Source organism: Pagrus major, chromosome 3 (assembly GCF_040436345.1).
Source record: "Pagrus major chromosome 3, Pma_NU_1.0".
Taxonomy (NCBI): Eukaryota; Metazoa; Chordata; class Actinopteri; order Spariformes; family Sparidae; genus Pagrus; species Pagrus major.
The window spans coordinates 15,807,868-15,952,046 of NC_133217.1; the positions used below are offsets into that span (position 1 = coordinate 15,807,868).

The 144,179-nt window shown below is 41.4% G+C and overlaps 5 protein-coding genes across 5 annotated transcripts; 2 read left to right on the forward strand and 3 right to left on the reverse strand.

Annotated features, from left to right (window-relative positions):
- Nucleotides 1-37,727: 37,727 nt before the first annotated feature.
- e2f3 (E2F transcription factor 3) lies at nt 37,728-44,063 on the reverse strand. Its single transcript, XM_073463516.1, has 7 exons — nt 43,927-44,063; nt 42,265-42,376; nt 40,645-40,885; nt 40,192-40,322; nt 39,845-39,957; nt 38,676-38,862; nt 37,728-38,544 (listed from the first exon to the last, which is right to left on the reverse strand). The coding sequence occupies exons 2-7, from the start codon at nt 42,293-42,295 to the stop codon at nt 38,267-38,269; spliced, it is 981 nt and encodes a 326-aa protein (XP_073319617.1). The 5' UTR covers nt 42,296-42,376; nt 43,927-44,063; the 3' UTR covers nt 37,728-38,266.
- Nucleotides 44,064-44,445: 382 nt separating this feature from the next.
- Nucleotides 44,446-47,622, reverse strand: srfbp1 (serum response factor binding protein 1). The gene is made up of 3 exons (XM_073463138.1): nt 47,533-47,622; nt 46,473-47,000; nt 44,446-46,329 (listed from the first exon to the last, which is right to left on the reverse strand). The coding sequence occupies exons 2-3, from the start codon at nt 46,998-47,000 to the stop codon at nt 45,094-45,096; spliced, it is 1,764 nt and encodes a 587-aa protein (XP_073319239.1). The 5' UTR covers nt 47,533-47,622; the 3' UTR covers nt 44,446-45,093.
- A 108-nt stretch (nt 47,623-47,730) lies between these two features.
- maco1a (macoilin 1a) lies at nt 47,731-60,034 on the forward strand. The gene is made up of 11 exons (XM_073463484.1): nt 47,731-47,908; nt 49,264-49,405; nt 50,100-50,226; nt 50,384-50,507; nt 50,640-50,818; nt 52,490-53,027; nt 53,147-53,305; nt 56,275-56,457; nt 56,599-56,719; nt 57,079-57,253; nt 59,747-60,034. The coding sequence occupies exons 1-11, from the start codon at nt 47,829-47,831 to the stop codon at nt 59,947-59,949; spliced, it is 2,031 nt and encodes a 676-aa protein (XP_073319585.1). The 5' UTR covers nt 47,731-47,828; the 3' UTR covers nt 59,950-60,034.
- Nucleotides 60,035-63,253: 3,219 nt separating this feature from the next.
- ldlrap1a (low density lipoprotein receptor adaptor protein 1a) lies at nt 63,254-78,387 on the forward strand. Its single transcript, XM_073463315.1, has 9 exons — nt 63,254-63,440; nt 70,392-70,534; nt 71,085-71,197; nt 72,155-72,269; nt 73,020-73,092; nt 73,298-73,393; nt 74,076-74,203; nt 74,746-74,780; nt 77,478-78,387. The coding sequence occupies exons 1-9, from the start codon at nt 63,356-63,358 to the stop codon at nt 77,620-77,622; spliced, it is 933 nt and encodes a 310-aa protein (XP_073319416.1). The 5' UTR covers nt 63,254-63,355; the 3' UTR covers nt 77,623-78,387.
- A 14,669-nt stretch (nt 78,388-93,056) lies between these two features.
- On the reverse strand, nt 93,057-107,615 carry fndc5b (fibronectin type III domain containing 5b). Its single transcript, XM_073463494.1, has 5 exons — nt 107,543-107,615; nt 103,304-103,422; nt 101,073-101,271; nt 96,428-96,517; nt 93,057-93,196 (listed from the first exon to the last, which is right to left on the reverse strand). Exons 1-5 carry the CDS (start codon nt 107,613-107,615, stop codon nt 93,057-93,059), a joined length of 621 nt encoding a protein of 206 aa, XP_073319595.1.
- Between the last annotated feature and the right edge of the window lie 36,564 nt (nt 107,616-144,179).

Consider the following 144,179-nt stretch of genomic DNA (forward strand, 5'->3'; position numbering starts at 1 on the left):
CAAACATAAACACATTATTTGATATTGTGTGTGCCAATGTCAGGTCAGTATGCAACTGACTGTGCTATCAAGTGATTAATTAACACGTTCGACTCAGGAGTTATCACAGTGCAATTAAGGCAGGTCACAGCTCATTTTTTAACTGAGGGGTTCACTGCAAGGTACCCATGCCTCCATCTGGCCTTGTTAAATACAGATCGGAAGCTAGTGAAGGCAAAGTAAAAAGGTGGAAATGAAGTGATGTTAAGTTCATTTTGAGTTGGCGCACTATTTTACTTCATTTCACGCTGATTTTATTTAAGTGAAGGGAGACGCCTCTGACATGTTACAGTACAGTGGGAGGCACAGGTGTAAATACAATTAATGATGGCTGAAGGTAAATTAGCTGCTTCAGTGTCAGGGTCCTGGTATCGTTGCACGCTGGCTCACTGTCACACTGTGATGACTTACTGGGACATTTGAATAGAAAAGGCCTATTTACTCTTTTAGAGCCGAACAATCGACTGTTTTAAATCACACTCGTGATTTGAGAAAGTGCTATTTTTAAATTGCAGGAGCCATAATTATAATTAGGCTACGGCACGCATTATTAACAATGTCTTAACAAGCTGTGATGTGAACTGTGACTGTGATTTACTCAGCCGTGGCTAATTAACATTAATTCCAGGAGTTGATTAAACTACAAAATGGAACTCGCTTTCTGCTATTATGTGGTTCATATGGTCTCTGCATGTCAGCAGCCAAATTTATATCCAAATGTAGCTCAAATTTTACACTGAATTGACAAAAGGAAATTAATCTGCGTTTCTGTACACTAGTGTTTTATGAATATTAGAATTTGGGCGCATTAAAATGGAGGCTGTTGGGGTTAATGGTCCATTAACCCATTGCAGAGGAAGAAGGCGTGTTTTTAAAACGTCAAAAGATGGAAAACCAGTGACAGAAATATGGCATTTATGGTTGTTTCAGGTATTAATTTGGGAACATTAGCTTAATCAGCTACGGTTCAGAGCTGGTAACAGTGGGGGTTTTCATCCACATAGTCTATCAAAACTTTTAGTCAAGCTGTCGGAGACACGAATTAGAAGCATTTGTCCATTTAATCAGTATTGCTGGGTAGTGTTTTGTAATATCCTACAATGTTTTTGCTAATTTGTTCATTTTTTCCACAGAAAAGTAGCTGCAACCGCACCACTCATGACACTCATGACACAAGCTACCCTGCTGGCTAGAAACAACAAAGCTAACATTTGCAAGCAGATGAGATATTACAATCACCCCTTGTACAATTTGTTGTTGTATATAATAGTTAAGTATAGTTTTAAGGTAGCTAACCACGAAATAACGTGAAATCCACTCATTGAATTAATTTAGCCGCTGCCTTGTCTGCTCATCAAAAACAACTAGGTGAAAATCTTTAACTAAACTTAGCATTAGTTTTAGCCAAACCTAACTGCGGGTGTCACACAAGCTCGCTTTCACATGATGATGCCCTCTAACTTTAGATATACTTATGTAGGCTATAGTTAGCTGTCTTTATGGCAATAAAACAAATGTCAGTCAGTTGCAGGATGTTTTACGGTATCCTACAAGTTATAACTCAGTTTTAACCAAAACAGTAGACACTGACTGTTGCCTTAATTGGGCAAGTCTTGTATTTGGCTTATCTTCATACCATCAGTTCTTTTTAACAGCTGGTAGACATGAGACTCCTCCAATCATTCTCATCTTGGGTCTGCATGATGTTCAAAGTGTAAGTGCCCTGCCGTGGTTTTATCCCATTCGCCTCTGTCTCCATGTCTAATTCAATGTTGTTACAGTGAAAACATTACACTGACACGGTGAACTTAAGAATGAGGCTAAAACTCACAATAGCACGTTGGTTTACATCCAGCTATGTCTGAGGCCAAGTTTATCCTCGCTGAGAAAACACAGAAGAAAAATCTCTCAGACATACATAAACACAGACACTGAGAGCAAGATCAATTTATACCACACCACACACACCCTCACTCTCTCTCTCCCTCACACACACACACACACACACACACACACACAGCACTTTCTCCTCCCGGCTACAGAATTCTTTGGGTCAATGTGAGGTCACCTGGGCTGGATCATCGACCTCTTGATGAGTGTGTATCCTGGGCCGACCTTGGCTCTGTCCCCATCGCTGGTTCTGTCTCTCCCTGCTCAACACCGCCCTGGGCCTTAGTCCTATCTGTCTGGAATGGCAATGAGCCCAGCTATTTTTAAGCTTTGTTATGCATTTGCAGGCAGACCTATAGACCCCTGCTCTGATTCATGCGGGCCCGGACATTATTCTGCACCAGAAGAGCCAGATACCTCAGATGGGATGAAAGCGCTTTTATCTACTGTAAAAGGGGGTGAGAAAGTCCCAGCTTTAAAACTGCATTAGAGAGCGAGAGAGGAGTAAAGTGCGTTTTTACAGCGGCTGCTCCGGTGCAAGCAGGGCCAAGTGTTGATTAAGCACACCACAAATACAGTGGGACTAAGAGACCGTACAGATAAGCCTTCCAAATATAACAACACACACACATTCATACTCACAACACTTCACGCAAGGACATCGGCAGAGCAGACAATATCTACCTCTGCTGCACTAACAGTGTTTCCATGCCAAGGAATTACAAATTATATCTATTTAACTCTCAGGGCCACAGAGAGCCTTTGTCGAGCCAACAAAGATGAACCAGAGTGCAGCGAGGAACAACAGGCAAGGCTGATTATTCAATACCAACTTTATTCCTGCAAGGACACAGTACTTCCTTCACATGCAGCAGCGCTTTTATATAAAAATATGAAATCCATTTTCCAATAAAGTCCAAAGAAACACAACAGTAAGGAAGGAAATGCAAAGGATATACAGCATTTAGGGTCGTTGGCTGTGTGGCCACTCAGGGCAGATAAGATATATGCTTCAAGGCTTTACGGAGAACTATTGGTGGTTGGTTGGTGGATTGGTTGGTGGATTGGTTGCCTGGTGGGTTGGTTGGTTGGTTGATTGGTTGGTTTGTTGGTTGCCTGGTGGGGGGTTGGTTGATTGGTTGGTTGGTTGGTTTGCCATCAGAATTACCCAAAACTACTGAACAGATTTCTACAAAACTTGGATGGAAGATGGGTCTTGGCCCAGAATAGATCGCATTAAGTTTTGGATAAAAGGATTTTCTCTCACTTTCTTTAATATTCTGAGATAGGACATTTTGTGACATTTTTGTTATTTTCTGAGGGAATAATGCATGAACCATGACTGGACCATGACCATGAAAAACAGGCGTATGTAGGTGGCTGATATCTATAAGTGAGTGCAATTTGATGTGGACAAAAGGGACCTGTATGCGCTTGACTGAGTTCCACTCTACTTTTGTAACCGTTAAATCTTATATACTGGAATCAAACACCACCCAGGCCATATTAATGTGTGCGCCTTCCACTTGGACACTTTCAACAATGCCTGCCTGTGTTGTGTTGATAAACACTCTCCGCCTCTCGTCCATACTCTCTTAAAATATACCATGTGAGAACGTCAGCGCTGACGCTCCGAGCCGCATTCCTAGAAGCAGCGGTGCATTCCACACAAGTCACCCAGGGTCAGTGTGTACACTGAGTTTCTCCGTGGCCTCGTGGTGAATGGGGAATTTGGCATAGCTTAGTTTATTTATTCATTGTTCGAGTCAGTTGAACTTGTTGCTCTTGAACCGAAGTGACAAGCTTGTGTCACAGAATGCTGTAAAGTGTTGATAGGGGTGAATTTTTCATATGGCTGTTTAGCTCGATACGCTGCACAGCATCAAGTCATCTCATCTCCACACCGTCACGCTGAGGGTGATTGGGTTCGACATTTGTGTAAGCAAATGACACACTGAGGGCTTGAAGAAGGAAAGGTTGGATGAGACCTTTTTCTATTTGAAAGTGGCTGGATGCAGTGTTTATGTGGCAAAATATAAAGCAAATATGTAAATACTGCTGATCTGCTTGTGAAAAACGCACCGAATGACAGTAAAACCAGTGGTGGTAGTCATAGAGGATCCTGTATTTATCCTCTACATCATTGTTTATCTAGTTTCTACACATAATCTGTGATGCATGAAAGCAGTGACATGGTTGTTGGTCGAGATCAGCCGGTTACTTAAGCTGGTCTAAAAAAAAAACGTACATAAGTATTTCACAGCTAGGAAGGTGGCCCTAGCATAAAACTAGGATGTCTATGTAGTAGAAGGTTGCAATTTTTTTTCAAATTGGTCCTACGTGACCAGAGAAAAAGGGCTGTGGTCTTCTAATAGGTAGAAAACCGACAACAGCCAGAATGCACTGTGACTGACCGGTGACATACAGTACTGTACTGTGCAGGGGCAGACCCTATGACCATGTGTCATGTATTTTAAAAGTAGATAGGGTGTTTCTTCACTCCACGCTGACACACACATGTTAAATAGAAGTAGTAAAGGTAGAGGTTTCATAACACCAGTATGTGTGTTTCTGTATGCAGGAAATAAGACAGTGTTTTATAACCGTCTGTGGCTGGAATCCACTTGTAGAGATAATGGACTTGGCAGTAAAAGTTATTAGCCAAGCTGCAGCAAACAGGGTTAGAGCTGGAGGAAAAGGCCTGAGGAAGAAGTTAAAACTCAGCTCACTTTATTTAAATGCACTCACTTTGCCAAGGTCTGTCCATTATCGAGAGAGGATGTATCACAAAGCTTCTCCTTGGCTTTCATACTTTTTTTCTTCACTATGAAGCAATGTCGCGCTGCAGTTACAGCAACTCCTACCTGCCTGTACTAGTTTACATGCTCAGCGTGAGGGAACGACTGCAGTTCCATGCAAATACAGAGATTTCAACTGACACATTCAGTCTGAACTACCACTATTACTGCCAGTTGTCGTGATTTTGTATTCATTTTGCATCCATTCCTCTTGCAACATGATTGTGATTACACTGGAGCGCTCTGAGGCATGAATGTGCAGACAGAGTGCAATGCACAGTTGGATTTGTCAGATGAGTAAAGTGTTTTTGTTTTAAGGTGAAAAGATTAGCAGAGGTGAAATGAGTGTGGGAAAGAGAGTGAACTGATTTTGGTATTTGGAATACCATTTAAAAAACGGTACGTAGAGGGTGACTTTCAGGTTAATTTGTTTAAAAACGTGACTTATCTATCAAACCACACGCAGTGCCATTGACACACGTGTCTTGATTTAACGCAACTATGTGTGTGATTTAGAAATTTGTGCCTTTGGGCTTGGTGGTATAAAAAAAACATACCGGCACAGACAGATATAAGCACAGAAGCTGTATAACACTTGATACATCCTCGTGCCTAAATGACTGAATAGGTTGATTGTCAGCGCCTCCCAAAACGACATAAGCATTGCAGCGTAACTGCGACAGGCATACCGGACCTGCATTGTACGCTCGCAGTTTGGGTAGGTTTGGGAAACAAGATTACTTGGTTAGGTTTAGGAAAACATTGCAGTTTGGGTTAACATCACTGCATTACTTCTGTTACTTCAAATACAAATGTCTCATGTTACCTAAGTAACTTACATTATGTTATGCATGTCACGCTGTGTATTTTACGTCACTTCACTACGTTAGTAAAGTGAAAAAGAACTCACCGTTGACTTCTGGTTTCACACTGGACACGAACAGCCGTCTCATGAAGTAAAGTCCTGTGCTTGTTTAACCCGACCTCCTACCTATATGGACTTTTCACTCTCTACGCTACTTTACCTTACTTCCTCCTTTGCAGCCATAATAATTTCTAGAGCTGCGACTGGTCGCCACCGTAATAAGCTGCTTTCATTTTCATATATGGTCATTTCTCTGATGAGGACATGCTGATACTGTATTCAAGATTGTAGAACCTTTAAAGTCAATAAGTCTTTGTTGTCTACATAAACACACGCAAAAGTGGATTTTGTCTAAGTAACTGTCTCTTTAAGCACCCCCTGCTGGCAAGGTAAGGTTCATTTAGACTAAATACTAATTACACACTAATTTTAGAGGTACTAGTGGCAGTTAGAGACGGCAGCTACAGGCGTGGTTTATGGTGTGACCAGCGAGAGAAATCACTGTTTGTTTGAAAACAGCAATAGTGGCTAGTAAGAGGTTAGCGTAGATGCTGCCATAGCATCGTTATATCACAACTGGAGAGTTTATGTGATAGAAAGAAGAGCAAACAACGACACTGAAGGCTTTTTTAGATGGAGAGATTTCGCTCGTCTCCCGACTGACTTCGGTAAAAGTTTGATTTACCAACTGGCTCCGCTGGTGGTAGCGCTCTCCTACTGTTGATCTGATTGGTTGAAGTTAGCTTGTGAAAAGACGGTGATAGACAGATGGTTCGTCCAATCACCTGCCAAGTATTATTTTTAAAGTGCCTGCCCTTTTCTGAATGGTTTCTCGCAGCTCCTCTCCAGATGGTTTTGTTAAACAAACCATCTGGCGCACCAAGTTAAACGTAGTACTCTTTAAAAAATGTGTGATATTGTATCCAAACTTACCATATTTGTTGGTGAGGAAACTTCTGCTAGTTTACTCAGAACACACTGCAATGAGCTGCATTTCAGTCCCACTCAAATTAATTTCAACACAAGTTACGACAGCTCTGAGAAAAGTTTCAACACAGTAGTGCTTTAGGACATATTTGTACTCTCTTCACCCCTGAATAACACACATCCGCACACAGAAAACAGATTACCAACTATCCAAACAAGGAGAATGCAAACCAGAAACTGCCTCTTAATCCCAGCAACACGTTGAGATTTGAAGCAGTGATAACGCCACAGAGACAAATAAAAGATTAATCTAATAAGTATGACTGGCTTAGGCCACCACGGAGAGAAGACCACTGCTGTACAAACAGGCTGAGGTAATTGTGTCTGTTTGTGTGTGTGTGTGTGTCACGGCCTGACGGGCAGAGAGGCCGTGCAGCACCAAAGCTGCCCTCACCATCTGGCCTTGGCAAAATGAACAGTGTTCCTCCTCTCTCTGTCTCTCTCTCTCTCTCTCTGTCCCTCTCTACCTCGATCGTTCGCTGGGGGATTTGATAGTCATCCATCCAGAGAGATTAAGCGATTCCATATTCCAGTCATATTCCCCGGGTTGTTTTGCTTTCTAAAAACAGTGTTTGTATGCCAACATGTTTGCGGGATGGATGGATGGAGGGTCGGGCGAGTTTGTAGCCAGGCAGAAAGAGAGAGTGAGGATTGGGGGATGAACGAATGGAGAGAGGACGGGAAATGACATGGAAAAACATTTCAAATGTAGGGTGTAGCGCCAAAACCGCACGATGAAGGTAAAAAAAGTAGGTAGTCTGTGGGTCATGTTGATCTAATGAGTGTAAAGATGAATAAATATAGCAAGTGTACACACTCAGGATACCTGCAGGGAGCCTTCGGGGTGTTGAGTGTGTGTGTGTGTGTGTTTTGTGCCCTGGGGTCTGAGGTTAGAATGAGAGTTCACAAGTTCATGGACTTCCAACACCCTGGAATAAATGTGAAAACACATGTTTGTATCGCTACACCTGCAAAGACCTTCCAATGACTTACATTCACTCCTGATCCTGTACAATAAACAAAATCCTTTACTGCAAATCCCAAGTCATAACCCTTAAAGAAATTCATTTCAGTGCAACGGTCTTCACATTAAAGGATTGTCCTTATCTTTGTCCCCTTACGAGGACATTTCAAAGAAAACAAAAAACACACACAAAGCCGCAAATCACTTGACAGGAGTGTAAACCCACGGCGCTGTAAGAGGCTTTACCAGAAAAGATCACACATTCATGTTCTCCCGCCCCACTCTTTTTTTTTTTTTTTTTTTTCTATTTGCTTGTTTGTTCCTTCTGTCAAAGTCACAGAAACTGACGACAGGATTAAAGAGTGCAAAGTGAGGCCAAATGAGCTTTCGGTCAATCGCGCTGGACCAGATCCTTTTGATGAGCTAAGGACACATCTGTACATCCCCCTTATTCGTAAACAGTGACTCAGAAAGGCAACGCTGCTTAGATATGTGTCTCTATGAAAACATAACAGGAGACGACTGCTCTGTGGTCTACCGTGATAGCCGGGGTTAGCATTCACTCACATATTCCCTCATGTGCTAAATAATTCAGGGAGGACAACAAGACTCACCCCATCTAAGGTCTTAACCCCCCGCTGTGCCTCATCCCTCAAACACACACACAAACACACACACACACAAACACACAATATACTGTATTCACTCTTTCCAGCAAAAGCGAACAAACCCATCCAAGGACACATAACACTACTAAATATTCCATTGTGTGGAATTGCATGTTTTTCTTTATTCAAAAGAAAAGAGAGTGCTCATTACTGAAAAGCATAATGATGATGAAAAACAGATTGGGAGGCATAAGGGAAAAGACATAATTACATCAAAGGGCTCAAAAACAGAAATTTCCACATTTCAAACACACACACACACACACACACAATGAACAACAGAAGTGTTCAGTCCTTCCGTGTTTGTTTTCGACACCCTTCAGAGCTGCATATTGGATGTGAACTCTCGACAGCTGATTTTTTATTCAGTCGCAGAGCAGAGTGATTTTGTGTGTTTTTGGACACCTTTTCAGGAGAGATGGGATTCATATGAAATGGTACCTGCTCCAGTTACTGATTACCTGTGAAAGACTGTAATCAATAATGTGCTCTGATACAAAGAATGGTTCTTAATTAGAAATATCCCCTGATTAGTTTCACATAATTACCGTCATCCATCCTCTCCCCTCCTCCTCGAAAGAGGTTGAAACACCCTGAGAGACATTACCTTGTCCACTGAAGGACTAAAATGCAATAATCAGAATTTTAAAATTTGAAATAACATTTTCTGGCCACGTGGGAACAACTAATAAACACAACACACACATATCATCACCTCTGAAGTTGATACAGTGTGTTAGCAAACTGTCGCCTATTACACCTCCAGCAGATCCAGCTGACAAGTTTAGGATTTTTGGGATCATGTTTTTGGCCACCTGATGAAGGCAGGTCCAATATTCACTCGCTTTTTACCTCTGTTTTGGTCTCCACCTTCTCCCGAATGCTCCACTATGCTCAGTAGCTAGTCACTAACTTTTTTTCTGGCTGTTGTTTGTGCTGGGAAGTTAGCGTACACTGGGTTTATCAGGGTTTATCATTGAAAACAACGGCCTGCTGCTTCTGGAAAATACCGTTTAGACCCGCCCTGAGAAAGTCTTATAAAGTAGTAACTGAGCTGGCCCCGAACTCCACAGACATTCTTTCTTTATGTCCAAACCTGACTCGACCCCAACACAGTTAACGTAAGCCAAAGCACTGAGTTTGTGTCACCCTGTCATGCAGTAGTTTACAGCTTGTGCAGTACAGCTGACCATGAAAAGTAATTGAGACACACTCCAATATAAAATAAAGAAAACGTCTACATACATCATATGTCAATAACGTGACCAAACCGACCCAAACCTGGATATAATTTCTAAATAGTTCCATTGGGTCTCGACAGGCTCTAGTCGGAGCTGTGAGACTGGACCAAAACAGTTCTATTGGGGTCTGAAAACAAAACAATGGGCTCAAGGACACTAAATCAGCTCTGTGGAAGGGAACTGAAGAGTTGGTGATAATTTTCCGAGGAATTTTTCACATTTAATTGACGTCCATTGATCTATTGTTGATTATAAAAATGACTGGCAGTTTAAAGTAGTTAACCTTTCATTTCAGCGCTCATTTAGGCCAATACTTCAGTACCAATTGGATCCAGATTTTACTTTGATGCTTGATGCTCAAATATAAAAGCATTCAAATGGCACTGTGACTGAAGCAGCATTAACAGTCCAGCTCGAATAAAGAGCTCACATTTGACAAAACGTTGTCAATAAATTATTACAACTTTATCCTTGAAATCTTTTTCTTTGTACGGGGCTGGCAGTCACAGTATTGCTTTCAATATCTACATATCTATGGCATATATTTTATGATAGAAATACTGTTTGTGCAAATCAAAGTTAAATGGACAAAACTCATCGAAAGCTAAAACATCTGCAATAGATGTTGTTAGTTTTAACCTGCTAAATGCACCATCAAAGACCACAACAACAAAGCGAAGCATATGAGAACTAGTTGTGTGCTTTTTGAGGGCTACCAAGCATTAATCAAACAATGCTCTTTATGATGTTAGATTGGCCACATTAGATAATGATTTGGCTAAACCTGAGGAAACTCTGAGGCTAATTAGCAACAGTGCAATTTAAAAGACCTGAAGTGCCGTGTCACGTCTTTCAGTCTTTCCAGCAGCTGCTTATCAGCAGCTTTTATCAGCAATTGATTGACATTTGTATGTTCAAGTTGTTACCATTTCCTTGAAGGGACTTTCCACACTGCTGCATCCCATATTATGTGTCACTGACTATAAACTACCATTAAACAATCAATTTAGTCATAAGTGAAAACAACTACATTGTCTGCATTGTCATACTAAACTCGATTTAACATTTCCTATCTTCCATCGTCATCATCCCTGAGCATGAGACCCAAATCTCCCATCGCTTTCTTTACACAGGTGGCCGGTCCATGTAGTCTTACTCGCGGCTCTGCATGTCTCTCACTCACACAGGCTCAAACACACACACACAGTTTTACACCCGGCCTGTGATATCTCAGCCCACACCAGATGACCAACTGTTTGGCAGCTTCTTGCCGGCCAGCCTGTGGTTCAGAGATCACAACACGACTTCCAGACATTAACATGACTCACCCTTCACTGCAGTCACGTGCATGTGCAAGCACACACAAGACTACAGCCGTACACACACACACACATGCACACGCACAGGCACATCTCCTCATGTTTGTAGGGATGAAGTCAGGCGATGCTGGTTGGAGAAGGAAAGATAAAGGGAAAAATGGAAATAATTGAAATGAAAGAGGGAAAAGGGGAGGTAGATGATGAAAGGAGTAAAGGTTGAGTCCTGACCTCAAAGAGTCGCACTGTTCCCTTTTCTCAGTTTCCGTTCCTCCACAATGGTCAATGCTGAAACACTTTTCCCGTGTGACAGTGACGGCAGTCTCTCACTTTACTTTAAATTGCCTTCTTGTGCTTTTATCACATTATATTTGCTACTTTTGCTTCAGCCTCATAGCTGTTTTTCATAAAGACAATAAAAGCAAATTAACAGTCATTTTTATAAAACGTAGCTTTAATTTCCATTTCCTTTTATGGATCCCAGCTGCCAGAAGTTTTCTGTCTTTAGTTAGTCTAGACTAGGTTTTTTGATTCACAGATGTAATCAAAGTAAAAGTGAGGTACTGGTTGAAAGACTTCCTCTGGCAAAAAAAAAGAGCAGAAAATGAACATGCAGTGAACCTGAAACGACAGCAGGAACCAGATGCTTGTCTCATTTCGACTCAGAAAAGTTAAAACGTCTGCAGCAACATGAACCGCAGAGTTGAAATGCTGTCAGGATGTAAAAGAGCTAACACTGTGTTAACGTTATGCTCCGGCTTTGCAGTGTAAATTTGGATTTCTTATTCACACATTGAGGTTCGTGACTTCACTGAAAGTCTGCAGAGCTGTTCTCTGTGCTTACTGAACATTAAATTTAGTAAGTGAACAAGTGAGGCTCAACAAAACTGTATAAAAAATGACTGTACTTTTGTGTTGCATGTGTTTTAAAACATAGTGAACATGAAATGGATGGAAACATTTGATCAAATCAATCACAATCACGTGTTCCTTTATAGAGCGCCCTTGACTTTCGTTCTCACACATCTGAATGCCGTGTTTCTACTGTAAAAATGAGTTTAGGGATGGCAAAGTCAGTCAGTCCACCAGTTAAATATCTCAACTGTTGGGGTCACTATGAAATTTGGGATGAATGAATCCTTATAACACTGGTGATCCCCTGACTTCATCTGGCACCCTCATCTGTCAAAATTGTCAAATACTTTGTAATGTCTTAATACAAACAAAACTAATTCCCGAAAGCCTCAGCCATACTTGTTTCTAAGTTTAGTGCTACTTAGCAAATGTAAGCATGCAAACATGCCAACTTTATCACCTCAGTGATGAGAACTGTATGCATGATATTCTTCTATCTGATATTCAGCAGTAGGTACTATTTATTTATTAATATTGAAAATATGATGAAAATAAGAAAATGCATAGCCAGCCAGCCAATTCTGACCCACTCCTCGCATTTTGGTGGCCACCCCAAGATTTTCAGTGGCCACTTTTGACTCCGGCTGTAAAAGATTTCTGGGGTAAGCTCCTTCTGACTTCCTCCTTTGCGGCATTAGTAAAAATAACTAGACCACTAGAGGTCGTTGTAAAACAAGAAACATAAATAAGGGTCGTAAAAGGCAGCTTTCACATTCAACCTATATTACCATGTTTCTTTTTTTAAATATTTTTTTGGCCTTTTTATGGCTTTATTGATAGGACAGCTTCAGAGATGACAGGAAACAGGGTGAAAGAGAGGGGGGGTGACATGCAGCAAAGGGCTACAGGTCGGACTCGAACCCTGGGCCGCTGCAGTGAGGACAGGGCCTCTGCACATGGGACGCCCGCTCTACCAACTGAGCTAATGGGCACCCCCATGATCATTTCTCTGATGAGGACGGGTTGGTATGTTAGCATCGATGTTGGTGCTGGTGCAAAAACTGAAAATTTCCTGATGTTATGTCCTCACTTGGTATCTTGGTGACTGCCCTTGTATTCTTGGTGCCACAGTATACTGCGTCTTGCACAGTTCACTGCCTGCCTGCTCTGAGCAGGAGCTGACACCTTAACACATACGTTTGTTTTTTTGTTTTTTTCATCATTTTAGTTGTAGAATATACACAAACCTTTTTATTCAAGTTTTTCAACCAGGTGATCAGACAGAAACTTGACTTTGAGTTGCACTGTGAAACTGGGTTCACAAAAATCAAGTCCCTAGTCTTATTTATAACATGTTAATAGATGCAACATTGAGAGCAGTTTTTTATTTTAATATAATCACTTGGGTGCTCTTTTAAATAGCCACAGTGGCGAGATGACAGAGAAATCAGGGAGACAGATGCAACAAAGTCCCAACTCTGTTCTTGATGAAAGAATTCATTCAAATTCATCCGTCCCTGCTATGACTCTCAAGTATTCTTGAGTCATACTCCGTCAAATCGCACCAGCAGGAAGCCATGCCAAGGACTGTTTCACTCATAAACACCTCAAACAGAGATGTTGCACTGGTTTAAACTGAAGCGAAACGAGGCAAAAATTTAAAAGACTGGATCAAGGAGGAGCAAAGGAGACATACGGAGGACTAGCAGAAGACTAATATACACACACATTCTGACACACACAAGTCCGAGGACTAGCAGTGAAGTTAAATTGAGGCTGATTGTATTCTCGGCGTAGACTTGTCTTTGTCCCTAAGCTCTGTCTAAATATTGAAGCAGATCGTGGTGAAAAGAGTCAGCTATCCTGAGGATTCAACCCAATCTGCATATTCATCACAATTAATTAGGATTCCTCTCTCTGCCATCATTTTTTATCTTTCCTGCTTTATTTCTCGAGAGGCAACTACAAGACAATGCTGGGGCGCTGATCAGAATCAGTTATTAGGGGGTGGGGGGTGGGGGACGGCGTGCACGAGCAGACGCGCACGCACACACACCTTCCACACTCCGGGCTGGAGAATGATGCCGTCTGCATCAGATATGATGAGAGCTCCACAGGCAGCGTTCATCTCTCTGTTGATACAAACTTCCAGTGCTTTCTCTCGTTTTGTTTTCTCCCTTCCTTTGTCTGGGCCGACCGCGCGTCGCGCCTCCGCCGAAGTGAGTGAGAGCGGCTATTGTCTGGCGAGGCATACAAACGAACTGCCGCTCAACAGCCTTCTCGCAAGGCTAACTCTTTTAATTGCTCAAAGAAAAGGAGAGGAGGCGAGAGATGGCGTGAGGCCTTGGGGTGAGAAAGTGGTGAAAGCTAAGTTTTATGAAATCTGTCTGCGTCGCGTGCTGAAGGCACCAAATGACGCGCATGAGTTTATATGCACAATAGTATCCAGGTTTGTAAAGTACGTAGCCTTTACTAATATAATGAAACCCATGTTAGCACCGTATGAAAGGAAGTGAGTGCATATAGATTAAAAAAAAAGACAGAACAGTGTGTGTGCAGAGCAATATGTAGGGTTTATAATACACTACCGATATACAGGTTTAAACAGATTACATATATTCCAAATAAACAAACTAGGATTTACAGCAGGGATGCTCAAACTGAAGCTTAATTGTGGGTCACCGGCCAGATGCAAACACCTATTGTAACTTATCGTTAAGATGCCAAATGGTACGATCCAAAGTTCCTGCGCAAATGGCACACGAGCATTTTTCCGCTTGAAACGCCCGTTCCTGCTAGCAAACATGTCGAAAGCATGTCCCAGCTTTAGAAAACATTCCCAAAATCATTATTTTAAAAATAATTTTTCAAAAATCCAGCATTGTTTACATTTGATGTTAACTTGCTAGCAGTCTGCCTTTCCCCTGCCTCTGCGAGAGCATTACTACCACTGGCTACTGCACATTTCTGCCACCAACTGTTGATTGTTGATCAGCGGGATAGCATGAAACCATCATGGTTTACACAAACAAAGTAGGGCCCCACTCATAAAAACGTTGCTCCATAGAACTACCAGTGGTCACAAACTCCACAGGGTATCTTTAAGCGGACTGTAGAGCCTTTCAGTACATCTCGAAAAACAAGAATAAGAATGAATAGATGAGAGTCAGGGAATCGGCAAAAGACAGCTGGTTTTATCTTTTCCGGGTAACAATGTCTTTACAAAATTTAGCGAAAAATTCATTTCAAATTCAATTCAATTCTTTTTGAGATATTTCACTGTGAACTAGTGTGGCTACAAAAGCAAAGATTTGAGAAAAAGTCTGAAAAATAAACTGATATTTGCAAGACAGAATTTCTGTTCCCACAGACTCTTCAGGGTTCATGGCTGGAAAGCTTTCAGCGTTTCCAGCAAAGGAAGCAAATATGTTTCAATCGAAAATTTGAAACATATTTGTCCTCTCTGGAGATGTGGAAAAGAAAACCCAATGTGGTGCAACACCCCAGAGTGTGTCGAGCAACACAATTCTGAGCAACAGGCAGAGCTTTCTGGAAATGTGGTCATGAGTTGAAGAAAGATTAACAAATTCATTGTTGGAGAGAAGTGACAGTAGCCACAGTCACGGTCTAACTATTGCACCTCCTACAAAATAAGTCGATGATATATTGATGTTTAGAATAACACAGGCATCTTAAGAAGCGCCTTGTTAAAGTGAAGTGTTTTGTGCTGGTGATGACTTTGTCATTTCGTATCCTGGGGTGATAAAAGTGTTGAAAGATCTGACGAAAATAAAGAGGAAAAAGCAAGGGAGTGTGAGACGGATGACAGAAGTTGTCCATTAAGCGAGCGGAGCAGTCCTGGTGTGAATATTGCATTTCCATGTTTACCGCAATTACAGGCCTGTTCACTGGTTCACCTCCTACAGAGAGTAAAAATGGAAGAGAGACACTCCTGTGGGACGATGAGAATATAGCCTGCCCAGTCAGGGATGCGCGACATTGAAACACACACAGACACAGACACAGACACACACACGCACACACACACACACACAGTCAGTTGTCACATCTCCAGCATCTCCAAATGATCCTACTCTGTGTCTGCATACTGCAGGGAGCTAAAAGTCACTTTGTCTGGTTTCATCTTAAATCCTTGTTTCTCTCACGGACAAATGAAAAATGTGCCATTGTGCTTGAGAAACTCCAGTTGAGTTTTTAGCATTTTCTTCCTTGAATCAAGTGTTTTCTTGATAGCAGGTGAAACAAACAAAACCACATCAATCCATATTCTTTTATACGAGGGAGAAATCATTTCAGACTCCATCTCTATCTGTCCGTCCACTGCACTTAATCAGATTTTCCCCTCTTTACAAGTCAAGGACGGTCTTGCGCGGCCGACTCCTGCACAAACATTGCGTGCGGAGGTGCGGCGGAGTGAACATAATCAACATTTTCATTGTCACTGAAAAAGCAGGAAAGTTGCGGATGTTGACATGCAACATCTAGCTAATAGGCGGTGGCCACGGGAGACCGCCGGGGTCAAAGGTTGGCCAGATGACAACTTTGAACCACAGGCCAAAATAAATAACCTCTCCGTTGCTACTAATCTCATCTAATGATGTCCCAAAAGGCTGACAGGCCTTATGCCAACTGTATTGTCATTACAATGCTCCATTCTCCTTACTTTTACTCTTCTGTCTGACAGAATGAATGTTTCATGCCATTAGATCTCTGTAATAACGTCTGTTTTCTCCACATCTGCTCACAGCAGTTTATTTCTCCTTTCCGCTGCGGACATAAAGCATGACATTTCATATAAACCAAACCATAATGTAATTATACTTCTGTTGCCTGTAGTTCAACACTCCTATCTCCACTTGCACATAAAGATTAAAATCAAAGGGTGTAGGAGTCTCCAGCTTTAGATCGACCTATCTGAAGAGCTGAGCCTGTTAAATGTGTACCATCATTTCAGATTAGCGCTCCGGCTCATTTTGATACAATAGCTTTCATGTAATTATCTTTTTAATTATCTCTGACCTTGCTTCCATGGCTCTTTCCTTACTTTTATCGTACCCACCTTGCTGTTACTGACTTTTTGCTGTTGGTTTTCCGAGGCAATTTCCAGTTTTCCAGCGGAGTTGAATGTGCTATGTAATCACAGGTTACTCTTTTAATTGTTGTCACAGAGGCTTCCAAATGCTGCAATTAAGTTCAGTTAAATGTCCAATTTTCAATTTGATGTTGCGACAATGCTGTGCTTATGGTCTGGTTAGGCTTAGGCACAAAAACAACTTGGTTAGGGTTAATTAAAGACAATGTTTTGGCTTACTTGATGCGTCTCCACCAACACAGCTAGACATTGCCCAGATGTTTCGTTAAAAATATTCAGTGGATTCGCATTTACAAATGTCGAAACAGGAGTTGATTTGACTTTCAATTTTAAGGTCACGAGTTCATTCAGTCTGATTATAACATTTCTTTCAGCATTGACTGCTATGTTATTGTTAGACTTTTATGCCCCGACAATCGTCATTCAAATTTTTAAGGAGGTGCACTTGAATGCATCATGACGTATCTATCGGCGCACATATCCAATCGAAATTTAAGTCTCATTTTGGACAAAATTCAATTCCAAAATATATTTATTGTACTCTCTCTCGTTTCTGGTGTTTCCCACACATAGACTTTACTTGGGCAGGTGCCCAGATATATATGGCGACCCATTTTAGCATCTTTTGGTCATTAATTCTTTTATCCGTCAGAGATAACGATTCCATCCGTGATCGATTAACTTGTGGCCATCTGCCCTCACTCTACCAGTCTGTCTACTGGCATGCACACATGCTCTGCATAGAAACAGAGAGAGAGAGAGAGAGAGAGAGGCTCTCTGGTTTTAGGGATGGGATTTACCTTCTGCAAACCTTCTGACTGTGATGTAACCTCTCCCACTGAATGTAGGCCGTTGCTTCATACGAGCTTGTAAGTGCATCTGGTTGGTGCGATGTCATTCAGTACCGTGCTGGTTTTGGTTATTTTGATAAGCTACATAATTAACGAGCCAGCTCAGCTGCCGCTGTGAAAACAGAATCAGGAATGAAAAAATCCATAACGCAGTGTGTGTGAAACTAACTTTATAAAACATGCTGCTGATGAGGAAAGTCAACAGAGCAGACATACTGGGAGAGAGAAAGTGAAAAGTGAAGCTGGACAATTAGAGCAACACTACATGGACAAACTTCTAAGTGATTCTGAAAAAGAAAGATTTTTGAGTCTCTTTCTTGAGGTCATTCAAGAACGGTAGATAGAAGAGTTGATATAATAATACAGATGATACAATGACAGAAATGTGGTGACTGAAGGTCATAGCATATAATTAATGTTATTTGTATGATCATCATATTCATGCAGAAGTATCTGTGTTCATGTTTCTTCAGTCTTTTATTCTGTTTTTTCCTGTGATGAGACTGACGGATATCTGCACTGAATGTCAGTGTGAGTGTTCAAAAGATGTTGAACTTCTCATGTCGATATGAAAGCGTCAGCATTTTATGTAATTACCCCTCAGGTCTAAAAGCAGAATGTGAAGCAACAAAGTCCTAATGGTTCAGTCAGAACAACACAGGGGCGGATGTGGCAAACTCTGAGTAGTTCTTACTGTAAGATGTTTTCAGCTTGACATGACCAAAGCTCAAACCACATTTTGCCACTGGGAGCAACAAACAGGGCTTGTGCTGTGGTGATGTAGCAGGAGCCCGACCCAAGGGTGGAAGTAATAAATTTCAATTACTCTCCTCAACTGTAACCGTCTGGCTCTTTTTTTTCTTTTCGTGAAGTTTGTAATTTTGCTCCAAGGTATGTTTTGACCAAAGTATTTTTCTTTGCTTCATTTCAAATTGCTTGCAGGCTCTTCATACACGTCATCGACTGACCAGCTGCAATCATGTTGAGTGCGCCGATTCCAGTTTTGGTTGTTTGTTCAGTTTATTTTGTGGTTTTTGTTGAAAATCGGCTACTTGAGACTCTGAAGCCCTGAAGATCAACCTTGTGTTCCCAAAATGCAATCTGTTCAGAAACCAAACTACCAGACTTTGAGATTAAAAGCAATGCAGTCTGAGTTTGTTCTGAAGGTTGTTAGGGCGTCCTCAGCCCTCAACAGAAGGAAATGTGTTTCCCTTAAAGTACAGTCAAAACAAAAAATCAACACGATTACAGATTTTCTTGTCCAATGATTTTTGATTGATGATTTTTCGCATCAAAGTCTGTTTTACAGGTGTTGGGATGTATTACTGTGCATGTGAAAACAGCTGTTTAAAACATTTTGTGGCTTCTAGTCATATCACATGAGTCATTCTCAGTTGGAGCTGAAGCCTACAAGATTAAAAATGAAAACAATCTGGGAACAGATCTGCTGACATGTGGTTTAGGTTATATTTGTGTGCGAAGTTTTGATAGTTTTCGATATCTCTGATCCTCAAATGCATGTTGTGTTTAGGGCTGGTGGAAAACTAAGACATCTGTTTAACAAAACATAAAATAGCCTGTCAACCTTTGAATATAGTGCTAGTACTGCTGGTACTATAAACAAGGTTGGAAAAATGTATGTCACACACTAATATTTATTTAACTTGGGTTGTTTTAAGTTGTTAAAAATAATGGGAAATATTATTATTGGTGAATGCATTTCTGAACACCATAAATTACTCTCATTTGTCCACAGTATTGACACTAATGTCCTTCTACAGATGTGAGGTCAAAGAGAAGTGAGCTCAGCAGACCTCTGTGGCACGCTCCTCATCACTGCTTGAGGCTAGCATCTGGAGGCTACGCTAGCTGCCGCTAGCATAACGCAGTCAAATCTCCGACCCATCTGTTGGCAGCCGATTTGCATTGTGGGTAATGCAAGCGGCATGTTTTGACAAGGAAGAAGAATATGTGGATTAAAAAATATGATATCTGCAGTTCTGCTGCACTGATTTTAATCCATTTTGTTAAACTCTCAAAGCAAAAAATCAAATCAGGCTAAGCTAAATCAGCTGAGTACTTATGTAAAGCAACGTTATTCAACTTCTTAGCTGTAAAAAAACAGTTTCAATCATTTTGATGGTACACTGACTTAAGAATGGTGCCTCTTTCATTACCACCCTGCAGCCTGAGTGTCTTTTGTACAGTATCTTGGGTTGAGCCGGTACAATCTTCCTGTAAGTAGCACGTAACGCTCTACGGCACAGCATTATACACCACCAACTATGGGTCTTTGGCTAGCTATAAGAAGAAGTTAGCTTGGCATTCTCTGTGCAGACATCATGGCAAAGCGTACATTGGCTAAGAAGGAAGCAAAAGGCTGAACAAAAGTGAGGCTCAATTCCATTTCCAATTCTAACCCCTACCCCTTATTTTCAGTTTGAGGGAGCAGTGGTTGAAATCTCCTCCTATGACATAGAAATGTTCCCCTTTGATGGAATATGATGCCTGAAAGTCCAGCGGTGAAGTTGCTGCACTCTGTACCACTCCTCTAATATCAGTGCAGACTGGCAGGGTAGGAGCACAGGTTGTTAATGTTAGTCTATAAAGCACCGCTAGCGGCCAGGTATGGAAGAAGTGGTCTTTATTATTTGGTGGCTTGATTGAAGCAAAAAGTTGTGAACAAATTTTTGCCATACATGCTTTTCTATCTCCATCAGATAAATGGCAAATGTAATTGTGATGATAACAAGATTGCCATGCTGGAAATGTCTGGTCATAATATAAACACCAGCGACGTCAGCTGATGAAGTATGAGGCTCTTGAAGGGTTGTCCCATTTCAGAAGGGGAGATTTTAACCACTAAACTTGTGACTCAAAAATGAAGAGGAACACCTTGAAATGGGATTGGGCCCAAGTCATCAAATCCTACACCGGTTCATTTCAGTTCAGTTCTAATCAAGTAATATTTCACCAAAGCATCGCTTCAACAGCAGTGGGACAGTTTTGGAGCTGCTGCCGCTGCTCTTTCCACCCCTGCACACCAAATAACACTTAGAGGGCTCCAGCTTCACAGTGTGCTTCCAGTAAAGGGACTGGTGGTACCAGCCGCTTTCCAGTTCACACACACACACACACACACACACACAGACAGACACATACACACACACACAGTGTCAAACCACAACACACTCACGTTGCCAGGAAGGGGTCAAATTAATGGCTGACTTTGCAGCTCTCGGGCAGAAGCTCAGACACACAAATACACACTGCACTGCAGTCACACACACACACACACACACACACAATCATTTCCATTCCACTTCTCCCCCCTCCTCCGCCCTTCCGCTCGCTGCCACCCTCTGCTTTTTTTCCTCGTTCTCTCTCTAATTTGCATAATATACTCTCTCCTTCTGAAGTCCAAGATGCGCGCACACACACACACACACACACACACACACACACACACACACACACACACACACACACACACACACACAACTGACAGATGGCACCACTGGCTTCAGACACTGTGCAGAGCGGGAATGTGAGGGGAATGAAGGGAAGGAGAGAATGTTCTGGTAAAATAAACACATACACGCATGCACACACACACACACACACACGCAATAATACCATAATTATCCTGGGCACTGGCCTTGGCACTAACCTGGGGAAAACCCTGATGTGCCAACTCACTGCACCCGATGACCTACCAAAACCAGCAGGGAAGGAACACACTGTCACACACACACACACACACACACACACACACACACACGCACACACACGCACACACACAAGGACACACACACACACACACACACACACACACACACACACACACACACACACGAGGACACACACATATACCCATGCACAGGCCTATTTATGCAAAGACATGCATGCATACACAAAGTCAGTAGAGGAGAAAGGAAATCTTGTGTACACAGACAAAATAAACTCATCCGCCTCTTCCGTGCTTCTTAATCAATTTCTTTCCTTTTCTCTCGTCGCTTTTTGTATCTATGATTTCTTTTTTTTTTTTGCTTGACGGGGTGGTGATGGTGGTTAAAGCGTGTCTATGCTGTCGGGCTGAGTTATCCTCGTAAAGCTCTGGGCCTGATTATCCTGTGATGACTCATCCAGGGAGAGAGAGAGGGAGAGAGAGAGGTGAACTCAGTGCACAAGAACCCAACAACCAGGCCACTGGTTACATAGCAATACAGAGAGAGGGAGAACTAAGAGACGTGGGCCTTGAAAGGCATCAAACAGTGCAATCCCAGGCCCGGGCATGTGAGAGCTCAACTGTGACGAGGACGAGTCACACACAAGTTTTATTCACATCAGACACTCGAGCAGACAGACAGACGTCCGTCATTGAACCTGCTTCTTTTCAGCTTGTTTTTCATAGCTGTTCAAGATGCGCTCTCTGGCTATCGAGTGCCGGCGTTCTCGGCGCGATCCTCTCCAAGCGGTACATGTCAGGTCGTATAATTAACTTGCTAATGTAATCTGTAATCACGGCGAGAGAAGGAAATAACAAAAACAACAGGCTGTCGCGGACAGATCTGCAGCCGGCAGGCTTTGTTGACGCTGCGAGAGAGAGCAGTGTTCGTCGGGATAAAGTTGCATAACATCTCCCGCGCCGCACAAAGGGAGGGGATGACATTTGGGATCGGCCAGACAGGGGGTCCGGAGCGATGACAAAAACATGCTGACAAGGACACACATACCTTAGGACACAAAGTTCCCCTTCAAAACGTTCACACTTTTTTGTGATGTTCCTCTAATTAATCATGCTTGGATAAACTTGCAGTATTGACAATATTTCTGGAGAATTTCCATTTTTTACTCACAGACTCCATTTCCTATTTAAGCTCCCAGAACTCCGTACTCTAACTGGAGCCAAGGGTTTATAACTTGAGTGCTTTGTGTGTACACTTCCTACACATCCACATAATACATTCATAGCGTATATCCTCACAAACATATGCAAACACCCACAAGAATGTTGAACTATTTTCAACAGCCAAAGTTTGTTTTATTTCACTTTATAGGCTCGGAGCGTTTACGAAGTCCTGCACTCCCCCTAAATGTTCTCAGCATTCTTCTGTTTTACTCAAACATAATTTCCCATAGGAGCGCTCGCACTTCTGGTAAACTTATACTTCACCAAAGAAATGTTTGCCCTATTTGAGCTGAATATTTAATAGGGTCTTCCAACTTATGGACACACACATAGATACATACATACACACACACTTATCTGTTGAGCCTGATTGAACGGGACTGGGCGGCGTTCTCACAGCACTAACTGTCACCACAGTGAGAGGTCAAACAGAAACAGTAACACAGCTTATATAAGTCACAATAACAGGAGCGGGGGGGAGAGGGCAAGAGGCATGTGAGAGTGTGTGTGCGCGTGTGAATATGTGTGTGTGAAGAAAGTGATTTTCAGAGAAACAAATGCTTTCCTGGTAGTGTTTGCTCGATGATCATCTCAATGATAACGAAAAGCAGTAGATTCTCACACCGTGTTGCTTCTTCCAAGTCATCCTAACATTGTTTACGTAGAATTACTCACTTTAAACATATTGATCCTCTCCTGTACTCTCCCGGGAGAATAACCTAATAACAATGACTTTTAAAAGGTATTATATACATTCAGCCTCTGAATGTGTCAGTCCATCTCCCCTTCCATTGCATTCATGTTGCATCATCGCTGTTGTTCCAATCGTCTGCCCGCTTAAGTGGTTGCCAGTTTGTGGCATTACCTAACGTTGCTGACGCTAGCTAACATAACATTGCTAACGCTAGCAAATGTTAATGTCGCCAACGCTAGGTAGCTGTCATTACAGCAGTACGGTAGCTGGGTGCATACTGTAGAACTCAGCCATTTTTACGTTTTTTTCCCCACAAACTGGCAACTACCAAGACTGTTGATATTGACTGGGGTAACGGGTAACACTATTGGCTCACAAACCTTGTGTGTAAGAATTCTGACAGTTCGTTCTTCTAAGAGATAAACAACATTTTTTTAAAGTATTATTTCACAATCATAATAATGTTTAAGCAAGGAATAATAATAAAATAATCTTTATTCTGCACTTTTCTACAAGCTCTGCAGATGTTAGCTCCTGGCTAACTTACTGTGTGGTTGTACATAGAAATAAATAATTACTCATTTCTGAGCTTTGGCTTCCTGCCCCAAAATCAGTGAGAAAAACTGAAGTAGTGAAATGCGTCAGCCCAAAGAAAATGTACTTTGTCACTACTTATCATCTAAGCTAGTGGACTAATGAGGGCAACTAATCAGCAGATTAAGTGTCTGCATGAATCAGCTAAAATCCAGTGTTGACTGTCAAAAAATGTGAGAGCACAACTAGAACGAGAAGTTTTCATCACACTAGACACACAAATAAACAGACGCCTGTCATTTAACCTGCTTGTTTCCAGCGTGTTCATCAAAGCCATAAGAAATGAGCTCTCTGACTATTGAGTGCCAGTGTTCTCACAAAGTGGTATATTGTCAGGGCATATAATCAACTGCTTCATGTAGTTGGTAATCACACAGAGAGAGGAAAATAACACATTTCTTCAAAAAGAAAAACATTTACAATTACATTTTCTAGTTTATCACCACAAAATGTGATGATATTGCTTTTGGTTGTGAAAGCAAATTCAATAGGATGATTGGGCAGGACATTCAACATGTCAGCATGTCCTAAGAAACCTGCATTGAGGTTGCAGAAAAGGTGTTATGAAAGGAGGGGGAAAAAAACAGAATCTGTAAAGGCCAAGACTGATTTAGAAGGACAGTTTACAGGGGAGGGGTAAAAGGTGTAACGTCACATAACACGAAGACAGAAGAGCGAGAGAGGGAGAGAGAGGCAGGGGTGTATAGGACAGAGAGAGAGGGAGAGAGGGGAGGGAGGGATACTTTCTATAAGCAGAAGCTAAAGAGGTCAGACTGTTAGTTTCTGGGTCAAAGCGCATTAAACAAGCAGCCGTACTGAGCCGTCGTCCACGGCCCTGTGGCGACACAGCAATGTGGACAGGCTTCTACCAACTGTGACCACACATTAGGCACTTACTGCGAGCCATACAGATACTGCTCAGGGCGTCAACACATAAAGTTGGCCTTTATTGTAATCCGCAGCATAAAGAGAAACACACAGACCTACATCTAAGAAGCCGCAAGCCGGCAGTGGAGTGTGTGTTGACTGGCACAAATGTTAACCTTAACTCTCATCAGTAATGGTCCCAGGAACACCGCTGAGGGCGTCAACATTGGGAGGTAACACATACAGGACATGGTATGGAATATATATGGTATGAGAGTGACATGCAACTGTCACTGAGTTGCTGTCAGCGAGGCATACAACATGAACTAGTTTATTTTCATGTCACATTCCTAAGGTTGGTTCGCTTGTGACCGGTCTGAGAAGCATCTTGGAACTTTGCCACTCAGTCTCAGGACCAATTCCATTGATGCTCAGTGGAAGACAACCACACAGGGAAGAATAACACGTTGAATACTGCAAATACCATAAAGTGGAAGAACTTGAGAGATTTAAAAGGAAAATTGAGAGAGGTTGAGAAATCATGATTTTCAGTCACCAGTGTGCATCAAGCCCCAGCGCTAGATCCTTCATTTCCTTATGATGTGATGCAACGTGATGGCATCTTTTAGTCAAAAGATAAACTGTACACCCTCTGCTGGTATGGCAGACTTTTTGCAGAAGTATTGTTCTCTAAGCTAAAGCTGTGACACGCGGGTGATGTCACTTGAGTAATTAGACCTGGCTGTGAGGCAGGAGTTGCTCATCAGCGGACCACTGTAGTCACCGCTATTTCTCATCCTACTTTTTCTCTGATGGCAGCCTTCGACTGTCTCAACCAGCTGAGAAAACTTTCTCCCGTCACTGGCGAGGGGAATTAGATCAACTCTCACAACCCAGCCAGGCAAGCGTGCAACATGCATCACTGTGCCAGGTTTGTAGGGTCTTTGTCTCCACAAGGGGACATGAAGACAATGGTGGATAATTGAGCAGCAACAAACTGGGTCCTTTTAAATCATGATGTTGCTGGTACAGGGCTCAGTCCCCCAACCCTACCCTCTAGGCAATATCCAACTGATATAACACAACTGTCCATGAGCAGTAAACTCATTTTTACATGTGAAACTGGTGGAATTACCCTTCCACCATGCCTGAAATTTGAAGTGTGGTACTTGCATATCATCTCTGCTGGTCTACACAGAGAACGATTGTTACTGGCAATCATAGATCGTAGAGGATTGATGCCTACACCTACCAAATCTAAACACCTCATGCAGACCTGTGCATCAAGCACACTGACTGTAGGATTCAACTTCCTGTTGGGAGGTCGGTTCAAAACAGAAACTACACCTGTACACGTTCAGTCACATGCAGCCCAGACAGGCATGCTCTTGCATTTAGTCATATCATCAGGCAACCATGGCGGCAGGTAACCTCTTGAATTTTGAATTGATCACTACCAGAATTCCTCTAATGTCGTATCAGTACACTTTCCTGCCAAACTGGTCGGTGTGTGAGGACTCTAGAAATGGGAATTTGTTCTTTTTAGTTTTACAAAACAATTCCAAGTCAAGTCATGGTTCCTTAACTAGCTTCTTCATAAGCAGATGGAAGTCTTTTCTCACTTGTGATGGAGATGGATCTGATGAAGTGCAAATTCAGTGGATGTCAAGGTTCCATTCATTCATTGCACTTTTAGAATGTTGGCTTACAGTTGAGCATCAGGGTTCATTATTGATTTGGAAATAATACTTTAATAAAAAAATAATCCAACTCAAGGTCCACTGTATAGCTCTCTCCCCATCTTACGTGGTCTTCACCAGTGATGGCCTTGGATAGATTGATGGATCTGTTGACATGCAATCCAGTGACTTAATCAGGGGTTAGGAGTTGAAAGCCCTTGAGTTGGAATCATTTTATTAAACTACCATATCCACCATATGAAAAGCATTTTCAAGCATGGTTTTAGTTTTGGCAGGTCCCTTTTTGTTGGCTATGGTGGCTTATTTGAACTTGAATTACATTTGGGGAAATAAGACACATCTACTGTACCTCCAGCAGAGAGGATGACATCCCTTTCTTGATATAATTTAGGCTAATACAGGATATTTTTTCATTCAGGCACTGTTAGCTCGATTTGGTTAAACCAACATTGTCTTGACCTTTTGATTACTCCTAAATAACGTCTATTCAACTGCTATCACAGGCTACATTTGATGGATGTCAGGTTACCAACTACTACAGACCTCAATGTGCACATTTTTCACCAGATCCATGAACTGAGGGTAAAGAGTCAAAATATGACTTGGAAAAAGGAATCTTTCAAGGAGAAATTATAGACCCAACTGAACTGAAAGCAGCCATTAGACAAAAGAGACAAGAGAGAGCAAGAGAAAGAGGCAAATATCTTTCCAATTATCAGCTCTGGAGCATGTTCTTAAGAGCAAGCTGAAAAGGAAAGGTTATTAAGCTTTAATGCATCACAGCATAGGAACCATTCAAGGCCTTCTCCTTCATTAGACGTACCACCAGCCTCGCAGTGTGTGTGTGTGTGTGTGTGCGTGCGTGTGTATGTATGAGCACATGTGCAAGAACATGTTCATGGCTAAGCACCTCATACAACACTAAACACTTAAACACTGGTAATGAGGGTGTGAGTGCTGGCTAGTCCGCTTACAGAGGGAATAATTGCAGATTTAGCCAACAAGGGCATTTTCATTTCCCCTGTTTGGATGAGATTAGCGCACATACAGAGAAAAGGAGTCAAATTTTCCTAATAAAACCACTCAACAGGAGAGAAAATGCAGCTGGAACCATGCCAAAAGAATGTATACAATATGTATGAAAGCATTTGATGAATCCTTGAGATTTAATCACATTTTCTGGATGTAACATTCTTCACTGGAGGTAATGCTTATAGAAAAACACTACTGAGCAACGGTGCAACAATTCCTCATGGAATACGGGCCTGATTTCTGACTTTCATTCCTTGACTTTTTCTTTTCAGGAGCAAACAAACATGATGAAATTTCTGTGGATGATATATTGCCCCGGTTGATGTCGGTGTATGAGTTTGTAGTGCAGCCTGATTCCACAAACAAAGCCAGAATTGATTCTCCTTATTGAAATCCACAAAATAATATCTGAGGGAATCCATCTGCCCACAAAGCTTTCTTGCTCTCTATAAATCAAAGAATACAAACAAATAACCAGGTGGAAGTGGAGAGTGGAGAGAGGAGAGAGGAAGAGGGAAAAATCCGGAGCCTCTCTGGAGGAAGGAGGCACTGATCAACCTGGGAGGATGCAGGACTTAAATGATTTGGCCCGCGTGTGAAGCCACCCGGCCTGCTGGGATGTTTACGCAGGCAGGGGCTGCCATATGAACACATTAGCAGGACAAAACACCGTCTAACATCCAATCCAAGTCCCTGGGATCAATGAAGAAGTATTGGCTGCGGTGCTTCTGCTCAGTCAGCCACTAACTCTCCTTCTGTCCATTCCTGCATCCAGTGATCATCACCATGTGTGCTCACTGTGGCCCCGAGTCTGATGAGGATGATTTTCCGTAGATGGGATGATTAATGTGCCTGCTCGAAGATGCTGAGTGAGATTGATGCTGCCCGCTATCCCCTCCATGCCTAATCTTTCATCCTTACAGTAAATATGACACAATGTCCATATGCACGAAAAACAGCCTGATTACAAACAGCTTGCAAGCCCTCGTCCCCTTTTAATGATTACATCCAAAGGCACTCTCTCAGTCAAACGGCTGTTTCCCTTAATGAAATTAGCCGATCGCACTATCTTCCTCCTATGCGCATGAGGTAAGGAGTTTCCACAAGGGTCACTCGGCTAAGTAACCCTCGTTAAGCAACTCTAATGCAAATGAGATGCAAATCTGGCTAAAACGGAACACTGGTTAATTTGGCCTCCTGACATTGCAAACAGTCACGGGGGGATCCGATGCAAATTACATGCAAATGACAACTGACGGTCTTTGTCTCTATTGGCTAAAGGGTAGGAGCCTATGGGCCTGGGTTCTCATCTGATTTTGTCTATGCAAATATTTGATGTTTCCAAGTGGAACTAAAGAAAGTAAATACCCACTGGAGAGAGGGGTGGAGGTTCACAACAGGTCAGGAGGCTGTCATCACAACAGCTGAAGCATTATACACCCACACCGCGTGGCCCGGTGCAAGAGAGGAAAAATACAGACCTCAAACCAGAGAACAAGAGGGAAGTAGACATTACATTCCAACCGCTCCACATTTACCAAAGCCAGGACCCAGCTGTGTGTGATCCGGCCAACTCCTACATCATCTGGAGCCTTGCCTCGTATATTCACTTCTGAGATGGAGCCCTCTAAAAGCACACGTACAAATATGGCAATCTGGTCAGCAACGAATTAACACTTGACAGAGGGCGCATCAAAAGCGAAAGCCCCCTGCAAAGAGGTCAAACCTTTGTACAGACAAGCCCCCAAAGGCCATGTGACAGAGGAAAATCAGTTTCTCTAATGCTCAGTAGATACACCGACCTACTGTATGGATTCCTGCGGACAGGAGCAGTTAATTGATCCCCCTCCATCCTCACTGAACCATCAACACGAGTGGAAAGGAACTAGTGCCAGTTTCTGCTATGGACAGTTATAAACTACTGCTTTTCTACTTTCTGGCTCACATTTACATCCTGCACTTCCCTCAGACTTTGAGCTCTATACCCACTCAAGTTTCCTCCATCAAGGCCACATTTCTACACTAAATATGTAATGACATGTTGCCAAGACTGTCCCAGTCCAAAAGCACCTCCAGAATCTGCATGATACTTGTCCATTGTTGGTAAAAGCTTGTTCTACATAAGGTCAATTTTATCTATGAATCCAGCAGAGGGAACATATGGTGATGCTATGGTGAATCCGCTGCAAACTCCTCAGGGGGGAGGTGACATCTCAGCCTACTCCGCTTCAATCCCCTGAAGGCCACCCCCTGAAGCAGTACAGCTCAAGAATGAGTCATGTGGACGTTATCTTAGATAACTTGTACTGTACTTAACTTTGTGCATATGTGTACTTCAAAAGGAATAATTCACAAACATCAGCCTCATGTGACCTCAGTTATCCATGGAGAATGTGCCAGAGCCTGAGTTATTATAAGATGATATACTTTGAGAATGAGATACTGAAGAAAAAAGGAAATATATTAAGGTTCTGTCAGAGTTTTGTATTTATCATTTACTATGATGAAATGTAGCTGTGAAAGTGGAATCTATCATTTTATTGTCGAGTTCATCACTGAATTTTGACATGAGAATCCTCACCTTTGATCAACATCCTGACAGCGCTGACCTTTTAAGGAACAGAGAGCACACAATGAAGGAAGCCATCGTAGCTTTTTTAGCTGTTCACACCACTGACTTTTACTTAACCCGCCTATCAGAGTATAAGCTGCTCCACAAAATTGAAATGGCCTTCAGTTAGTTGTTAGAAAGGATCCAACGCCACAGAGATGTCTCCTGAATGACCTGTGTGAACTCCTGTTACCAACCAAGCTTACGCTTTTGCTAAATGAGCATTGCATAGCATGTCTTTAGAGGAAATACCTCTCCATACCACTAGGTAGCGGTAGTCGTAATTCAAACAGAGGAACAGAAGACTAATGCAGATATACAAACCGCTGTTTCGCTAAACCAGCATTTTTTGACACCACTCTCGCTAGTATCGTCACTTATAATCGAGAATACGTCTGACAAAAAGTTGCAGATGGCACTGGTGAAGAAGTGAAGGTCAAAAATAAGGAGAAATTGAACTAAATTGGTGAAATCGTGAATACTACAGCAACAGGCTCAAGGGACTTTTCATTTCTTTTTCCGTTTCCCTTCATGTGCACTGAGTCGCTTCACGGATCAGCCAATCAGAATGATTCCTCTCACCGGTGGGCTACGCTATCAATTCTACATGCTCAATTGGCCAAAAAGCCGCTAACAGCAGCCAACCATTGCCGGGACGCGCTGCAACTAGGGTCACAGAAGCTCACCTATGACCCCGACATGGCTGACGCTTGACCACCGGCCTGGTGTGTCAGACCTTTTAGACATTAGCTTGCCAAATACAGTAGTCCACCAACTAGGCCAACCCTTTTTCAATTCTTGTTGGCAATGATTCACTTTTTCCGTGGCAGGTCTAAAGAACAGCATTTCTTAAGATTATTTTTCAAAGTTTTGCCTCAATTAGAGACAGAAAAGAGACAGGAGACCTGGTAAGAGAGCAAAGGGGATGACATGCAACAAAGGTTACAAGACAGGAATGAACCAGGAATGCCTGAACCAATTGGTATGCTGTCCTGACTCTCAGGTCACATGGACTACAATTAAAGAGGTCCTTATGTAAGACCCAGTTTCAGCTTGAACGCCCCCTCAGCTCCTCACAGCCCCGACAGATCGTTGCTCCAGCACCCCTCCATATTTCCCTTTGTCTGTGTGCTTCAGACACATTTTTCACCGTGGCTCACACTCATCTGAAGGAACGGATAAATACAATCAGTCTGTCTACACTGGCCATGTAGGGGGTCACATTTCACTAAAGTATAACTGCAACCCGAAGCAGTAACTTCTGTTCCCCTGAGTCTTTCTCCTCCACAGATGGCCAAGATTTTGTCCATACTTCTAAACGTCTAGTTAATAATAGAGGCTCAGCAGATGCAGCAGTGGAGAGTGACTAGGCCAGGGGAGAGGACACAGATTTGCCTGTCTGAACCCAAGTGTTTATAGCCGTTCTGGACAGCCGAGGTTGAAAAGTTATAGAGAAGGTTTAGACATGAGAATTTTACAAAAAGTGAGGGACATAATTGCATTGAGAGCTTGAGAGGGAAGGTAGCATTGTGCATACATTCTCCTCTTCATACACCAACCAGTCTCTAGGTTAAGTGTGTGTGATTGTTGATTTCAGAAAGTAACAAAAATTACCCAAATTTCAAACGTTACATGTTTTAAGCTTTCCACAAGTTGATTTCCGTCATGATTTTTCTGCAAAGAGGGCTACTATCTTGATTAGACAGAATCTGACATTGTCTTGTACTTTGGGGGCGTGGAGGACGAGGCAATGTCACAGATGTGTTTTGTCTGGAGGGCAGTGCTGCTCGCTCTTTCTCTGGAAAAAGGCCAAGAACTGCTGCTGCAATTAGCATGATAGCCTGGAAGCAGAATCAATTCATAGCATAAAGAAACGACTTTACACAGAGGTTACTGAGAAAGGTATGCGACTGAGGAAGCTGCTCTTCTACATCCCCGTCCATCAGTGCTGCTCAAGCTACAGGTTCCCGCTGAAATATGTGCCGCTCAGACTGAAATCACTTGTTTACTAAAGACAGATGGAGAAGTGCCTGCAGGTGCTTTTCACATGTACTGTTGTGGTCATCTGTTGATCTCTCCCCATATATCCAGAGGCCTGCTTAGTCAGACTGCACTGCAAACAAGCACACCTATCTCTTTTGGTATACTCTGCACACCACAAGCTGCGGGTGATGAATCAAACTACTCCTGTCCTGCTCTCTCACTATTCATTTCATTCACAAACCCAAAATATTGTTAAGGCAGCCGATTGGCTGGGCACGCGCTACGCAAAAAGACGGCGTGCTCTCGGTAGCCAATGAGAGGCCAGTAGTACGCTCTCTCCCTCTCCCTCTCGCTTTCATGCTCCCTCTTTAACCTTCTCTCATTTTTGTTCGCTCTCTCTCTCACTCACTCCCTGCCTCAGAGCATTACAGCAGTCAAAACAACAGCCCGGCTGAGGAGAGCGCAGCGTAGAAAACAAACGCCATACTTTAGGGTAAGGTGGCAGCTGGACAGGACCGTCACCCTACACTTTCAGAGCCGATTGCACTTGCTCAGAGTCACTCCTAAACTCCCTGAGGGATAGAGTCTTAAGTGGTGACTTAGTCCTATCTCGCCCTTTAAGCCCAGCCATCTGTGTGTTTTGTCCGACGCTTTAAGACCTCCTACTGTACGTCACTTGCTTGCACGTGACGGGGAAAAGCACTCTAAAAATGAAACTTTATTGACCAATTGATCGGCCGATTGGCAGCTATATTGACTGATCTTTAACGGAGCCCTCCTGAGATGAGAGGGGGCTGACGTCAGGCCTAATTCAATATGACCCAATTCAATATTCACTTTGTTTTTTTTAAATGCGCAAATCTTTGTGGCACAGAGAGGACGAAAAAACAACAGAAACACACACGAATCAATAACAGCAGTGATCCAGTGACTCTCCATGAACTCAAAGTGTGTGTGCCACAGTTTGTGGGGAACTGGGTTGACTGGGTTTAAAGTGGGATTTTGAGGTGCAACACTGCCATCTATGGACGGGTCTGGAAGCTGCCGGCTCCCGACAGATTACATCATCATGTTGAGGGCACTGATGTGTTTTTCTCAGATGCTGAGGCTCAGACAAAGAGAAGCAGGGACATTTGAACTCCACAGAGGACAGATATAGGAGAAAGTTTGAAAGAAGCTACATGGATGTATACAGGAATAAAGCAAGGAAAGTCTTTGGTTCCGACTTCTTTTTTTTTTTTTCCCAAGAGTATTTCACATCTTTACATGAATGAAATTGAAGATTTGATAAATCCACTGACAATAACTGCCATCTGGGCTAGAGACTAGATTCCCAAACAACCAGTCTTCTGCCTTTTTGTATCTGTGTAATAAATGTTTGTAAATTTGAATCTGAGATACTTATGATGACCCAAAAAATGTACCCTAGATATCTTAGATACACCAATCTACCTGACAGCCAAGCCTGTTGCCAGTGCTTTGTCTCACATCTAAGGACAGTAAACAGCTGAAAGGAATAGTAATCAGGTCAGTAGAGGAAATGATGTCAGTCAAACATGGGTTTTAACCCATTCTGCCCCAGTCTTTTAACTGGGTTATCACACGCTGTTAAACAGGTTGCATGCGTATTGACACTATTTCTAATTTCTGCCACACGGGGTCTCTCACTCAAGTCAAAACAAAAGAAATGAATAGCGTGGACTGATGAGACTTGTTGACTTCATTGTTAAACACACACCATCCCTGATGAAAATCTATCTATGAGCTCAGGTAGAAATGTTGATGGACAAGGTCATATTTTTTAGGTGTGTTATTCATGTTTAGTCGCACTTGCCGACTTCTTTCTAAATCTCTCTTGGAAGTTAAGCGCAACAGGCGACCAAATCAAAAGCACTGTAACCTTGACTTAGATTACATATTTCTCCGGGTTTGACTAATGTTGGAAACATTTGGAATAATGTACGCACACAACGCAACAAAAAATGTATTCAAGGTTTAGTCGTTTTTAAACATTTTAATGTGGAAATATCACATAATATATCTTTAGTATTTCTTACAAAAGCTGTTTATTTGATTCACATTGAAGACCTGATCTTCTATTTCAATTTTCTATTTTCACGTGTCAGCAGGTGTCCATCCTGCTGCAGCCCTACTGGTGTAAGAGGTGATGAAACAAAACTCTACACTTCAATTTGAGGAGACTTTCTTTCAAAACTTCCTCCACTGGATGGAACTAAATATTCAACATTTACATTGTCATGTTTGGACATGGCAGCCAAACACACTACAGGTGAGTTTAGCTATCACAACAAAATTTCACTTGACGCCAGATTCATTAAAGTAAATTCCCAGAAAGAGATGGGTTACCACAGAGACAGAGAACACTTTGTCACAGAGTTTCAAAACATCACAGCCATGTGACTGTGGCAGGGATTGTGTGGGATCACACTGCCTCCTAGTGTCTCCACATATATTAGCACTGCAAAGTGGTCTGAGACACCCAAACGACGCACAGGACATGATGACTGATCTTTTCATGCAGCAGGCGGTGACAAAGGACACTTCAAACTGCTACATTTGGGAAGCAGTGTGAGATCCAAACAGACGACAGCACCGTCAGTACGCAAATAAACTCATCTGCTCTATATGTAGTCACTTAAAATGTGTTGGACACATTCATTTAGCAGTGGTTCAACTGCACATGTATGGAACTTTAAAGGTTATAGTGCTTAAAAAAAACAAATTGGTTGACTTGATTTTAGCACCAATAAAAAGTAAGTAACATTTTCAAGATTATATGCAGGTAACCAATGTCTAGTTAATGAACAAATTAGTCAGAAGCATTCACAATTAGTCCCGCATGAGGCCATAAAAGGGCCAAATGTTTTCCAAACTGTATAAACTGTTGCTTTCAAACATTTTGATAGTGTTCCAGACATGTGATATACATGTTTAACTACTACTTACTACATACTGTTAGTGAGTTATTGGAGTCACTTATAGCATCTTTTTAAGGCCAAAATTGTCCGATGGTCAACAAATGTGACGACTGAAATAAGTAAATGAATCAATAAGTTGACACAAAATTAACCAATTATACAATTAGTATTTTAATCACTTAATTATTTAGCCTGTTAAATGTTTAAGTAAAAAACATTTGGCAGTTAATGAAACGTTTCCTTTGCTTGGCTGAATAATTTCCTTCCTCCTTCCTCTTCTTGCCAAACTAAGTAATAAGTCTCAGTTTTGAAGGGTTCCTATTTAAAAACAAACAAGCAAAGCGATCGCCCACATTCTCACACAGCTAATCACAGCTGGTGAAAACAATGCCCGATAAACTGTTTAACACATATTTAAAAAAAAGAAACATTGTTCTCCTTAACACACAAAAGTCAACAGTAGAACACAGAAGACAAGGAGCTAAATGTAGAGGGTATCTGCATTTAAAAGCAATGAAGAGGGGTGTATGATGACTGGTCAAAGATCTAGTGATTCCTTTTGGAGATCAATATAGTTTGGTGAAAAAATACTACATTAAAACTACAATGTTAGAGTAGTGGGAAATGTTTTATTATGAGAACCACTAAGATTGCCATTAAACATGCAGGTTGCAATAAAACTAATTATTATTCTAAAACATATAAACAATTATAAATGCCTTTATGGGTAATTGGTTTGCTGTGAAATGCATTTCAAAGTAACACTCGAAGAAATTACTGTCCCACTATAAATGTGGTAATAAGACGATAAGTGATTATGTACAGTAAAAGCTCACGTAACCAGAAAAGTCCGTTACCGTACTTCCTTCCACCAGAACTGAACATTTGAGCTATGTAGAAGCCATTGAGCCCTCAAGGTCTTCTACTTGAAAATCGTGCATAAAAGCACATATATGGTGTAAAGTATTTGATACACCGAGTGGTTTGTCTATTAAAAAAGAATCTGTGAGGTATACAATGGGAAAACTCACGACATGAAGCTCTTAACAGATTCAAAAGAAAACACCATTACAAGTCTAGATTAGAACTTGGTGTGATGTTTTTCAGAATACTCACAGGCTCCATGTATTATTTTTTATTAACAATACTCCCGACGCCTCTAACCACCAACAGGCCAAATTCAAGGATACTTTATGAATGTTCAAACCTCTGTCAGTTCATGGCACTCTGATTCTAAAGCTGGAAAATGTCCGAACAGACTACCCTGGTTTGTGGCTAAACAGGTTTATACTGGGCCAGTTGAAGCTAGTCTTACCAGCTTTTAATTTCAAGGTGTTGTTCAGTGCCTCGCAGTGGAATTTAGTTGTCAAGGAGAGCAATTCAGGTCCAACTGTGTCCACATTTGGCTTTGAGAAGAAAATCGAGTGAGAGGAACAAAGGTGGCATTGCTGTTAATTCCATATTTAGATGCAGTATTCAGTTTGACATTTCATATTTCCAGGTCCTTAATACACACGGACCTAAATGGCCAATCCTAGAAACACATCAGCAGTTAAACCAATGTTTTCCTCTGGTACTGCGTACGCTTCTTTCTTGCGCCACATTTTCCTAGTGGTTTTTAGTAGTCAACATAATCTCAGCTTTTTAGCACAAGTTGCAGAGAAGCACTGCTCTTTCCATTAATTACATATGATGTACAAATGATGTACGCAGCCTCACTCCAAAAGGCACATCACACTGTTTTTCCAAAAACAGGCTTTTCCAAAGCGTTTTTGAAACGTATAGCAACCAGTCACTGTGTGATCAAGAACTGACAGTTTGTTAAACATTACATTTCTCTGCAATCAAGGTCGGGTTTTTATACTGTAAAGAAAAGGCAAGTCTGCTTTCAGTTGTTTAGTATGTTGTCAGTTCCAGGCCTCTAAACCGCTACGAGGGAGAAGACAGGCTGTTTTACTTTACCTGCACAAGTTACGGGCCAAGATGTATGGAAGATTAAACAGGAAAGCTGATTACTAATTTCTGCAATAATCAGTATTGCAACCATATAGACAAACCACTCCCAACAACAGAAGAATTTTAGAAATTAAATGTCAAACTGAGGGCAACTCCATTAAAGAGGAAACTGTGGATTCTAAAACTGGATCAGCCTTGACAGGATCTATGGACATTAGGTTTGATGATGACATTGTCTTCATTACTTAGAGTGGGGCTGGGTAATGCATCAATATTATATTGTTTGATGATATGAAACCGCATATCATAGATTTTGGATACTGTTCCATCATCATATGGCACAGGGGGTTTTCCTTGACTTTTCCTGGTTTTCTGAACTTACCAGACTGTTAAGACTTATTCTAAAACTTGCCTTTACCCATTCAGTCATTATATCCACATTAATGATTATTCAAAAATCTCATTGTGTTAATATTTTGAGTTAAGTTACCAATACTCATCCCTACAAAAATAATAATAATAAAATATTGTGTTATTTAACTGTCGCCCAGTCCTAGCATTTATGAAGTGCTTTGAGGAGATTTCAAAATATTGAGATAGATATATCTTGTATCACGGTCTAAACCGCCAAGTCCTTATCCAGTGTGTCAAATATCCATCCATTAAGTCATGCCAGGCTGCCAACTCAGTTTTTAGTACCACATAAATCAATGGCCTTGCAAAACTGACAGCACTGAAGTAAGATCTGTACTCAGCATCAGATACCCAGAGTATAGGTAACGGAATCTGTATGAGGTGATAAACAGCTGGATTGGTGCACCCCTTCTAGCAAAAATACAAAATACATGAGGGTCACTTTACATTTTTAATGCTTTTAATCAACACCTCTTAAACACTACACAAGTGTCCGAATCATCGGGCTTTGTTGAGAGGGTCCTCTGTGATCATGATACAAAATATCCTCTATGATGTCTTTCAACACCATCACTACAGGATGTCATGACATTACTATTCAAGAATAAGTCCTGAGTTGAGACTTAAAGAAGAAGGGCACTTAGGAAGAAAACACAGGTGTAACCGATTAAAGGTCTGAGACAAAGTGTCGAACAACAGGCAGGTCAGTCAAAGACCTGAAGACAATAAGGAATCCATAAAAACATCTCACTCTGTCTTTCAAATGTAAAGCTCTTCCAAGACAACGGCAATGTGATGGGTTGGGATAACCTCCTCCTGACACTTGAGTGTCAGTAAATCCCAGTTGCATTGTCCACGAGACGCAAATGTAATATATAAAGGGAAAAAAACTCATTCTGTTATTGTATCCGCTTGATATCCTGTTCATGGGAAGATAGCCAACACCTCCAAAAGTATTGTATTTCCAAATTGGCTGTTCAGACCGGCATATCCAGGGGCAACTGGTCCAGGTCAACAGAGGAGAAGAGATCAGTGATGCCCTCGTCCTCAGTCAGGCTCAGGAGGTACTCCTTCCCTTCCATAGAGAAGGCCATAGGCGGAGTGAGGGTTACGAAGCTCTGTTGATCTTCAGAGGGGGGTTGGAAGGAGGTGGGCATGGGTGAAAAAGGGTTGATGGTAGCCAGTGATGAGTGTTGTGTCCGCTCAGGCGGCGGGTCTGAGATACTATTGATTCCAGAAGAAGGCTTTGCATTGTCTGGAAAGATTAAGGAATTGTTGATGAGGAGACATGGGGCAAGAAAAAAAAAGAAGGTATAAAGCAAAATGGAGCCAACAATCTAAACGAAGGGTAAGAAATTCTTCCTCTTCTACTAAAAGAAGACTCACCTTTGGAAGACACCTGGACGAAGGACAAGTAAGGCAAGAAGGGGGCCGAGCCGTTCCGGTTGGTGGACGGGTTTAAGTGGCTATCCTTGGCTAAACAGCCGTCTATGGCTTCCATAGGGATTGGTTCTTCAGAGCAGAGGAACACCTCAATGGGCCCCTGTGTGCTGCTGAGGTGGACCTGGAGGCTCTGAGCACAGAATAGGTAGAGTGCTTTTATTAAATGGTCTTTGAATATAAGCTGACAACGGACACAGTGTCATGAGAGGATGCAGAAAGAAGAATGTTTAATTTTTTGGCAATAGGAGTGGGTGAAAAATATCGATTCACATAAGAATCGCGATTCTTGTCACCCACGACTCTATCTATTCATAATTGTCAAAAATGTATTTTCTAACTGTTAATTAGTAGCGTTGAGAGTGATAAAGGCTGAACTAAACTGCAAGGGTATCATCTTCAAAACACGACAGCGGTTGCAAGCGTTTTTTATTTGATGACTGGATTACTTTTGTGATTACTTTTTATGCCAACACGAGACATAACAACATAATGTTAATGGATTGGAGCAGTGGTCAGCTGTAACAAACGAGACCAGCTGACAACCGCTAACAAACACACACCGCAGCATTCAACACGTTACAGAAAATAACTGTTTTACCTCAAAAACCCTGCTTCTGCTCAGTGTCTTGTACGATGGATCCCTCCTAACTAACAGTGCAGCAGAGAGGCTGCTCTCACTGCTGGACTTAAATAACACAGCAGAACACACCCCCTTATTTTGCTGTCCACATACACGCATGCATGCTTTCAAATTGATTAATTAATTAATGAAAAAGGCTGCAGATCGTTTATCTTAATTTCCAGTTGTGTTTCATGCTGTATTTCAGCAGATTTAAAAAAGGACCCCAATTAAGGGTTTAGCACACTGTAAACTGGAGCAAAAGACTGAAAATAGTGCCCCCTTTTCTAACCATTCAATTCAATCAATTTTGAATTGAGCATCTATTCTGAATCAGACACCCAAAAATCTAAATCGAATAAAATCGTGAGATTGGCAAAGATTCACACTCCTAGTTGCCAATGTTACACCAGTAACATTGAGTAACATGTCATAATATTGACAGATTTGTTAAGAGAAATATGTAATTATCTTATTATGTTGAAAAATGTACCTCTTCTGGGTGTGGCACCTCCAGTTTTGTCTCCACAGGGGCTTTGATCACGATCACAGTCTGTTCTTTAAAGCTGGGAATCCCTTGGACATCCTCGTAAGTCAAGTAGGCAAATGTGATTCTCAAGGTTAGGGAACATACTCAACCTAGACTGGTGTTTGTGTACAGCTGGGGATAAACTCAATGACCGCACTCCCAACTCACATCATAAGACACACATTCATCCGTCCAATCCACACCAAGACACAATAGCTGTTGGTTTAGATCAAATTATTTTCACATTATACTTGGGGTAAATCTATTTGGCTAAACTGAATTTGGTAGTCTTTTATCACAAGCAAAAGGATATCTCTGATGCCCGTTCTCACACATCTGGTGAACCTGCCGCGTACAGCTTTGGATCAACTCGTCCAGCTTCTTCTCCTCCTCTATGAGAGCCTTCAGCTCGAGATCTAAAAGTCCGGTCATATGACTGCCCCTGTGCACACACATCCGGCAGCAGTACAGGATTAACTCCAGATCAACCTTCAGACATCAAACTGAACCTTAAACTCTGCCAATCCCGATGATATTATGAATAAGACAAGTAGTAACAACTAGGAAAACCAGTAACACTAACTGTACATAACAGAGGTAGTGTTAATGGTAGTATGACTTGCTGTTACCTGCCAGTCTTAAATTAGATCTATTAATGTATAACATTCTCAACAAAACATACTGACAAAGCTAAAGCAGATATAATGTGCACATATGGGTTGAACAACACTGTTACAATACATGTTACATCCTCTCATACTTACAACCACTCAATGGTGTTCTTAGACTTCTTTTTGATCAGCTGGATCCCTTCCAGGACATTGGTGACGTCGTAGACACGTCTCTTAGGGGCACCAAGCACCTGGGAGACTGCGTTTAGGTCTAACACCCCGTCAGCGGAGCGCATCATCAGCTCCGCAAATCGCCGCGTCAAACGACCGAGTGAGGTGTCAAGGCGCGACCTGTCAAACAGGGCCTTGCGTGCTATGGGACTGGAGGCGGGAGCTGGAAAAACGGGTGATGATTGACAGAGTTTACATTTGTGATGACTCTTTTTAAGATTCTTTAATTATTCCAATATCCGTTGTAATATGTCATATTTTAGTGTGCTTATTTTGACTAGGAATGGATGCAGGGGGAGACCTTATGCCTTACACTATGACACAATATATCAAAATCAAAATGATTTCTAAATTCCCATGTCATAGGACATTTGACAGTCTTTCATCATCATAAATCTATTTTAAACTGGATTTTCAAAATGAGAGTGGATTTCCAAAGAATTTGGAGAACAGACTTCAGGAAAAGTTACTAAAATGAATACCAGAAACAGTGTTTCAAAAGTCCATCAAGGGGACTGAGTTTCACTGGCAATTTGGCTCTTAGGAGGAAGGTTCAGACCATAACAGATGTTGTGGTGATAGCGCTAGCCCTCCCATTCATTTTGAGTGTGGGTGGTGCGGGATGAGAGGGTTGCCGATAGAAAAATGCAGCAGCTCTGTAGTGAAAAGTTGAAACCGAATGAACTTTTGGATAAAAGCAACATGATGTTGTGCTGCAGTGACCAGCAATCACAACAGCTAGTCAACTTTAATTGCTGTTTAAGCCATTTACACACAATGTATAAATCAACCCTAAGAATATAGTCTACTATGGTACTTATAATTAAAGTTATTCATGTTCTCTTCAGGGAGCTAGTTGACATGGCGTGTTCAGTGTCAGGGTGAAACAGACTGCGTCATGGGACCAAAAAAGGCATATGCGCAAACATTCTGCAAATCTGCTCTGAGTTGCCTCAGACAACAACGTGCTGCCAGGAGACTGCAACAGCAGGGGAGGAGAAATCCTCTGAAAACTTGCTGTCACTGGAAAAAGCCTGTCTGGAAGAGTTGGTGCTCCTGCGATGGGAGCCAGAAACCAGGAGAAATGCAGTCAGAGGTCACAGAGTGATGTGATAGTCTCCCAGTTGTGTTCTGCCACACCACTGCACAGCCCTGCCTGCACAAGTCATGCCTGATTTGGTCTGAATGAGGCTGAATAGCAAACTTTGGGAAACTTCCTACAGATAACAAGCACTTAAAAACAACCGTGAAGAGAATGTTTGCACATACAGACACAGTGACAAATCACAATCTAGCTCACCAGACCATCAGACTGAGGTTGCACCATTTTTAGAGGATATGTTAAACACCAGCAAAGACCACTTATGGCATTGCAATTTTTCATCATTAATTTGACTATGTGTGTTGAACAAAATATGTGAGCTGGCCACTGGTTTGAGAGTTTGTCAAACAAAAAATGTTGGATTCCGGCTGGTATCTACCATTTCTATCACCCAGCACTAAAGCATTCAATACTAGAAACCCTCCAGTACAATGTCTCACCCTTTCCTCCAGTTTGGGACTGAGAGGCCATTGGCTTCTTGGCTTTGGTGGGCCCACCACCATCCTCACGGTCCTGGGGGTCACCGGCTTCCAGCTCCAGCCTTCTCTTTGCCTGAGTGAGAGAAAGAAGAATGCATATTTACTAACAATGGTCATGCAACTTTGACTTTCAGTTTGCAGTTATCTCACTGAACCCTGTGGCTCACAAGGCAGCCATCTTGGGCAGCAATACAGTATTAACTTGTCAAGAATCCATTGTATTCACTTGTGCCTTGAGCAGCATGTATTACAAGTAATGCATTTGCCTCTACGTGTAATATTAAGTTAATTCTGTCACCTGGAGCTGGCTGTTCGCCGTTATTGAGGATTGTTATTACATGGGGGGTTGGGGTAGAAGCTAGCTTCCCTCACCAGTGTGTTTAGCTCGTTGGAGCAACACCTCCCCATCCCCCTCCCATGCTCACCAGAGGCCTGAGCAGTAGTTCGCTTCAGGCAGTAATGAACACATTACAGATTACATTTACCTCCTTACCAATGTATTCCCAGAGAAAAGCGGCAGTGAACGAGCGCTGTCAGCGTGTGCTAAGCTCGAAGACCAAAGTGTGCAAAAGTATGTTCCGACAAGGCGCGGTGTGATGCCTCAGCCAAAGGTACAACAAGAGGAAAGTTACCGGAAATACAGAAATGTAACCGTAGTCACAAATTTAACGTCACCAAAATAAAAGCATGCCATCGCACGCTTACCCTTATTTAACAACTATGATAACACAATGCACATCCGGAAATTTGGATGGAACATAATTATATCCATAGCATAGTGTTTAAAGACTGTTGTATGCAGCAATGCTTTAGTGGTTAATGTATGAATAAACATTAATACAGACTTCTCCACGGCCTCCATTCCAGAAAACACACACCTAATACCACTATTGGAGCTTTTGATTTAATTAACGGAGCACACCGTGATTTTACATTAGCAAAATGTATTTGTATGGCATTTTCCAAACAAAAAACACCATCCACATGAAAACATACACTTATATTAAGGGCTGTAATTCACTCATGAATGTTACACGCCCTTTCCAAACCCACTTATACAAGACAGCTAGTATTTTTAGTAAATTTCCACCGCATTAAAAAGAGGCAGTACAGTTTATTTTGAATAACAATCTGCCTTTATTTTGAAGACAACATAAGCACTTCCGCCAACAACCAGTGTAACACGAGCGTGCTTGACGCAGCCAACTAAAGTTGCATTTGGAGTCACGAATGGTGCTAATGTCTGAGAAAACACACTGGCTTCGCGTGTCACAGGGTGTCTTATTTGGTAAACCATGCAAGTAGGCCTTGCTAGATTTAAGTACATGTTACCAGGCATACAACATGGTTTTTAAAAAATGAACCTATCATGAGGGACGAGCCCGGAGAGGAAGCTAAATGATAAACTCGCCCAGATGTGTCGTAAAGCCAAAGCGGCTAACGTTGTACATGTGTAATGTGAGCTACATTAACTGTTAGGATCCACATGAAATGGGCGATGTTATGTAAAATTAAAATGGACGCGTACGGTGTGGGATTTTACCCAGCGACCACCTAGCATGTTGACATACCGTGTACTATCCAGGTCGACCCAGCTCCCCACACCTGTTCCCTTGACGTTACCTGAGCGGGTTTGGATTCCTGCCCGGTTCCGGTTGTGAGGAGCCCGGGAAGTGTGCCGTACTGCAGACTGTCACTCAGCTCGGGGGGTAGACCTCCACTTTGACGGTCCTGCCCTGGGTACGCGGTGTACTTCTGGTCCGGAAGGCGTGCTATTCTCGAAACACCCTGCGTGGATATCGACACAGGTCTCCCAGATACAGGAAACCCTTACACTCATCTTATCTTTTTCACCGCATGCACAGTGTATGCCGAGCTGTATCCATCTACCCTGTTTATCATCTGTCTTCATAACGCAGACAATGTATAAATACATTATAAGTGCGAGACTCAGATTCCCCGCGACAGTTTTAAACCAGATTAGCATGTGAGCTACTATTGGTCGTCAATGCGTAAAGGGCACCGTGTACGTGTGACGTAGCCGTAGCCGACCAATGGCTGCAGAGCTCTGCAACAAAGTGGATTATCTTACTAAATAAACAGTAGACTAAGTAATAATGTTAATGTATGTGCCGAATGAAATAACATTTCACAATGATTTAATGATGTTTTCTAGAAACAAAGGCATCAAAATACATTTAAACCATAGCTATAATATAAACTTTGTATTGTGTAAAGTCATACAATTGTGACAGACAGGTACCAAAAACAGTGAAAGTCATTTGGCTGAAAGTCTAACCCTGCAGAAGATAATCAATATGCATGTGTATAACAAACATCATTTCAGAAAATGTGTACTACACAATAACTGAAGCTTTCAGACAAAGCGGTTAAATTGTGTAAAGGTTAATATATTAAAAAAACAATATCTATAATTTCGTTATAGAACTGGCATCATTACAAATCAAGTCAAAATTGACATGCTTCAGGTGATGCCTTTCACAAATTGGAATGAAATTGTATTTAGTAATAAAAATATTTTAACAACACATTTCTATTGATGCTTTATACAAAAACCTGCAAGTTTTTGTCATTTTCCAGCCATAAGGATGAGTATGCAGTTTACGCCCAGCAACACATATCACTGAACTATGCTGAGATCAAAAAAGAGCAAGTTGGTAAACCTTTACAAATCACTTGTGTGTCAGATAACAACAATCACCCCATATGGCATGTAAGACACCCAACCAAAGGTATGCATTCAGCATTAGTAAACAAACAGGAAACAGTTCAGTCATCATCGTCAAATTTAATCTTCTTCCCCTGGAAGGCCAGGATTTGTCCCTGCTGCTCCTTCCTTTTCTTACTGGCCTCCCAGGATGGATGCAGTGCCTGCTGCGGCTCCTGATGGGAAAAGACACCTCCACCCCTGCCTCGCCCCCTCCCTCTGCCAAAAGAGGGAAAGCCCTTCTCTGACGACTCTGGCTTGCTGTACCTGGACCCTGAATTTCTGTCTGCTCCCTTCTCCTGCTTTTGAAACTTGGATTGCTGACTAAAATCTCTATTTAGACCACCTCCACCTCTTCCGCCTCTAAATTTATCCCCACCTCTCCCTCTGCCTGAACCCCTGCCCCCACCAGGCTTAGACATGGAGAGAGAAGAACAAAACACAGACTGAAACGAGGTCGCTTTGGACTTAAGCCTAGACTCAAGCTCATCAAGTTGACTCTGGACCTCGTCTGTTGGGCCAACTTTAACTTCAGGCGCCTTCCCCTCTTCTACACCTTTCTTCTTCTTCTTCTTGAATTTGCTCACTTTTCCAACAAAGAAGTCGTCCTCATCGTCGCTCTCCTCTGACTGGGAGGACTGCTTGTGGAAACGTTCCTCTGTGCTGTCATCAAAGTACTCTTTCTCTTCATCATCTGATGACTCTACATCACTCTCGTCTTCATCTGTATCACTTTTCTGAAGCACTTCAGGTGTAGGCTTAAGAATGGGCTTCTTTTCTGCATCTTTACTTTGAGGTTTACTTTTCACAATGTCCTTTACTGTACTACATTTTACTGATGCTGGTCTTACATTCTTAGGCTTGGACTGCAAGTCTTCCCTTTCATCATCAGCAGTAACAGCTGAATGAGCTGCTTTGACCATTTCCATTACAGGTTGAGCAATAGTTGCATCTGAGGTGTCTATGAGAATACCATCTACTCCCTCATTGTGTACGATTTCCTTTTCCCCCTTTATAATGTCCACCTCGTCTTTCTCACTTTGTCTTTCCACTCTTTTGTCAGGAGATTGTGAAGTCACCTTTACATCTTTATTTTGCACCTTTTCCTTCTCTACCAGCCTTCCACCCCTCATCCGCTCGTTTTTGAATACTTTCACAGCATTTTTAATGTCCTGGATCTTCTTGTTGAACTGGGGGTGGGTGGCGATGCGTGCTATGGCCCGGTCAGACATAGTAGAGTTGGGGTTTTTACACTCCTTTTCAAAGCTGAGATTCCTCTGCATAGCTGTCTTTGTTACCTGGCAACGGGTAAATAGATAATCCAATCAGAAAAAGTATCATCAATTTGAGTTACCTTTTCGCTATTTGAATTTGCACTGAAATATATTACAGAATAATAATCCAAAAATGATGAATACACAGATTTAATTAGAAAACCTACCAGGTCCGGTGATAGCGCCTTGATTGCGTGGATCTCCTCCAGCAGTCTGGCAGCTCTCCTCTGATTCCTCTCAATCTCCGTGTCCTTCCCCTTCTTCTTCTTCAGGGCGCCCATCTGTCGCGTCAGCTTCCTGATGATCAAAGCCCTTACCCTCTTCACCTCTTTCCTCATCCTCACCACCTCATTGTTAAGGTTCAGGCAATCATCTGGCCTTTTCTCCTTGGGTTTCGCAAACGGCGGAATTTTTCTCTCATTTTTTCCCGCGGCCCGTGGAAGTGGTTCCTCTTCTGCCTTGGAAGTGGTTCCTTGTGGAAGTGGTTCCTCTTCTGCCTTGGAAGTGGTTCCTTGTGGAAGTGGTTCCTCTTCTGCCTTTTCCGGAGCATCTCTAACTTCCTGTTCTTCATCATCTCCATCTTTCTCTTCATCTCCAGAATCATCTCCTCCTTCATCTTCTATTTCTTCCTCTTCTTCCTCCTTCTCTATTTCCTCAGCAGATGGCTCCATTTTCTCTACCTCATCCATGATCATCTGTTGAAACATAAACCCATTATAGATCAGTAGCTGGATGTTGTCCTCCCTGGGAACAACCACATTAAACAAAAGCAAAAAAACATCACAATATGTATGTAAATGCACTGCGTTTTCATTCTTATCGACAGATGCCAAAGCTCATTTAAAACTGGTGATTGTTGTTAGTCTTTCAGTGTTCTTTCAGTGTTTTCATCACTGTACACCTGGTTCATGCATTTTTAACCTAAACCTCCCCACAATGCATTCGTATTACACCAAGAACTTCTTTGTCGAACATATATGTATATCTAGACTGGTCATGAAGTCGCTGCTGAATAGGCTTGATGCAAAACACATTTTTGTTGAGAGAGCACAAATATGGTTAAATGCCTGACCAAGTTTGCCAAACAAACGTGGAGTCAGCATGGATACGTTTTAACACGTAACATCTCGTGTGTACGCTCATTTTATGAACCAGTGGCGTACACACAACAAACGGTAGCTTATATAATAAAATAGCTTCAATATAACCCGTTATTGACACACTTACCGCCCAGTAACGACTATTAAATATTTAAAACTCAGAGAAACGTCTCGACTCGTTGGAGGCATCCATGTTTCCTACGCCACCGACGGCGTCATGACGTCAAGCGCAAGCAAGGGGACGCAGCGTGTCGTGAAAAGGGGAGGGCCTTCCGCGGACTGTTTTTATTTATTTCTTTGTTTCATGTGCATAAAACAACAACAATGGTGGATAACTGAAGAAGTGTGAAAATTAGGATGAGCGAATGACATTTCCAGTTCCAGTTACCAGACCGATATCACAAGTGAATCAACAGGGGGAGGATGAAGCGGCGCAATGCGGACTGCAGCAAACTCCGACGGCCGTTAAAACGGAACCGAATCACCGAGGGTATATATAGCAGGTACAAAAAAGGGGCTGGAGGGACGTTATTGTATAACAATGGCGCCTCTCTGCATATGTCAAGACGGGGCTGCCAGCTTCTGCTACATTCATATTTTAGCACGCTTTGGTTAGGAGCTACAAAAAGAGCTAACTGAACATGCCCGCGTATTGTTAAAATTATCGGCCTAACGTTACTTAGAAGGCATCTCGTACGTGATTTGTCTCCGACTAGGTAACGTTTCTTTTAATTCAAATTCTGGCTATATGTGAAATGAAAGCTGGCCGCCAGACTCTGGGCATTAAGTATGAATTGTAACACATTGTGCACAATGGAAACCCCTTCAGCTAAAACAAAGATAGCATGAACTTGTGAGAATAATGAAGCTTTAGGTCGAGCTGACAGCAGCAGCGTCAGGAGCGCTTCTTTTGAAGTCCGGGGTGATGCTATGGCGGGGGTCTCACCTGTGCTTTGTCTGGCACAGGTCTGAAACTGGAATACGCCGATAAAACATTACCAGCAAAGCAATCAGGTTTAACTGGGATATGCAAAGCGCACATCTTAGGCCTACTTAAGGAGATGCAATATCAAAATAGCAGGCTGTTTTCCTATAGATATAGATTGATCGATTGATTGATTGATTGATTGATGGCGAGCCAGAAAAAAAGACACCAGCTGTGCTTCAAAGAACATGTCCAGACATGTCACTGTATACATTCTCTCTCTATGTCTCTCTCTATGTCTCTCTCTCCACACCTCTTTCACTGGTTTGACTGTTTCTCAGCCATTATTATCTCAGTCAATTAATTTGATAATAGAAACACAATTAGTGGGAATATCCAGATTTGTATTCACGGTCATGGTTGCACTGTAGAAGTGACCTTAAAGGTGCACTATGTAGTTTTAATCAAAAGAGACTTATTTTTTATGCTTAAACAAACAAACTGACCTTAAAGCACAATACAATTTCATACTGTTTTACTTTGTTTATATGTGGCGGACCCTGCCACCTTTCTTGCTGCAAACAGTGTTCTGGGACCTTATTTTCCTCTGAGAACAGCGTGTCTATTCAGTTATGGAAAAAATAGTAATAATTAATATTGTAAATATTAAAATTCGGAGTTTGAATTTGTTCTCCAAAACTGCACAGTGCCCCTTTAATTTGCTTTAGAATCTAGTAAGACCTTGAGGTAATGCTTCAGTCACACCCAAGATGTCGTTGTTATAAACATTAGACTGTTGTATAAACCTGGCGCTCGTCATGATACCATCTAAATCCATTGTAAGCCCTGTTTAGCATCCTGTCTTTGTCACGTTCTTGTGTCTTCCATTTGATTTTCTCCATCTTGATTTCTCTATCTTGTCTCCTCCTGCAGCACGTTCCTGTATCTGAAGTTCCTGGTGGTGTGGGTGTTAGTTCTGCTGGCCGACTTTGTGCTGGAGTTCAGGTTTGAGTACCTGTGGCCCTTCTGGCTTTTCATTCGAAGTGTCTACGACTCCTTCAGATATCAGGGACTGGTAAGAGCCTGTTTGTATGACCCTAACCCCCCCTCCTCCTTTCCACCTGACATTAAAGGGACACAGCGTTTTGGAGAAGAAATTTAAAAATATGAATTGTAATATTTTCAATATTAATGAGGTAATAATACAAACTCTGAAATATTTAGTTTTTCAATATCTGAATAAGCAAGCTGTTCTCAGAGGAAAATAAGGTCCCCAGAACACTGTTTGCAGCTAGAAAGGTGGCAGGGTCCGCCACATATAAACAAAGTAAAACAGTATTAAAGTATCTTGTCCTTGAAGGTCAGTCTGTTTATTTAGTTTGTTAAGGCATAAGAAATCAGTCAGTGAAAAACTCTGGTTAAAATGTCGTTGCAAAACTACCTAGTGCACCTTTTTAAATTGCATGTTATTACCCAACCTGTAGCCTCTGTACTGTTCATGTGGTAGCAAAGAAACATTCAAAGAAAATGGGATAAAGGTTGCTTAGATGGTATCATACTTGTCAAACTTGATGGTTGGGAAAGATGAGGTTTTTGAGTGTGTTTTTAATGCACATGTTAATGTGTAAGTGTGACGGGGCTATGCTTGTGCATACATGCCTCTACATTAGTGCATATGTGTACATACATGTTTTCCACACAGAAACTACTGTATCTCTGCACCACTGTCAAGGCGTATTTAACTGTCTGTGTCTTTCTCCTACGCTTAGGCGTTCTCTGTCTTCTTCGTATGTGTGGCGTTTACGTCAGACATCATCTGCCTCCTCTTCATCCCCGTCCAATGGCTGTTTTTCGCTGCCAGCACCTACGTATGGGTCCAGTATGTCTGGCACACAGGTTAGTCCAAGTTTTCTGCCGACTGTTATTATCTCTGCCAGCCAAACACACACTTTCACCTCAAAGACTCGGTGCACAAGAAATTCACGGCTGCCAAGTTTCTTCAAGAGTGCTGATATTTATTTTTTTCTTCCCTTCGTCTTTTACTTCCACACAGAGAGAGGAGTCTGTCTACCCACTGTGTCGCTGTGGATCTTATTTGTGTACATCGAGGCTGCCATACGGTTCAAAGATCTGAAGAACTTTCATGTAGACCTGTGTCGACCCTTTGCTGCTCACTGGTAAACACCATATGGAGCCTTTTGTCAAACTTTTGTCAGGAAAAAAAGTGCATCCTTTAATAGTTTGTGGCTAAAAATATAAGGATACTCGTCTTTAAAAGCTGACTGTGTGTCTCTCTTTTCACCTCCTAGTATCGGCTATCCAGTGGTGACTCTGGGCTTCGGCTTTAAGAGCTACGTTAGCTACAAGATGCGACTTAGGAAACAGAAGGAAGTGCAGAAGGAGAATGAATTCTACATGCAGCTTCTACAGCAGGCTTTACCTCCAGAGCAACAGATGCTGCAGAGACAAGAGAGGGAGGCAGAAGAGGGTAAGACATTCACACACATGCATGAAAAAAATTACTAAAATAAAACACAATAGAATGAACAACCAAAAAGTAGGTAGGACAGTAGGTGTCAGGACACCCATGAGAAGGGAACAAGGGTGCAAATATTACCAGATGAACATGCAGTGGGTTACTTAACCAATTCAGTGGCTGACTTTGTCTAGGCCTATACAATCAAAGCCACTTACTGTGACCTCCTTTATACCATGTAGTTGACTTAACTCCTCGCAGATTGTTAAACAAAAAGCCTCGTAAACGTAGAAGACGTGACAGAGCAGTTGTACTGGATTGCACTAGGTTTTATACAGAAGATGTACCTGATAAAGTGTCCAAAGAGAGTATTTATTTTTGTACCTTTTAATTTCCAATATGATTTATAATTTTAAAGGGACAATTCAACCCAAAATCAAAAACACATCCTTCTCTTGAATATAATGGAATAAGATGGTACCAGTCTCGTGGTGCTCACCAAAAATGACATTTGAAAGATTCAACAGAACTCTCTCTCCAGAAATCATGACCCAAGATAATCAAGGTGAAAAAATATGCATTTTTTAATTTTGGGGCAAACTGTCCATTTAATGTTGCCTTCTAGGGCTGCACCTTAAAAGTCGATGATGTGAGTGGAGAAGGCCCACAATTGACTCACATTTTGTCAGTCGAATCATTGCACCTTTGATTTTTTTAGCTGCGTCACTGAACACAGAGCAGTGCAGGAGCAACAGGGTGGCAGGCTACTAACAGAGTCTCTAAATGACAACAAACCACAAAACTAACTACTGAAGTGGAGAGGGGTGATAGAAACACAGGGCAGCACAACTCCATTCTTCTTGCTCCAGTGATGACTGTCAGTGAAGTCAGTTACACTTCTTTTGAACCAGATGGTGGTACAACCTCCGCTACTGCTGTCCACTGCTCTGTCAGGCAGGCGAGCCACTCCATGGTGCGCTGGAATTTTGTGACTGAACTTTTGTGCCCACTTTTACTTTCACGTTTTGAAATCTGATATTCTCACGAGAGTCTCATCTAGGCTGATGTGGATTTGACTGACAAAATTCTTACAACCCTATTGGTTCCACACCTGTAGTTCTGTTGATATGTTGTCGATCAATGGGGGAAAAATCAACAACTACAGAACTAAGCGGAGAAAAATGATGTCTCACAGATTGTCAAGTAACTCATTAACTGGACGGTTTTGGTGATCTCATCCTGCATTAACAGTGCTACGTGGACCAGCACAGGAAAAAAATGTTGCCCTGTTGCCCTTTACTGAACCATATGTGTTTATTTATCTTCTTTGGTGTCACAAACAGCTCCTGAGGCAACAGACTGATTTCCTAGTAATAGCTTTTAGAACTCTGCTAAAATCACATATCTCTAATCAAAAATCCAGTGTTTGGTGTGGGTGTAACCCTTACTTTCACACCACAAACGAACCGCACCAGAAAGCGGACAGAGACCCACCTTTTCAAGCAGTCTCAGTCCTGTTATTTGGTTGGCACCAGATTCAATTTGACAGGTCTCACACCAGCCCAAATGAACCGAATTAAAAAAGCCATCATTCAGTCCGTGTTGGTTTTTTTAAGTTTGATTTGGGATTTGCTTATTTCTGTCCAGTGTCTTCTAACACTGCCTGTATTTGCTATCTTTCAGCTGCTTTAGCTAAAGGGATCTCAGAGGCAGAGCCCACAGTAATATCACAAAACGGAGCACCTCCTGGAAAGAAAAGCACCACAGTCCCGTTACCAGAACTGGAGTACCGGGAAAAAGGGAAGGACAGTACTGGAAAAGAGCGTGAGGGCAAAAAACAAAACACAATTGGAATCAATAACAACAGTATTATACACGCACTGGACTCCAAACTACAGGAGACAGAGTACATAGAGAACTACGCCGGGGCAAAGAGACTGAATAACGACCTGGCAGGAGAAAACACACATGCCGAAACCAACACACACTCTACTTCTAAAGAGGAAATGGGGGGCAAGAACTACAAAAACTCCAGCGGAGGCGGGGGCAACATTTCCAACTCGTCTCCGCGGAATCACAGCTCATCAAACGGCAGCGTGCCGCCAGGTTCCTCAGCCAGTAAGAATGAGAAGAAGCAGAAGGGGGCAGGGAAGGGGCAGAAGGACCCAGTGGAGAACTGCATCCCCAACAACCAGCTGGGCAAGCCCGACGCTCTCGTACGGTAAGACACCCACTGTTCACCCCTTTCAAATACCCACTCCTCGTTTGCCTGTGCTGATGTGGTTTCCTGTAGCTGCCTTTTGATGATGCCATGGCCCTCTCTTTTTCCTCCTCTTAAAGGCTGGAGCAGGATGTGAAGCGTCTCAAGGCAGATCTTCAGGCCAACAGGCAGTTGGAGTCAGAGCTGCGGAGTCAGCTTTCCTCTCTGAGCAGCCAGGACCGCAGCCTTCGCTCGGAGCTGGGCCAGCTCCGCCAGGACAACGAGCTGCTACAAAACAAGTGGGTGCATGTACCGTAACCCTGACAATCAACTCGAGTTGTTAAGCAATAAATATAATTTCCTCGACAGCACGTTGAGGTAGGGAGCTGGTTAGTTAAGGGACGAAAACAAAAAACAAACAAGGAGCAATGTACTGGCTTTTGGAGGGTTTTGTGGGTGTATTCAAAAACATGATCTCCACAGTGCATTGAAGAACAGCTGGAGCTTTGCTAATGTATTTTCATCCCCTCTTCATTTTTCTGTCCTGTACAAGCATGAATTGCTCCTGGCGTAATGTTCAGATAGATGTATGGCTTTCGAGCGAGCCACGTAATGACAAACCACCCACAGAGGCTGGCTGACTACCACCACGACAGCATGTGACTTCCCGTCGCATCATGTTAAAAAATACCACTGTAAGAAGCGTCCCAGAGCGGCTACGCTGAAGAGACTCGACAATGTAAAAGCGCTATGTAAAACACAAGAGGATTCTCTTTACTATCCACTATCGCCCATTTCACAGAATCACAAGTACAATGTGTCCCAGAATCAAATCTGAATTTTGCCTAGTTTTACAATACCACACAGGAAAATGTCACATAGCTTGGTATACCCGACTGAAAGAAAAAAGTGTCACGATACTGGAATTTCTAAAATACCTTGAAAAATATCAATATACGATACACTGTTCGATACCACAGGGAAAAATGGCATACTGTAACATTGATGGCAGAAAAAATTAGATTTTAAATAAAGATTAATATAAAAAGACTTGTGTACTGTGTGTTAAGCACAACAGCTTTTAAGACAAATTACTTCTGACCATAGACAGATGAGTGGGAGGAGGCGTGCTTATGTGGACAGTGCAGCCTGCCGTCGGAAACAAGAGAGTGAGAAAGCACAGCTGGTATCAGTATTGCTACTGTGGAACATTAGTATTGAAACAGCTTCAGATATTCAGTACCGATATTTATCGATATTTTTAACAGCACTAGTGGAAAACGCTGCCAGGTCTGTGGTCTGTGGCCACAGTGTGGTGTTTGTGTACAGCAGCTTGCTGGTGGACCCAGGAGGCAAGTGGAGAGAGAGTGCAGGTGACAGGGAGGTAGCGAAATGAAATATCGTCTAAGATGAAACATTATCCTGCTGAACTCCTACAATAAGAGTAATCTTCAAAAACAAAACAAAAAAGGCGCCACAAAAAACTGAAACTCTGGCAAGCACACCCCACTTCAGGCCATGATTAGTCAGTTGCGCGGAGGAAAAGAATACTTTCGCTTCTTCATGCAACTACTTCTATCACTTTTTTTTGTACAAAAAAAAAATCCAACACTATGAATGCCTTCAAGGAAAGACTGCACAGGAGTTCAGCACATGTATGAACACATTTTTAACATGATACCTTCAAACTCAACTGACTGAATCACCTGACAAATCAGGTGTCAGCAGTTGAGCTCCCCTCAATTGTGACTGACAACACTGTTATCAGCTCAGCTACCATTCACAGTGCGTCACTTCCTCCTTAAAAAAAACATTAAAGGCCACAAAAAGCCACAGAGAATCATTATGTATCAATTCTGGCTGAACACATCGCACAAACTACTGTGTGTGAAGCACAGGGGCTTTAAAGGCAGATTAAGCCTATGACGTGTATCTCTATAAGTTGCTTGTAGGTCATGTAACAACTGAACCTGTCTCCTTCTCCAGAGGTCTCTGACTAAGCCTGGATACACAAACATTGCTTTCTCTGCTAGTGTAATGATGTGTTATCAGTGAACAAACTTAAAGGTTAAACCTTTTAAATCAGTGGTGTATTTACAAACATTATCATAGGATTTCAGTTAGAGTTATAATGTCAGTAAAGGGGCAGAGAGGCTGTAAAAATTTAAATGAATACCGTAGGCGACAGTACAACTACGACTGTTCAGACCTGGTACCAACATGCGTCCAGAGTGATCTGATCACAAGTGGACAGCTGTAAGTACAGGTGTGAGAACCCCCAAGGTGCATTGAGGATACATTTGAGATCCGATCACTCCACATTCAGAGGTGGTCTGGGCCGCATGCGAGCGCATTCTTTTAGCAGTGTGTTCGCACATGTCCTCGGCCACACTAAAAGACCGCCTACTCAGCAACAACAGGCAGAATGGATTACACGCTGTCTGATTTCCATGTGGTTCACTGTAACGTATATTATGCGCTCTCTTAACCTGCCACATGTTGGCAGCAGACATTTGTGAATACGCTGTCTGTTTCAACTAACCATTGAATAAGTAACCGTGATATCCCCAGACTCCCGTACGAATAGTGTGATTTTAAGAGTTACTGAGTGAGGAGAAAGTTAAACTTTGCAAAACGGCTACGATTAGTTCTCAATCATTAATGTGCTCAACGCGCTTCTGACTTGCAAACTTTTAGCTGCTGATTGAACACTGTTTCAACTGATTTCATCATTTACACTAAATTTATGACAGAAGACAATGTTGAATTTTACAAATACAGTAAACAGTAACCAATACAATCTACTTCTTTATAGCCTGTGGAGAGAGTCCCCAGACTCCCTAAAAAAAATTGCTCAATTTTGTGAGTTGTTCAGTTAGGAACACTTTTTCAATTTGGTGAAATGCTGGCTGTGGCAAATTCTTAACTATCTGAGCCTTCTTGTTAATTCGGCAAACTTTATACACAAAGATATTTCTTTATTTGTGTAAAGAGAAACATCTCTTCTGTTTCTTCAAGTGATTATCGTCTTTATTTGCATGTAGAGCAGGAAAGTAAGGTTCAATCACAAGAGGTCACTGAAGATGTATGTTAATGTCAGGTGTGAACTGACGGTCTCGAGGTGTCCTCTTGTGATCGGATCACTCAGGACGGATGTTAATATCAGGTCTGAATCCCTCAGAGACTGTACATTTAATCTCTGAGCCTGTGCTAAGTACGTTCATCTCATGATCCAGCCAGGTTGACTATGATCTTCTCCACTCTTTAGGCTCCACAGTGCCGTCCAGGCCAAGCAGAAAGATAAGCAGACCATCTCCCAGCTGGAGAAGAGGCTAAAGGCTGAGCAGGAGGCCCGTGCCCTCGCTGAGAAACAGCTGGCTGAGGAGAGGAAGAGGAAGAAGATGGAAGAGGCCACTGCTGCCAGAGCGGTAGCACTAGCTGCTGCAACAAGGTATCATGATCTCATTATCTAACCCAGCTTTGTGTTGTCTAAATGAACTTTGAACAGATTGAATCTGTAAATATCAATACAGGAGGTGTAGTGCCTTTCTGGCTCTTCACAAAGTTGTTCTTTTTCTCTCCTGTCAAACAGAGTGGAGTCCACTGACTCTCTGCGTGGTCGCATCAGAGAGCTGGAGACAGAGTGTAAGAAGCTCAGCATGGACATGAAACTTAAGGAGGAGCAGATAAGGGATCTGGAGGGCAAGTGTCAGGTGAGAAGGAATAACTCATTATCTGATAAGAAAACAATTTTGGTGAAAGATAAACAGACTGTAGAATAGATAATCTAAATGCTGTGGCGTAGTAAATGTGCTCTCATCTGCAGTGGAAAAACTGCTGCAGTACTTGACTTCGAAACAAATGCGATCACTTCAATCAAATTATATGCCTCTTAAGTTTGAGTAATTGATGTAATTAAATGAATAGACCCCCTGTGCCTTTGGAGAGCATCAGACATTTAGCACAGTAACAGCTTTGTTTAGAAAATAAGAGCATTTAGTAGCTTATCATTTTTGATGAGTGTTTATCTCTTCTCTCATTCATTTTCCTTTTCCTATCCTGCCATGTACAGGAGCTGCGGAAGTATAAAGAGAATGAGAAGGACACAGAGGTGTTGATGTCAGCGCTGTCGGCTATGCAGGAGAAGACCCAGCACCTGGAGAACAGCCTGAGCGCTGAGACCAGGATTAAACTGGACCTCTTCTCTGCACTGGGGGATGCTAAGAGACAGCTGGAGATAGCACAAGGTAGCTGTTGGCTGGAGGGCTGTGATGTTACTTTTGGTAATTGGTAACAAATTATGCAAAGTGTTTGACGGGAGCGACATATAATCTAAGAGAGAGACGTTGAAGATGGAACTTTTTTAGTTATACAGGCAGAGACCAGAAGGTGAAATCGTCCATCCTTACATGATGATGAGAAGGCAATAAAAACAGTTTTCAGTTGTTAAGCTTGGAGCCAACATCATCATCAAGTTAGCAGATAATGGAATATTAAAAAGCCACAGTGAACAAGGAAGCAGCGACTGAAACCACACCAAACCGTACTGTAACTATTTCTAACCTTGCACTCTAACCAGGTGTGACCAAGCGCATAATTATTTCTGCTTTTGGAAATTGACTCAATAAGCCTGAGCCATTACCACCACACCACAAAGCCACAAACACTGCAGCACTGATTGTGTTTCCATTCCATAGCTTGCTCGTGGCATCCTACAGTGGTTTCTTCCTGTGTGTCTTTCTGGCTGCTCTCAGTGCCACAGACCCACAGGATTAAATGATTACTATTCAGCACTTAAACCCAGCATATCTGAATGTTTACAGCAGAGATCTCATGTCTGCTAGTTTGATTTATTTAAGGCATAAAACATCAAATGATTTCTCCAAATGAGTGTTTTAAAAGTTATGTTTTTTTTGTATTTTATATAAATTTAAAACAGACCAGCACCTGTGTCCAACAGGTACATTCAAGCCAGGTATTCAAACACTGCATATTAATATTACAGTGAACAGTGAAATGTAGACTGTATGTACATATGTATGTTACAGTTTATACTGAACCATATTAGGAGTGCGGTCGCGCCTCATTTTTCTGTCCAAAACCGAGAGAGTAGCCCGACCTGAACGTGACAGGCCTTCTGTTTTTTTATGTCTGAAGTTGTTACCGTGGTTACAGCTTGCCTGTTTACCCTGATCACAGACAAGTACAGTGTAAGTAACAAATAGCCTCTGTGTTGCGTTCAAAGCCTTGTCGCGTAAATGACAAACCCCATCACTTAACAGGACATATAGCTCCAACATAGACAATAGATCCAACACTTATTAACACTTGACCCGTATTGGCCCGGCCCATGGGTCCCAACAGGTTTGGGTCTGATGTCCATGCTCTAATTTGAAATGGGAAATTCAGGTCTTTCTATTTTGCTGTGTTAATAATAAAAGATAAAAGTGTGGTATGTTTAGTGTTTCACTTGTCACAACAATGTTGATATCACAACAGCTCCTGAGAAAAATGTTTTAAAATCCAGAGCTGTAGTACATGAACCACACTACAGTTCCCACTATACTGCGGAGGTAACCTAACTGTAATAGGCCTTTTTTCCCAGCAGACATTCTGACTTGTCATAGCAGGGAAAGCACCAGTGACATGAATCTCCTTAATGATGGCTCAGCTCCATTCAGTGGGCAGTTGTTACTAATATGATTAGCTATTGCCTGCTGTGACCTGTCAAATAAGCGCTATAATGGGAGAGCAGTGTAGCAGTCTATTAATAGCTAACACAATTAGTATTAGCCAGCATGTTAGCTAATAGTAGGCCCGTCTTACAGTGAATTATGTGGCGGAGAAGGTTGTCAAAAGTACCATAAGAGGTATCGAGTTTTGTTTTCTCAAACTAGTATTGTATCAAGGTTTAAAATTCTGGTAATGTGGCAGCCTTACTGAGAAGTATCAGATTCTGAGCTTGTAACATTAAAGTGTATTTGCACATTGTGTAGGCCATTTATCAAATCATATCAGACTGCTTTTTAAAAATATTAGCTATATTTTTTGTGCTGACTTTCTCTACCAAATGCAGAAAAAAATGTTGTTTGTTGTTAACTGTTCATAGTCTGCCTCCATTACTTAAATGCTGTATATTTACAATAGTAAATTAACCTTTAATATGAAATATCGGCCGAAATATTGATATTAGAATTATTTACTGCCTTATATCTGCATCTGCATTGAGTTGGTCAAGCTCTAAGAATGACATAAACCAAGATAAAGGATGTTATGCATATAGCTAGGCCTGCAGCTAATGATTATTTTCAGTGTTAATTAATCTGTAGATTATTTTCTTGATTCATTGATTGGTCCATAAAATGTCTAAAAATGGTGAAAAATATCGATCAACGTTTCCCAAAGCCCAAGGTGAATCGTCAAATGTCTTGTTTGGTCCACAACATAAAGATAATTAGTTAACTGTCATAGAAAAGGAAAGAAACCATAAAAATACCTTTTTAAAGACCTTATAAAGACTTTTCTTTCCTGCTGGCGATTGATTTTAAAGTTTACAACTAATGGATTAATCATTGCAGCTCTAATGCCAGTGTATAGGAAGGGCTCTCTTTACCCTCCTACACTGGAAAGTTATAAATCTGTCAAGGATTCAATTTGCAAAGACACTTCAGTACAAATGTCCCCCTATTCTGCCCTCCATGCTGTTACATGAATGTCTCTGTTTCCTTTGTCTCCTCCAGGCCAGATCCACCAGAGGGAGCAGGAGATTGCAGAGCTGAAGCAGAAGATAGCAGAGGTGATGGCAGTGATGCCCAGCCTGTCCTACTCCTCAGACGGCAGCAACCTCAGCCCTGTCACCCCGCACTACTCCTCCAAGTTCATGGACAATAGTCCCTCGTCCCTGGACCCCAACGCCTCAGTCTACCAGCCCCTCAAAAAGTGACTGTGACACCCACACTTTTGTCAGACAGAACTTTGTCTCTTTTCTTTATCTTGGTGAAGCTCTCGGTTTCGGTTTTGGGTTATTTCTGGTTTTGATTTGTTTACCAGCCCCTGACAGGTTTTGCACTCTAACGTACCACATAATGACACACACACAGTGCACACAACCCCTCCTAACATCTGTGTATTTGGCTCCTTTTTTCGGTTCTATTATGAGAACTATTATTTTGTGGGGGTTGTGTACAATATGAGTTTCTTATTTTTTGTTGTTGAGTTTTGGGATTTAGCCATTAGACAGAGTGATCTGTTTGAAGGGGGAGAAAGGAACACACAGTTTGTCAGCCAAATGTCTACAGAAGAGCCATCGTGCATCGCTTCGTGTCAGTCTTCTTTTGGTGTCAGTATGAACCCCCTTACAGCCATATTTTCTTCTCTAGTGAACTGACACCCAGACTTTTCTTTTCAAATACAATTGGCTTTTTTCGTGATGGTTAATATCAAGGCAAGAAGACGTGTTTTCAGTTCAGATCGGAGTCTGAATCTCACCTGTAAAGTAAAGCCCTGTGAGAGATACGTGAATGTAAAACTGTTCATGTTTTGCTATCACCATTAACTTAAATCAGTGATTGTTTGTTTTGTAATGTTTCAGTTCGGTTATGACAATGTGATATTGAACAGTTTGCTGTTTTCTTCGGATATTCCAATACGATTTGTTCTCTTAGTGCTGGAACAGTAAAGTCTCCAGGATTATCAGTAAGTGAATGAAGCAGATGTATTGCTGTCCTCAAAAAAAAAAAAAGAATGCTACTGCTAGATTCGACCTGGCACTGCCAAAATGTCGCATTAACGTCCACCTGTTTGCTGCAGACGCCTCCCCTCTCCCTCTGGACCAAATTAGAACCCGTTAGGCCATATCGTTCACTGGATTTAATGATGTCGAGGTAACCGGTCGTTACCATTATTTGCAGATTTTACAGTGCCTTGCAGTTTGTCTTTTTAAGATGCAAAAACCACATACTCTGCAATCCTGGGATCTAAAAGCATCAAGCCTCAAAGCCGCGTTTCTCTCTCCAACGCTGATTTGCCTGATTTTCCTTCAAGATTTCTCACATTCTTACAATTTCAGTATTCAAAGGCCGAAAAGTGTCACCACAGACACGTTCAATGTTTATTTTTCCAACAAATTGTTCACAATTTTACAGACTTAAAAGGGAATACATTACACTGGACATGGTGCATGTCATTTCATGGTGACACAGTCTTGGTATGCCAAACACCAACCAAACTGATTGTCTATTATCGTGCCCTACAGTTGGCATTTAGTTGTTTACAACAATGTACATTAACATACTGAGGAATGTTTTCTTTGTTTATTTCATTTCAGTTCTTAAGTGCCAAGTGTTGATGTTCGGTTTCCATCCATACTTTGGTCGATGTAGCTAGCAGACAACGAGTGCTGTTGTTTTTTTTTCCGTCATTAGAACATATTCAGACGGTGTTGTGTTTACAAGGTTCTGAGCTGATCATGACAAGGCAGCAGGTGGTCAGTTGGACTGATTGTGTTATTCACACATTTATTTATTTGTTACAGACTTTTGTTGAGTGGCACCTCCTTGATATTTCCCATCATATTCAGTTGATTTCCTATATTTTCTACCAGGAAGGATTCTGTGAATGTGTTGTGTTGGGAAAAGGTTACCCCCGAACCATTTGACCATGTCGTGCTGTCATGTTGCCTACCTGGGGAAAAAAAAAAAGTATTTTTCGTGGATCGCTCTGGTGTTGTGAATTCAATTCTCAAGTTGCTTTTATAAGTTTGTGTAGAAGGAAGAAGGTTTAAAAAAAAAAGTGCTTTGTTTTATCTTTTCATTGTTCCACTATGTTTATTTTCTTTAACCAAAGTGATGGTGGCTGTGTCACACTGTTCACTTTGGCCATCACTATTAAAGAAAGTCTTGCTGGTGGCAATGCAAGCTGTTAAGTCTGTGTATGTGTCATGATCTGTGTGTCTACTTTCCCTTTTATGCTCGCTAGAAGCCAAACTTTTAACCCAAAATCAACCACCGGAGTGATGCCGTGGTCCATAGCATTTGAGATGTCAAAACAAGGAAAGTTAATGCTGGAGGGGAAATTAAATGACATTTATTCACAAACCAATTCTGCTTTAAAGGTGCAATATGCAAGAATTTTTACTTGAAAACACACTAAAATTACAAATGGAATGTGAAGAAAATAGTAGTTTTGACATTATGACGTCTATGTATTGTGTTGGACCATTAGATGCACAGCTGACTGAGCTAACTAGCTAATGGCAGCTACAGTTAGCAGCAGTTAGTGGTTGCTCTGGTGATATGCTACCCCCTATTTGTCTTGAGTATGAATTCAACAGGTGACTAACTCTACATACAGCACCTTTTAATCGGCATATTTTCTCAATTCAGAAGTTCCATGTAAATTTCCATGTAGCTAACAACTCATATATGTTTCAAGCATTTAGTTTTGTCTCTCCCAAACCTGCAGGCCAGTTACATGAATACTGTTTACATCCTAATATGTAAAACTTTGTTGCTCAACCTCTGGATACAGTCAGAAAAATATAGTTCTCCTGTGGTTTGATGCTGCCTTCAGGGATCCTTGTAAAAAAAACTATTTCTTAGTAAAAAAATACATGCACAAGTTGATTTTGGCCCTTTCAGGGCAGACAAAACAGCCAAGTAAGACTTTTTATAGAAATCCTGAGGCCACAGTGTTTATTTGTCATATATGATTTACGTATATGTGTGCCTGTCTGTGCGTCTGACTGTGTTGTAACAGGCTGACATAAATGTTAGGTAAATATGACCCACTTCCAGGAAGATAACACAAGTCCTGTTCACAAATAGGATGGCATCTGAAACTGAAGAAAGAAAACGTAAACATACATTTAACATATATATATATATTTAGGTTTCTGATGAAGCTTTCATGGCTGCCACTACCTAAATGTGACATCTCAACAACTATGCTGCATTCACGTGTAATGAAATAATTAGCCTTTTGGAATAGTTGTCAGAAAAGTGGTTAAAATAGCAGTTAAAGTGTTGTGGAGACTTTAGCTTACTACGTTGTAGGCATATATACCACAACAAAGACCTAATACACGATATACGATAGTGAAACATACAGCTCTGATTAAAAGACACCCACTTGAACCGTGATGGTGTCTATCATGTCCCATTTGACCCAAATGCAGCACTGCCTCTTGTGTTGCGCTCGCTCACGTGCGTTGAGCTCGTAAATAGCGGGGTTTCTGACAGCACGGGAAGGCAACACAAGTCCATCCTCCCCATCAGCAGTCTGGTCAACAACATTTCTCCTCAGGGCTCCGCAGCAAACTTCAGCGACTCTCCGCTCTTCACAACACCGACATGGATGCCCTCAAGTCGGCTGGGAGAGCTATTATCCGGAGCCCGAGCATGGCGAAACAGTCGTGGACCGCCGGCAGACACAGAAGTAAGTAAAAATTAGAAATTGCGTTTTTAACCGTTAGCTGTGTTTTCCAGTTGAACCGTGCCGAAGTTGACTTTTGTTTCCCGCTGTGACCGTCTCACCTCAGCTACTACAACGACAAAGACTCAACATAACATTTATCTATATAACTTTATCTAACTTTAACGTTTTGTTTCAAGAACGAAAACACTAAAATAATATGATGTTACCGGTGTTGGGCTGACGCAACAAAGTTCAAAAGAAGAAGGTTGGACATCTTTAAACTCTCCTTTTGTTTGACAGAAGTTCAGAACTCCACTAGGAAAACTGCTAATTTAAGAAACGTCTTTCTTTCTCGAAAGTCTTCATGTTTACGGGGAAATATGTCAGTTTGGCATCCTGCGGAGATTGTGCAAATCTGCTCGTTTGCATTGCGGTTCACCCAGTTCGAGGAATTTTCCGGAAATAAATGTTTTTGGGTTTTTTTTTTCAGCCAGGCACAGTAAATAGTACCAACAAAAATAATCACACTCCATTAAGGAAAACTCTTACTATCGTGAAATATTCGACATTGTGCCCCTCTTAATGGTATACTGTTTTAAGAAAACATGTTAAGGCTGTAAGAATAACCTTTTCAAGGCTGTGACACTTTACTTTATCGCCTTCCTTGTTATTTTACTCACAACAGCTGCAGTGTTTTGGATTTGTGGATAATCCCAGTCTTCCAGCACACCCTCCCACCAGAGGAAGTGCAGAGGTCAGGGTCATTGCCAGAACTTACAGTGATTTTTTTGTGTCTTGCTCAAGGGTCCTTCAGCAGTTTAGGAGCTTGTCCACACCGCAACATTAACATGAAACTCCTTTACAGCACTCGGGTGCCCATTGTCGGACTCAAGGGCCACTTTGTAAGCTAAATCTCACTTGATCCCGGCTGTAAAGTTCTGGGGGAATGACTGGGGTGGCTTAGGCAGCCTGAAAGCTCCCCTGCCTGTAACCATGAGGACAAGCCAGGAATGCTGCAAGTCAGTCAGTGCATGGCCCCTGTTGGCGTGAGTTCAAGCTGGTCTATTTTAAATTCCTTCGGAAAGGGTACAGTATGTGATCATTAGAAAATACAGCGTGGATTACATAAATATCCCCCATTACTATGTAACCTTAGGAGCTTACCTGGAAGAATAGCAATGCCTCAGGAATTTGAGATTACACTCTTACGTGCTGAAACACATCTTGCCAGCACATTTTGGTAATAATGCATGAGGGTCAGATGATAATGTAGGTCCAACATGTTGGTCCAACCTTTATTCCTTCTAAATGTGATCATATATTTGCAATAAATACAATATATTTACAGTACATGACTAGTAAATTGACTTGGAAAAAAAAGTTCACCCACCCACCCTAAAATTAGCTAGTTTATTCAAACTTTGGTGTTTGCATGAGGTTTTCTGCCCTTGATTTGGCTCTGACTCTGATCATTAGTTGAATTAAAAGCTTCCTGTAATTTGCAGCTGGTGACCCACTTGTTATAGAAGTAGTGTATTGTAGTATAGATTACCAGGTCCTCTCTGGACTGCAGGCACACATTCCTCACCAGTGCTGACCCATATCGGCCATGCCGGACTTCCGCGTCTGACTCTGGCCTACGGGACCAAGTCCGGATCAGCCTACATTTCTATCTTCACAGGGAATTAATTCCACTTGGAGTCAAGTGAATGCAGTGAACTGACCTGACAGAAAAGCAACAGGGCTGCAGCACCTGCGGAGCAGCATTTCTCACAGATATCGCCTTTAATGGTGCCCTATAGGCTTAGCCACTCATCTTGCATACTGTGAGCGAGTTTGCATTGAGGAGAAACCTATTCAACCGCATGGAGACTGCCCTATTTTTAAATGGCAAAGGCCTCCCCGCTCCTTATCCACCTCTTTGCTCTCATTGCCCTGTCTCGGTCGCCCTAGACGACCCACAGCGGCACGCTGCCAGTGTGGAGGACCAGCCAGAGGGTGCTTGTCTGAAGCAAAGAGCCTTTTTCTAGGGAGGGACCTCCTCAAATGGAAGTATGTGGTTCTGCCCGCACACAGTGATGCTCAGTATGGCAGCTCACCACCAGGGTGGGAATATTTCTACCCCATTATGAAGTTATTTCACCTCTTCTATTTAGGTGAGGAGTCTGACTACAAATGAGGCTTTTTCCTCTTCTGTTTCTATCGTTATTCTCTGCCATTACTGTCAGACTTTCCCATCCTCCTTGCTGCTTTGTGATAAAGCTGGTGATGAGAACTGTGTTCAATCAACTCTCACACTCACATCAGTTAGAGACTCTGTCGGCAAAGACGGTATGTTTGATGGCTGCGAGAGCCAGTTGAGTTTGCATCACGTCTGTCCATAATCAGAAGACCCTAATGGAAGTAAGAACCACATGGGATTTATAAACTTCTCCCAAGTCTCAGATGCAGCAGGTGGTATCTGTTGTGACAGGCTGGATTCAAACTCACCGGCTCAGAGGATGGAAACATTGTTTTTAGATTAGAAGAAATGGAAGGCCACCAGTTAGACTCACGAGACAGCAAGGCTGGCTCACACTGTGAGCACAGATACAGGACGATGCACCGCCAGACGATCATAGAACGAAGATTACAATATATTCAGTGCTTTGACCTATTGCATTAGTGCTGCAGATCTATTCAGAATGTGTCTGCACTTAATTATTACAATGAGGATAGATCAGCTGAGTGATTAAAGATTCCTTTTATTGTTGAAATTAATTTATAAATCTGCGTATAGTTTCTGCATGTTGAGCTGGACCTCTGAAAACACTGGTTCAGCAGCTGCCACAATATCTGAGAAACCGTGAACGGCTTAGAGCTGCTATGGCTTCTGGTTTTATTGCTGTAGCAGAAGTGACAGGTTGTTGTTTTTTTCAGAGCTGCAACCATTAATCAATTAGTTGTTAACTATTAAATTATTCACCAGTTACAGGGCTCTAGACTACCTTTTTATACTAGTAGCACTGGTGCTCCATACTGCAGCACCAGGACAAAGTTTAGGAGCACCATTTCAATTGTCAAGAAACATAATGCATCTGTATTATTGCCATCTTAACAGTATTACTTAAAAATCTTGGTAGCTTTTTTTTTTTTTGGTCAGAGTGCATTAAAGGATAAATGATGGTGGTTAACTGAGCAGAGAAGCTAATATTTGGGGGCACCAAATCTTAATCTTGCCTAGGGCACCAAAATGTCTAGAGCCGGCCCTGCTCCGACAGAAACTCTCCATGCTGCGCTACGATTTTTACAACTGAACTAGAGCAGGACACACTCATTTACTTTCTCTGACTGTGTTTTCACATCACTGGATTCTCTATACCAGACAAACAGAGCTGACTCATGAACGTGTCCAGCGAGGGCTGAACGCACATCGGTAGATGCACCTTTTTATATAGGCGACATCTCGTGTTTGAAATGACTGTATTCTAAAAACAGTGCGTTTTCATAAACTATGATAATCTGGTCATGGCTCACCTCATTACTCACTCACTCCCTGCTTGTCTGCTTGAGGGCGAGGGAGGCAGTGAGGTGCACAGGTGCTCCTAGTTATAAAATGTAGTTGCACTGTCTGGAGCCCTGAATTAGTTTGATTATTGGAGGTAGAAAGGTAGAAAAAGTCAAAATTCTCTGATTCCTGCTTCTCACAAATATGCGATTGTGTGTTTCTGTTTTTTTTCCTCCTCTATGACAGTAAACTGAACACATTTTGGATTGTGGACAAAAGATATTTTCTTTTAAAATGCATCACATCTCTAGTAGCAAAGAGAATACACTATAGTTACTCCAAAGTTAAGTGACTTGGTAAGATGGGTCTGTTTCACTTAGTAACAGTTCTGCAAGTTGTTTTTCTTTGATTTGTGCTCTGTTTATTCGGCTCCAGCCTGCTAAGTGAACTTGAAGCCAAATGCCTCTGAAATGTTTGTTTAACTTTGTATCTGCAGAGACATCCAGAGTAGCATGCTATCACTTTATACTTCTCTGCAACAGTAGGAACCCTGACATCAACTCAGATGAATTTGGAGTCCTTGACAGCAAATTTTGTAGCTGTGTGGATGTAAACCAGTGGAGTTGAAAGAGAAGTTAAATGGTGGCAGCAGTGGTCCAAGTTGTAGGGCCACAGTTGGTGGTTTCCACAGTGATTCAGTGTTTGGTGGAGACCCACAAATCAGCCAGGACGTGAATTGCTTGTCAGTTGGAGCCTTTTGGATCAGTATGTTTTGTCACAGTGTACAACAAAGGCTTTTCTTACACTTTGATATATGAAATGGAAGCTCATCCATTAGTGTTGGGTTTGATGGATGACTGAGGAGCTGAGGACTGTGCTGTTGTCTTATCGCTCTCTTACATTTCCCTTTCTTTGTCTTTCTCTGCCTCTGTCATGTCAGACCCTTCCACTTACCTGCCATCAGAAAACTCTGTCTTTTCACACCCAGTAAATAATCTCCAACGCTATAACAGATGGTGAGGTCAACCTGTATTTACAGCAGGGTCACCTGGTTTAACTTGGTCTGTGTTCACACGTGCACACAGCTGTTTCCTTTCAGGTCGCTGACCTCGGATCAGAAAGCCCTCCACATTCTCTGGCTGAGCGGTGCCTGGTACCTGCTCTGCTGCTGTTTTCTCAGGATGGACTGCTTTGAAAACTGCTGCTGGCACTTTATTGCAGATATGACATTGACCATTCACTGCTGCCCTTCCCTGTTATGATGGTTTTGACCTGACCATAGTTAGTCCAGAATAGTGTGGGAGGGTTTTAATGAACAGTCTGTAAAACCTGCAATTAAACCAGCTCCAGTGAAGACTTTAAGAGCTGTTAAAAGAAGGAAGATTTTTGGTTTAAATGGAAGGTTTTGTTGGTCCATGATGTTTACTGCTGTTTCAGATGCACTTGACATTGAGTACTTGAATAATGCTCAAAAAATGGTGGTGTCTTTTGCCAAAACCTGTATTTTGAAATCTTGTTTGTGTCTATGTTGACATCAGGAGATGTCAATAATTGTTTTTCACAGTAAAAAGTGTTTTGCCGAATAACCACTTGGAGCCATAATGAAAGCCAGTAGGTAGCTATTAAAGAGCCAAAAACATCACTGGTTCCACCACTCTCATCTATTGAATTTGTAACTTTACATCTTTCAAAGTGGCATGAGGGCTTTTCGGCATCCATGTTGCTCCTCATCTGTATTGTCATTGCCATACAGACCTAACAACAGCGGTGCTGCCACTTTTGGCAGTTATCTCAAATTTATGAAAGGGTCTATGGCAACCTAACTTAGGAAATTCTTCAGTTGGGACTGTGCTGTAATAACTACATTCCTATGCAATGCAATTTGAAAACATAGTTCTGTAAACCCTTATTTCACCCTAAACTGAGATAAGATGGGATTTCAGACTTTCTGTGACGAGGCCCTGGGGTGTATCCCTCAAGGCTTTTACTAAAGGCGAGCGCAGTAGAACATGTTGTGTGTTGAGCATGTCATGAAGAATATAACCTCATGGCATCTTAAGGTTATCTACAAAACAGTATATAAACTTCTGATTATTTTCCTTGTCAGTGGCCTGGTGCCATAGATGAGAATGTGGGTCGATGGGTTGATCCAACAGTTTGGATGGATTGCCATGAAACTATTTGTACAAATATTGCCTGAGGATGAAGCACAGTGATCCCTGACTTTTCCTGTAGCGCAATCATGACGTTTATATTCATTATTAAATGAAATGTCTTTACAGCTATTGGATTGTCATGAAGTTTTTGTACCGATGTCTATGTTCCCCACAGAATCAGTGGTAACCATTTTGATGATTCCCCAAACTTTCATTGCTGTACTTGTATTTAGGGCTAATAAGCAAATATCAGCATGTTAACACACGAGTTTAAGATGGCAAATAAGCTAAACATGATACCTGCAAACATTCAGTGCATTAACATTGTATTAACACTGCATGTATATGTACCTGCAGTGGAGTAAAAGCTGTTTAATTTTTTTAGAAATGTTGAAAGTTTTTGGTATGAAAATTGTCATATATCAGAATAATGAACTGGCCCTTTAAAGGGATTCTCTTTCAGCTGCAGTATTCCCTCACTCACAGTGTGTGTGTAAACATGTGTCTGCATGAGTATGTGGTATGCTCTACATCCCAGAGGAGGTAAATGCTCAGAGGATGAATTTCTAGGTAATGGTGGTGTTTTTCTGCTCTTGCCTTCCCTCACCCCTCTCCCCTCCTTTCTTTCTCAGAGGAAATCTGTGTAAACACAGCCAGCGGGTCAGGGCCGGCCGGCACCGCACAAAAACTGATAAGAAACCACATGGAGATAGCAGCTGTTCCTTCAGCAGTTACAGTTCTTACACTCCTCATTCTTCCTCAACGAGGAGATCAGCCCTCCAACCTTTAAACTCTTTGAAAATGAACACAAAGTTGAGACAGTGATGCACTTTTTAGAGAGACATCTCTGGCCTAGTTTGCTCTTATGTTCCTCTCAGAAATGGAAACCACACTTTCCTCTTATCACAGTATGTCAGAGTCCATGTATACTGACTCCTAACTCTTTGCCTTTTAATTGTCAAGTCCTATAAGTTGTTTTCTGAGTTGAAATATTTACTTTACGTCGACTGTACCTCTGACCTAGATACCCTGTTTTTGCCTTTGCTCTTCAGGGAGAGATCAAATGAAATGGCTCTACTTTAAGTTCAACGTAGGCTGTTTACATTTCCTCTGATTTCTGTTTTTCTCAAGCTCTTTGAATGTTCTTTCCGACTAATTTTATTTATTTTGGATCACAGAGGGGAAAAGCAGGCGAGTCAGCTGCAAAGCTCTAACCAACAAATATTTGATGTTTTTTAACTTGATGAATGGGAATAACCAGAACCTTTCCTGTTCAATCCATCAATTTATTGACCCACTTTTTCTCTGAAAATGTGTTTTTCTCCGCAGAGCTTCCGGAGAACTGGACGGACACGCGAGAGACCATCTTAGAGGGCATGACCTTTAACCTTCGTCACCTCGGCATGACACTGGTGGACCAGCCCAAGGGAGAGGAGCTGTCGGCTGCTGCAGTGAAGAGGATTGTTGCCACGGTGAGAGCTGGAGTGACGATGACGATGTCAACAGGATTATTGCTTCTGTATTTACTCTTTATGATATTTACTGATAAAACATTTTAAAAAATTATCAGCAGAATATAAAGAAAAAGAAGTGTCTTTGTAGTTTGTTGCAGACACATCTACTGAGGTTTGCGTGCTACATGTAGCCTCACCGGTACAAGGCTTCTGTGCTAGTGGTGTTAAGTCAAACACTTCCTCATTGCTCCAAGCTCCCAGTCTGGGCATACTCGAGACAGATAATAGGACGGCTAGCTTCATGGCTAACTGAGCCAACCAGCTACAGTTAGCAGCAGTTAGCGGAAATGCACTAAGCATCTCCCATCACTAAGATATGGTTTGTATGCCCAGCGTGACAGTTTATCAAGTTGATTATTAAGAAATTAAGCTACAATTTTGCCCCTTCAGATTTAATAAAGTCAGATAAAAGTTGTCTATATGCAAGTACTCTATATACTGTACCTGATCTTATAGTTCAACACACTAACATGCAGTAAAACAAACTTCTCTTTTGTTTCTGTAACAGGCTAAAGCCAGTGGGAAGAAGCCTCAGAAGGTTGCTCTCAAGGTTTCCCCTCAGGGGATCGTCCTGCACGACAGCTTGACCAATAAACTCCTGGAAAACGTCTCCATATACAGGTACATGCAGAGTAGAGTTTAGATTCTCTGCCCGAGCCCAAACTTGACCGATATTTCACGCTACTATCCTCGGGCCGGGCCCTTGATCAGGCATTTGTGTTTTTTTGTTTGTTTGTTTGTTTTCTTTTGTTTTTGTTTTTTTTAATCATGACTTTATTCATTTGCGATCCATTCCATTCTGAATAAACAAACAACGCAGTTGACATGCTTCGTCCTTGTTGCATTATTCATTAAGATAATTCTAAACAGATTTCTGTAGTTCAAACAACTCGGAATTGTAGTTGAGAACGTCAGTTATAACAGCCCACTGTAACGTGGGCTGGTGAAGGGGAAGGTGATGGTCCACTTTAGTGCGGGTAGCTCCGGTTACTCAAGAGACAGCAGGCAACATGTGGGGGTTTCCACACAGCACTTTTATTCATAATACTGACCATACCATGCCAGGTCTCTACGGCACTAGATGTTACAGGCATACACGCAAACGAACACAGGCCGAGGTTCTTGCACCAACACTTTACAAAATAAAGACAAAATAAAATGAGGAGCTTTCGCTCTGTCGGCAGTAAGCTATCCTTTCTCACGGGAAGCGAAAGTACACCTGCTCTTCTTCATCGTACATCGTTCTTCATCGACTGTTACACCACGTATTAAAAAATTGTCGGGTTTAAATCGGGCTCGGGCTCATAATTACAGTTAATGTGTCGGGCCGGGCCAGGCTCGGACACAACGGGCTCGGGTAGGGTCGGGCTTGATTTTTTTGGGCCCGATCTAAGCTCTAATGCAGAGCAGCACAGGTGTAGCAGATAAATGTCAAGTTAACAATGTTGTTGCACTTTAGAAGTGCACAACCTTATAAGACCGTTTCCTTGTGATTGATGTGGCATGTGACCCCACCCTGTGAACTTCCTTTGACCTGTTGTTTTTCTGTTTCTCTAACGTGACACCTCTGGCATACAGGATATCATACTGCACGGTGGACAAACTGCACGATAAAGTGTTTGCTTATATCGCACAAAACACCCTCAATGGGACCCTGGAGTGCCACGCCTATCTCTGCTCCAAGAGGAAAGTGGTGAGTTGTTTGACTGCAGTCAGAGATAAATGCAGTGCAGTGGTTTCTAACTTGGTCAGCATCAGCGTGTTATGAATTGCTACCTCTAAGAGCTAAGTGTACCTTTTTTCTTTTTCCTCTTTTTGTGGTTGTGTTGATGATCTAATGTTTAATTTCACTTCTTCTTCTATCACTCTCGGTCCATTTTAAAGCAATGCTATGTTTGTTTGCACGTACAACATCCAGCAAGTGCTTTTTATTCATCAATTTGTTTTTGATCCAAAGCACTTTTTGCAATAGACACCATGTCTCCTGCTCTAAGTCTGTGTCTTCCTGACACCACGGCTCTCCTTTCTACTCGTGCCCCATTCTTAAAGTGGAAACCTCAGAAGTCTTGCTCCTCGAGCCGTCTGTCATCTTCGTGTGTGTGTGTGTGTGTGTGTGTGTGTGTGTGTGTGTGTGTGTGTGTGTGTGTGTGTGTGGAAAAGCAGAAGGGCACTTTTCCTCTCATCTTACCTTCTTCCACAGTCATCGCCCTCTCTCCCAGGATAACATGATAATACCCTACTTCCTTAATACTTGCCTACTCTCCTATCATGAGACAGTGGTGTTGACCTCCTTCTGTCCTCTACAGCTCTCTCAAATTAAAAAGACTGTGCTTTCATTGTGACACATGTTAAATATGTCTGCTTCAGATTGTTCCCATCATTTTCCAGATTCAGTGAATACTTAGCTGAGTGTAACAAAGTGTGTTTTCCTCCTGTCCTCCAGGCTCAGGCAGTGGCTCTGACAGTAGCCCAGGCCTTTACAGTAGCGTTTGAACTCTGGCAAGTAGCCAAAGAAGGTAGGAACTGCACCACTCATCCCCCAAGTTCCTGAAATGACACAGAGACAAGAGCACTGTCTGCGTAGGACTTGTTTTATCAGTGTCTGAGACTGCTTATGTTTGTACAGAATCAGCCTTGATGCTCCAAGGACATAGATATGAGCTGTGAGGTTGCAGTAAACAAGTTGTGACCTGCTTGTGTTACGTCTCATTTCTATTCTAGAGAAAGGGAAAAGAGCAAAGTCTGGGTCAGCTGGAGAAGGCAGCAGTAGTTCCCATTCAGAGAGGTCCAACAGCTTGGGGAGCCTCAAAGGGACAGGTGAAAAAAACACACACACAAAAAAACGAAATGCTCTGAGCCGCATCAATGTTTTTTAATATTCATTTAATAAATTCTGAGCTGAGCGGTGAAAGTGTGACGCTGTAGATAGAATTTGTAATTACTTATTGATGTTGTCCGTTTTCTAATTTTGTTTTGGCAGGGACATCATTTTAAGGTCACACTGATAACATTTTTATGTAGACACATCATTGAAAAACAAATAAATCTACAGAGGTTGTAGAAAGATGCAGATTAAAAGTAAATATCCATCAAAAGTGGTTAAAAGTATCTCTTGACTTCTGCATACTGTAGAAGCAACGCTAACGTTAGCTAGCTTGTGTCAGCAATGCTAACTTTAGTTTGATAGCATTAGCAGCATTAGGTAGTGCAACAAACTGGCAACCATTTGAGGGGGCAGATGATCCTAACAACAGCGGCCATGTGATGTGAATGCAATGGGCTTTTATAGGCTGAGTGTTATCAATAACACCATTTTTAAAGAAGACCTAAAAGTACACATCATGATTGAATAGCTACACACAATCAAATCAATCCCACACAACCATCAAAACAGACAAAATGTGCCAGAGGACTAAATTACATTTTACATTCTGTGCACACAGATCCCCTGTGGGTGCTACAACAGTAATAGATTGTCCTTTCTTCTCCTCTCATGCAGATGTTGCCACAGACAACCTATTGGACTTTGACGACAGTGTGAATGTGGTGGTTGAGACCAATGGGAATGTAGGGGAGGATCAGCTGGATAATCACAGGCCGTCTGAGACCAATAATAATGCTGCCTGGGTAAGATCCTCATCTTCTGCTCTGGCTCTGATTCTATGTTGTAACGTCGGACAAAGTGTAGCAGCAGCTTTTTAATTATGGTTGAAAATATAGAGAGCTAACATTAGTTTAGAAATGGAGTTTAAACTGACAGCAGCTTCCAGCACAACACAGATGTTCTAGAGAGCCCCTTTAAAACCCATAAAATGGTATTACATTTGAATATGTCAAGCTCCTGTTGCAAATCTTTAAACCTACCATTAAACCTAATCTTATCTTTTTTTAAAATGCAAAATGTAGATTACCCCAGCTCACTCTGATAACCACATTCCTATGTAAAACCTACGTCTGCATGGGTCCACATACTTACTACTTACTTAAAAGGTCTGAAGAACCATTAAACTTAAGTGTCTGATACCTGTAGACATCCTGAAGTAACATGCCATTTCTTTGCTTAAGTTTTAATAAGTCTAACATAAAGTCTTACATGAAACACCTTGTTTTACGACATACTGTGTTTTATATAATAATCACTGGGTGAATTCTTCTTCTTCTTCTTCTAGGAAATCGAAGATGGTTTGGATGAAGCCTTCTCCAGGTGAGTTTGTCTAAATAGTTTTATGAACTGAAATGAATGCCAGTTGATTCTCTCTGCTGCTTGTTTGAAGCAAACTCTGCCTTGTTAAATCCCTCAGTTTGCTGTACTTCATTCTCATACTGCTTGGCTCTCCAGCGCCACTTAGTGATGATTTCTATGTACTGCAGAATGCAAATCCTCCGCTCTGATTGTATAGAAAGTGTGGAAAAGAAGGGAAACTATACAATCACTGAGAGATAATTTGATCGCTACACTTTCAACTGTCTTCAATCTATTGTGTGTTTGTGTCTCCAGCTGTGCTCTGGATAGCTATGGTTCATATCCAGGTAAAGTTGAGTACCACTGTTACTTTAGTGTAGTAGTCCTAATTACTAACCTAACCTTAATCCATTCCATACAATCACCGCCAAACCTAATAGCTCTGTTCACAGGTCAGTAATATATGTGTAGTGTGGAGTAGCTTCCTGTTTCCTTTATTTCCTCCCAGATTGAAAAAAAAAAATGTCGACTGGGTTCAGTGGAGAGAGCTGATTCAAAGTATTGAGTTTCAGTCAGAGTGAAAAATGTCGTCGTCCCCACCCATCCCATCATCACCAAAAATTGCCCCCCCCCCCCTTTTTTTTTATAGTCTGTGTTTGTTTTTCATTGAATGAACTGAATGAGAGGATGTGAGTCCACTACACACTCTGGGCTCTGTTGTGCAGTTATTCAGTTTGTGGTTGCTGATGTAAAGGGGAGCAGTGGGTCACTAGAACTGCAGATCAAGCTCGAGGGAAGTGAACATATTGGAGTAATCCTTTTGACCTCCGCTCGGATCTTTGTATACATTATTATCCCAGAGACAAAAGGCAGTTCACAGCCAAACTGAGGGACTGTAATTAGAGGAGACTGATAGTCTAGTTATACAAACACGTCTGGGAGGCTGAGCTGCTGCATTAAAATCACTGTCTGACCCCAACTTTAAAGTGATGAGCTCAGGAGCAACATCTACTCTGCTTAAGTGATATCATGCCTGAGGTCCAGTGAAGATGAAGAGAGGGGAGAGAAGATTTAGAAACTAGAAGAGACAGCTGGCCTTCTGTTATCTAGAAAGCTACTTAACCACCTTCCTTGACTTTAGATATTCTTTTATTTCTATGTATTTATTAATTTGTTTGTTTGACCGCACCTTCGCTCAGCCAAGAAGATAATTACCGCCTCCCAGGCCTGCTCATTGTGAGCCACCGTGTGTCTAATACTTTGTTTTAATGAGTCTCAGTCTTTGGTTTCTGTGCAGAACATTTTAATCACCTTTTCTCGAGGAGGATTTTTGATTTCCTTTGGAAGAAAACACATTTTCATCTTACACCATTTTGGCTAGTCGTGATTGTGTCATAACTGTCATTCTGCTGTGTTAAAGGTTAAGGCTGGGGATGTTCTGTATTTCCCTAATTGTCAGCAACCTCCAGAAAAAGACTTAAATATTGTCTGTGTATACAAAGCCTGATATATCTTATTCCTCTGTGAGCGTCATTGTTGTCCAAACCCCTCAGTTAGCCACAGTATTACTGAGTGATGAACCGTCCAGTGTCTGTGCTCTGTTAAACGCCTCTGTAGCCACAAAGCCAACACAGAGAGACTCTGGGTGCTTTTCATTATGCTAACGTTATCTCCTTGCATCTTAGCTCCTCCCAGTGAGGATACACCTGTGAGTCTTTGCTCTGAGCTCCTCCAGAAGCCCGCTTGCTTCTCGTCCTGTCAAGGTGCATTTAAAGGATTGGAAGATGATGGTGGAGGACGGACGATTTTTGTGGTCAGGGGAGGAGAGAGGACATGAGGAAGAATAAGTTAGCATAATGAAAACCACCAACAGAAAGGGCTTTTGTCCTCCGGCCATCAGGAGCATGAACTCTGACCTTTTGCTTATCTTACATCTGTCAGGTCCATTGTGTTCCACGAATCCCTTCCACTGCCCTGCACATTGCAAATTTACATTTTTTATGTAGAATTCTATGCGTTTGTTTTTGTAATCATTATTTTTCATACTAGTCTTTTAGCCCTACCTATAGAAGCAGGCCACATTGCGTTTCACTACATGCTATATCTAAACCTTAGCATCCTAAATACTCGCTTGTGCACCAAAAGTCCGTCTGTGGCTTAAGACACGATTTACTTATGCTTGAGTAACATTTGCTAAAAACTGGTGCCTGACCAATATATCAGTTGACTGATCAGTGTCATGTTAGACAATAGGGCTTATTGTTAATTTAGTGTTAAATATTCTGCCTCTCTAACATTTATCAGTGTTGAAAATTAAGTGTTTGAAAACCACATTTTAGGTATAATTGCAATAAATGTGTGTGTATCAACAGTGGAATGTTTTAATCTGTAACGGCAACAGCCCCAAAAATCAAGTCGGGCTCAACTAAAGACTACTGAACAGTTTGTGAGCCATTGCGTCATCAGCAGGAGGCAATAAACATCAGTTTGGATGCCAAAGACAGGGTTTCTTTGTATTAGAGGTATTGAGAGATGGACTAACCCCTGTTGGTTTTGGTCTATCAGTGGGATTTGGTGACAATATTGACAAATAGGAAAAGATAATGGAATAAAACCAGCCTTGTCCTAATAAGGTTTAACATGTTTTACTCTGGACCAGAGCTCTTTCTGAGTCTCTTCTCTGTTCATCCATTAATCTTTTCTCCTCTGTCTCCTCAGCCTGGCAGTGTCGCGTACTAACCCCCAGGTCCTGGACATTGGGGTGACGCCCCAGGACTGGCTCACCGAACCCGACTGGGACAGCACCAATGGAAACACTCCCAGTGGTCTCAGCCCGTTCGGGAACGACATCTTTGGCTTCTGACCAGCACATCGAACGCAGCAGAGAGAGACAACAACAACGGAGGGGAGGAGGGCCGTCTTTATGTCTTCCTGTGAACTAACAAGGCATCACTGTGTACTTAAGACGAGGCGACAGTAAGTCCATAAGGGAACAAGTGTAGAACTGTGAAATAACGTTTGGCCTCTCTTCACCTTGTTGTTGCACTCTTCACACGGACAATTCTTCCCTCCTTTGTGGAAACACACCAAAGCAATAATATCCTTTTATTACACTGCAGACGTCAGTATAAACTCGTGTTCACCAAGTCATCTTATGTCAGTATTTGTTATTTTTGCTTCTATTTTTCTGTTTCAGTAGTTTTCACACCATAATCAGTGTTTTGTATATGTGCTTAGTTATAATTTATAGTTGTATAATTATTTTTTTATGTATGAACGAAGAGTAGGGTTTAATTCAGACCGATGTACAGACTGTCTCAACAGGCCTTAATAACAGCAGGACAATCAGACACACGTAAAGTTTAATAAAGTTTCAGTGGGTGTGAGATTTGTCCCTCCACCACCTCGGAAGACAACAGAAAATTGTTTTATGTCTAAAAAATCAACTAGTGTTGTATTTATATGAACTCTTTGTAGCAGTGGCTCACTGCAGTGTATCGGTGTTCTCCTGACAGAAGCCGTGATGTGTTCAAGGTCATCAGATTCCTTTATGGCCGTTTCATGTGCACTGTAATCCACCAGCATTATACAGAATTAAATATATTCATGAGTAAAAACATCGACTCTTTTGGTGTGTTGATGTCATTTATTAACAACACAATGACTACATTCACATACTGGGTGCAAGTATAATAGGGAATGAGTTGTTGGAATCAAGGTTCAAACTTGCTTCTCGACAGTTTTAACACAAGCTCAATGAAGTAGATGTTTTTGTAGCCTTAAAGTCAAAAATGATCCTAAAAATGTGAATTTGAACATCTTCAATTCCACAAGTCAATCTGCAAATGAAGCTGATAGTTAACTATTGGTATAGCGTCTTTCATATGTAAGTTTGAATTAAAAAGTATAAGACGGATTAAAAGGTCTCAAACTATTTAAATACAATAAAACAGTATAACTAGAATATAAGCACGAAAACATTAAATTCACACCTTCTTTTCAATAACTTCACAAGCCCAAGGACCCGACACAGCACCGCATAGTCTGAGACATGAATCAAGGTTAATTGATACAACACAGAGTTATTATCAGAGCTCATAGGATGCTTAGACGCTCAGACAGCAATTCAAGAGGGAGAGAAAACTCCAGGAGACACATGCAGACAGCAGAATGTAACCTATTTACCAATATTAAGTAAAAGAAAAAATAATCAATAGAACTTCACCTTCTATTCTTGCACAAAATGTATAAATTCAAGCATTTTCAATGGCACATGTCCATATATGTCTTTTCACAAACTTGAAACGATGTAAAGTACCTGTGGAAAACCTCAAAAGCAAGGTTAAAATAAACTCTGCAGATGTTTCCTGAATGAATTTACATAGGTAGGATCTTTACAAACCACCTGCTGTTTGACGCACGTGTTTGGATCAATGTGTAAGTGTCTCAGTCAGTGTCTCCATCGTCTCCACCCTTTAGTCACAACACGACAGCGTAAAGGTTACTGTGGATTTTCTCGCTTTCATTTCCCCCCTAATGTCTCTGTTCCTAATGTCTGAGCAGGCTTGTGTCAACTTCTGCCAAATTTTTGTATGATTCCTCACCCTTGGATCGACCTGTACAGCAGTTAATTTAATTTTAAGTTAATTTACTAAAGTACGTTTGATTTTTTACTTGTGCTTCACTTGAGTATTTCCATTGTTTTCTACTTTCTACTTTTACTCCAGTGCATTCACAGGGTAATATTATACTTGAATAATTATGTTTCAGTTTAAGATTTTGCATAAAAAAAAACAACCATATAAGCTTATAAAATTCAACACATCGTTAAAGATTAAACTAATCCAGAGGCAACCTTTCTGACTTGTAACTCCTGACACCTCGGGGCTATTTGTCATGTTTCTGAAGTGTATAAGCCGTTAAATGTGGCACCAAACGGACATTTCACCTCTAAGCTACTCACATAGTTTCATTTAAATAAGTGTTGGAGGCCTGAAGGGGTTAAATTATTAACAATTAAACAAAACATAAAGATTAGAGCAAAATCCCAGAAATTAATATGAATTTGTCTAGCAGTTTGTCTTTGTTTTGTTAATTGAACGATCTGAGTCCCTCTTCCACCACTGTTCCTGGATATGGAATGACATACTGACTACTGACAATGTTGTCTTGAGGAGATGAAGGTGCAGTTTGTTTTTCCCAGCAGCAGGGGGCAGCCCTGTACCATCCAACCAAGTGGAGCCAGCACAGTACAGTTGAGTTGAGCCATCTGAGTCAGTATCAGCATCTGATGCTGGTCACATCTTCAGCTCTGGAACTAGACGGTTCCCTTTGTAATCTCCACTGCCAGACAATGATGTTATAACATGTCTGATCCTGTCCAGTCCTCTTCCTGCTCCGTCCTAAATTCAAAGTGATAGAAAAGGTCAATAAATACAACTTTATTATCTCAGACAGAGAGGTCGTCATAAGGAGTAAAAACCAGTGCTGGCTCTGTCAGACTGATCTATAAACCAGCAGCAGGGAACACGATGGCAGGGGAGCAGCACACGGGGACTTCAGCCTGTCTGGCTCCCTCGCCACAGCTGCCCACGTTCTGTATTCGACCCGTGTGCGTGAACAGGACTCTGGAGGGCTGAAAGTCACGCAGCCCCCCCACCTCCCTTCCCTCTCTAACAGGCTCTGGCTCAGTGAAGCAGGCGCGTTTTTACAATTCGTCCCGACAAGCTTACTTAACCACCTGCATTATTTAACAGTCTTTCCTCAAAGGGAGCTCCAACTCTCTGTCTCTCTCTTTGTAAGTCTGATGAAAGCATGCACAGTGAGATACAGCCAGCCAAAAGTCTCCTCTCTGCCAGAAAGGGAACAGATACTGTAGGCACATACACACTGAAATGGCAGTAAGGGATAAAGACTTAAAGTGAGTTTTTGGCATCAAGGTCAAGTGACTGAGGGGCGATAAAAGCAGCCATATATAAGGTACAGTTAGTCTGGTTTCCCTTTTTGTGTTGGTATATTTCTACTGACACATAAAGTGTATTCAATTTCTGGTGGTGAAATTATTCAGCCTCTTTCTGCACATTTATTCATCAGGCCTGCTCAAAGAAACATTACAAGTGAGTAAAAACCGTCTTCCTATAAACCTGAATGTATTATATAGAGACTGTATACAGAAATCAGATAACCAGCAGACAACATCCCACCTGTATTCTTCCTCATCTTGCAGAGACAGAAAAACAAGGTGTGGATATGGACTCTGGAATCTGAAATCTGTGAATGATTAAAAGGCAAAGTTTGACAATTGGGGAAATATTTGGTTTCTCTGCAAGAGTTAATTGAGAATATTAAAACCACTTTCATATCTGTCCATTAAACGCAAGCAGAAGCGCCAAATGCTGCACTTCCTCGAATGGCCACTTGAGGCAAACCCCATAAGAGCCCATGTTAGAATTCCAAACTTTACAAAAAATTGTATATAATCCAAATACTTAAAATAATAAGGAATGATATTCAAATGGGATTATAGAGACAGACTGACAGCTCTACTAACAGGACAGAGCAGAGGGACAGGCGCCAGTGTTTTGGATTAATGAGCGACCCGCTAGTATAACCTTGGCAGACAGCTGCCATGGGCAGAGCCTGGAGCTTCTGGAAGAACAAACCCCCAGAGTCAAGGATTGCACAAAGTTTGTTTTAAACTTTATGGTATAAAAAGTAGATTTATCTTCACTCTCCCTTCTCAACCTGTCTGCAACAACGAGCAGCAGAGGTGCAGAAATGTAGCGTAATGTACCGTATTCTTTATTTTGCTGCAGAATGTAGGGACGAATGTACTTTACTTCATGAGCGCACAGAGAGGAGTAAGTAAGAACTTCAGTAAATCAGTAAATAGTGAAGAAAAGGGTCAGACATAAGCATATTGCTCATGTAAATCTGATCCACTGGGTTTTAATTATATGCCACAAACAGCATTATATGTACATATGTAGCTGTAAACTAGCTAGCTAATTACCGTCCATGTGTTGGAGTGTGTCAGTGCATATGTGTTCAGCTAAGCCTCAGACTGAGCTCAGAACTCACCAGAAACTTCAGTTCTTTCTGTTATTTCACTGCAGTCTCTCTCCTTTTCCCCCTACTATCTATGCCATCATCAGCTAGCATGGACACATCTTCCCTTGAGATCAAAATAACACATTACATCTTGTTTGTGACTTCCTAGAGTCTGCAGGTTGCTTCTCAGTGTAACACCAACTCCAGGAAGTCTCTACTCATGGTCAAGAAACAGGAAAACATCTCCCCTTAAAACCACCACAGTGTGTTACAGCCAGTTTAGCGGTGTCGGCAGGTGTATTTGTTACCTTTGGACAGAGCCAGGCTAGCTGTTTCCCCCCGTTTCTAGTCATGATGCTAAGCTAGGCAAAGTGCATCCTGACCTTGAGTGTGCGGACAGACACGTTGTTGTTTAGTATCGTATCTCTAAACGACTCACAAAGTGTTATTTTTTTCATTTGTCTATTTACTGCTAGCAAATTTAAGTCTATGCTAAGCTATGCTAACTGCCCCCTGGCTCCAGCTTTATTGTACAAACATGAGTGATGCCAGTCTTCTGATCCAACATGTCAAACTATTCTTCGCCTTTGCCCTTTTCCTCTAGCTGACATGCATTAAGGCAAACGCACAAAGAGCAAATATGTTGTCAGAGCCGACAACACACACACACACACACACACACACACGTACATACACACAACCCTGTTAATGTACACATGAAGTGTACAGGCTGACAGAGACATGCCTGGAAGTTTCTTGTCTTTCACTCAAAGGCCAAATCTCATGGGTAAACAGACTCTGCAGCGGTCAGAGAGGGTATACAGTGGTTATGTCACGCACACAAACAACTTCACCGGCGTGTGCTCGGTGTTGTTGTTTAGCTGAGACAAGCACTGCAGTAAAACTGGCTCAGCATCGAATAAACATTTAAGCTAACTAATCCATAGGTTTAGCCTCGAAGAAGATTAATCTGCAGCGGCTGCGATCGATGTGATTCTTAATTCTTAAATAACATGTCCCGTAAAATTCCTGCATAATGTGACCTGCCAGCTGTAATGTATCGGAGCGGTTGGATGGAGAAATGGTGACATTAATTTTGCATTGTTCCTCCAACTAGATTTTCCGATTAACAGCAGCGAGGGCAGAGGGAGAGAGGAGCAGAGATCAAGGGGACTATAAAGACTTGGATAGGAGCTGAGTTTATATTGCGTGTACTGTATGCGTGTGTGTGTGTGTGTGTGTGTCCTCGTCTTCATTTTGACGTCCACGTCGCATCAGACAGACTTCAGCTCTCACTGCCATCCAAGGCTAGAACCAGGAACAAAAGCATCTGCATCATTAGGCTCCATCAGCCTCCTCTGACAATCTACTGAGTCATCATCTGTCACTACTGTTTACCCCATTCATTATAAAGCAGATATCACCCTTTTATTTGACACAACACCATTAGCTTGTGCATGCGCGTGGGCCTAAGTGTGCGAACACCTGCGGTTGAATACTCTCCGGAGCCGCAGTCTAATTTATGTTTTCTGTTCCACAGGATGCCCAGGACGGGCGGGAGCGACTCAGTGTGTGCGCGTGTGTTAGGGGTTGTTATGTTGATGCACAGCGGCTGCAGATCCGGCCTCATAAACCAGCCTTGGGTTTGAAGACCTGGGCCACATCCATCGTAATCTAACCTTGTCACGCCCCGTATGCTGGGGGCCACTTCAGGCCACCCACACCCTTCATTGGCATACAAAGAGAGAACACTAACGAATTCTCAGGTGATCTGATTCATCGGGCCAAAACTAGTCCTTCATTTAGATCAGATACAAGCCAACATGAAGTAACAACTACCTCGTCTCCACTGGACGTTGTGCAGGTAGCCTGTGTGCTGCCTTTGTGTCAGCTCTTATGATTCATCACTTCTAGTTAAAGGATAAGTTCACTCAAATGTGAGGATGTAGTCATAATCTACTCACCCGCCTGCAGATGAAAAGTCAGCTGAAGTTTCTGGAGCTTCACAGTGAAACAGTGCTGCAGCGTTCTCCTAAACAACTCAGGTAGCTGGAGACTTGTTTCAAAATGTAAAACAAAAAAACAACTTAAAAAAACAAATACATATAAAATGGCTCCATCAAGCTTGTCAAATGTAATCCAAGTCACCAGAAGCCCCGAGGTCCCAAATTGATTAGAGAATGTTATTCGCTCTTCACGGTAGCTGCTAAACTAAAAGCGTTAGCGCGACTGAACGACTTGGAATGCAGCAGACAAGCTGTATGGAGCTGATTTGTGGTTTTATTTATTCATTTATTTATTTATTTTACATTTTAAAACAAGTCCCCATGTACTTCTGAGAGAACGCTGAAACGCTATTTTGCTGTGAGGCTCCAGAAACATTTTGTGGACTACGAAACTACACCTGACTTTCTATCAGCATGTGGGTGAGTAGAATTTAATTGATTTCATTTTCATTTTTAAGGAATAATGCTGGATCAGTGTGGGATGTGTGTAAAGGTTCCTGATGAATAAATGGACTTTGCGGTGAGATTATTCACTCAGAAGAATGAACTTTGAACTTCATCTTTTTAAGACTACGTAAATGGACAAGAAGCCCGTAAAAGGCCCCATATTATGCTCATTTTCATGATATGGGATCTTTAAAGTGCTCATAAAAAGGAAATTTGTAGATCCACAACTCTATGAGTTAAGAAAACTACGAAGATCATGAAGATTACGTTTACATAAATGTAAAAACAATAAGAAATATTAAAATTATTGTCAATTAGTTCCCTGTTGATCGACTGATCTATAAATCCACTCATCGTTAATGTTTTCAATCATTATAACATTCTATTCATCATCATTTTTCTGTGTATATTTTCCAACACAAGAATGAATGTCATTTCTCCAGCTGATAGAATGGACAGTTAACACCCAGACACATAAATGGTGCATTGAAAATATTTTATTTCTTTCCTGTGTTAATACATAATTAGACATTTATATTTCCATAGAAATAGTATATATATATATACCATGGTTGTGAACGATAGCAGAGTCATGCTAGCCCTCATGAACAGGTTTTATCCCATGAACATCAAAATGGCTCAAACACAGACGTCATGATTGTACATAAAACACTGACTCCATTATTCGGCTGTAAATCCATGCTTCTTGGTTATTTGCTTCGACACAAAGTACAAATATATGCCATAAGTAAACGGCCCTATTCTTTACTATGTGCAGGACCTTAGGGTGAACATTCTCAATAGTCACTCAGCCAGTCACCTACAGTACAGGCAAACCAGTGTGAACGGGATGACTTGAACCACTCTGCAGTCCTCTGCTGGCACATGATGATTAGATAAGCACGAATTTGGTTTAAGGCCGGGGTTATTGAGAAGCTCACGGCGTCGCAGGGGGACAAACTGCACTATGGGATTACTTATTATGTTAAGATATCTCTCGTCTTATAGTTTTATTTTTTATTTCAGTACTGAGGGCCTTAAACATCCATACAAATGAAATAATCTTACTTTGGAGAGATTGCAAAGGTAAACAAACACTTGTTTGAAAAAAAACAACCCAGGGATGCTTATCACTTAAACCTCTACAGTATGGTAAAGTTGCCTGCAGCAAATACAATTTGCCTCCAGGACCTGCATGGGAACAAAGTGGTGCAATCATTGATTAGATAATATTCGGCCGTCGTGATGATGCATTATGGTTCAGTTTATGGTTTCCAAATAAAATTCTGTCAACATTACTTTCAATTTTCCTTCAATGGCGAGCCCGAAAGGTCAAATCTGGACTCACTTCGTGTCTACATTTTTCCACAACCCACTTACACACCTGTAAACATTCAAACATCTGATCACACCGGACTGAACTTTGAGCTTCGACACTGCAAACCCCACTGGGTGTCATGATCCTCTCTCTCCCTCTGTGTCTGTCACTCCCAATTTCATACCCTCTGATTCTCTGACTCATCGTCCCGTCTCTCTTCCTGTCTCTCTCTCTCTCTTTGTGTCTGTCTTTACGTCTCACTGCCGGTCTCGGGCTCCATTTTCGCACATGCCTCATTGGATGTTCACCTTGAGCAGCTGTTGAGTCGCCTCCTGCAGCCTCAGATAGACAGAGACAGAGCTGTCTGGGCCAGACTTGCCTTCTGCTGTTTCCCCCCAATGTGTCAGTTTGGACCGCAGCCAGCCGGAGAATGGGCTTGGTGCATGAGTGAGTGTTTAAGTGTGTGTGTATGTGTGCTTGGATTAGACCACTACAGGAAAATTACCACTTCAGGTTCTATAGTATTACGGCTGGTAAGCACATTCAGGCTTTTATCACCCACTTTATCAGATTAATGCTCACTGATCCAGATAATGTTGACCCCACAGGACCCAGCTTAGTAAGAAATTTAGAAAAGTTCACTTTGTCATTTTGATGCAGGGACATCAACAGTGTTTCTTTCCTTTGTTCGATCACAAAGAGAGACCAAAGTTATTCTAATGTACTAACAACAACGTGTACAGCTACATCATTCTCATCCATGCTTGTTGGCATATCTGATGCCATTCATGGGTGTAGCGAGGTAGCCAACCAGCTGTGTTACAAGATGACGTCCCCAGTTTTAATCCTGACCACACAACATGTCGTTAGTCGACTGTTAAAGCAGCTTTATGTATGAATTATCAAAACGTAGCGTTACTTCAAGAAACATATGCATTGTGTTGCAGAGACATCTACTGTAGTTAGGATGCTACCCAGCTAGCCTCTTCCTGTAACACCACTTTCTACCTCAAGAAGCGATAGTGAGTCACTGCGTCCAGGCTGCCCTACGTCCAACAGGAGAGGATGAAGAAGTGGCGCTGCCCCTAGGGCGTATTCTAATCACGTCTGTAAGACTGCTGACGAGACACCAAGAACTAAGGTCGACTCTTAATATTATAAATTTTTGATCGATGGAGGTTTTATATTTGTAAAACATCCAATAAGCTGAGAAAAGCGATTTAAAAATCCTTCAATGTAAAGTTTATGAGCCGAGCGGGAACTCGCAGGCGGGGGCCAGCGGGGGAAACTCTACTGCGCATATTCAATGGGATGCATAACCAGGAAGTAAACGCAGCAGCCATAAAGCTTTTTTGGCGTATGCTCTGGGCAAGCAATTCTCATTGGTTTGAATTGGCTACATCTTTGCAACTGGTATCTAGTAATATATAAATCTATGATTCTAACCAAGCCCCCAGGAACAGCACCAGGCATTAAAGCCAATTTGACATAGTGGCCAAACCTTGTAATCCCAATGCTACATGATGCTACAAGTTAGACTTGGGTTTCTACATCAGTATCTTTGGATACTGGCCTCTTATGGAAACAGTAGCAAGTTACTTTTATAAGTGGAGTTTTCATGCCAACATCTGCACAACAAAAACTGGTCCGTGTCCTAGTTAACAGGAAGAGGGGTACAGTTTAAAAATACCAAATTTGCTGAGTCTCCCTCCACTTGGTCCGTCTGTACATATGGAGCAACAACTGCCACTCTGACTCCAGCTTCTATCAGGCTCCCTCAGACGCTACCAGCTACACTCCCTTTGGAATAAGCTTGACATTCAGATCCCCAGCGTCTACTTTGTCTCGACGCTTGTTCTTTAATTCTGCTGTGTGCTACAGGCCAGCCGTGATGCCCCACTTCTGTCAACGCTTCAAGTATCAAATGCTTCAAGAATCCCAAGTCGGCTCTTTCAGACTCTTTGTCTTTGTTTCTGTGCAGATCATTTCTTTCTCAATGTCAGGTGGTTTCTCTCTACGACCAGCTTGATTTAATAGACCGCAAACTTGAGTCACTTATTGATTCCAAGCAGTCATTCATCCTTTTAAATGTCTTTTCTCTCTCGATGCATTTGTCTTAAACTCGTTCTTATAGTTTGAGAGATTTGTGCATGAATCTGTTGATTATTTTCACCTTTGTCCTACAGGTAAGAGTCGCTTAACACCAGACTGAAAAGCAGTGTTTATCAGCCCTCTGTGGTTGGAAGTTTCAAGCCTGATCACCTCTGACCAGATGGTGTCCTGGAGCACACCTGTACATCACTGCAACAAGGTGAGGAGTTAAATCACTGGAGGTCAACAAAGACAAGATTTTCAGGAGGTGTTAGGTTACTCTTTGACCATTTTCTTTTGCATGTCCCTTTGTTCTGGAGGGCTTTTTGCCTTTCATTTTTTTACAAATGAAGAAAATGAGCGACCGTCGATTAAAATGACACCTACCACTGGCAAATTATATCAGCCGTGGCTAGCTGGCTGATTATGCTAACGTAAGATCCATGTTGGTTGAAAACACCGTCTCTGGATCACTCTTCAATGTTTCCAGCCGTCTCGTTTTAAGAGCCTAGTAAAAGGGCCTTGAATATGCACATGACATATATGATATCATGCTAACAGACTCAGGCTAATGCTACATATCTCAGGTAAAACAGAAATAAAATAAAAATACAACAATTGTTCTTGTATTTCAGTGTGGTGCTCCTTTAAAATGCTCTAACTCTTTAAATGCTGAATATCACTCAGACTACAGCGCTTATAACAAAGCTCGAATATGTAGAAAAAATCCATACAAACCAATTTCAAACCATAATGAATGGTCAATTATGAGTCCTTCTTATATCTGACGTTTTCAAATGTTCTACCTTTTTCAAAGCACATATAAAACCTTAAGGTGTGTGCTTACTAATAGTGTAAAAAGGTGCTTACTTTTCCTCACCTGTCTTATCTCTACTTTTCCTGCCAGTTCGCCTTCTTTCATCAATTCTTTCACTCTCCCTCTCCCTCTAGTCCTTTTGCCTTACTTGTTTACCAGGTAGAGTGTCCATCCAGGCCGGTCTGAGACGAAGAGGTGATAAATGAGCAGAGGAGCGAGGGATAGGCAGTGGGCCGGGGCCGAATGAGAGAGAGAAGAGCTGATGCGGAGAGGGAGAAGGCGGCTAACGGGAGTCTGAGAGTGGATATAATGAGAAACAGGGGAGAGGGAAGCTGGAGGGAGGGGGGGTGAGGACAAGACTGGTGAAGGGGAGAAACGAGGAAGAGTGGAGTGATATATGGGAAAGAGAGCACTGCGACAAAGGGATGGAAAGGGGAAAGTCGTAAATGGGGGAATGAAGGCGGATGAGGGTGGCTGGAGATGGTGGGGGAGAGAGGGAGGCGGAGAAAGAAGGCAGAGGGTGAAAAATGGATGGCAGGGTGAGGGTTTGGTGTGCTGGCAGAGCTGATGATTGAGATGAGAAAGTAATGGCTGTCTCTCTCTGCACAGTGTTTAAATCCAGTGTGTATGTATGTGGTGCTGATTAGCAGTCATCTCAACCAGCCAGGCATTCACACATTCACTCATTATCTCTAATACGGCTGCAACTCTGCTGAGTTCAGCTTCGGAGCGTTTTTCTGTCTTGACTTTCGAGTGAACTCGACTGGTGAGCGCCAGTGTTCAGGGGTTGGGGTCCAATATATTTGCAATTATATGGAAAGTACATCATAATTGAACAGGAAGCCCCACTGACGATAATGAAGCTTTATCGTTCGCTGCATAATTCTGATAAAGTCCTTTCCTCCTTCACATAAAGCCCTTGATGAAGTGGTAACTACATAAGTGGGGAAGCTATGAATATGAACGCTACGATCTCTCCTTTAATAGGAGGATGTCCGAGCGTGCTTGTGAATTAGACTTTCCTCACTGATTAATCTATCCATTTGTCTTGCATTTTCGGCCTGCTGTAAGGTTTGATTTGGCCCACCAGATGTTTCCGGTGAAAAAAAGTCAACTAATAAAAACAAGTATAACATTAATCAGTTAGTTATTTAATTTTTTGTATGAGAAAATGCTCTTTAAATATGTAGGATGCCTAATTAGAGTGGCACTTTGTGCAGGAAGTCAGTCAGTTAAGGGAACTTCAGTCCCAGTACCATTTTGGCATTATAACAATACATTATTGGGTGTTATTAGGTGATTGCTTTTGGCCCGCGACTCACCATTAAGTTTATGTTTTGGTCCTCCAAGGGAAAAAGTCTGGGCGCCCCTGCTCTAGAGGCAACAGCTAATGTGTCGGGGCTTCTGGTTTAGCCAGTGAGTATCTGGAGACTTCCTCTCCCGTGCAGCGGTGTCTACAGTCCGATTAGCAAGCTTGGAAACCATCATGACAACGAATCAGTTAGCCTCTTAAAACAGACATCTGCAGACACAATTTTAAAATCTAATGAAAAGCTAAATGTTGTCAGACGATGGCAGGTAGTCTATGAGGTTGTATTTCTGCCAATGTGTTCCGTCTGTTTTCGCATGGAGTGTTTACCCGCACGCAACCAGAGCTCACTCAAACGTGATTGGTCAATAGTACTCTGACTACAAACAGAAAACAGCATGTTTCAGATGCCAACATTGTCCCTCGCTGACACATTCTGCATTCACACCTGCAGATATCCTTTTATCCACCTTATTCCTAGCCCTTCATGATACCTTGCGTGAATTATGGGTGCAACTCCCATTCACTTAATGGGGAACCGGCGATTTCCATTATAACAGGACTCTAATCCTCCTTTTTAGAGCGATTGGTGCGGCATATCATTCATTTAAAAATATCAAGGTTAGCCACTTTATAGAGTGAATTCTATTAACACTATTATTATTGCTTAGCACACGTAGCTCACGCTTCTAAAGCCTTGTAAGTGCTGCCAAAGCGTCAGTTATTATTAAATTACATATGCTGGGTCCACCGAGCAGTATCAGCCATAATCGTTTTCCCAGCAACCTCTGCAGGAAACACTGCATGTTCATGGTATGATGTGGTTCAGTATGATGACTTCATATGGCTGAAGGGATTATAAAAAGTAAGTTAATGTAAGTTTTAATTATACTGCCAGTCAGCGAAAGCTCTATAGTGCTGGCAGTCGGGGCGATCAAAGCTGCAGAGCTTCTAGAGAATTTACACCTGGCTTTTATACATCCTCCTCTATCCCATCACGCTCTTAGACCACTTATGCTGCACGTTAATGACAGTTCAGAGAGAAAACGGTTTACATTTCAAACCAGGGTTCAGCCACACAGCTGAGAGGTCCGTCTGTGTTCCTTCCACAGCCTGCCATCGCTGCTGGTCTGCAGCCAAACCAGACAGGAAGCCCAGCCAAACTCTGCCCAGTGTATACATTTCATTAGGAGTAATGCCCTGCATATCTCCATCCTTATTCCCTGCACATCCTGTTGCAGACCACAGGCGGCATATGGTGCTGAATATGCAGTGATGAACAATAAACCTCAATCTGAACCGAAATCAGTCATTTTACAGCCATGTCAGTCTTTTTTTAAAGTTTGACAGCAGAGTTAACTTCTGGATTTTGTAAAGTTGTAAAAGTTTGATTTGGATCGATGAGACACACTTTGTCTGAATCGTGGCTGAATTCAGACGGCATCATCCGACTCAAAGAAAATATGGAGCGCTGTAAAAACAGAGAGAGAAACATTTGCATCATTTCACTGATGACACACACAGAGAGAGGAAGGCAGAGAGAGAGTCGAGAGTCGAGACTCAGTGTGCTATTTTTCTGACCCAATAACAAAATGATCTCATACTCAAGATTGGGATTGTGAGGGCTCAAACAATCACAACAGGACGAGCACCAAACGAAGGGAGACACGACACAGACAGAGAGGGATGAGCTGCTACACAAAGGGCTGTAATAAAGACAGAAAGAAGTGACTGTGGATGGAGAGATAGAAAAAAGAGAAAGTCCTCGGTGTTAAACAGAGATTGGTTTGTTGAGTTGAGTTGTGTGCTGACTGTTACCTGGACTTGAAGCTATTCAAGCCATTCTTACGAGGCAACCTACATTTCTTCTGCCGTCTCTGACCAGCGATACAAACCTGAAGTGGAAGAGAACAAAACAAAAAATCCACTCGGACATTCATGTGCGATGATCCGCTCCTTGGATTCGATGCCACTGATGAAGAGTAACCAGAACGTATGAATCAAGCAGTTCTTGTCGAGAAGAAGTTAACGTCCCCTCCGTTTCCTTGACTGACAGCCATGGTATGTCTCGTGTCCTTATTGGCTGTGTCCAGTGTTGGTCACAACAGAAGTGAATGCAGTTTAGTCCTCTTCTGAGTCCTGTTTGAGCCTTTCTGCAAGTTCAGCTTTGTGTCCACTCTGTGTGACATTATTAAAGAGTTCTTCGTTGTGTAGAGAAGAGTTGCTGTAATGGTTTATCAGTTCCTCAGTACTATAGTGTCTGAGAATGGCTTTCTGTTGGTCTCAGGGTCTGGAAGAAACACATTTACTGAGCTTGATGAGACACAAAGGACAGCAACAGTTCAGATATTGTAAGAATTGGAAACAATGGCAAGAGCATATATGCTTCATATAAGGCTAAAGCACGTCCCTGACATGACGTGAAACTCAAATATCTGTGAGGACAATTTAGGTTGTTGCAGAAAGAAGGCTGACTTGCATGCTTCCATGACTTTACTGTTGCCATTGTAATCGATCTTTGGTTGTGTCCGACCCACTACTCCCTACTCACTACATAGGGCGTTCTTCATAGTGGACTATATAGTGAGCTCACCGGTCAAATGAAAATAATACTTGGACACCCATTTTGCATGATGGTATACAGTATAATGTTTGGTTAGAGACCACACAAAGGGACACTTTGAGCCAACTACACAGGGTATAATAAATCTCACTATACATTTAGACAGCACTACAAAATGGCAAACTCACTATATAGTCCACCATATAGTGGGTGGTGAGTGATTTCAGACACAGCCCTTCATTCTTTTTCTTTTCTTCTCTGAAGAGGAAGTAGACGTTGCTTGGGCTTCACTGAAAAAGAGCCAAAAGACTGATAATAAGCGAGAAATAGAGCAGCTCTATGCCGTTTATCTCAAAACTGGGAAAACCATCCTGGAAAACACTTCTCAAGCTGACTTTTGAGACTTTGGAGGTGGGGATGGATGGCTGATGTCTCCCCTCCTGTCCTTGGTTCTCATTAATTACACTAATAGCAAAGTAAAGTACAGCGTGTTTCCCCCCCTGGCGTGGAAGCTTCCAAAAATGATATTCAGGACGGCCCTATGCAGGAGCATGTATGCAAAATGGAACAATGGAAAAAAATGACACAAAAGTATTTATATGAGGTATTACATAAGGTACAACAAAGATTTCTTGTTCCTCACCTGTCCTGAGGTTCGAGGAGTTGGTTATTGCACAAGGCTATGCAGGGTTGGTCTTAGACGTTGCTGCGCAGTAGCCCCCCCTGTGGGTGCTCTGGAGTACTGCACTCTGAGGAGTTCTTGGCTTTGTCCTTGTTGTTGTTGGGCTCGTTGTCTTTGATGATGTCATACTGACGACAAAACAGGGCGATCACCCCTGGGTGACAAATGGACATGATAACTATTGTTAGAATAATAATGGCTGTTAAACTCCTTTGTCCTTTAATTTTTTTTTGCTCTCCTCCATGGTGAGGTCAGAGGTCAAGATCAGCTATTAGTGCAGCAACCCTGGAACAGGTCGGACTTTTAGGGTTTTTCTTGAGGGTTAAACGAGGATAAAAAGTTTTGTCGTATCTGGGTTAGTTTAGGATATGCAGCTAGAGTGAGCAGGCAGTTAGCTTACCTTAGCTGTGTCTCTCTGTTCCCTGTTTTTGTGCTAAGCTAAGCTAACCCTCTCTGTAGCTGTATATTTACAGGACAGATATGAGAGTGCTATTGATCTTCTCATCTATCTCTTGGAACAAAAGCAAATAACTATGTTTCCAAAAATGTCTAACTATTCCTTCAAGGATATTACTGATGTAAGAGGGCTACATGGATGCTTTTGAACCCTAATCACAAATTATCAAATTCAATCACAGCTTTTATCATGGTTAAGAAATCCTGAGAGTGCTGAGACTGATGGCAAGTTTGAACGTCTACAGTTCCCTGATGACTAAGCTCACTTCATTTGAGAACATGCAAGTGAGTGGGCATTGACTGGAAATTGTTTTACTAATTTTAACACGTTTGTTGCATTGGAAACACTTTAATTTGCTGTCAAGCTTAAATAGGACTCTGAAATTGCATCAATTGAACCCGACTTAAGCCAAAAAGCAGCATTTAAAGGTGCAATACGTAAGAATTGACCACCTCTCAAATTCATACTCCAAACAAAGCGGGGGATAGCATATTACCAGAGTAACCGCTAACTGTAGCTGCCATTAGCTAGTTAGCTCAGTTAGCTGTGCAGCTAGTGGTTCGGACTAAGAGCTTGGATTGGTATTAGTAGAATGGATGGGCCGGGGCTAGCTGGTTAGCATGCTAACTTCAGTAATTTTTTGTTAATTGTTGAATGTTTTAAACTAAAATTCTTACATATTGCACCTTTAAAGCTACTTCTGTAATAACCCTCTGTGATACTGATTTATTTTTCCCTTCACTGAGTTCTTTTGAGTTTGGCTTCCAGTCCTAAACCTTAAAATATTGATACAAAGCAACACATTTCTTTCAGTTACAGACGGTAGAAGTGATGAAATGTTCGAGTTATATATCTCTATTCATCCAGCTGCCCTTTTATACGTCAACAAAGCCGACCAAATTGAAGCGAAAGAAACAGAGACATGAATACAGTGAAACATGCAGACGGAGATGTGATTTGATGATGAGATAGCCGTGTGGAGGCAGCTTCAGTCAGAAAGATTAAAAACATGGCAGAGGAGAGCTAGATGTTGAGAGAGAGATACAGAACAGGCACGAGATAGAAGAAAGGGAATAATTCATGGTGGCTAAGAGGCTGTGCAGGGTTAAGGCAGGAGGAATCTGGCCTGAACGGGCTTCAGTCTTGCTTGTTCTGCTTATGTCAGCCGCTGCTCATCTGATCACTGCAATACCAAAGGGGAAGATGGGATATCTCACTGTGATATCCCCCAGCATGCCCCACAGGCCCAATTAAAAACCGAAAAATACAATTCGCATCCTTCACTTTTAGTTTTTTTCACCATCCTGCCCTCCTTTTTTCCTCTTCTCAAGACTCAGTTTTTCACTCTTTCCCTTCACTTCTCCCTCTCCAGCTCACTTTGAATCTCCCTCCCAGCCTCCCGTCCTCTAACGGGTAATTGGCGAGGGAGTTCTGGATTTTACAGTATATTCCATACAGTATATGGGCCATATTTGTATCTCATTAAACTTGGTGAAGTGGGTTAGGAAGGAGTATTTATAGCTACCTGCTTCAATGTAAAACAGTGCTGAAATGCACAAAATGATAACTGCAACACAGAGATAATGACTGGGAGGCTCAAACAGGAAGCAGCTGTAGTCTGTAGCTTGTACAGATTTAACAGGAGTAACAGGAGTTGTTGTGATGATGGAAAGAGGTTTTAGTTTCATTGCCAAAAAAAAGGAACTTTTAAGTGGATGTAAGTTTGATCAGAGTTCTCTCTCTGTGACTGAGCAGCAGCTTCTCGCTAAATCATCCAAATATGGCGAGTAAAGTGTCTGACGTCATGTTTTTTTTGTTGTTGACATCAATATGTTCTAATTATAATGTGTGAGTCAGAGTTTTTGCAGATGGTAAAAAAAAGTGTAAGCGAACACTGTCAGATGTTTCTTGAGTTTAAAGCTGGCGTTGACTGAGCAGGATGAGGCAAACGACTTGGGTGATCTCTGGACATTTTAGTGAAATATCTTATCAAATATTGGACAGATCGCCGTGAAGTTTGGTGAGGATATTCATGACATGGACATAACAACTTCCAAAATCCTTTGGTATTACCTCTAGTGCTACCAACAGGTCCAAGTTTTCATCTGCTCAGTGAAATAATTCAACATCTACCCAAAGGATTGGAGTGAAATGGGGACATTGTACCCTACTAAATTTTGTGAACCCCATATTTTTCATTTTAGTGCAACTATGAGGATGACTTTGTGATTTTGGGTTAAATGTCTCAACAGTATTGTCATTGAAAGCATGTTAGCATGCTGTTGTTAGCATAAGGTCAAACTTTATATTTCTTTAGGTTGAATCTCCTGTTTTTATCTTGTGACAATGCTAAGCTGGTTAAGTTTAGGCAAAAAGCAATGGTTTCATACCTACGCACTCGCTGCCAGGTGTGTATTAGACAACACTTGGTTTGACAGTTATAGCCAAATTAACATAATCACCAATTACAGATTTACCTCTAAGTGCTTTAAGATCTGTACAAGATAAAACACCTTAGAATATAATCATTTGCTGAATTTCATGGAATGGTTGAAGTTTAACCTCAGACACTTCTAATTAAAATACCTCTTAATTATAGAACAAAAACTTAATGGGATCTTAAAACTGAAGCTAAGATTTTTTGCTCTTTCACTCACTAAAACACACTCTGTTTTTAAAAGAATCTGGATGAGTGTACATAATTTAAACCTGTATTTGATGTGTCCTGATCACCAAAAATGTCCTTTAACCAGCATCACATCATCCTATAAGCACTGCAGGGCACAAAACAGTCATCACAGAGAGATGATAACACCAGCAGTGTGTGTGTCTCTTCTGACCTCAGTCAGAGAGCTTATTTGCCCCGCAGACAGCCGACTCCTATAAGGTCTGCAGTGATAAATGTGCATCGCTGAAGAGAAATATTACCTGCCCACATGATGAGCACCACTACAATGATGATGAGTTCTCCAGCCCTCAGCTGGGCAGCCTGACCAACCTCCTCCATCGTCACCTCATCTGGAGAGAGAGAACACACACATACACACAGAGTCAACAAAGTGCCACTGTGAGCACTGCGATTCATTGTCCCAGAGAGAAGATGTGAAATTGCCGCCACTCTGAGCGTCTGCAGGGAAAGATAAAAGAATAAAAGAGGGCGACAGGAGAGCAGAGAGGCCGCCTGGTGTAAATCCTCCACTCTGGTCACTGTAATTAAAGCTAAGTGAGAGCAGAGGTCTGCAGAGACAGAGAGAGCTGGATCCCAACCCAATCACTCACTGTGTTTCTCTTGCTGACGGGACTCTGGCAGCTGCAGCATAACACCAATCACAGGGTTAGAGGTTTGAACACAGTCTGGACTACAACCTCGCACTCTGTTGCCAACAGCAGGCCTCGTGCTACCCAGAATTCCCCTGGACAAAACCGGCTCCCTCTTCCAGCCAGGGGGTGATTTCCCTGGCACAGCAGGATATTATATCAAAGTGGTTGCATGGATGGCATCAAGACATCACTGTCACTTAGTGGTCTTCCTGGAGGAAATCTCCAGAACCCACTAATTGAAGCGGGTTGGCCTTGAAGTTATTATAGCGTACATGCAGCATTACTTTACTGTAACAGTGTAATGCTGCAGTTTATGGACTGGCAGCAGCAATAAAATCTCCATGCAATAATATAATAATTTATATAGTATTTCTCTGAAAATGTGAGATGGTATCTCATTTAATTATGGTAATTACATTTAGAAGTGATGAAACATGAATAGAAAAGAAATGCTGAATTGCAGAGACTGAACAGAGGCTAGCTGAACAGATGCTACCCCGGACACGATGCATGGCTTCGGCTCATTATAGGTTGAGTCTTCCTCGAGTGTGGTCACCATCCTGCTTCAATGTCCTGATGAGTCGAGGATGATGGTCCGGCTCGCTCTCAGGTCTCTTGTTGCCATGGTGATCCTCCCTCTGAGCTGGAGTTGAGGCCTCAGGCTTGGCAGGGGGTAGGTATGCTCTTGTAAAGTTGGTAATGGTAGATTATATGTTTCTGTTGCAAGGGCAGACCTCTGATTGACGGCTTGTGTCAGGTACGACATGGAGCGGGAAATTATGTTTACTTCTCTCTGAACGTCTCTGATTATCAGGTACAAGAATACAAGTAACTGAAAATTGTTTTGCTGCCACCTTGAAAAACATGTTTTGCTTTCCCTTAATTACTAGCCATGCTGTGATGATTAGAGCCAGACCAACACTGGAGTTTGGGGGCTGATGTCAGAGCTAAGTGGCCCTATTAGCTGCCCGCACAGCAACCCCGGATGACAGGGGAGTCACCACGGTCAACAGCGCTCTGCTGGGGCACACGGCTGGACACCAGACTAGGACTGTACACAGTCTCTGAGATCGATGGATGCCTGTTTGAAGATAGGGAATACAGTACAGAGGCGATTTACAGCAGCTCTGACCTGGACTAACACTCCGGAGACGAGAGATGTGCAGCGGCAGAGGAGCCTCAGCAGCAGACGTATTCTGACATCTTACTCAGTAAATTGAGGATTTATTTCCACCAAACCAGAGATGATTGTGGAAAGACTATTTTGGTGATTTTCTTTTGTTCATATCGAGCTTTATTGAAGTTGAGTTATGAGAGAAAATCCGTTGATGGTGCGCTGTTGTATTTTTCTGTTAAGTAAGGAGATAAGGTCAAAAAATATCGGCTGTCTTGATTTTTGTGAGTTCATTTTGGTTAATTATCAGACCACGTAGCTATGGGGGCTATCGTACTCTTGCGGTACAAAGTGGATACCACACGAGGCGTTCCGAGGCTAGCTGGTTAGCATGCTAACTTCATTAGACAACTTTGACATAATGTCAACTGTTGTTTCTTTGCATTTTGTTGATTATGTGAGAAGTTTTTTTCCCATGTTTTACAGATTCTGGCCATATCTTACATATTGCTTCTTTAAGGCTTTTGTTTAGAAGACAAAGACTAATGCAGCTCTGCTGGGTAGAACAGAGTACTGTGGTTGTACTGGGAAAATGTGTGCGACTATGTAAATGTGAAGCAGGCTGCTGCTGCTGCAGAACTGTCTGAGATAAATGAAAGGTGAAAACAATTCTGACAGTAAGGAGGCTCTGTAATGTTTTACTGCTGTAAAAGATTGATATACAAAACTGCAGATTTTGCACCTTGTATAAAGTAATAACCAACACTAAAACTAGCCACCAACGATTTCACTGCATTATAAAAACTTCTGCACATTCAGGGTTTTTTTGCAATATTTTGCTGTTGTTGAATATGAGCAACAGACAGAGGCAGATGTAAAGAAAGATTAAAGACAGACAAACAGAAGGAAACACAGACAGGCTGTGTGGTGTGTTGCACTGCGCCTGCAGACACTGAATGGTGTCAGGCTGATTAATACCTGCTTAGAAGGGGAGGAGAGCAGTAATGGCTGGGAGATTTAATCAGGCCGGCTAATGAATGCTCCCATAAACACACACACACACAGACACACACATCCACTCGCACGGGGAACTTCCATCAAAGTCTGAGAAACAAAACGAGTCAGCCCCTCAACATCAAGACAAATTGTCCCGTTAAACACCTGCGTCACATGACCTCATACTGCAAAAAACAGCTATTGTACCAAATTCCAGTCTTAAAATCATATTTTTTCTTTACACAATCGAAGACATCGGCTGGTTTTTCAAGAATTCTTATGAACAGTTAAAGTGAAAGTGTCTCCAAAAACAGTGTGTCCAGTACTGTACCTTCATTATTGATGATGTTTACATTGTGAAGGTACAGCAGTTTTGCATCTTATCAGTTTTTGCAGCCATAACTGATGGCTGTGATAACTGCCTGTTCTGGCTGTGTCTGTCTACCCTGAGCTTTATCAGATGGAAACTCTCATAACAGAGACAGAAAAGTGCATTTGTGGAAGCAGATAGTCTGTACACTGAATGTTGCTGGTGAGTGTTGTGCTCATCATCACCCTACGGACTTTAAGCTTGTTATTAGCTGTGTGGCCAGCCCTCTGTTACCGTAGCGTTAGCAGATGTCAATCGATCCCATCCCAGCGCTCCCCAGCGCACTGCCAGCGTTTTCTCGGGGAAAAAAAAAACGCTATGGGGAAACGGCCCGTAGTTTACCACATGTTTATGTATGCACTCATGCAGTTAAATGAGTACCATAAGCATTTTTAGCAAGATGGTGGAACGTAAATCCATGGACGCAGCATTTTCTTTGCCGGGTACTTTACTAAGGAAGGAGTAGCCAAGGCCTCGTGAAGCTCTTTAGAAAAGGACTTTATCTTCTGCATGGACAGGTTTTACTAGAAAGAGCAGCAAGCATCATTGCCCATGACTCATTGCAACAATGACACATTGATTGGTTGACACATTTACAGACAACTCAGATGTGTGGTGTATTGTTTAAGTTTATACATTGGGTGAGGTAATACTGAGTGAGACAGAACATGATAAAAGTCTATCCGAATGCTGAAAACAAGTAAAATATTAGAAAACAGGGTGGTGAATATTAATAATCAGGGCATTTTAGTGTTTTACAGATATTTGTTGGGACTCAGGGAACCCAGCTTGAGACCTGGACAGTCCTGGACAAACTGGGAGATGTGGACACCACAGGAAGGCTTGCCAAGTGTTGGAACTGACAGATGGTCAGTTGGAGGAAAAATGGCCATTTACTGGAAGAAAGTTTGCCAGGAATGTTTCTTAAATGCTCCAGTAGAGACTAAATATACTGTTAGTGTTCACAGTTTTACAGTGTATATCACTCTTGAATACTTTTCGCCCTCACAGGGACCTCGACGAGCTCCCACACAGGGCTGTTTCTAGGGAATACACTGCTCCCTAATGTCCCCTGTTTCCTCTCTTATCATCTTGCTGCCTTGCCGCTGATGAGCGTTTAGCATTTGCTGTGTCCCCTCTGAAGCAGCTGCTTTCGGCACTGTAACTGGGTCGGACATGATAAAATTGGAAGTACCGCAAGCTGCTCCAGATAACAGCAGCCTCTGCATTGGAGAATTAGAACAATACTATTGTATGGGAGGTGTGGAGGGGTTCGCACAAAGGCGGCAGTTTCTGCTTTTATTTACATTAAATTGTCAAATAACTATTTTTTCTTTGTGGTGATGAAGCCTGGATGCACAAACAGAACATTAGTACTCTGCTGTGCTACTGCCTCTGGTTAAAAGCTGCTTTTAGCTATATAGTTTTTGCATGCAGATTTTGTGTGTGTCAGCGAGGGAGTAACAGAGGAGCTTGTGCATGTATTGAATTTTAATAATCTACCCACCTTTGTGTGTGTTTGTAGCATGTTTGTCAGTTTGTGTCAGGGTCATCGTTATTACCCTTAGACAATTTTCACTTATATAATGCATTAAGTTTTGCAAAGGAATACATAACTTCAAGGGTTTTTGCACAGATTTTACATCCCTGTGGAACCAAGAGGGCACTGATTCCATGCTTCCAGTAACAGTAAGTGATAAATACTCAAAAACACAAATTAATTTCTTGATAACCCCCCCAAAAATGTAAAATAACGTGTTATCGTCCCTTACCTGGGCTCTTGGACGCCAACTTCTCCGACTCTTTGGGCGTCCTGAAGAGGACCGGCTCACTGGGGGGGCTGCTGCCTCCCATGCTGATGCTCTGAACGTGAACGATGTACTCCGTGTCCTCATCCAGATCCCACAATGCACAGGAGCGCGTGGTGGTGTTCACTTCCTGGATGAACCTCAGCATTCGCACATCCTTCTTCTGCAGACAAGCGAGGAAGAGAAGAGCAGAGGCCAGGAGGCTCGGTGTAATATGAAACTTTATCGATCCCTGCGGAGGAAATACTCTTTTCTTTGGCAGCACCTCAGTAGAGAAGTCACAAGTCAGGGTTAAAGTGATGCATCAAGCCACCGTCTGTTATTTTGTGACTGCAGACTATAGTGGGTTTTGATTCCAACAGGGCAAGAACGAACTTCTGAGAAAACCACTACTTGTAATTTCTTTGACATAAAAAATTGTTAACATTTCAAGGTAATATTGACGCACGGTATCTGCAATCAAAAAGCCTGTATCACTTTAACTGAAGTCACAGGTTCAGCTTCACAATGTTCCCTCCAGGCAATGTAAGAGTTTTCTTCTTGTTAGTAAAACTTCTTTGGATGAATGCTTTATCAAGTGCAGACTTCTGCCGGCAAAGTCAGATTTTCCTGCTGACGACCCCCCTTGTGAAAATACAACAAATTGCCCTCTGGTTGGGGCTGATATGGAACAAAATGCATACACGTCTCTCTTGGTTAACAGTTGGGAAAAAGCTGAAATAAAGCCTCGGGGGGTTTTCCTGCAGTGTAATTAAGCTTAAAGAAACAGAGTGCTTCTCTGGCCACGTACGCTCTGCTTAAAATGTACATTATTATCCAGCAAGGACTGCTTGCTCAGGTCAATTGGTTCCTGCTAGATCAAGCATCAGTCTCCTTAGGGCCTTTATTATTTTTCCAGCAATTAAAGAAGGGAATTTCTATTCTCTCTTACTATCTAAACAGCACATAGACTAAATGTACACCTGCTGACAAAAACTATTTGGCTAAAACAGTTTGACTTATCAAAACATGCATGGGCCTTTGTGCATTTTTATCAAAATCAGAGATATTCAAAGCCTTGACAACTGTCAAAAAATATTGATACCAGGGTCATCAAGTGGCACTTTGGGTTGGCATCCACCCAAGCTGCCTCACCCAAAGCATCAGTATTTGACAACCTGGGGATGAGACTCAATAATCAACTATTTTTTCCAGGAAGTTACATTTCGTTGCTTTAAAAGTAAGCCGAATTATCTATTAACAGTTCCTGTTTTCAGTAAATATATTGTTGTATTGACAACTATCACTGCATAGTTGTCAATACAAGAAAACTTATAAATGCAATAATTTTAAGGCAGGTTCTGTACCATCTTATTTTTATGATTTCTAAGTTGACTTACGGTCATTTATTCACAATGAATATAAAAGGTAAGATATTGTCAGAAAGTGCAAGTCACACTGAATCTAAAAATATACATGAGTGTATATGTGTCAAGTTTGTGTGACAGATTTAACTCAATTATGACTTATGAGTGATATTTTTTAGGAGAACTTTAAAGGAGATGCTAGTTTTTCATTTTGTTCCTTTTTGTCAGTGTTTCATATGTGATATAGTTTCTTGTGCATGTAAAATGTCTTGAAAGTCAAAAATCCCAAAGTCTGCACCAACAGAAGCTCCTCTCTCCCACAGAAACCACTGCTCCCTAGCCCCTCGTCCCGAGCCCCCCCTTTAATTCCGTGACTTCATGACATCACACGACGTCACCATGTCACACATTTTCATAATTTATGCCTAGCAGCTAGTTTTGCATGAGAATAAATTTAGCACAGCTGCTCTGTTGTTGTAAGCTGTGCTGACTCAGGTGTGTGCAAGCTGACCAATGAGCAGACTGGCTATTCGGGAGGGGGGGGCCTTAAAGAGACAGGACTTAAAACAGAGCATGGGGAACACAGTGCTGCAGTAATGGACAGTATGAAAAAAAACTGCTATGTTTTTTGAGCATTAAAGCATGTAAACTTGTTCAAGTGGTAACCCAAAATAAAATCTGGCTTGGTGAGACGGCCAAGTCAGCCTGCCAAACAATAACCAACTTCCCGTTGCTTTTAGACTCACACGCATGCCTTTGTCCATTTGACCTCACTCATCACAGTCTGAAAGCCTCGGCTCTGAACTTTAGTCCAAAGTTCTCACTTTCTCACGATACACATGGAGGTACCTGTTGGGTGATGGCGAATCCAATGACGGGGTCCCCCTCCGAGATTTCCCACGTGACCACGGCGGAGTTGACCTCAATCTCTCTGATGGTCACATTGAGCGGAGCTGACAGCAGGGTGTCTGACACACACACACACATTTCAGCATGGTCACGGGAAACATATTACAAGTGACAGGTCATGAAAATTCTGACATGACACTTCGTGATACATACAATAGATGCTGCAATGTAGACTTGAACACACATCGCTTCCTTTCTCTTTAAACTCATTTTTCTCTTTCTCTCTCGCCCCCACCTTCCCTGAAACCTCCTCCTCTTCTCCTCCTACAAATTGATCTCTCTGCTTTCATTAATACCAGGCCTAATTAACCACACATGGATCTCTGGGTGTTTCCCTTGAAAAGGCTCTCTTTCTCATCTGTCTTCGTCTTGGCGTTTCTCTCTCTCTCACACACACACACACTTAGACGCATTTTCCCATCTTTACCATCTTCTCTCTCGTCTTTCTCCCACGCACATCTCATTAAAGCGTGACTCATGAGGATGTATGTATATCCTCTGTCTTACTGCCGATTGATTTTAATCTTTGGGCTAAAAATTAACTTGCATCAGTGCAATGTTTGTTGAACAGGGGATTAGCTATGATGGATTAAATTACAGTTTCGCTCTACTTTCTTCCCACCTTAACTGTAAAGGGAGCACAGAGTGGGAAAAAAACACACGGGTAAGGTGTGTGTGTGTGTGTGTGTGTGTGTGTGTGTGTGTGTGTGTGTGTGTGTGTGTGTGTGTGTGTGTGTGTGTGTGTGTGTGCGTACACTCAGATCCAAGTGAAGGTCTTCTATGATCAGAGTCAGGGTTATATTTCCCATGAGCCTGACTAGTAAAAGCAACGTCAGAGTCAGACCTTGACATTGTGCTAAAACACACACGTGTACTTGCTCACATGCACACACACACACACACACACACACACACAAACGAACACAGGATTAGCATTGAAATGTGCATTTATTCTGTTCAATAAATACTCCCAATGGAAGAGCACATAAAACAATTCTAGGTCATTGGAAAAAAACAATTCTTACGTCTCCTCCAACACAGCTATTATTCTGCCAGAGGGCATTCTGGGAAATTAAATGCATAATTTGCTTCTACATCAAGTGGACCATGCAGACTACACACTTCATCCAGTTTTACTTCACCTCAAGGTGGGTACTGTGTCTTAAAGAAGCTATTATCAATATGTCTATATCAATAATGGATCACATGACTACTTGTATGTGAAAGTGGTCACTCATAGTGACAAACCCACAGATAATTATCACCAACTCTGTATTCCCTTCAGCTCTATGGAGAGTTTTAGCATCTTTCAGCACATTGTTTTGGTACGAACGTTAGCCACCAGAGACAGGTTGTAGAGGCAAAATGCCTGAGTGTGTTGAGTTGAACAAGGGTGCATTTCACTGCTTATCAATTCAACATAGGACATGTTCTGTTATGTAATTCAACACTTACAGTGTTGCTTTAATACTTCTATGCTCTCATGTCCAGGTGCTGCCTTCTACACTGCATTTAAAAGTGTGTGTGTGTGTGTGTGTGATCCGATCATACAGCGCTCCCATTTCTTTCTCCCTGTTAACGCACCAGATTACGTGCAATAGCTGCAGTCTGTCACTTTTTTCTAATTAGATTGTCACATTGTCTCACACCACCGCAAATACTGAACACCCGGCCTCGGACTCGTTCAAAGAGTCAAATAATGGTGTTACAGGAAGAAGAATGTACTCTCTGTTTCTCCGTCTGCCTCCGTCCATCAATGCTAACACAATCAGCACAACACAGCAGACAAAACCAGAGTGCTACATAGTGTTGGTGTAATGTTTTTATAGGTGGGGGCCAAACTCTCTCAGTGGCTCCCAGAGGCTCAGTGTGTGTGTTTGCTGATGCAGAGTAGATGGTGTGTGTTCAAGTCCGTGTGTGTGTGATACATTGCTATGAGTCCCTGTTTGACTAGCTGTTTTCCCACTGTTTATCTTCCAGCACTCACACAGAAACAATACAATAGCAGAGAGGGATTCACATCCATCCTTAAGCCGTTTGCTGCCAAAAAGCCAAAAAGCTGGCTGCAGAATCACAAAACTCCCTCTTAAAACTACATTCATCTCCAGCCTCGGGAAGCCCAAATATCAAATCTCTGCAGGCTGAGATAAATCCCACATGATCTTATCGCCAAGATTTCGGCTTTTCAAAGGACTGTCTGTCATCTTTCAGCTTATCATCGGCACGCAATGTAACCGAGATCTTACGCTCGAGATTATTTTCTTCTTGAATTTACTGTGAGATGCTGCAGGTTAAAAATATGCAATATCATGAAAGATAGATGAGGTGCTATATCCAACATGCATAAAATATGATGATTAGATCCATGCTGCATGTTGGGCTTGGAACAGTAATATCTTATCCTTGTTCAATTTAATACGGTTTTATATCCTTTCAGGACATTGATGGATGTGGGAGCTGAAAGTTTTCAGGCTCGGATACACATTTAGATGTTATCACATACAAATACTAATGATAAATCAAGAAATCAGTTTGTCTGTACAGTGTCAGAAAATGACAAATTCCCACCGAGGCCAAGATCATCCCTTCAGATGTCTTTTTTTGCGCAACCAACAGTCAAAACAAGCCAAAGATATTTAGTTCACTATCACATTAGATAAAGAAATGCAGCAAATCTTCACATTTCTGAAAACCAGCAAATGTTTGGCTTTGTTTTTTTCTTGAAAAATGACTCGGACGATTAATCCATCAAACTGTAGGGTTGTTGTGATACTGATACCTTCATCGCAAAATGCCTCTGATACTGCCTAGAACGCTGGAATTGGTATTGATACTACACAAGTCTGTGCAACGATCCAATAACACATTTTTAATTTATTAGAAACAGAACCCTGCTATATCCCAGCAGCGCCCTGTAAACCTGTATGCAACTTATCGTCTTTTTTTACTGCACAAGTAACTTAAAGCATATCCATAACATTAAATCCATACAGGTTGAGTAGCTTGTTGTAGCTCATTACAGAGAGATAAGCCCAAAATGAAATGAATGTCCAAAACTTGGACATGGATCTCAACGGAAACCATCTTTGCCATCAGATTTATCCTTCTTTACACATTTCTTTGTAGGAAACGACTGACTTGGACACAAAATATGAAGTGAAACTCGGTACTCAGTAACAAAGTTCAGGTATTGGCATTGGTATCGCAGGAAGGGAAAAATGTAATTGGCACATATCTAAATTATTGCAGATCCATTTTCTAATAATCAACTTATCTATCAATCAATCAATCAATCAATCAATCAATCAATCAATCATTTAATTTCTAGCTACTTGGTTTTCAGTGTTTTCATAAATCTTATTTCCCTGAATTAAGCACATTTTGCTGGTGTATTTCCCTTTGAAATTATCAAGAACTTTCTTAAATCAAGCACAATTAGCCTATACAGATGATCTTTCTAGTTAAAGCAACATTATGTAGACATTTGCTTGTGTGATTTGGCGCCCCCCACAGTCTCTGAGTGCAACAACACTGTCCTAAATACAAATCCCAGGTCTGTCTCAATCTGTCAGAGGTAATGTAGGTGCTAACAACCAACAAAACTCATGACATCATAACAACGTCATGTGTTGAAAACTTGTATGTTGAAGTCAACATGTATGTAACGCTGTGATCCTACCCTCTCACTGAAGTTACACAAGTGATGGGGGGCGGAGTGGCTGAGACAGAGACACCATTCACCTTATTACAACACACTGTACCATCAACATTATTTGAAGCTGTTATTTTAAGGTGAAAAAGTTACATAATGTTGCTTTAAAATAACACATATTTCTAAAAATATTCACCAGACTGGGAGTGAAAACTTGTCTTACAAAGCACCACATCTGCCTGAGTGTTGATCCAGTATGACACTAACTTGTGTCAGCCATGTTTGCCATTACAAAGCTCACTGCTTCTACCTGGCTGATGCAAATGATGCTGATCCATCCATAACAATAAGTCATACCAGGTGCTGCACTGTACTGAACTACATGTATCAAGATTAAACAGCTCTGATCCAAAAAAAACATACATCCAGCACCACCCAGCAGCATGTGTTGTCTGATCGGCCAGTACACTACACCACCTCCCCTGTTTACTGGTGATGATCGCCCGTCAACCTGTGGTAAAACTCACCGGCGTGAACGGAGGACAGGAAGCCCAGCAGGAGCGGCAGCACCGCCGCTGCAGACAAGCCTGGTTTAGCCATCCTCCTGCTTCTTCTGGCGAGGCTTCACATCCTGCGCGGCCCATCTAGAACATCCCGTTTACCGGGATGGAGCGAGCATCCCGGTCGGTACCGGAGAGAGGCAGGAGGGGGGGGGACTTGTTGTGCCGGGGGACGAGGCTCACCTGAACTTGGTCGCTGCAGCAGAAGCGCAACAACAGTCAGAGGAGGAGGAGGAGGGTGAAGAGGAGGGGAGGGGGTGGTGGTGGTGGTGGTGGTCGATAGCGTGTTCGCTCGACGGCCCCCCCGGACCACCGGCAGACTCGAGTCCGGCAGACTGGTGACGAGAGGCGGCGTGGAGGGGCTTTACTACGGCGAGAGGTGAGCGGAGCGTGAGAGGCGTGCAGAGTGCTGCAGAGTGCAACGTGCAGCCACAGCTAATGACTCTCTCTCTCTCTCTCTCTCTTTCTCTCTCTCTCTCTCTCTCTCTCTCTCGCTCACACACACACACACACACTTGCAGCAGTCCTTGGTGAGTTGATTGATAATTGATTAATCATGTATCTCTGCCTCCAGCCTCCTCAGTGTGAGGATTTGCTGCTTCCCTCTGTTTTACATAACAGTAAATTGAATGTCTCTGGGTTCTGGACCACTAGTCAAGAAATTTGCATTTGTCATCTTGGCCATCTCTGAGTAGACCAACCAAAAACGGCAAAAAAAATATATATCAGTGATGAAAAAATGATCAGCTGAAGCTCCAGATGTTGACATTAGATTTGTTTGGTTATGTAAGCCCTAGCTGACTCTGTGGGTTAATTCATTTATGATGTATAGGGCATTCGAGCAAAAATCCAACATGAACTGACGAGGAACTCTTTCAGTCCTGCGTGTCTTTATGCAGAGCGGGATTGGAGGGAGTTTTAGAAGAAACCTTTTTGAAAATCTCCTCAGATTCCCTGCGATAGTTATGTCATTAGAAAGCACTCCACCGGCTTTACACGTGAAGGTCATCAAGAGTACCACTCAGCCAGTGAAAACAGCGGAATGATGTCTTCTTTAGCCCTGCAGCTTTATAAAGTCTGAGACCTAGACCACACGTACATGGGTATTTCTGGAAAAGGGGTTTTAAATCAAAAACGATCCCAGTCCAGATGAGCGTTTCATAAATAATCCCTGTCCATACAACACACCTGAAAATGCGTATACCACCGAGAAGCAGATTGTTGGTTGTTAAGCTACAGAAAAATACAACGAACGAGGCAGGGAAACTTGACTTCTGTTCACAGAATCCTCCTGGATAATGCTATTTTGTCAGCAAAGCATTAAAAGGATTTTCGTCTCTCTCACTGGATTATCAATGTCCATTTTCTCAGTTTTCAGTGACTTAAAATGCTGTTTACCTGTGAACGAAAGGCCAAAAGGCATATAAAAAGCTTTGTTTAAAAGAAATACCGTGTACATGTGGACAACAAGTTATCCTGATGATGAGGGGTCAACAAAACATCAGACTTCCCTTAATGTTAACCATGTGTTTATTATTGCAACCATGACAACAAAGTTAATTGATTATTCAATTAGTTGATTAAAAGAAACTTCATTGCCAACTATTTTGATCGAAGATTAATCGATTCATTCATTTTTCAAGCAAAAATGTCCAACATTTGCAGGTTACAGCTACTTTAACGAAAGGATTTGGTGCTTTTCTTTGTTAATTTTGAGTTAATTGAATTAAGAATTGAGTTAATTTATTTACAAGGTTAGGAGGTTAATTTATTGTCATTTTTTAGAGACACAATTACTCATGTGTTTGAGTCCTTCTAAAATGGAGTGTTGATGATGAGTTCAGAGGTCTCACAGCCTGGGGAAAGAAGCTGCTCTGTAGTCTGGTGGTGGATACTTCTGTATCTTCTCCCAGATGGCAGCAGGGTGAACAGACTGTGGCTGGGTGTCGTCTTTTAGTATCCTTTGGGCTCTGTGCAGACGTCTCACTTCTCACTGATGCTCTATAGATGGTACCAAAGATGTTCTGGCCAGTTTTAATCACCTGCTGCGGAACCTTCTTGTCCTGGGCCGTGCATGAACCATGCCCATTTGTGATGTTTCCAGTCAGGAATACAAACTGCAGATTAATCGATGTTGAATTATATATGAGAACCATTATTTTCAGCCCTACCTCTAACCATTGTTGTTTAGTAAAACAACAAGAACGAACATTTTATTTTCCAAGCAGAGTGATGGCTCAGCAGCAGAGGAAAGCCCTACAACAGAATAAAATCCACACATTAAATCATTTTCACACAGTCTCTCTGGCCTTGACCAATATATTCAATCAAAAGATGGTCAAATTTCCTTGAATCTAGACTGTAACCTGGAAACAGGATTCCTGATGTAGTATATGTATGTATCAGTGGTCCTGTGTCTGTTTCATAAAACATGAAATATGTGCTCTATAAAGAAAAACAAGGCTGTGCCCAGTTTAAACAGGAAGTCAGCCCTGAGTATAAAACAAAGGTCATACTTGGAGGAGAATACCTATGGGTCCCATATGGTTAATAAAATGAAGCAGGTGGTTTATGGCTAATCCAAATAGGGAAATGTGGCTCCTATATGGTGTATTAAAGGAGATAAAGGCAACATGTCCAGTCAATAAAGAGAAAACGAGGTCCTATAGTACATGAGCACCTCATTTAGGATAACATAGAGCCACTGTTTCTCCTGTAGTGTGAGCAATGACGTCCGTTGCCCACACATATAGGAACCGGGGGGACAAGAGTTGCCCATAGATTACACAGATCGATACACGATTAACATTCCCAACAGAAGCCTCTTAATGTCTCCTTCATTTCAATGAGCGGAGGCAGAGGTGCTACTCTCTCTCTCTCCTCCGCTTCGCTCTTCACCATCTTCAGCTGAAGGTTATGAGACCGATTTGAGACGACAACAGTCATATCTCTCTGCTCCGCCACTGACAGTTTTATCACTCAACTCAGGTTGGGATGAGTCAAATCTCCTCCCGTGACCTCTAGTTTCAGCACTTCCAGCTCGCAAAAATGACTTTGCCTTTTCACCTATTGTTGGTCTCATCTGTTATTTCCACGGGCCACAGTGGCGAGAGATTTATATGTTTTGGAGAACTTCCTGTAGAGGTTAATGTATTTGGCGCAATGATAAGAAGTGTATGCAGATTTTTGATGTGGGTGTTAGGGAATGAAAGGAACACCGTATAAAGAAGAGGTGAGGATGATTGTTTTTTGACCTCTACACAAACTCACTCCATTCACAAAATAATGTATTATTCCTGTACTGTGGCTGGTGTACTCTTCAGTAGTGAGTTTTAAAGAACCTAATCGAAAAATTAATGAATCATTTCCTGTCCTTGTAGGTCTGTTATCATGGAGAACTATTGATTGTAAAATGTATTTCTGCTGTCTTTGTTGTAGTTTTTATCCTAATCTTGTGCCAACTGTAATAGGTGCACAAGAGAAATTCAAATAGCTTTGCCTTCGCCTAATACAGTATTAAACTCAATAGCCATGTGTCACTCTCAATTTTAAACCACCCATAATTGCTTAACCATAATGTAAGCTCGCCAGATCTAGGATCAAATTGTACTCACTTTTCATCATGATCCATTATTCCTGGGGAAATAAACAAAAATCCTAATCCTAGGGCTGAAGAGGGCTAAGAAAGTCAGAAAAAAAATCCTGGATCCACACCAAAGGTTAGTTGGGTCTATTCTGGGCCAAGACCCATCTGTCATCCAAGTTTCGTGGCAATCCGTTCCGTAGTTTTTGTCACTTTTAGCCTAGCCCAGAGAAATTAGAATATTAGAATTAATAATAGAATATTTCACAAAATCAGTTATTTAAGTCTGTACCCGCATTAGAAAAAGACATTATTTCTAGAATTTTAGTTGGAGATCAGGTTTGTGTGAAAAAAATTGTTTTACTATTAAACTATAAAATAACAGTTGGGCATAAACGTAACTGTAAAAAACCAACATTAACCAGTGTGTTGTAGCAGCAAAGGAACAACTTAGATAGATAAAAAAAGGCTGACTCCAAACTCCACAACACACTGAGAAAGACCGGGTGTAACCCTAAAACTGTGTTGTATTTTCAACCACGCTGTCACAGTAACAAAGATTCTTTTGGTAAATGATCCTGATGGTTCGTTTGCTTCCTAACAAAGCCATGCAAGATATGGTTGAGATCAACTGAGCTGACTTGAGCAGATTCAATACAAAGATTTGACACATTAACCTCAAATTGGATTATTAAATGTGTTACATTAGTTCAATATTCCTAATTATAATGAACTCCCATTACCCAGTATGAGTTTGTAGTGACCACTTATTCTGCTTGATGGGTTGTTTTCCATCTGGTATTGAGAGTTTGGAGTGTCATGGGAAACATTTGGCCCTAAAGAGCTCTCTGTGTGGGAACTGAAGGGGGTCTGATGGGGTACAAACAGGCCTGAAGTGGCCTTAATCCATCTGAAGCTGCAGGGGAATGAGCGAGTCTGCAGCAGCTTTGAAGTGGCGTTATCGCTCACTCTTCTCCTCTCTCAGCTAACCCCCCAAACTGCCCCTGGAACAGTTTAATTACACTGTATGTTTGTGCGAATGTGTGTTGGGCATAGGAATATTTATGGTAGAGTCATGCAAATGAAGATGAAGGAGTTTCACGGTTGAATTGAGTTGAGAAATTATAGTAGAAAATTGCACAGAAGAAAAAATCTGAATAATAGAGAAGTTGAGGCAGACAAAAAGAAGGATAAAGAAGGACAGGACCCTCAGCTCTCCACAGAGGATTCAAATTCTAGCAGAGGGAGTGATGCTGGAAGAGGAAAAGTGAAAGAAAAATGTCAAGAGTGTGATTTAGAGATAATAAAAGGAGTTTCAGCCCATTACCTTACCAAAGTCCCCCTGATGCCAAACTGAACCCTCTCAACTCGGCGTAGTGGCACTACCGCAATGTCACATATACTCACACACACACTGACACACACGTGCACACGCCCATGCATGGTTCCAAAAAGAAAAAAAAAAAAGCTCCAGCAAAGAGCTGCTGACAACACCAGATCGCCTCTCATTCATGAATATTTGGCCCATTCGTCCTTGGAGGTGCAATTCAATTTTAAGGCCGATCTCAAGGGACTTAAGCGGTTCACCTTTCTCATATGTCCACTGTGCATTACTGTAGGTGAGGCACGCTGCACAGCGCTCTCATCTTAGTAAGACAGTACGAGCAACACAAGGGGGATTGAAGTTAGTAAAAAAAAAAACATTCACATAAAAAATTCTTAACAGTCATTAATATATGTTTCTGCAAACCACAGATATGTTGAAACCTAATATTTCTTAAGTTTCAACAACTTCATGTTGTGTTGTTGTTCTTAACGTCTGGTTAGGTTTAGGCACAAAACCCACATTGTATGGTTTAGCACGACATCATGTTTTGGCTTAACATACCTGCTTTGGTTGCCAAAAACATGGCAGGAGATGTCTTGAGGTCTCCTTAAAAATACCCAGTGGTGTCACACTTACAAATGTTGAAACGCCATCTCGTACTGTGGTCGCTGGCTTGGCAGTCTTCTTGCTGCACTCCAACACCATCCCCTCCACCTCTCGATATGAAAGTCAGGTTATAAACATATAATGTGAATGTGATATGATACGTATTGTAGAAATATGGTACATAGTAGAGCCAGAGGGCTAAATCGGTTAGCCCATATTATCAGCCGATACTGGCCTATCGGAGATATATTTTATCGGCGTATAATTACTAAATTCCCAGTAAAGACAACATCTTAGACAACAAAGTTTCTTGTTTCTGTAAAATATGTCATCACTGTTATCAGAACACCACCAAACACTGGATGTAATAACGTCTTTTACTTTAAGTTGTTTATATATCTTTGAACTGTATCTTTAATAAAAGGATGTAGCCTATATTTTAGGAACTATTTTAGGTAAAGTTTTACCAACCATCTTGAAAGCTGCTACAAGTTGTCTTTCTATCTTTTAAGGTGATGTGAAGCATCTATTATTACTGAACACAGTTGTTTTATTTAGGGTAAACACAGCACATTTTGGTCTATCCTCATATCACTCAAAGGATACTGTATTCTAGGTGTTTTTTCTCAGAGAGCTGTTCTGCACCAGTGTTCCTGGTCAGGTTGCAGTGTGTGATGGTGGCAGCAAAGACCAGCGTAAAGATGGCAGCAGCTTATTTCCTTAAGTGGTCTCGACTGAAGCTTTGGCATCAGGTAGAGGGACTGTCCTCACAAGGAGGGACGGGAAGGGGGAAAGACGGGAAGAGAGATATAGAAAGAGTGTGTTTGTGCAGGAGAGAGAGGGGGAGGTAAATAGCCGCTGATCTGACGTCAGCGTCTTTTCTTAGCATCCCTCTATGTCTCTCTTCCTACAAGGACATGTACAGGTGCCCAGTGCTGAGGGTGCAAACCCCTCTGTTACCTAACAGGAAGGAGATTCTGCTGGCTGCAGGTGCAGTGACATTTCAGGCGTGAGTGTGACAGTGTGAGCACGTGCGTCCATGCATAGCAGAGTAAAAGTCACTTTCACCCCCACACATTGTCAGATGAAGCCATTACTGCCTCTTTATTTCAGGTAGAATGGAATATGTTGCTCAGATTAGGCCCAGTGGACTCATTTGATCACACTAGTCCCTGAACCCCCAACATCATATTGTTATGGATGATCATTTGATATTAAATTGTAGAACTGTTTGCCACGTATGAGAGGAGATAATGGTGATGATGGTGAATTCTATTACGAAATGATCCCTCCTGATTCAGGCACTAATGGGACATACTCCCATGGATTAAATTATTGTGAAATTAAACATTCTTATTTTGTCGGGGAAGCCCTTGAGGGACCCCTGGTGCTGGAATCCCTCTTTATCAAACAGTGTTACACTCATTTCTCCTTCTCTTCAGTCCTCCATAAAGCCTTTATATAAATCTGACTAGGCTCGACAGGCCTGTCAAGCTTTGGATTTCTCCACATGTTGAAGCAGCGAGCAGGGAGCTTAAGTCAGAGTGTATATCAAAGGCTTGGATTTTTTTTACCCTTTAAAAAAAAAAAAAAAAAAAAAAATACAAGCGCAAAAGTTTAAGGAATAGATTAAAAATTAGATTATCTAATCTGACAAAACGTTAGCATGTCTAGCTAACCAGATTAGTAACTACAGTAACAACCTAACATTCAAGGCAAGGGGTTGCGTAAAAACAAAAATCCCACTAAGAACATTCACTGTGTTGTGTTTCGTCCATGTGTGGGAGCTGGGCTAATGTAACCGGCTCTGTCCCGCTATTGGATTTGGGGAAGCTTAGACTCCACCAACTCCAGACAAATTTGTTAGCTGATGTAAGTTTGCCACTTATTAGTTGGTCCTCAAAGCCTTCATTTTTCTTGTAATGTTTTCCTTATGATAGCACCAGGGCTAGGCGAGCTATAGCTACTGCAATAGGCCTACATTGCTGTCGTATTATCATAAGTCTTATCAAGTACATCTTCTTTTACAAGCTTCCTACAAGCTTCCTACAGACAGTTTTTTCAGCCAACTCATGAAGCTAACGTTAGCTTAATTAGTTAGCTAACTACAGCTGACAAAATCCACATGTAACAGTAACAGGTGACACAAAATTGATGCTAGTGGAAGCTGGCTTTGTCTTGAATCAAGGACCTGTTTTGTGGTAGTTTTTAGATGGTAACCCTGGATTTGTGGATGGAATAGCACACGACTGCATGTGTTAGCAATGGTATAGCCTATTGGATGGGGAGAAGCAAAAACTGCTGCTGTTCGTGTCCGGTGTGAAAATAGAAGTCAACATTGATTTATTTTAAACCTAACCAAACTGCGACTGAAAACTGAAGATAACAGAAAAAACTTTTGGTTTCATACCTGACACAAACCCTGGTCTCCTGGGTGAAAGCAACGTCCTTCAAAGCAAGTTTTGTCACTCGGCAGCCATCTTGGCAATGCCCCAGGCAGTTGATCATGGCTAACAATACCAGATCACTATCTAAATGAATGAGGAGAGCGGCATAACTTCACTTTCAACGGTCACTGGGACATAAAAATTGCATGTATGGAATCAATTCTGATAAAAACATTTAAAAAGTTTGGTGACTTTGACCCAAAATAAGGTTTAAAAGGGCCTTTTCCCCTACAGCTTATAACTTTACTCCACAAGCGCACGTTTCATGTCACCAACTTCTTTTATGGCTCAATCCAGAGTGCCGTGATGCTGTAAGCTCGTCCCACCAGAGCAGATGAACAAATGCAAGTTTAATGCATGGACGCATCAAAAACTGGGATGTTGGAGATGGTGCCCCACTCATTCCTGTAAGCTGCTCAGTGGCGCTTGAAGCCAAAAATTCTTGACTTCCAGGGTATAAAAATACCCATAGACAGTTGCACAAATCTATGGTTAGCATCCTGACACGACCCTGTTCTGTTTTTCAAAAAACAAAAATTTCAATCGTAAATCCGTAACTGTACAAGGATGATAACAGCAACCAGCAGCGTTGGAGCTCAGCAAACACTCAGTCACAGAGATGTGATTCTACTGTAATCTCATTGATTTTGCAAAAACGACTGGATTGTGGTCAAATCATATTTTCTGTTCATCGGGTCAGTTTCTGCACGGTCATGCATGAAGGGTGAGGGCAGGCTGAAGAGGTGGTGAAGAAGAGGAACAGAGGAGATGAGGGGAGAGACGAAAGGGAGGAGAGGCTTTGATGAATAACTGCGGTACTGATGCTGACAGCACACTTCAGAATCAGACCGTGTGTGTGTGTGTGTGTGTGTGTGAGACCATCTTTGTCACATGAATCCAGCACCTGTCATGGCCGTTTCTGTTCGTTTTTTGTCAGTGTTCTAAACAAATTTTCTAGATTGATCTCTGAGTTTTTGATGAATGAGATTCTGCCATGGCCCTGACTCTCTCTCTCTCTCTCTTTCTCTATCCCTTTGTCTCTCTACCTTTCTCTCTCAAGACTTGAGCGGCCGACAATGAGCGGCATTATAAGCGAAAAAATGCTTTTATGTTTACCACACAGACCTGTTTTGCAATCTATAAGAAGAAGAAGAAGAAACACACACACACACACACACACACACACACACCACCCCAACACACACAGGCACACACTCGCTCTCTCTCTATTGGCTCCAGGCTGTAACATTATTGCCAGTGTGCTCTCATTAGGGGGGAATGGGGACACATTTACCATCCTTGCTGGACTGAGCAGAGCAAATACCTCGCATTGCTTTCATTTTGTTTTTTGTTTTGGAGTCTTCGTATCAAGGAAACATCCAGACACCATCATCATCATCTTCACCAAGACTCCTCTCCGAGTTCCTCCTTCTACACACACACATACTTTAATGATCCTGCTGTTCACTGAGCGTTTCCTTCATTAGCATTGCAATAACGGTGCAGCCAGTGGGAAAAGAGTATTGATGTGCGAGTCTTCTATATCATATTAAGGTGCAGTTAGTATGATTTTTCTGCTCAGGAGTACAAACCATTACCATTATACCTGCAGGGGTTGTGTATTATTGCCAGTAACGCAGCAATTACTGATAAAACTCACAAAAGTCAATTTTCGAAATAACGCTGATAGAAATCTTTACGCCGCCTCTCCTCTCCTGGTAAAAGATGCAACTGAACGCCCCATGTATACTGGCCAGCTGACCATCGACATGCATTTTTTATTCTGCGTCGACTTGGAAGGAAATCACTATTCAGTAGTTTATATACATGAAAACGAGCATTGCAGCAAGACAAAGTAAACACACAGGCCAGTGCGTCTGTTTACATCGTCTTGTTCAGCTCAGAATGCAAATTGAGAAGAAGTCTGATGACAAGTTGCATTTGGCACTGAATGTTTTGCTTGGCTTGGTTTTGCACTAGTGCTGTCAGCGTGAGGCTTCTTTGCTCATAGAAAACAAAAGGATGAAAAATAGACAAAATGGAGCCAAATTACCAATCCGACTGTGTTGAATCAGGTGGGTGCGTTTTGCTCAGTCAGGTAAATGAACACAAGGTGATCAACGGCGGCCCAGAGATACCTGGCAGCTGACGGGCCTGTCATGTCAGACGGGACACTTTTGTCCTGTGTCCTGTGTGACACGAACAAAATCAGTCCCTAAAGACAGATATGTTCAGATCCAGACGCTGATATTCAGGACACTCAGAAAGTGTATGTCATTGTCAGTGTTGTGTCCGCCATTTTTGATACAATTAAATCCATCATATTAGAGGTGGCTGACATGTTTCAACAATTTTATCTTTTATATTTTGCCATCAGAACTTAATAAAGTTGGTAAGTCTTTGGTATTTTTCCTGGTACTGTATGTGGTTTACCAGGTTGGGCCTAAACATTACCATGCTGGTGCCTAAGAGATGAAAGACCTAACAGTGGAAAGACTGGCATCCGTGTGTGACTGTCATTGATGAGAGGGGAGGACAAAGCAGAGAGGGCACGTGCCTGACCACGAGCAGGAGAGTCAGAGTGAGTAAATGCATGGATGCCCAGCCTGAAAACCACCTGGAGGCACATCCACCCCCCGCGGCAGCAAAGCCAATCCTGCATGGCAAAGTCTGATTTTTAATGAAAGATCAAAACAGGTGTAACCCCAGTTCACACTGTGCTGTACATACTGTACACTGATGGAGGATGTCCAGAGGTAGAGGTCAACGGTTATGTAATAATCCGCTTCTTTCTGCTCCTGTGCACAATGTCTCTATATTTGGCAGCGAGGCATCAAAAAGGTACCAGCTCTGGGACTCCAGCTGGAGCCATTACTTATTCACAACAATGGCTTTGTGAGCGGTGGGAGGACTTTAGTGTGTGTGCTGTCACAAATCACCTGACAAGCCACCAGACACACTCACGCATACATGCACATGTCTTCTTCCTCTCCTATATTCTCGTTCTGTGCATATCTCTAAACTCTCCCTGAGTTCTCTCTTAAGCAGTATTTTTGTGTTTGAGGAGAAGGAATAGAAGCACTTATTGTTTCCTTTAATAAAATAAGTGTAGTTTAATATTTTAGCCAGCAGGGGGCGTGGTTAGGAAGAGTATTGATTCCCCTGTCTGTGGTGAAGCATGAGGGTTGTTTTTTTCCTGTCCTGATGGATGTGGAATAACATCAAAAAAATGGAGATGGATTTATTATATTTGTATGTTCCACAGTGACACATAACTTACATCTGTCAACTAGACACTATGTGTCCTGACTTCAGTGGTGGGAGAGGTACTCAGATCTGGGTAAAAGCACCAATACAACAATCTAAAAGTACTGATTTTGAAGTCCTTCATTCAAAATCCTACTTAAGTAAAAGTGCATCATTATTATCAACTAAATGTACTTAAAGAGTCCTCCTGCAGAAGAAATAAATGGCTCCTGTGACTGATACATTGTTATATGGAGATGACGAGGTTGTTAGTTATGCATCAAGAAGAATTTTACTGCTGTGGCAGGTCAAGCTGCTTTTCCATACTATAAATAACAGTCAAGTACAGTAGTTGATTCCACCCATCTGGGATTTAATATGTGGGGCCGTGAGATGAAAATGGGGTAAACATAAATAAATTAATAAAGTTCTGTTACACAAAATTAATCTTTGTTTTCCTTATCTTGGTGGAATGAATAATGTGACCTTTTAGGGTTTAAAGTGTTATTTAAAGGAGACATATTAAACTCATTTTGAGGTTCATAATACTATTTTGGAATGCTACTAGAATAGGTTTACAAGCTTTAATGCTCAAAAAGCTCCATATTCCCCCTCTGTCTGAAACGCTCTGTTTTAGCTCCTGTCTCTTTAAGGCCCCTCCTCCTGAAAACCCAGTCTGCTAGGGTTGGTCAGCTGACACATGCCTGAGCCAGCACTGCTAACAACAACAGTTGTTATTATGTACCAAACTAGCTGCTAGGCATAAATTATTCAAATGTGACACCACGATGTAGGGTGATGTCACAAAGTCACACAATCAAAGGTGACGAGGCGTTTCAGGCACTTTAGGAGCAGTGTTTTCTGTAGGACAGAGGAGCTTCTGTTGGTGCGAACTTTTAACTTTCCTTTTTAACTTTCAGGACCTTTTACACACACAAGAACCTACAAAAAAACACTGAAGGAAGCAAAAATTGTCTGCTTTAAATGAAGCCATGTTAAGTGCCCCAAAGCACTGCTTTCTTGTACAAGGATCACAAGCCAGAAAGTTTTGGAACCACTTGTTTAATTTTTAATGATGCGTTTTATCTTCTATCCTTATCATACATTTTATGTAAAAACTTAGTCTGAAAAGAAACTTGCAACTATAGCTGTGGTGGAGTACAAGTTTGCAGTACATCAGAATTCTACTAAAGCCTGCCGTATTTTTTGTTTTATTTAATTAAGAGTTAAAAAGCTCTGTATTCCACCCATAGTCACTGTTATAGAGTGTTTGGTCATTAACCCATGTCTCTCCTCCCTCCTGCTCGAGTCAGGACTGTAATGCTCGTTCATCTACCAGCATTGTTGAAGAGTCAAAAACATAAATTAACAAGCATTCCTCTTGGAAATACCCCTGCTCTCATGAGTCAGGTGGTCTTTTCTTCATCGAACAGTCAGCGAGTGAAAGGTGACACTGAGGCAGATTGCACGCCACGTACGCTCCATCAAAAGGAGTTCACGGGTGACTTTCACCAAATGACGACAGAGGAGCTTTTGAAGTGGCGAGGCTGAGCGGAGTGACGGCTCCAAAAAAAAAGCCCTCGTCAGATATGATTGTGTGAAATGCGGTGAAATGAGGCTTAATTGCAGCGCGGCTAATGTTTGGTAATGAACCCAGCAGTACCTGAATGTGTCTTACAGGAATGACTCTGTGCAGAAGAGAGTTGAATTCTCTCTTTGTGCACAAGTGACAAAGACAAAGATGGTTTAAAAGGCCTAATCAGTGTTCATTTTCCTTTTCAAGAAATGAACTCAGTAGATCATTTGACAGGTGGCAAGTAATTCCTTCTTTTTGTGTCACTAATAATACAGACTAACATCACTTTAATTGCCCTTAATTTGTCAAAACATAAGTTTGGATGTTACCAAGTGGTAATCAAACCCCTTATCAAGGCATATACTCTCCTATATTTGCTTTCTTTTTGTGTTCATCATCATCATCACTGGTTCCTTCTGAGAGTTGCATTCAGCCACACTAGAGCAGACGTGATTTGGCAGCCCAGCATTCCCACTATTTCTCTGGCTGATGCTAATGGCTGCCAACCGACTTTTGGCAAAGTTACTTTCCGATTTGCACCTTATTAACTGAACTCACTAATGAGCATGTGTGCTGAGCCAATATTCAATTAAAGTCATAATCGGCCTCAACAGTAATGACTGAAAATGACAATAGCAAGTGTGAATGACAATTAAACTCTGTCATTAAACATACATTATGGCACACCAATGAAACAGAGAGAGGGGGCTGGAGAGCAGCTTATATCTAATGGTGATTGAGCTGGTGTCAACTGGAATCCATTACTGGTCCCATTAAAGGCCTTCTATTGAATTGCTTATTGGGAGAGGGAGAGAACAGATCAGTTGTTTCAGCAGCTACAGCTCATGAAAAGAGCACAGAGTTATGGTGTAAAGCAAGTTAAATAGGGAGCCTTACCCTCCACAATAAGGCTTTATGAGAGTGGTCTTATTGTGGAAATAACACTGGGGTTTTATTTCTGCTTTCAAACTCTCGTAAAAACACTCAGCTTCGAGGAACAGTAAAGAAGAGGAGGCTTAATCAATCACACAATCATTGCGACAGTAAGGGAACACTCACACACAACCTTAACCGAAAGACAACTCTTAACCCTAAAAATAAATCACTGACCCTGTAAAAAGTCAGGCTTTTGTCCTCAAATGAACTTTTTTCCCTTATTTGAGCTTTCCCTTACACAAATTGAGAAAAGAACAGAGGGTGTCATACTCTGTACAGCTGGTACTGCCCACTGAGGCATTATGATTTGTGATTTTGGTCTATATAAATGAAAAATTGTTCATATATTATATGTACAGTCACTTTATTACACTATCTATTAATCCAGTTCCTGCTGCATCGTCTTCATTGCAATGGCGATAACTTTTAGAAAGAAAATGAAATGATGCTGCCCTGTAGACCAATATATAACTAGAAAATGCATTTCCTGTTGAAAATGCAGTGTGAATGCTGAAATGGCCATTGTTGGAAATGTAGAAAGTGCCTCACACTGCCTTAACAAAAGTCAGGATTCAAAGAGATGAGCTCCAGTTAACAGGCGTGAGTTCTATGCTCAAACCTCGACCCTCTTCATTCGCTAGTTGTGAATTTTGTCTCTTTACTGTTAAGTGCTGGGCAGAATGTCTTTTTTTGTTTGGACTGAAAAAGCTTCCTGCTGTGGCTGGATACAAGGTCGATGTGAGTGGGCCCGAAAACCAAAACAATTAGCTAAAAATGGCTAAAAACGGTGTCAACTTAAGGGGAACCTTACCTTCACCTAAAACGCTAACTTTTACCCTATAACCATATCTTTAAGGTCTAGTATGTAAGAGTTTTAGTTGAAAACATTCAAAAATTAACTTATCAACAGAATGTGAAGGAATAACAGTTTTGACGATCTGATGGCTGTGTGTTGTGTTGCATTACATCAACTGAAGTTAAAATACAAACCAGCTAGCCACATCTCGTCCCCGTCCAAAACTCCTGTGCTACTATTGTAAACACCAACACTCCCCTGGTATTCTGAACTCCCAGTCCGTCCTGTAGCTGCACTGCTAACTGAGCTAACTAGCTAACAGCAGCTACAGTTGGCAGCAGTTAGTGGTTAGTCTGCTCCCTATTTGTTTTGAATACATACTTACATATTTCACCTTTAATTCTAAGAAAGCCCTTTGAAGATGCGGGTATCAAACTAAATGTCCTCACTTCTTATGAAATATACCAGTTGCACGTGCACACACACACACACACACACACACGCAAACTCTTGAACTTTGTTATTTCTTTCTCTTTGTTTCCAGTTCAGGTCATTTTGTGCACCTCACCAATCACGTACATAGCCACACACACACACACACACACACAGTTAGTGAAGGCTTCACCCATGTTATTGCCTTCTCTGTTTTCAGTTCATCCTCCCATTGAACGTATAGCCGACAGGAGGAGTGCAGGAGACAAACTGTGATTTAGTAGCAGTGTAAACTAGAAAGGCTTCGGCCCGCGGCTCTGCTTTATCAGTGGTGCTCCATCTTTTCCGCGGGGGACACGAGAACTCATTTAGGGTGTTGCCAGAGATGGTCTCGCACCGGCTGATAGCACGGTTGAATTACGATCACACTGCTACCCTTTTATTTCTCTCCGTTAGTCTGCCTGTGCGTATGTGTTGGCGCCTGAGGGTGCGGCAGCAGGTAGAGGCGAACGCTGCGTGAGCGACTGCCATTGTGTGTTGCAGTTATGCAATCACATGCACTTGTCCAAATTATAATAAACTACACACACGCACACTCGAGACAGTGCTGATAATGAGAAACATAAGCAAGAGTTTTTCCAGAGTTAACACATGAAATGATAATTAGAAGGAAATCCAATTTTGACACAAAGAGATTATTGTTGTGTGTGCATATGTTTCAGCATGCAAGTGTGTCTGTTTGTGTGTTGGTGCGATGCCTCATATTGTGCTCCAGATGGCTCTGGGGTCACCATGGAGACTGGTGACACATAATCCGGATGTGGTGGGTGTTTTTTGGCTTCCTGGGGTGCCGAGAAAGGGTGGAGGAGGAGTGTGGGGGATCTGTTCACATTTGGGTTTTTCAAAATGACAGTGGACAGATTCTTCAGCCACCTCATAAACCACACAATAAGGCAATGTACAATGGCTGGGAAACAGATTCTTATACACGTTGAGCGACACATTTTAAGTTTTCAGTTTGTTCGTATTACATAGCAGAAGAACTCGGTTGGCATAAACTTAGATATTCACAAAGAGCTACTTGACAAACAGAAAGCCCAGTGGGAGACACGTCACAGTAGCTCACACTGTTTGATTGTCAGGTAATCTCTCACAAGTGCCCGCATGCAACCCCTCTCGTTTCAGGAGGCCTCCACTAATTACAAACAGCAGGAGTTGTTGTGCTGGCAGAAACCTCTCTACAATGTCAGAGGCCTGATCAGATGCTCTGTGCTGCATTTACATTTACATCTGGCAACTTTTAATCAGTTGTTGTAATGTCAGTTAGTATCTAAAAGTAAAGTAGACCCAAAGATTTAACACGTGATTCCAGATTTTATGTGTGGTCATTTTTAGTTTTATTTTAGTGTGACTGCTACTTCATTCAGATCAAAACAGCACTGCAGGAAAAAAATGATGACTCTGAGATGTTTTTTTCAGGTGCTGATAAAACAATAAAATACGATCCTGGGATGCAGGTTTGATTATAAGTTCAAGGGCTTATCGGATGCCAAAACAACGATTTTTAAGGGAACCCTATTATTCTCTTTTATTGTTTCCTTTCCTTCACTGTTTGACATATGTTCTTATGCATGTAAATTTAAAAAAGGTCAAAGTCCGCAACTGCAGAAGCTCCTCTATCCCACAGAAAACACTGCTCCTGAAACGCCTCGTCAGTAGTCCCACCTTTTATATTGTGACTTCATGACATCATACCATTTGGATATATTATGCCTAGTGGCTAGTTTGGCACATAAGAATTGATTTAGCGCAGCTGCTCTGTTGTTGTTAGTGGTGCTGGTTTCAGGCATGTGTGAGCTTGACCAATCAGAGCAGACTGTGTATTCAGGAGGAGGGACCTTAAAGAGACAGGAGCTAAAACAAAGCGTTTCAGACAGAGGGGGAATACAGTGTTGCAGCTCTGGACAGTATGAGTAAACTGATGTGTTGTAAACAGCATGTAAACCTATCCCAGTAGTAACCCAAAATAAAATTATGAACCTGAAAATGAGCATTATGTCTCCTTTAATGCTCTGAGAGTGGATTTCCTTCATCCCAGGAGAGGCATCAACAGTGGGTCAAATGATGGTGCATTATGTTTAGCCAAGTTAAGCTCTCTGCTCCTACAGCTGAGGTGCAGATTGTCTCATTGAAATGAATGAGAAGGTTGCCATTTTTGATGCAGTGCTTGGTATAAAAAAACCATAAAAATAGAAAATATTCAAATCAAATAACAACTCATATTTACATAATTTTCCCTCCAGGAATGTGCGCCAATATTTGATTAGCCAGCACGCTGCCTTGCCGGAGGATGTTGGATGATTTTACAGCAAAGTTGAGTGAGATTTAACTTTTTTGGCAGACGATCCTGCACCGTTTTGCCAAAAGCCCTCTGCATTTATTCACTCAGCACTGTTTCTGAATGTGGCCTTACTGGGCATTATAAAAAAAATGTAGGAGGCAACATTTTTGTGACATAAGACATTTGAATAACAGACCCATGAGTTGAGAATAGAAATTTCCCAAGTGGTTATGTATCAGGGCCTCTCGAGGCATATTTGAATAAAGTAAAGGCGATTCAAATCTGACTCTGCTCTCTAGTGTTGGCAAAAAACATGGATTTGCTAAAGATGGTCACACAACTGTTTTCCATCTCTTTCTTTACAAAGGTCATTGTACAAAAACATTCAGCCAGCACTTTCTGATTTTAGGGTTAAGCAGCGCTGAAGGTTGCTTACATTGGTTAAAATGACAAACTAAGCCAGCTGTACATAGTATGAGCTGTTAAAAGTAAACATTAATTCTGTGAGTCGGGTTTGTGTCCACTCTGCAGGTGTCTCCGCTCAAAGATTGTTTATGAGGGAGGAGATGCATCACTCTTTACCACCCCAGTACAACCACCACGAGTGTTTCTGCAATTGCAACAACTCCAACAGAGTGATACGTCTTCTCACTATCTGATTGTGTGATGTCAATTTCAGATCGATGAACTCTGCCCTTCAACAAGCTGTAAAAAATTAGGTGGGTCAAATTTAGAAGGCAACACCTATTATTTCAATGTGTCAGATACATATTTAACCAACTTAAAGTATCAGATCAGACCTTGTCCGTTAAAGGATGGGAATTGGGTTTCGGGGCCAAAAAAAGATGCCAAAACATCCATCTCACTGACCACAATGTAAACATAAGCAACCTACCAAGGTTTATTCACACTTGTTGGATGATGTAGCGGTGCATTGTGGCAGAGGTTGAGCCAGGTTCAGTTTTTTCTGTTGGACCTCACACTAAATTAAACCTTGATATTTTTTACAGTGTGCTTTCTGTGGAGAAACAGACCAAGGCCACCCCCCCACCAGCATCACAGCTTGTTAACAGCAGACAGAAGACAAAGCATGAGAACACATACTGCACTTTTCAGTCAAGGACATCATAAAAGCAGCACAGGTTGTACGCTCTGCTATCTTGTTTAAATTATGAATAATACTCTCTTTGTTAAAACACACTGGAACTTCAAGTCCTCATCTACAAGGTGAAGGTAATATCTTAGTCATACTAGAGGAGACTAATATTAATAAATACACTGGATCCTCACTGCCAAAAGCACAATTTCAATCACTTCTCTGCCTCTCTTCCCCCAATGTGTGTGTGTGTGTGTGTGTGTGTGTGTGTGTGTGTGTGTGTGTGCGTTTTCACAGTCTTTCTTAATGAAGTACCACACACAAGAAATAGGCCTTTGGTAAAACTCATTGTCAGAACTTCTTTGCTATGAATCACAACTGACTGCTACCTATAATGCTGATCAATAACAGGATCACAAAGCCAGACAGAAGAAGAAAGACTGCTCAACATCAAGCCTTAAAAGACTCTGAATTTCAGAGGACTCTGCAAGCACTCATAAAACATTTGAATATGACAAACAAGAACATGTTTATTTTCCAAACTCATTTCAAACCTCACCACATGCTCTGAGGTCACAAGCAGAAATCTGTACCTTCGGCATTTTTTATACTGCAAACCATGGGCGTTGGAAGCATTTAAAATGTGGCTGGGACAATCTAACGAGGCTGTAAGGTTTCTCCCATATAAAATCTTTAACAGAGTAGATGTTGTTTCCTGCATTTTGGATCCTTTTTACGCTTTTATCTGGATAAACTAGCATGAGAAAATGATGGGTACATTTTCTTACAGAGACATATTTGAAGATATTAAACAGCATATTAAAATACAGATATTTATTTGATGACTAATTCATAATAGCTTTGTGGCACAGGCCCCTGATATAAACTTTTTTTGGCTAAAAAAATAATTGCTAACATTTCAAACAGCAAATGAATTAAAAATCCAGACATAGATGAAATAATTTGAAAAAGTGGGTTGGACTTGTCCCACCCTAGTATAATGGCTCTGACACACATGCTGCAGACAGGCAAAAAGATCCAGTAAAATAAACATAACAACAAACTAGTTACACAGTATGCAACCAAACATATGAAGACACATTAGCCATTTATTACCAGTGGTGGTGTGGAAAATACAGTAGCAGCTTGTTTCTCGTATTGAAGAGTGGTAATCTGTAACAGGACCATGATGTCCTCAGCAGAATGAGCGCTTAGACCCCGAACCCTAAAAAGGCAGAAAATAGAGGTCATATGTGGTTTAAGGTTCCAACTAGCAACATATCTTATCTCTTATCTTGTTTGTTGAATTGACCAGGCGTATGCTAGCTGTTTCCCCTTGTTTCCAGTCTTTGTGCTAAACTAAGCTCACCCGCTGTTTGTAGTAACTGAACAAATTTGAGAGTGTTCTCAGCTAACTCTCAGTAGAAAGGTCATTAGGTGTAACCCTGTGTAATAGACCAATACAAAAATATCTGTCTTATTTAGGAAAAGGCAAAGAATAATACCTTCCTCTTTCTTGCTCTGTTGTTCCTTGTGAAAAGCTTGTCCGTCTGTCTCAATCCAGCGCAGTTTATAGTCTGGTAATCCATGTTTTCCCAGTTTGGCATGCAGCTGCAGAGAGACACATATATTTAAAAAATGTGAGTATCACCAACCTTAAACTTGTGGCTTCCTTCCAATTTTAACACAATACAGACACGGTGTATTTAAAACAAAAACACTTTTCCTAGCCAGAAACAAAACAGCAAACATGTAAGGTATAGACAGTTGCATCCAAACCAAGTGCAAACCCAAAGCACCCATTGGTTTGTTTATTACTGTTTTAAAGCCTCGAGTGTCATGATCCTGGTTTTTGTTGTTCTCTTATTTCCTGTTTTATTTTGAAATTGTGCCCTCATGTGTCGCGTGTTGCTTTTCAGTTCCTCCCTGTGTCATTTTCCCTCCTTCCAGTGTTTTTCCGTTCCTTTCCCTCACCTGTCCTCTCCCCGCCTCACTCCACCTGTACCTCATCCCCTCGTTAGTGTGTGTGTGGATATAGTCTTTGCGCTCCCTCTTGTCTTTGTCAGTTCGTCCTGTGTTTCCACCCTGTGTGTCTCCCCGTGGTATGTTTCTGGTTTTTGTTCCTGGCTTTATGTTTCTACTTAGCTCTCATGATTACTGGTTTGAACTTTGCTTTTGATTTGTACTTTACTCTTGGTTTGTACTTTGTGGTCATTTTCTCATAAGCTTACATACAATCATTCTTCTTTGTGAAACCAGTGATGTTGCCCCCTGGTGGCGATTAGAAAGAATGCAGGATTAACACAAAACTCTAGTCCAACTTTTTACCAGAGCTCATTACATATCTTGTTACATACTGTATGTAAGTTTACGTTACCTGCTCTAAAATCTGCTGCTGGGCTGCAGGATCATTGAGGTCGGCCTCAGACTGGAACTTTAACTTGAAGGTCATTTTGTGCTGAACCGGAACCTTTTGACAGATAAAATAGTGCTTTGCCTCACAGTCAAAATCCCACCACGTTCCTGTGGTGGTGTTGACCGCAGCACATGATCCCACAGGTTTTCCATTGTTGTCTGGCTGGCCTGTGTTCCACTTGGTGAAGGCTGAGGAGCTCTGGTCAGACCAGTGAGCCCAGTTTTTTCTTTTGAGACCGATCCAGCTTTTTCTTGAAAGCAGTGCGAAGATTTGATCATTCTCAGACATGTTCCTCACGCTGACAAGGTCTGTGTAACTGGACTGACAGTATGCCCTAGCCTTGAACCAAGTCATTTTAGTAGTTACCAGTATGTACCTAGAAGGACCTCGTTCTGAAAGAAAACGGCGAGAAAATAAGGAAAAAGGGTCGATGTGGATTGGCATTAGACTGATAATGGTTATTAAGGCGATACAAGGTACATCTTCAATACAGTCAATAGCTGAAGTACTGACTGTAAATACACACATATGACAGGCAACATTTATCCAGCTGTTAGTGACCGATTGTTATTGTGACATCTGTTCTTAGTGGCATTGCACTAGGGTGGCAATGTTGATCCATACTGAAACAGCTCAACTTCTATTGAATGGATTATTGTGACATTTTGTCCAGACATTCATGGTCCCCAGAGGATAAGTCCTGCTGACTTTGGTAAAACCCTGACTTTTTCCTCTTGCACCACCACGAGGTTGACATGTTTGTATTTTATTGAAATATCTCAGCAACTATTGGATGAATAATTAAAATGTGATATTCAAAGATATTCATGTCCCTCTCGGAATCAACTGTGATAACTACTGATCTCATAACTTTGCATCTAGCAACATCATCAGGTCAAACATGTATATGTCTTATACTTTGGTTTATAATGAAATACCTGCATGACTAATAACATTCTCACCAGGGTCAGCTGTACTTGCTTACTGCTAATTAGCAAGGAGGCTAACAAGCATTGTACCAGCTTAACATCAGCACGTTAGCATGTTAGCGTGCAGCGCTGTTATCGTAGAAGTACTATAAACAGAGGGAATGCTTCAAAAGATCCACTGGCAACAATAAATATATAAAGGAGACATAACATTACCCAAACATATGACAGAAGAGGACATTTTCAGATTCAAGGACATTTAAAAGATACAAAAACTAACAAAAGTTTGTTACAGTAACTGCAACACCACATACTGTGTTTTGTGTATTGCACTGTACATGTCTCTACACTGAATGCACCAAGACAGAGATATTGAACCTGAACCAAAAATCTAGAGTATCCCATAATACATTACTTCCCCAAACATCATGCATGTATTTATAGCCTTTTGAAGTTGCATGGAATAGATAGTGTTAAACAGCCTCATTAGAGGGGATGACCATATGAGAAACTGCTGCAGAGGGAAACATTTTAAAGGGTAACTCCACCAATTTTACACAGTAAAATGTGTGTACAGATCTCGGCAGCACATTGGAATAAAAGAAGTAAAAGCCTTTTGTTGCTCCAGAGGAAGCTGCATGTCTGATAAATTGTGGCTAACTTGCGTTGTGGGTACTGTAGGCACCAGGTTTGGTAAAGCAGTCCACTGCTCTGGCAATGCGCTTCTTTGACACTGTTGGACCCATTATGGACAGTTAAAAAACAAATGATCAAAATCAATCCAGCAGAACTAGAGATATCATCTTTTTTATTCCACACATTATGCTTTCTTTGCCTACATTACCCACAATGCAATTTAGCCACAGAGTGAGATCACTGGAGGCAATTTATCAGATTACATGCAGCTTCTTTTGGAGCCAAAACTACTTTTTTGTGTGTAAAATTTGTGGTGTGACTCTTTAAAATGTGAAATAGATTCTAAACCGTTTTATTGTTAAAAACAACCACCTAATTCTACCTATTGATAGGACTACATCTTATTATGTGACAGGATCTGTATGACACCATTTCATCGCATTTTTATTTCTCTATGTGAGGGAAAAATATCTGATCTATCTTACATATAGAAGACCAGGTGTTAAATCTAAATACTTCAGTAAATATTTTAACATTCCTGCCCTGGTGAAGATCCTAGGAGGTTGAAACTGGTTGGCTTCTTAAACCAATATGTTCTACTAAATGTAAGCTTCTAACTTTCTTCTTGCACTGTCTGACAGTACCTGAAAAATATTTTCTTTCTTGTGTGTAAACTTTATTAAAGCAGTTCAGAACTAAACCTAATTAAAATTCTTCTTACCATAAAAGCAGACTGCAGGACGTAGTCTTGTACATAAAGAGGAATGCCAGAGCCCATTTGGATTCATCACAGTACAGCTGTTCTTCAAGTACTTCGTGACAGGCTCACCTACGTACCAGTTGCTGAAATCTGTATCGTTGCTGAAGTCTGCATTTCCCAGTGACCACCTCCAGCTGGTCAGGTCATCATGAAGCCCAATCCATGCATACGTGCTACCGCCCTGCACCGCACACAGCCTGGTGTTGTCTTCTTGATTTTCTACAGTGGCAAGGTCAGTGAACATCTCTCTGCAGTAACTCTGAGCTTCGGCCCAGGTCTTTAACATGTGTACATGGTGGTACTCTCTGATGGTGTTCGCAGACAGAGCAGACAGTCCTGATGGGAAAAAAGGCTCATTTACAACCTTTTTAACACAGTAACAAACACAAACCATGATGATCACTTTACATGGTGACTGTCAGAGATAATGTGATTCAACAGTGTGAGGTGATTTTGCATTGGATTTCATCATATGGCGCATCCACCAACTGTACTTATGCGTGTCAACCTCACACTCTTACACACAATGATAACACACAAACATGTCTCTGACCTGAGAGAGTGAGTACAAACAGTGTGAGTGTCCTCCTCATCCTGGAAATAGAAAGATGCAGAACTCATTCATTTCTCCTCAACATACAGAGAGAAACACTTGGATTTTGCAGGACCAGTAACAGAAGAATCTCAGGGATGGGATAAGGTTATTTTATGACATCTAACTTAACTTCAACATTTAAATTTGACACATTTTTCATACAAATGAAAGGTCTAACTCTTGTTTTATAAGTAGTCATGGAAACCTATCAAACTATTCTAGTCCTGAGGCAGAGGTCAGAGAGGCCTACCTTTTGGGGAAAGTTCCAGCTTTTATTTCCGTAATTTGTTCTGACTTCATCTCAAACCTTTAGTAAGTATTCACTTACTTATATTCAGTTTCTGCCCTCCCTCTCTGAGGTCATTATGCAAAGCCATTTTCATTCTTTTGCTCAGGATGTAGAAACATACAAATGAAGATGGTGAAATTGAGCGTGTGACCTTTAGTCGATCATTAAAAAATTACAACCCAAGACATGAAAGCAACCTGCACTGGTTTACAGAATAGTTAGATCATATGAAAAAAGTTTGTTACAATCAGACTGGAAAATGTGCATCTATCCAACTTATCCTGTTCAGGCCTGTAGAGGGCTGGAGGCTATCCCAGCATGCACTGGTCTAGAGGCAGACAGACAGATTCCCATTTCCAATTCATTGCAGAGCTTTGTGATCATTTTTGGGGAATACATACATTCAACTTGATGTTTGGCAGAGATTCTCATCATGATCATCAGTATCCAAATATTATACTGACATGAAAACAATACCATTATCTAAAATTTACAAGTAAACGCCCTGCAATCAAAACTAATAAGAGCAACACCTACTTCAAGTATCCTAAGTAAAAGTGTTGATCTAAAACACTGCATCAGTGTCTATAACCTGATCAGATCATTTGTATGCAAACTCTGGATTTGCTGATTAAATTGGGACTATCATTGTCAGATAAATGCAATAGAAAAATCCTGAAGAATCTTTGAAATATATTAAAGTACAAGTATAACCAAGGTATCGCCTGCTTATCCAGGTGTTTGACTGACGGCCATGTAATATTTTTAACTAGATGAAACTTAATATAAAGTCAGTCTACCTTTTGATTGTGTGGTCAGTTATAGTTGATTGATATATGTGAACTAGTCACCATATAGTTGCTGCAAAACATTCGAAACGAGCCACATCTTAAATGTGCAAGTGCACGCATCTACATACATCATAGCTGTGCTCCTGGTTTTAAACACATGACACCACACCTCAAAGTGTAAAGTAGCATAATATTGGATACTTGAGTAAGTAAGAGACCTTAGAAATCTACGGTACTAGTAACAAAAGTATGTAGCCTTATGAGCTTATTAGCTTGTGCTAATGCTGTTGGGTTATTTTATCTACAGCAATGCATCATATTCTGTATAATCATGGTATGTTTGTAGCTATGCTGTCTTGTGAGAACCACGTAGAAGTAGAAGGTCAACTTTTCATAAGAAAAATAGCACAGTTTTCAGTTTCAAAGCTAATCCAGGTACGGTGGTGGGGCTTCGTTAGTAGTTCATTTAGCTTAAGAGGTATGGGAAACATTCAAAATCACTAAATATGGAGAAACGGTATGAAATATTGCCATCTGAAAGTAAGTTGTAAGGTAAGCTTTGAGACAAATTAGAGCTTATACAGTACATGAGTAAATGCACTTAGCTACAATCCACCACTGTTGTGTTTGCAGTGTAATGTTACATAAATAAAGTTGTGTTCTTTTCTGACAGCTGTTAATCAGTCAAAGCAACTATTTTTAATGCTGCACAGTAGGAGCAGTGTGGCTCAAGCATTTGTGGTCATATTAACACGAAACAAAAATCTTCACCAAAAACGATCTGATTCAACTCGACTTGTGCCTTTTCTTTCTTAGACTGAGACCCATATTTTGTTTGCATTAGTGGAAATCCTAAAGTAATTATGTAAACCCAGCTTGTTCATCTCATTGGTAATGAGAACAGGGCTTGAACTCAAATTTCCATGTACTATCAGGTGGTGAAATGAAGCGTGCAACCTTCTGCTCAGGGGTCATTCACACTACTATGTCCACAAACTAAAGGTGACAGACAGTTTAGGACCATTACAAGCACTCTGTCATGAAAGTAGGAAGATAAATAAGGTAAAACTTTATTGATTTCCAGCGGGGCAATTAGACATACAGTACATATAAAAAAATATGCATATAGTATAACAAAAAAGTGCTACTGTAGGTCTCCTTTTATAATCATGGTATCTCTGGTATGACCCTTGTCCATTTACACAAAGAGACACAGTAACAATGGTTCACTCAACAACAGTTAATATCCTGAAAGAGCTCATGATGCTGGACGTCCCTTGGATGCACAGTGAGTCCCTTCTCTAAAGGGTTGATTGGGTGTGTATATGTTAACATTGCCTTGCAAATGGTATCTCTGAAGTGTAAATATGGACCTTTTTTATGACAATTATTGATCTTAGAGGTTAAGAGCATAGTTTAGTGCTTTGGCTGACACTGACACACACTTTTACCATGTTGAAAATGCATCAGTCTGTCCACTCGGTGCTCATTTCAGAGCCCAGCATCTGCGCTTCATTAGCTATTAAATCCATTCCGCTTGATTATTGAGAGAATGTCCAAATTAATTAAACTCCACACCACATTTTACTGGCAGACTGACACAGAGCGCACACACACACACACACACACACACACACGAAGGTGCCGCGCACGTTAGCCAAGTCATTGAAGTGCAGATGCCAGGCAGCTGAGTTAAGATGGGAATAAAGGCAGTAAACTAGGTAGGAAGAAGGGAAACATGACAGGAAAGGAAAATGATAAATGAGACTAAAACAGAGGGAGAGAAAGAAAGGGATGAAATGAAGAGGTGAAGAAGGAACAAGGGAAGCAAACAATCAAGGATTAAGGGTATAGAGGCCGGGAGGAGCTCTGGCAGTAAGATTATATTTTTTATTATTATTTTTAAATCTTTTAAATGATACTGCAGTGATAACATTACATTAGATGACACAACTGGGCACTTGTAATAGTTTGAGGTTGTGGAATTTATGAAATAGAAAACACCAGAAGTCATTGTTGGTGAATAGTTGTCACATTAATTTAGATATTTCATTAGATTTTTTAACCCTAACCCTTAGGGTGTTAATGTGTTTAATTTTAAGTTATATTTAGCCAAAAAAAGTAAAGTATATTGTGAGCCTGTCATTAAATCACATATTTACATATGTTTAGCTTTTTATTATCTTTAAATATGTGGCACTTCCTCTGGATGAAATGGCAAATAATGTGTATATGTATGTATGTGTGTGTATATATATATATATATATATATATATATATGAACAAACTGAGACTTTATGACACATTTCTGTATAATAACATAAAAAGTATATGAAAAAAAGAAGACATACTTTTACACTTGTAGAGTGGATTTCCATGACACATATGCGGCAATTGCGCGCTGCTGTCAAGCCTAGTTTAACCAACTTAATTGATTACAGTGGAAGCGTAGTGTTGAAGCAGCTGCTCTGTGAATGGTCCATACATGTTACATGTTACATGTTACATGTTTATTGTTGCCATGCTGTATGAATGGGTGAATGTGGCAGGTGTATATAAAAGTCAAGTCAATTATCCAGGTATTTATCAAGCAAACACAACACATTGGTTTAATGTTCCATATTTAATAAAGTACCACACACACACACACACACACACACACAAAAATAGGCTTTTGGTACAAATAAAAGATAAAACACATTGTAAGAAATGAATTGCAAAGAATCACAACTGACTATAAACTATGATGCTGATCATTGACAGGATCACAAAGCCAGAAAATGATTGCTGATGCATCTCTGCAAATTTCATAGGACTCAGCAAGCACTCCTTGATCATTTTGATATGACACAAGCAAAAACATATTTATATTTTTCAAACTGATCTCAAACCTCACTACAGTTTTCACTACGTGCAAGTCTCAAGTAGAAATATGCGCATTTGAATTTTTAAAATCTGAAAACATACAATGGAACATTTTAAGCAATAAGACTTGCAGCTACACGTATGCAACCAAACATATTAACAAAAGTAATTTATTAGCAGTGACGGCACAGACAATATTTAGTCAAACTCAAACTTAACATAGAATTGAAGCATTGTCTTAAAGTAGTAGCTTCTTTCTTGACTGAGGAGTGTTAATGTCTTCTGCAGAATCACCACTCAGCAACCCGACCCTAAAAAAAAAACAGAAAATGGAAGTCATATGTGGTTTAAAAGAGTAGTTTGGCATTTGGGGAAAATGGTTTTAATTTTGAGAGCTGGATAAGAATATCAATACCATTTTTATGTGTCTGGGAAATATACAGCTACAGCCAGCTGACAGTTAGCTTAGCTTAGCACAAACACTGGAAACAAGTAAACAGCTAGCCTGGTTCCATCCAATGGTAACAAAATTTGCCATGCTCAAGTTCACCTCATGTCTTGTTTGTTAATTGACCGGGTGCATGCTAGTTGTTTCTAAGCTACGGTAAGCTAATCGGCTGCTTACTACCTGGACAGATCTGAGAGTGCTTTCAATATTCTTAGCTAACTTTCATTAAGAAAGTGAATATAGGAGGCAAAGTGGAATACCTTCCTCTTTCTTGCTCTTTTGTTCCCTGTGAAAAGTCTGCCCATCCGTCTCCATCCAGCGCAGTTTAACGTCTGGTAATCCATGTTTTTCCAGATTAGCATGCAGCTTCAGAGAGCGAGAGAGCAAAGAAACAAAAACTTTGATTACCACCAACCACTGACACATGGGTACCTATGCTCTTCCTCCGCATGCACAGAATATAATGATGGACATGAAGACGTAACCCAGATATGTCTTACTTGCTTGTGATTGTAATGTTTTCTTTTGTGAAAATTTTAAATCAATTGAAAGACAGCAGAGACACGGTCTGGGAGCTGTGTCTATTTCAAACATGTGTATTTGCTGTAATGGATGCTGCAAATGCTTGCAAAGCAAGGAGAACATCATTAGCTTACTATGTTATGTTGTGGGGTTACGTCATATAAGAAAAAGCCCCATTCATGACAAGATCATCCACTGTGGGAAAGGGGAACGTAAGGCTCTCTGGGGAACTTTACAGCCCAACAACACTTGTCAAACGTATTACCAGAACTCATTATACAAGTAAACTTCCAGTACCTGCTCCAAAATCTGCTGCTGGATTGCAGGATCATTCAGGTCAGCGTCAGACTTGAACTTTAATTTGAACGTGGTCTTGTGCAGAACTGGATTTTGACAGATAAAAAAGTGGCTTTCCTCACAGTCAATATCAAACCACTTCCCTGTGGTAGTGTCCACTTTGGCACACGATGCAATAGTAGCCCCACTGTTGTCGGGCTGGTTGGTGTTCCAGTTAGTGAAGCTGGTGGGACTGTGGTCAGACCAGTAAGCCCATCTCTCTCTGTGAAGACCTATCCAGTGTTTTCTCGACAGCATATGGGTGAGTTGATCATTCTCAGCCTTGTTCCACACAGTGGCAAGGTCTGTATACTTGGACCTACAGTGACTCTGAGCCTGGTGCCAAGTCATCGGAGAGTCCACTACAATGTAGTTGGGAGGACCATGTTCTGAAAGTGAACAGAAAGGAAAAACAGGGAAATGGGTTGAGCTGTGGTTGGCAGTTAGAATGACAATTATAATAAAGGCATCACTTGCAGGTTTTCATTGGTTGCTGTTGGTAGACACACCAAGCAAAACTGGCGAGATAATTTCAAGCGTGCTAGAGAGTGAACGGAGAAGGGGAGTGGCATCAGAGAAAACAAAGCAGAGAATCAGCTTTTATGTTCTTAAGCACAAATAAACATTCCTACACTGAGGCATCACCCTCCAGACTTGTGTATTTATGTGTGAATAAGGCTGCATCCTGTCTGCAGTTTGCCTCTCGACCCTGCATGTCTGTGTTGCGAGGCTTGCTCCGCCCTCAGTCAAACCGACACACGGACCTTAGACCCAGAGCAGAACAAAGTGATGGAGTGAGCAATGTAAGCTGGTCGCCCACATTTTTACGGAGTCACCCCCTGTCATTGGATGGGGGTTAGGTCGATGGCCAGAAAAGATCCCAAACACAACAAAAATACTACGAAGATAAGAAAATACAGGCAGAGGGCAGGGTCTCTGCAGATAAAGACACAACCATACATTGTAGTGGGTCAAAAGTGATGACTAAGTTTAATTTAAGTCTATATGTTGTTTTTTGCAGGAAAATCGTTCATAATGTACCTATTTAATACAGTCAGTAGAACTGACAGAAGAGTTAGACACTGGATCCATTGAGATACAAGATAAATACATCCAGCTGTTGGTAGATTGTTATTGTTATTGCGTTTATAGCGGTATTACTCCAGGTTGGTGAGCTGATTGGTCCAGACTGAAAGATCTCGACAATTTAATTTATTTAATGGTTTTATAGCAGTGTTTCCGTCAACATATTTATCTTCGCATTAAGAGGTAGTTGATTAAACTGACTTTTTCTTTTGTAAAAATCCTCAATTTCGGTTTGTATTAGATTATATTATTATTATTATTATTATTATCATTATTATTATTATTATTATTATTATTATTATTATTATTATTATTATTATATTATTATCTGAGGTTTTTGGCTTTTTCGAAAAAATCTTAATGTACTCAATAGGAGACAAAAACACCTTTAGTTAGTCCTGACGTAGGGTACACATGACTAATCAACTGTTTCCACTCCGACAGAAGAAAAAGAAGTTGTTTAAGAGGCTTTAAGAAGATTTTTCTAATTTTTTGTTTTTTCTTTGAGATTTATGGCAGTTGGCAGGCAACTACTTTGTTTCTGGTTTGTGACCTCTCCTTCTACTCCTTTTAGTACAGCCATTCGTAATGCAGCCTATATGGACAATGCTAAACAAAACTACGCTTTGCATAGCCTAGCTTATTCACTACCTTCACCCTAATTTGAATTCTGTTTTTATTTTCTTATTTTTTGCACCATTTCAAAAGTTTGGAATCATGGTTATTGTGACATTTTGTACATGATAAATCCCACTGACTCTGGTAACCACCTGACTTTTCCTCTTGCATCAACACAAGGTTGACATTTTGGTTTGCTATTGAAATGGCTTGGCAACTGGCAACTTATTTTAACATCATTTATTTTTATAAACAACCTGCCTAATTGTACCGACTGATACGACTGCATCATAATGTGTTATAGAATTTGGACAATTTCATTTTAATGTCTACGTCGTTAAATTTTTTGGTATCATGTGATGCCTCTTTAAATTGTGGTTGTCGGTCATTCTTATCATTCGAGTGAATATAAGACACAGTGTCATTAATCCACCCTCATGAACATCCCATGAGACTGAAACTGGTTCAGCTGTCAAAGAGTTTTTCTCCTTGCACTGCCGGACAGCGCCTGCAGAATTTTCTTTTCTCATGTTGAAATTCTATTGAAGACATTTAGAAGTAAACTAAGACTTCTTCTTACCGTCATAGCAGACTGCAGGATATGGTGTTGAACATACGTCGTCACGCCACCACCCATATTGTGAAATTGCAGTGCAGTTCTCTATTGAGTTGACATTGTTAGGCTCATCTGATCTCCAACGGCTGAAATCGATATCATTGTTGAGGTCTGCATTTCCCAGCGACCACTTCCATCTGGTCAGGTCATCACGAAGCCCAATCCATGCAAACTGGCTACTGCCCTGCGATACACTCAGCAGCCTGTTGCTTTCTTCTTCATTTTCTACAGTGGCAAGGTCAGCGAACATCTCTCTGCAGTAACTCTGAGCTTCGGCCCAGGTCTTTGACATCTGTACAAGGTAGTACTCTCTGACTGTGTTCGCAGGCAGAGCAGACAGGGCAGACAGAGCAGACAGCCCTGATGGAAAAAGAAGTTTTTCATTTACACTCATGTATTCTAATGCAATACAACAACCCTGCAACAAACACAGGTACTGTTTAATGCATGTAATGATCACTTCCTATGGAGGAAGTCAGAGATTATGTAAATACAGTATGCGTCTCCCTCACACCCTTACACATGACATTCACACACAAACACGTCTCTGACCTGATAGTGTGAGTACAAACAGTAGTGTCTTCTTCATCCTGGAAATAGAAAGATGCAAAATTTGTTCATTTCTCAGCAACATATGAAAGAATGACTTGTATTTTGCAGGACCAGTAACAGAAGTTTGTTTTTGCCTGAAAGTAAAAAAAAATATATTTACAAGTTTTGAATCTTGGTATGATAGCTTAAAGGTCATTGACGTAAAAGATGAAATTCTCAGTCATCGATCTTCTACATTTACATCTTCTACATTTTTCATACATATGATAGGATAGGATAATTCTTGTTTTATAAGTAGTCAGGGAAACCTATCAAACTATTTCAGTCCTGAGGCAGAGGTCAGAGAGGCCTACCTTTGAGAAAAGTTCCAGCTCTTGTTTCCGTGGTTTGCTCCGACTTCTCTCAAACATTTAGTAAGTATTCACTTACTTTTATCGGTTTCTTCCCTCCCTCTCCAAAGTCATTAGGCAAACTCAATGTCATTCGTTTGCTCTTGACTTCAGAAAACAGGATGTGGAAACATACAAATCAAGATGGAGAAACTGAGCGTGTGACCTTTAATTAGGTCATTAAGGGGATGGAGTGCATGTGAATTGGGTTGAATTGGTATTTAACCAATCACCATGAAACTTCCTCAGTTGATTACTTACATTAAGGTTGTTACTTTAGTATTACAAGTTTACAGATATTGTTTGTTTAATTATGCAAATGAGGCATTATCTAATTGGAAATGTGCTAATTTGCACAGAACAGGAATCGAAACATGGGTTAAAGCCTGGTTCAAAATTCTTGTTTAATTTTGTTGACATAAAAAGTTTTAAAAAATATCTCTTACTACTCTAATCAGAAAATATGATCAACAGTCTTGAAAAGTAAATTTTTCGCCATGTTTTTAGGAATTAAATGTTTTATAAATCAGATTCTGAATCCCTCTGTAAACCTTCAGAATAAAGGTCGGAGTAAAAACTGGAAAGTGTGGTGGATTTAGGTGCTATTGAAGATTTAAGGCTCAAAGTGTTAAAAAAAATCTCTCCCTTAAAGGTATGTATTGTAAAATTAAATTTTCTTTCTTGTTTTTGGACAATTTTAACAGATATCACCATGAAAATCCCTAAATTGACCTGCATGAAAAAATATGTTTACACCTGTCTCCCCATAAAAAACATTACAACTTAAATGAAAGACATAAAAGCAACAGGCATTAGTCTGTAGAATAGTTATGCTATAAAAGAGCAGAGCCCGACTGATGTAATCTGAAAGGAACTTTGTAACTAAAGCTGTCAGAATAATGGAGTAAAAAATAAAATATTTGATTTTTATTTAAGTATTAATTTATTTTATTATACTATTTCTTAACTTGATTTTATTTAAGTACACTTGAGTAAATACACTGAGCTATACATTCCACCACTGTTGTGTTTGCAGTGTAATGTTACATCAGTAAAGTCATGATCCTTTCTGACAAATGTAACTTCATCACAGCGGGTATATTAAATGCTTTACACTACGTGTCACTGTGGGTCTGTAGGTGCTTTAACAGCAAACAAATATCTCAGCTAAAGACGATCCACCCAGAAACATCTGCTGTTTTTCTCAGACTGGGACCCATATTTTGTTTCTGTCATTGGTTTAGGAAATCCTAACGTAATTATGTAAAACCAACGTCTTTATCTCATTGGTATTGAGAACCGAGCTTGAACTCTAATTTTCATGCACTATCAGGTGGTGAAATGAAGCGTGCGACCTTCTGCTCAGGGGTCATTCAAACTATTATGTCGGCAAACTGAAGGTGACAGTCTACAACCATTGCAAGCACTGCTCCAGTACCAGTCATTTTCATCCTTTACATACAGTAAAACAAAACATATAATGCCAAATTTACTATGTTTGATCAAAATACATAATAAATCAACAAAGCAATAGTGTACATGTACGTCTTTTCCATTTTAACATCTGAAGGTGTATGAAAATGTATATTATTTTACTCACTCTCCTCTCCTGCTTCCCTTTTTTAAGTGTGTTTTCTTTACCTAGGTGTAAATTTAATTACACTAACCTGCTCTACATTTACTCTGACTGTACATGCATCAGACAGACTGGACAGGCCTTTAGTATCTGTACTTGAGCCTGGGCAGATGGTGAATGTCAGTGTGTGACCTCTGAGTCCTGGGTGATCTCAGCCATTCATCCAATGAGTTAAAGCTGACAGCTTCCAGCTATGGATGGGCTCAATCGCAATGCTGAAGGCCATTAAACAGATGGACAGAGCTGTCTCTAAGGAGGAGTGGGCATCTGACTCGGGGTGTCATTTTGAAAACATTAACTAACTAAGAGCTCCCTCTAGCTGTCACTTTGGGGCCCTGCTCTGCTCTGACGGTCACAGCAGTGGTTTGAGCTTGAAAACTTCAAATTAAATTAAAGCTGCAAGCAGCGATGAACGGGCCCTCGCAGTCCACGCGGGTCGCGGCATGCTGCCGTCGTTACATGCTGCCGTCGTTACATGCTGCTGTTGTGACATGCTGCTGTCGGGGCTTGTACTTGCAACAACTTCCATTGAGGAAATGAAAGTGAAGGCAGTGAAGCTGTCATTTCGTCATTTAGCAATCAAAGCGCCACCTATTGGTCGATTTGCACGAAATTTTGTAGAAATGCTCATCATGCCATGGAACACAATTGCCAAAAGTTTTGTGTTCATCGGACTGTATTTCATCAAGATACACAAGAATGTCTGTTTGACCACAATGCGCAGGAAATTGTTGTTTTATATTTTGGCCGTTCTGTGGACTAGCACATTTCTTTTAATAACTTTTTGTCAGGAGGGTCCAAAGATGCTGCGTGCAAAGTTTGGTGCAAATTGGAAAAACTGCCTGGGAGGAGTTCGAAAAAGTAGGTTTGCGACATTTGGCGAATTTGCAAATGGAAATTCAGTGCGAACGTGGGCGTGGCCTACATCACACTGTTCGGCTGTATTCAGGGAACACGTAGATATAAGGTTTAACAATGTGCACCATATTATGTGGGAGTAATTAGCAAAAAACGTTTTTTCTTGATAATAGCGCCACCTGCTGGTCATTTTTGGTGTGTGAGTTACAGGGGCCGGTCTATACCATCCCTATGAATTTCATATCCATAAGTGTTATGGTGTGGGCACAGTGGCAAATCTAAAATGAAACTGCCACCAGAGCGCCACCTAGTGTCATATCGGTAACCCCTTTGTCACCTGTCCTCAGGAGGCCATTGGCAATGAGTGTACCAAGTTTTGTGTTAATCCGACCAACCGATGTCGAGATATTAAATACTTCAATTTAAAGAGCGCCACCTAGTGGTCATCGGCCAAAATTTAGCACAGAGCCTTAGAGCATCATGAGGAAGTAGGATCCTGAGTTTGACGTCATTTGGACAAACCAATGTGGAGATATGCAACACTTCCTGTTTGGAACGAAATCTGCAGGAAGTTGTTATTTAATAACTTGAGTATTTTTTGGAATATCAAAATTCTTTTAATAACTTTTTGTCAGGAGGGTCCACAGATGATGTGTGCAAAGTTTGGTGTAAATTGGTGAAATTGCCTGGGAGGAGTTCGAAAAAGTAGGTTTTCGACATTTCGCGAGCTAGCATAAAAACGGTAGGCGGAAATGGGCGTGGCCTATATCAGGAGATTCAGCACAATTCACTGAACGCGTGGATACAACGTTTTTGAATGTGCGACAAAGTATGTGGGAGTTATTAGCCAAAACGCACTTTCCTTATTACAGCGCCACCTAGCGGTGAAAATCCACAACGACAACAGATTATAAAATTTTTCGCCAGGTTTGATATATATTCCAAGTTTGGTGACTTTTGGGGTATGTTCAGGCAGTGAAAAATGCGATCATTTTGGCCGAAAAATAATAATAATAATAATAATAATCATTCGAAAAACAATAGGGTCCTCGCAGGTTCCCTGCTCGGGCCCTAATTAGTTTCTGCTGCGTTGAGCAGAATTGTTTACAGGTCATCAGTCATGGGTCGTAGTCAAGTTAATTTACTGTAACATAATGGTACCAAAAACAAGGATGTGTCATTGTTTTTATACTGAATATACTGAATAACATTATGAGATAATATTACATACTAAAGCTGAAATAAGTGAGTTTTTTGGCCAGTTTTGGAAAACATAACAAACTGTACACATAACATTGATATATGATACATAATATAATATAATATAATATAACCAGTGTAATTCATTAAAGTCAGTATTTATGTATATATAATTTAAGTCCAATATTCACTTTTCTTTTAGCTCTGTTTTGGTCTCCACCAGCTGCCAAATGCTCAGCTATGTTCACCTGTTTGTTCCTAATGTTGTCTGTCTGCCCTTGTGGGATTTTTTTATGTTTGGTTTTGTTTTTTCTACTAAAAACAACACTGATGAAAGGTGTGGGACGTAAAAACCAAAACAATGAGCTCAAAGTTGCTAAAACGCTCCATAGATCTGAGGGGAATTGAAAAGTTAAGAAGGATAGACTATAGTCCTTTCTGAGTTGAGCAACACCTTTCATACATGTGGTCATTTGATTCATTGTCCTGATAGAAATATTGAGCAGCAGCTTGAAATGTCACAAACATTTTGAGTTTTAGTTAAGTTGGAAAACAGACAACTTTCCCACCCTCAGTGTTTTCAAGCGGTATTGTTGGCGCTGCCATCGCAGACAACAAGATGGTTTCCACTGTCTTCGTAGCAGCAACTACCACCAACACAGGACGAAATGTGAAT

Coding starts and splice junctions, on each gene's coding strand:
- e2f3 (XM_073463516.1), bottom strand. CDS start 42,295: ATGGCCTCTCAGTCCCAAACTGGAGGAAAGG. Junction 40,886..42,264: donor GTCCCAAACTGGAGGAAAGG/GTGAGACATTGT, acceptor CCGTTTTTCCAG/CTCCCGCCTCCAGTCCCATA. Junction 38,863..39,844: donor AGGTGCCACACCCAGAAGAG/GTACATTTTTCA, acceptor TTCTGTGCTCAG/AGCCTCCAGGTCCACCTCAG.
- srfbp1 (XM_073463138.1), bottom strand. CDS start 47,000: ATGATCATGGATGAGGTAGAGAAAATGGAGCCATCTGCTGAGGAAATA. Junction 46,330..46,472: donor AGGCGCTATCACCGGACCTG/GTAGGTTTTCTA, acceptor ACCCGTTGCCAG/GTAACAAAGACAGCTATGCA.
- maco1a (XM_073463484.1), top strand. CDS start 47,829: ATGAAGCGGCGCAATGCGGACTGCAGCAAACTCCGACGGCCGTTAAAA. Junction 50,227..50,383: donor CCAGTATGTCTGGCACACAG/GTTAGTCCAAGT, acceptor ACTTCCACACAG/AGAGAGGAGTCTGTCTACCC. Junction 56,720..57,078: donor ATCTGGAGGGCAAGTGTCAG/GTGAGAAGGAAT, acceptor TGCCATGTACAG/GAGCTGCGGAAGTATAAAGA.
- ldlrap1a (XM_073463315.1), top strand. CDS start 63,356: ATGGATGCCCTCAAGTCGGCTGGGAGAGCTATTATCCGGAGCCCGAGC. Junction 70,535..71,084: donor TGAAGAGGATTGTTGCCACG/GTGAGAGCTGGA, acceptor TTTCTGTAACAG/GCTAAAGCCAGTGGGAAGAA. Junction 73,093..73,297: donor CTGGCAAGTAGCCAAAGAAG/GTAGGAACTGCA, acceptor TTTCTATTCTAG/AGAAAGGGAAAAGAGCAAAG.
- fndc5b (XM_073463494.1), bottom strand. CDS start 107,615: ATGGCTAAACCAGGCTTGTCTGCAGCGGCGGTGCTGCCGCTCCTGCTG. Junction 101,272..103,303: donor GATTCGCCATCACCCAACAG/GTACCTCCATGT, acceptor GCTTGTCTGCAG/AAGAAGGATGTGCGAATGCT. Junction 93,197..96,427: donor GGTGCTCATCATGTGGGCAG/GTAATATTTCTC, acceptor TTTGTCACCCAG/GGGTGATCGCCCTGTTTTGT.